The following is a 133,008-nucleotide window of genomic DNA, read 5'->3' as shown; positions in this document are numbered from 1 at the left end:
TCTGTTTTCAGACCAACTTTGCTTTATGAAAGTGAAGCTGGGTGGAGTCAGGATATCTTATTCATAAGTTAGAAGTAACTTACAGGCATGAAAGTAGCGAGAATGATTGCTGGTACACAGAGGTGGGAACAATGGCAGGAGGGTAATCGGAATGATGAGATAAAGGCGAAGTTCGGAATGAACTCTATAGATGAAGCTGTACGCATAAACCTGCTTCGGTGGTTTGGTCATGTGAGGCGAATAGAGGAGGATAGGTTACCTAGGAAAATGATGGGCTCTATTATGTAGAGTAGAGACTCAGTTTCTAACGATTTAATGATAAGAGGTATAGAACTAAATGAGGCCACAGCAGCAGTTGCAAATAGAGGATTGATTCGACGTTTAATAAAGTCACAGAGGCTTGCAGACTGAATGCTGAAAGGCATAACGGTTTACAATGATAATGTTTGTATGTTATTTTGTTGGTGCGCTTAGATGATTACAGATATCGATACCTATACTGCTGATTTTTCCTATTCTTGAAAACACTACAGGATGTATGTCAAGCGAAATAGTGGATTTGCCTGGGACCTAATTCTAACACTTAGGGATATTTAAAATGGAAATCTTTTAGTGATAAGTATTCCGAATCTATTTCAAAAACTTCTGTTGATGAAGGTGTACTTTAGTCAATTTTTTGACTATGTTAAATGACCGTCAAGAAGTCGCATTCCTTTTCAAAATGAACGTCTTGTAATTTGGCCTGTTGACTGACTATGGAAAAGTAATGGACTTCATTCTTCAATAGAGTTACGGCAAATACTGTATTTGGTTACGGTTATTTTCCTATGTAAGACCAACGTATTTCCATTTTCAGTCTATATTGATTATTATTTTCGTAGGATTAAAAGTAATAATAATAATAATTTTGTTATGTTATATTAATTTGTTGTACTGTTTTGGAGATTATAATATTCTTCCAATTTAGCCAATTCACACGCATATTGTGCATCGAGATTGCTCTTTATTTCTTGTCGAAAAAGGGACATTTCGTACGTTTCCAAAATTGATTCGGAAAATGACGTATTCTAATTTGTTCAAGAAATGAGTATTAACTTTGACTTATCCGTTATCCTGAGATTATGATAAATGGGAACACATGTGAAGGCGTATAGTTCCAGACATGGCCAAGTCCATTGAGCTGCTTTTTTTCAGGAGCAGCAAAAAACTCGTTCAGGATACTAATTCATATATATTCAGACACCTTCTTTATGTTGCTTAGCAGAGGCTTCCAATTCATTACCATACACTTTTTACAGTCTACATGAATTGCAAAATGTATTTAAAATTTGGACTTGTCTATGTTTGAAACTAACTACCGTATGGGACTTGGCAAATTTTAAAACTTACCTAAGAAGATTTGGCCATTTTCGAAACTTAGATTAGAAAATTAGGCCTAATATGATGAGAAATGTTGTTTTCAATGTAACAATCAGCAAAAACAATTCGACTTTATTTTTCGTGTTTCCAGTACGGTAGTTGAAAGTTTTATGTTCAAAATTAACGGAATTATCATGAATATAGGTCTTATGGCAACACAATAGTCCTAAAATGTAATAAAATGTGAAACAAAACATACAACAAAGAAACTTGGTACCATGCACATTTGGAATAAAATGTTTACAGCACTGCAAATAATGTAATTTCATACAAAAGAACAATTATTCTTAATGTGAATCCCCTGTAAATGCTCATATGAATGGATTATCTTCTAAACCACCACCACATGACACGTGTCCTTCCAAATCCTCATGTCCAGTGTTGTTCCACTGTAACTTATTCAAATTTTTCCACTCATTGCCAAAATGTTTTGACAATAATATGTTCACATCATCATATACTTGTTCATGTTTTACTTTAACACCAATAGACAATTGTTTTGGATTGACATCCTCAAATGTCTTGTGCTTCTTTGTGATAGCCTGTTGTATTCCGATAGAACATCTCTCCTCCCACAATAATGTTTCTGGTTTTGTCACTACGATGCAGGTAGAATCTTATTTACATTGAGATGTCTTGAAATGCAATGATGAAATAGCTTTCACAACACTACTGGCTTCTTCCTTCCAGTAAAAAATCTCCCATTCGTTACCCAGTACTTTCACTGAACCATGTTTTTGAAATAAACTGTGGTACTCGTTTGGGTCAATAATGATTTATTTTCTCCTCAGTTCCTGTTCAGTATGCCCAAACACTCTGTGAGGTGGCAGATATGAATGGCCTACAACCAGAAATATAGTTTCTATAAATTTTACTTTTGCAGGTGCATTGAACAGCCATTTTGAACACACAGTGAGCAAAGTGACATTCTTATTTTGCCCTGCACAACTGTCCACATAAGCCTTATTGTGTCAATGCCTTGCATGTTAGTATTTTGAAGCTCCCCGAACAATGCAGAAGAAATTTCATTGGCAGATTTAGGTCTTGTTTTCACACCAGGTGTACACTGAAACTCTGTCACTTGACAGTTTAGAACCTGAATACCCCTTCACTATCGTAAAGTTATAGCAATAAAGCTGTCTACTATAACAAGCTGCATCGTCAGGCACTTTTGGTTGAACAAGATTTTTTTGACAATCAAAAGATATTCTTATCATTCCTTCCCGATCTTCTTTCGAAAGATCATGAAATTGTCTGTAGCCTATTATAACTTGTGTACTCTATTCTCTGTCATGAATTCATTTTTCTTTTTTTTTAATTCCTCTCTGCTTTTAGTTTCTCTGATGATTCCAAACACTTCGAACATACATCTGTAGAGGGAGCTAATGTTGATGTTCCTGTTGAAAACATTTCTGAAAAAAGACTGTTTCACTTTAAGATCACTCTCTACTTCTTGGTTATACATTCTCTACATTTTTTAATTTCCTAATAAAGGTCTTTATTGCAGTAAACGTTTCTTCAAAAGCCTTAGATCGTCTATCTCCACCTCTGGTTTCAAAAGGAACTCGAAGACCATCGTTTTTGAACCTATTCAAAGCTCCTTCAACCCTGTGCTTTGTAATCCCTAAAGTTGAGAGAAAAGTCTGTCAACACACGGGCAGGAATTCCTAACTGATTTGAAATCCTATATTCAGTAGTAATATTTTTGTGAGACCTTACATTATTTCTGCTTCACCATCTTTTATGTATGCTTATGCGACAGTACCTTAGAATAAAATCATCTTGTTGAGCTTTAAGGGGGTGAAAGTCTTTGATATCTTTCATTTTCAGTAGCCTACACATTTTTGTTCCTCTGTGATTACAGGTTGGGTACTGTGGTAAAGACGTCGCGGAATACCTAAGGAAAAAAGTAAATCTAGATTAGGCCTATTTTCCAACTGTGTTCATCTTGACTTTATTTAGAACAAATATGATTAAATAAAAATGATATAAGATTTCGTGAAAAATCTTCAAAGATTATTGTTTTAAACATAATGTTTGTGTAAAATTACCCAACATTGTAACCTATGTAGAGATTAATTAACATTTAAATAGTGTATATTTAGCAAATATGTGGATTCATATAGTTACTTCAATATATATTCTTTATATTATACCTATTCAATACCATTGCGCCTTCGAAATACATCACTGAGCCGTGATTGAATCACCACTAACAACATGTTGATTGTACTCACCTGAGCTGTTTTTCCCTCGTGCACTTCCAGGTGGAAGGATCACGTTGCCGCTTTCTGGAATGGCGTTTATTTATTTCCTCCATTTTATTGCACAGCAAATATGAATACTGTTAAAAACAACCAGTTAATTATATATATTTATTATTTGTAAAATGTTTATAAAAATACATGCAAACGAAACCACCACATGTGACTCGAACAAACTTCATGCAGCCATATTACCGGAAGACACCACGTGACGGGATAGCGCAGGGTTATTGGTTCATGCGGGTTAATACGGACTTGGCCGTCTTTGACATGAAACCTCATTCTTTGCTGCAATTTTAAATGTGATCTGACCGGATTTGAAATCCACTTTCGTTCTCGTTGTATTCATCTTGTAAAGAGGAATCCGTGGAAGTCAAAACATCAGAATGTGGTCGTGTTTGAAACTATACGCCTCATATCTATTTGCAATGAAATAGAGATGATCTGTAAAGCACAAAATGGTTTGGATAAAATAGCACAGGGCTAGATGGTTTTACTTTTCACATATTCCTTAACTGAATAAAAGTGTTGTCAATGAGGAAGCTGAATGAGTGTTCTTGAATTGGTAATACTTTTGTGTCAATTTATAACATTCTTTGGTAAGGTTCTTAAAAATCTTGTACCCAGTTTGCAAAGTTTCTTTTCAAAAAGTGGCTCATGAGTGCAAGCAACTTCCTTTTTTTATTAATGTTCTGTTGCACTCGAAATGCTAATTTAACACTATACAAAATTGTTCTGAAGAAGTAAGTGTCCGTATGGCTTGGCTTAGTCGATGCACAGTTGATGAGGCGTCAAATAACATTTACGAGCTGGTCATCTCTCTAGCCAGGAGTAGTAGAGGGCTTGAGGAAAGAGTGCTAATGGTGTGAAAGATGAGAAAACAGGGGTGGAAAAAGTGGCAGATGACTTCTGGGCTTATTTTCTTTTTAAATTCATTAGTGCCTTCTTAAAAAAACCATTTCATATTCCAGTACATCCATCATGGACCAGAAGCTGAAGTACAGAACGTTTGCATATGATTTTCAAAGTGCTTGTATGTGAACGATATGCCACACTGTGGCTTTTATTCCAGTTGATAAGTTTTATAAACAGAACACACCTTTTGGAATTCTATAACCATTAAACCATTTGATTGTATTTGGATAGTGATCACACAACCTTTCAATTGTATAAGTTTCATATTTTTATCACCCCCCCACACCAGAGTTATTAGGGCCCAACTTTTCACAAAATCAGACAGTCCCATGCAGAAAAAAAAAGGTGCATCTTTAATAGACAGTTTTTTGTTTACATACTGCAAGCAATGAAGTGTACTAGTGATAAAAGTGTAAATGCCTAGTTTACTGCACTTGTCATAGTAAAATAAACACAGTTTAAAAATAAGGTTTTGAAAAAATGTGGCTAGTGTTTAGATACTTGCTCATTACTGTCGCGAGGAAAATCTGTTTGTTTATGCTACAGTTGAGCTTTAGTTCGAAGTCTCTAGTGACTGTAATAATGAATCTGTTTGAGGGGAGAGTGAAGTTTGTGACAGAAGTTAATACAGTGGTGTTGGATGGTAGTCGACCTAAAAATAATTGTGGTGATCTTTACGAACTGAATTATAACCATTCTGGAAAGGATATTACGGTAAACAAGCAGGAACTGTGATGTGGAGATCGTTAGATATTTCTAATGCACCCAGAAATATGCCACTAACATTAGAACCACGGCAATTGAATACTCCTAGAACTGTGGTCGGGTCACTTATAACCCATATCTCCTTTTTGTGGTTATTAATGGATGTGGCAACTAACATATGCGCTAGATATTTTATTTGAAATTTAATATCCATAGTGTATTAAGGAACGTGTAGACAATTGTGTAACTTTACTGGTGAATGTCAAGTGATGTAGATATGCTGCGAAAAATTTCTTTGCAGGAATGGCACTTAACATATCACATGTTGAGCACGCTCTTTTCCTGTCTCTCAGGAATCTCATCTGGAATAATGGTGTGGGCATTTGCAGTTGTAGTTATTTAGTTCTTGTTCCAAGTTGAACCGTGGCTTTGTTTTCTGTACATTCTGTACAGTTTGCCGATGTTGCAGTATTCTTTGTCAGGGCGACTGAAATATCCCTACTCGATCCGAGGTAATCAATCTCCCAGGCAGCAATTCCACTATGAGGGTAATTCCTGATGTTGGCCTGATCTAGCTTAGACTGATTACCTCGGATTGAGTAGGGGTATTTCAGTTGCCTTGATACAGAATACTGCAATGTCGGCAAACTGTGTGGGATGTACAGAAAACAACAACAGAGTTCAACCCGGAAGAAGAACTAAATAATTCTACACACCGTGGAAGCTTCACTTCTAAAATATACAATCCTACTTGTTGCATATTTCTCAGCCAGCTGCAGAAAGAAGGCCCTGTGTTTCTATTTCTTCACATTCAGTGCGTTGTACACTACCCAGGCATTCATTCCTGCCGAATGCAGCAAGTTATAGAACGTATGAACTGGCCAGCACCTGGATGGTGCCTTGGTTGAGTAATTGCTAGTCATTTGATCGACCACATATACTCCATATTACCGGGCGAGTTGGCCGTGCGCGTAGAGGCGCGCGGCTGTGAGCTTGCATCCGGGAGATAGTAGGTTCGAATCCCACTATCGGCAGCCCTGAAGATGGTTTTCCGTGGTTTCCCATTTTCACACCAGGCAAATGCTGGGGTTGTACCTTAATTAAGGCCACGGCTGCTTCCTTCCAACTCCTAGGCCTTTCCTATCCCATCGTCGCCATAAGACCTATCTGTGTCGGTGCGACGTAAAGCCCCTAGCAAAAAAAAATGTATATATACTCCATATTTGATGTCACCATAAAATATGACTGTGTCTGGCTTCTTTCTTTTGTTACCAGGCTCAACTTTCACACAAGGATGCATAATGCTGAGAATGAGAACATTTTTTGCTCTTACCCTGATAGATTGTCAATGATGTATCATGTTTTCTCAGCAGCACTGTTCAGTTCGAATTGTATTTTGTCTTCTTCACACTACTGATACTTCGCTGTGAGCCTTTTTCAAGGTGCCAGCAAGACTTGCTACATTTGTTTTCAGTATTTTGGAGAGAGATAAGCAGGTGAAGAAATGGTCACATGCGAGTCGTCCAGTTGTAAAACCCGTTATGTCCATTTTTTCCTCAAAATTAGTTATCACCACCATTGTATGCAGCTCATCAAAATACACAATCCAGTAATGTAATATGTGAGCAAAATCCATTCAATCCATAAGTTAAAAGGTGACAAATAATTGGAAATGCTGCAGAAGTCATTATGTCCAGCGTGTGTTATGCTGCAAAACTCGTTATGTCCCAGAACCCTGTAAGAGGCTGATATTTACACAAACAAAGTAAGGCAACTGTGTGATAAGAGGTGAAGTAAACTACAACAGCGATTGTGGTGGAAGCGAAAAGCATATTGAAGCATGGGAAACCCTTTTCTGCTATTGTGCCAGTGTCAGTGGAGGAAGGAGTTCCTCTTAAGAAAGAAATACTCAACGACCTGTACACATTGCTGACCAAACATCACGGGAAAGAGTGGATAAGGAATGGTGACCTCACGTTTCACAAGACACTGTTTGATGAGCAACAAACTTTCAACTTTTAAATGCCAGACTATGACACTGATGTGAGATTTTCTTGAAGACAATAAAGGATTGTTAACATAACTGTATGAAATGTTAAAGAACTTATAAAACATTTTGAAGGAGTGATGATTTCTTGATGTAATCATAAAATCAAAGAGTGGAGATTAGATATCAAAACATTACATCCTAACCTAAAAATTAAAATTATTTCTATTCATGCTATTTTCATAGTGTAATACTTTCAAACTTAGCTAATAAACCATGTTCACTGCTGCACATACCTTTTATCTCCACAAAACTGCTGCAAAACGCATTTTGTCCAAACATTTTTTTCAAATGTGGGTTTTTAAAGTTATATTTGGTGAAGATTTTGCGGTATGAAGAAGCTGAACGCTTACTATTTAATTACACAATTTCAACCTCCTATCTTTGTTGCATAACAAATGGCAGTTTTTTGCCCTTCCTGAAAAGTTTGTTTGTCTGCACATAACGGGTTTTGCAACTGGACGACTCATGTGACATTTCTTCCCTTCTTCATATATGGTTCCATCAACTTCATTACTATAAAATTGCCAAGGTGCTCATTATTTGGCCTAGTATCATCTTTCCCTAGATACAGGAATGTGTTCGTGACATACTGTATATGGAGTCTTTGTCTACCACAATCCGATACTTCTGCCCATTTGTCTGGTTTTGAGGCCCTGGACTGCATACATTTAGAGCTGCTCATAAGTAGTTATATGTGCTCTAGTATAGAGCAATGAAGGCATACCAGATTTCTGATACCAACACAAATTTGTCTTCTTATAATTTTGCTGACCTTGTAAATCTAACGTCAAATCTCAAGAAACTCATTATTTCTGAATCTATCATGGGCCTTTGTTGTTTTTACAAGAGGATTTCCCTTTTTTACTGATCACAATGAGTCCAGGTCTAAGCCCTTAGCTGCTATAATATACAATTTAGCCAGAAAGGCTTCCATCTCCTCAATTTGCAGTACGGTATATGATGTGCCTCTGTCTCAGTACATATGTTTCAAAATCTTGTCGGTGATCATAAATTGCCAAGTCTCATTACGTCCAGTATGATCTCTGGACACATTTTGAGCCCCACCTCTAACAGCTGCTTGCCATCTGCAGATACAATTTCTATACTTGTTGGAAGCTGAATCAGAACCTGTCCTGTCATTGTCAAATTGCTCAATTTCTTGACCATTAGTGATGCCCTCCTCATCTGATGAACAAAGTGAGCAGTGCTCCTCGCTGCGTTCTCTTTGACGACTGCAAGAAGTCTCTGGCATTGCAAGACCTGTTCAGACACAAAGATAAAATTTGTTTTAATTTTTCCACCCCAAAATAATCTTTGTAACATGCTATATAACCATAATAGACTAACCAGTGATAAAGAAATTTTATAGTTTTTGGCTTGAAATTTGAAAAAAAAAAAATGGGTGGGGGGGCACAAAAATCTCTATATATAGTCCACAAATTATGAAATTTTATGAAATTAAAGTTTAGAAATGCATAGCCTACCTACAATTGCAAATGGCATTGCATCATCATCTTCTGAAGGTACGAGTTGTTGATCCTTCATCAGATGAAATATCCAAGGGTTCCCCTTCAGATTGCTTGTTGGAAATGTCATTCATGATTTCAATAATACCGGTATTTCTTCTGTAGTAAGTTGTTTATGTGCAACCGTTGTGCACCGATACTGCAAAACTGACAACAAAGTGTGAGTAGCCTCCTACCTAGCGATTGTGACTAAGCGGTTTGGTACCTCTCCCTTCCTCTGCAGCCAATGCGATGATGTCAGCTTGGATGCAGTATACATGCTTGGAGAATCCCGGTGAAATAAGGATCGAAAGAATAAGAAGCTAAATGGAAGAATAGATGCTAACACGTTATTATCAATAATGGGTCTAATCTCATGCAGCCACAGGTCTAGGTAAATCAAAAGTTTTGAAGTGCAGCAATGCCTCCAAAATCTAAAATTATGTGTGGTTGTTAATGACCCATATTTATCAATAGTCATGAAAATCTAGCACTCCAGGTAAAGACACAAGGAAGAAAGAACTAACAGCTGCAATACTAGGGTTAATCTTACACATTTTGAATCAGAGCTACTGAACATTCAGGCATTTACTTATGGAAAATTTGCAGTTGTAAATATGGCATATGTTACTTTATTGCAAATATGTTAAGTTGCTTCATTTTCAAAGCTTTGTGGGTCTACATGTTTAGGTTCCAATGTCTTAATACAGTAGCACAGGTTGATAATCATGGATTTAAATTTTGATACAATTGTTTATGTAAATAATGCTGATACATGGTTGTCTCTATTGGCTACTGGTCTCAAAAGCCTGTGTTTGATTCACGTTACTGCCACAGATGGAAGATTGGCAGGAGGGCTGCTATGTAGCCAAGAGGGTACATGCAGCTTTTCTCCGTTGGGTGTACATACATACATACATACATACATACATACATACATACATACATACATACATACATACATACATATCCCATGTTGTTCCATCTTAAGCGATGGATCAGCACACAAGGCTTCTCCAGCAGTTCCGGTCTCTGAACTTCTCTCCTTCTTCAATGCTTTCCACTGTATGTCCTCGCTGTTCAGTGTCAGTCTTCCTGAGTCTTGGTTGCCATCTTCGTCTTTTGTCTTCAACTTTTAGATCATATATTTGTTTCAGTAATCTGTTATCTTCCATGCATCGCACATGTCCATACCATCTCATTCGCTGCAATGTTATTTTGTCTTGCAGTCTTACAACTCGAGTCTGCTTGCGGATTTCCTCTGTCCCTCCGTGTCTTACCGATCATGCTACGGACAAATCTCATTTCAGCTTCCTGGATTCTACTGACATCTTTACTTCTCATTGTCCATGTTTTGCAACCATAAGTCAGGATTAGTATATAATAGGTTTCATATGTGACTCTGTTACATTTCTTTTATATTTTCTTGTCCCATATTGTTGTCTTGAACTATTTTGTAGAAGTTGGTACCTGTCTGAATTCTGTGGGAAATTTCCTTATCTATAGAACCAGTATCAGATAATACACTTCCAAGATGTTTGAATTGATAGTTCACCTGTAGCTGTTTCCCCTCCATTTCAGTGTGTCCCACTGTTTGCCCGTATCTTTTCATGAGAAAAGTGAGGTTATGGTCATCCTCCATTGGGTGTATGCCTGGAAATAACTGCAATACCTTTGGATGAGGGCACAAATTTTCTTTATTGAGAAAAATGATAGAGATTTAATGATGTACACAATTTTTGTTGATTATTTTCACTAGACTTCAGATTTGTAGGCCCATAAAAAATTCAATTTTTAAGTATGTGAAATTTATGAAAATGATAGTCACTGCAAATATAGTTTTTAGGCACCTAGCATACAAATTAAATATAGTATTTTATGCACCTAAAATCTGTTTTTACCTACTTGTACCAAGTGTCCACAATTGAACTGACGGTGTTCAGTGTGGCATGATCATAGGAGTCTGAAATGTCATAAATATGCTAACTGCACTCACAAATTATGCCACAAAAATGATCAAAATCAATCATTCACCACTGATCTGCAGTCATCCAGGTCTCAGATGTTGTTTACCTGGTCTGTTGTTGAATAATTGCAAAGAATTTGAAAATTTATTGAATATCTCCCTTGATAAATTCTTCCAATCCCCTGACTCCTATTCCTATAAACAAATATTTGCCCCATTTTTGTCCTCTTGAATTCCAATTTTATCTTCATATTGTGATCTTTCTACTGTTAGAAACACCACACAAACTTTTTTGTCTACTAATGTCCACTGACAGCTTGGAGCATACCACTTGGTTCAGCAGCTTGTCTCCTTTCTCCAAAGTCTTCCAAGTCCTAACATTCCTACATTTTTGTAACGCTACTCTTTTATTGGAAAAGATCTAGAACAAATCAAGCTGGTTTTCTTTGGATTTTTCCAGTTTTTAATTCAAGTATTCTTGCTGAGAGTCCAATAGACAGGAACCATACTCTAGTTGGTGTTTTACCAGAGACTTACATGCCCTCTCCTTACTTCAACCCCTAAGCACGCACATGCAGATATTTGTACCTTTTATTTTCAGTCTCATTTAAGTGATTACCCCAATGAAGATATTTCTTTATAGTAACACCTTGGTATTTACAGTGACCCCCATGAGGAACTTTCACCCCACAGTGCAGTAAATAAACTTCAGAGGACTTTTCCTATTAGTGAAGCCTACAACTTGGCTTTTAACCACGTTTATCATCATGCCATTGCCTGCTATCCGCCTCTCAACGTTGCCAAGGTCTTTTTTTGCCATTGCTCAAAATCTTGTAATTTGTGTACAATGTAACATCATCTGCAAAAAGCTTGATTCCAGTTCTTCACTCATAGGTCCAATAATACTGCCTTGAGGAATTCCTTCCTTATTAGTTCCAAATCCTACCACCAGGCAAACCTCGCAATATTCCATAACTCTGACGTCAGAATGTTCTGGTGGAATTGTGTTGTGTCACTTTCTTGGCTGGTTACGCATGATTCCTTTTGTGAAGTGAATGTTCATTGAAACTTAAGAAAATTGAGGAATTCTCTGTGAAATATTATGGTTATTGGGAAGAAAGATGTAGCAAAGTTTGTGCCGGTGGGCACACGATTTTAGCTTTCTCTACTACGTTTTAGGCCTGGGCAAAATGCCGTTGGAAAGTGTATCACCTGGGAATTTTATCCCTATTCTGTTTAGTTTTATTTCCTGTGCGACTTACGTCGCTATGTTTTTTGTATCTTCTCAGCCCGCGGGGTAGTGCTCCATCGTACATTTACGTTGTATTCTGCTCTTATCTTTGTTATTTCATGGTCGGGTCTTGGACCGGGTCTGAAGCGAGTCTATCGCTCGTGGCTCGTCCGCTGTCCGGCCGAGTTCGGCTTGGCCTAGATTATTGGTGGGTGGCGAGTTGATTGTCGTCCATCATGGAGCTTGGACGTGTTTTGCGTTGGCTCATGGCTAGAGCATTGAAATACCACAAAATGCCTGGGTAATTCATAAGATATGAGGGGATTATGCCCTCAAGGTTGTTTTGATTCTTCTGGGAGTTGACGTCCGCAACATACGTAATGTTTTCATTCTTTTGGAAAGTTGTGAGTATAAGATCCCGGACTGACGCCATGCGTTATCTAATGTGCAACGACCAAAAGTAAGTTATGTTTTTCAAGATTATTCCAATGTTCTTTCTCCTGTTCCTGGATTGCCTCGCCTTAAAACTTGGTTAAATTTGGTGGATATTACTCCGCCCTACGAATTACATTCTGTTTTATCTCCTTCGGAGAGAACTTGGAAATTTGGTATTGTGGAAAGTTCTCGGCTTACTGACTGCACCATTTCAAACTCCGTACCGCAGGAAGATCTCTATCGAACCTTGTATATCTCTCTGCATCTTTCTGGGACAAATAACTTCATTGTAAATCTTAATTTTTTGGATCATGCAATAGATAAGGGCAAGAAATCCTGTAATTTTATGTAATTAATGTTCTGGAAAAACTGTTTACCTTAGATGCTTTCTGCCAGAAGATAATTTTTCAAATTAATTATTTAATTCTTTAATGTCAATTAATGCTTTCCTCTCAGAGGAAAATATTTTGACTTAATCTTTAATTATATTTAATTAATTTCTACCTTTTAATTTTATCTTGTCATAAACGGTGCACTGTAGGTTTTAAAGAAGAAGAAAAAGGTATGCTTTTTAAAAAAGGGTAAAGTTTTTGCAAAGGAATTATTGATTAAATGATTTAATTGTTTTGAAAGAAATTAAGCAGTGTTTTTCTTTCCTTCATACTTCAAACATTGCCACCGCAAAAACCGCTAGGTTACGGTCCGAATTGCCTCTGTTTTATGGTCCTGTTCCTAATTTGGTTGAGTATCCACGCTTCCTGTTTAATTTTGTCCTTGTTTGAGTTTTTTTACCTTTGTTTACTTGTACCAGTAATTGCCGGTACGAGCTGGTACAGTTAGTGGTAGCCTCGCGGGGTTTTTGCAATTTTGGTACCGGTAGTGTATTTTTAATATCCTTTCCGTAGCACGGTGGTAAGTGAATGAAGTATTGAAGGAAGGACCTGTAGGTCAAAAGAGAATGATGTAGGGTATTATTGTAAAAGAAATGCATTCGTCTTGTTTATTCTGAATATTCTTGTTTCATGTAATCTCTTCACGGTGTTCTGTGTCTTTCCTGTTCGTGCGAGTCGTAGTGACTGTTTGGTGTCATGAGTGTACAGTTGGTTATCCTGCGACCAGCTGTTTAGTTCCGCTGTAACCTGCTTCCTTGGTTCCTGCCTCTCAGGTGTAGTGTATCTTTGCTTTCTTCTTTCAACATAAATTGGTGAGTATTGAGAATTTTTGATATTTGGCATTGTGGTACGAAATGGTACCTTTTGAAATGGCGGTGGGTGTCCGCTTGGGATACAAATCGATTAGCCTTGGGCCATAAGCATACTACTGTTAATCATGTGCTCTCTGTGTTTCATATGGCGTTGCTGTTTTAACTTTCGTTCTACGTACGTGTGTGTACCTTTTCTAGATCGGTGTGCATTAAATTTTAATTACTACTCGGTGAGCTCGTGTGATTTTGTTCACCGCGTGAAGTGCAGTTGTTTTCCTGTGTTTAATGTGTGTTTACATGTAATAGTTCGTGATCTGGGAACGCTTTATTGAATTATTAGTCCTGGTCTTGTGTTTTGAATCCCAGATTTAATATGGTGATTATTATTATTGTTTCCTGGCCTGTGTATTTGTCAAGGTGTGTACCAACATTTAATATGAGAAACTACTGTTTCTAAGTGTGTTCTGATGTGCTAGTACTGGCGTGTGAACCGAGATTTTACTCAACCTAAATTTAGGCCTAAGCATCGTGTGTTATTCATTTGTGCTACTGGTATTGTACCATCATGTATTGGAAATTATCTTCTCCTAGCATCGTTATTACCTGTGGTCACGTATTTTAATTGTTTCCGGTGTAGCGTGATTTCCCTGTGCCCGAGTTATCCATGTCGTTAGTGAATATTTATGAGAAATACTGGCCTTAGGCTGGTTTGTTTCGGCTTTCATGCTAGGTGTGTTTTTTTTTTTTTTCCTAAATTAAGTGAAACCTAACTGTGGTGAACTATTCAAGCTGGTTTTGAAATTTAATATGCTCTATAGTATACCAGTTATCTTGACCTTGTAAACTCTTCTCCTATTATTATTTAAGATTTTTCCCTGCGGTGACTCGTTGGCCGGTCACGTTATTTACTGGTGGGATTGCTGAGCAAGCCTATAATGATTATATTAACCTTTGTAGCATTTATCTTAACCATCTATGGCTTCTGGATGTGATGACTCTGACTTTGTTCTGTGTTTGCTGATCTGTGCTGGCTGTGGGGTAGGTGTTTGCAAATTTGCATGAATGAAGTATTTCATTTTTACCCTGTCTCGCAGTTGGTTTTGGTTGGTGATTTGCTGGGCAGAGGTTTGAGTAATTCACATCATCCCTAATATTGTGGAGTTATGGGGAAGGCATCAGTTATGGTGGTATGAGGTTAACTTGTGAGCATTTTGCCTGTATTTGATGTGAATATGTGCAGGTGGTACCTACGTTAGGCCTAACTAATATCGTTCTTATGCTCGCCTTGCTTCTTTTGAAAATTTATTGAAATTTACTGTTGAAAATTTTTTAACTAACCTTCTATTTGATATGAGCTGCCATGTATTAGTAACTTTTGAGTTATAATTATTTCTGAATTGTTTAAAATTGTTTACCTTTCTGGGCTACTTGAGGTTCGGTCATATTTTCTTCTGGTGATATCTTGACTGAGTATTGAAATTATATCTCCTGTATTATTTTTTGCTGGAGTTCTGGGGACTGTCATTGGTGGTGTGTTCCTGTTCCTGCTTTGCTACAGCTGGCCTGTGCTGATCGTGGGGGCTGTGAGTTGTCTATGGCATGAGTAATATTCTACCTTTCCCTGTTTCACGGTTGGTGTGGGTTGGTGCGTGGCTGAGCGGTCGCTCGAGTCATTTCACCAAGGTTTCTGTTTGTGTGGGGTTATTGTGTAGGCATTCGTTGTTGTTGAATTCTGTCAGGCAGTAACTGTGTGGATGCCTTGTTGACCCTGTGTCTGGACCTATTCAGGTCTTTACTAGTTCATCTGTGCTGGTTATTGGCCGCTGGTAGTCTTCTATTTCTAACGGATACCGTGCTCTCCTATTAATTTAACCTTTTCCCTTGTTGTAGTGTGGTCGCTTAGTGTGTGGCTTTCCTCAAGTTTCTGGCTCATACATTTTGGTCTTGCTTTAGTTAACTTCTGAAAAAGGTTGTCCTGTTAACCTCCTTGCGGTTAGGTCTGGTTCATGTGTGGATATTCTTAGGTGACTAGTGGTATCTTGTATAGTTTGTGGGGTACTCTGCCATGGTCATTGTGTTCATGGAATTCCTATGTTGTGAAAATTTCTAAACCTATTTTTATTTAACTGCATTCCATTTGAGTTGTGGATTCCATCGGCCTCCCTACCATTTCTACTGTGTTGGATTGCTGTTGAGCTAATGTGGTCTGTAGCCTGAGGATGGAAAAGCCTCTTAACCTAATAGGATTGGGTGCAGATTGGTGTTGGGTGATGATATTGGTACCAAGTATTTGTTGTTTGGGGTTTATATTTCGGGGTGGGCATGATAGTTTCGCAGCATGTCGTTGAGGGTTGTAAGTGTCCCTTTTTCCCTATTGGGGCTGGCGCATGCATGTTGGAGCTAGTCATGGTTATTTTATCGTTTCTGTGTTGTGTTGTTGGCTCCTTATGACATGTCAGGTATGGACTGGTTGTTGGTCTTATTATTGTACCTTGTGTCTTCGTAGATTTGGAAATACCCTTCGGTGTGGGTCTATTGCTCTGATGGAATAACTTTAACTTGTGTCATGTAACTTGTTGGTTTTGTGTGTTCTGGTTTCTTCGCTTTTGGTCTCACTGCATTACCTATTGATCTGACGTTATCTTGTGTTCTGTTGGTACCTCTTGCAATGCTCAGTTAATGTTTACCTGTCTGTCTTTGACATTTTTTTTTCTCTTCAGGGGATCTAATTTGTTGTTTGGTCATCTTACCGTTCTGTGGAGTCATTAACTTGGTATGGGACTCGTTAATGGTCTTTAGGCGGTACCGAAGTCGCCCAACTGTTAGATTATGGGGTCTGTATGTTGTGTTCCTTTATTCTTCATTATCGATGAGCATTTTTCTAATGTCCTGCCTTCTTTTCTGCCATGTATATTTTATTTTACCTTGTTTCCTGGTTGTATGGAAGGGTACCTGCTTAGCGGTGATGCGGCAGTATGAATCTGCGGATGTCATATATTATTAGCCTGGCTAGCTCCGAGGTCTTGTAAAAGACAACCGGTAGATTAGGTTGCGTAGGTCATTGCTCTAATTTCCTGATGGTCACTTGGTTTGAGGTGGATTTCATCGCCTTTTCTTACTTAATCAGGTGTCCTGTATGAAAGCATGTTGTTGTGAATTCAATGAAGTTGGAGGTTTTGTGACTTCGGATTAGTTTTCCCTCCTGAATATCTTTCATCCATTTTCTATTCTGTTATCCCTATGGTGTTAACGAAGGAACGGTTATGTGTTTATTATTATTCATCCCAATATTAATCTTGGCTGGGTATTGTTGTTGCTTGTTCGGTTGTTGATGACAAACATTTTACGCACCTCACCATCTTATTGAATCAGAAGTCTCCTTCCGTACTGCCAACGTTATCTTGTCTCGAAGACTTTTCCTCTAACCCTAGGATATTTTAATTGTCTTAAACTTACAGTAGGTGTCTGATATTGTTGAATTGAAGTACTGTTTCCTCTCAGTTCTCTTGTTCAATCTGGTAATGTGTTGTGATTGGGAATGTTGAACCAGTAATGGTTGCAAATTTTACTTGATGTCTGTGATAAAGTCTTGAGGAAATTTAAAATGCATTAATTGCTCACCGAGCGGTAGTATTGAGGTGGTTTTGGTTCTAATAATTTGAAATTAAGTGTGCTTCGGAAGGTCAGCATGTGAGATGGATCTGGTTAGCAAATTGTATCTCTTGATATACGGCGGGTTATATTATCTACACTGTTACGTGGTTGGTCTTGAGGTGGTTTGGTAAGTACATGTGATGTATGCCTTAACTTAGTGTGTCACGAAGTTTAGTGTTCTAGTGGGTACTGTTGTTTAACTTGGGGTTGTGTTGTTGATATTGTGATGATGTTAACGGGTAACGGACTCTCACCGTGTGGTGAATCTGTAATGGATTATTGCACTGCTGTTTGAAACTGGTGTCGAAAATTCTAATGTCTAAAACTTGGACGTGTGCAATTATTTAAGTGTCGTTCACTCTGTTTTGGTGGAATTTGAAGAGTTACTTATGTTTGTGCGGTTTACTCTTGTACTGCTCAGTAGCCAACCTATGCTCTTATGTGGTATGCTTTGGCCCAGGTTCAGTCGATGTAAGGTTAAAAATTTAAAATTTGATCTGTTAATTGAATCTTACTTATCCGTTGAATGTGTTCACCAATTTATCTTATTCTTCTTGTTTTCTTTCTTGTGCCTTGCGTCTTTATCTCGCGGTGTTGCCAATTTGATTTGTAGTGAAACAAGAGGCTGCATTTCTTACTGCTTAAAAACCTGATGAAAAATATATCTGTGGTGAAAATTTAATTTCAAAGTATGGTCAAAGGTATTTAAAAATTATGAAAAGCATTTCAGGAAACTGCTATTGAAAATGTGTTACCAATAGTTTTGATGGACATTACAAATTAAGGAATTGTGCAAAGAAAGGCAATGATTATATGTTGTACAGCAATTGAATTAAGAGGTTAATTTTGGATTTTCGTATATTCCACGTGGTTCCATGTGCTGAGCAGGAAAGTGTGTTTCTAAGTGTGAAAGAACTTCAGGTAATTTATGAATGACAAAGGTTCTGGATAAACATTAATTTGGTTCAATTTATCTTTCAATTGGTGGAAAAGAAAAGGGATTATCATCAGTGCATGCAAACATGGGTTCGGATGTAACAGTTGTGTTAGATCGTTTATCTACTGTTGTGATTGTGAGGTTCTCCGAACATTGAACTGTTCTGGTCTGTAATCACTGGTATTAATATTTAAAAATGAATCTAAAGTGGGTATTCTAGATATGTATTAAGATAGTTTTGGTGCAGTGATCATTTTCTTATATAGACTCATTATTTTGAAATTTAGTTTGTGTCTGGATCACTGGGCGTGAATGGAGATTATCTTGGGTTTTCCAGGGGGAGGCTGTGCCGGTGGGCACACGATTTTAGCTTTCTCTACTACGTTTTAGGCCTGGGCAAAATGCCGTTGAAAAGTGTATCACCTGGGAATTTCATCCCTATTCTGTTTAGTTTTATTTCCTGTGTGACTTACGTCGCTATGTTTTTTGTATCTTCTCAGCCCGCGGGGTAGTGCTCCATCGTACATTTACGTTGTATTCTGCTCTTATCTTTGTTATTTCATGGTCGGGTCTTGGACCGGGTCTGAAGCGAGTCTATCGCTCGTGGCTCGTCCGCTGTCCGGCCGAGTTCGGCTTGGCCTAGATTATTGGTAGGTGGCGAGTTGATTGTCGTCCATCATGGAGCTTGGACGTGTTTTGCGTTGGCTCATGGCTAGAGCATTGAAATACCACAAAATGCCTGGGTAATTCATAAGATATGAGGGGATTATGCCCTCAAGGTTGTTTTGATTCTTCTGGGAGTTGACGTCCACAACATACGTAATGTTTTCATTCTTTTGGAAAGTTGTGAGTATAAGATCCCGGACTGACGCCATGCGTTATCTAATGTGCAACGACCAAAAGTAAGTTATGTTTTTCAAGATTATTCTAATGTTCTTTCTCCTGTTCCTGGATTGCCTCGCCTTAAAACTTGGTTAAATTTGGTGGGTGTTACTCCGCCCTACGAATTACATTCTGTTTTATCTCCTTCGGAGAGAACTTGGAAATTTGGTATTGTGGAAAGTTCTCGGCTTACTGACTGCACCATTTCAAACTCCGTACCGCAGGAAGATCTCTATCGAACCTTGTATATCTCTCTGCATCTTTCTGGGACAAATAACTTCATTGTAAATCTTAATTTTTTGGATCATGCAATAGATAAGGGCAAGAAATCCTGTAATTTTATGTAATTAATGTTCTGGAAAAACTGTTTACCTTAGATGCTTTCTGCCAGAAGATAATTTTTCAAATTAATTATTTAATTCTTTAATGTCAATTAATGCTTTCCTCTCAGAGGAAAATATTTTGACTTAATCTTTAATTATATTTAATTAATTTCTACCTTTTAATTTTATCTTGTCATAAACGGTGCACCGTAGGTTTTAAAGAAGAAGAAAAAGGTATGCTTTTTAAAAAAGGGTAAAGTTTTTGCAAAGGAATTATTAATTAAATGATTTAATTGTTTTGAAAGAAATTAAGCAGTGTTTTTCTTTCCTTCATACTTCAAACATTGACACCGCAAAAACCGCTAGGTTACGGTCCGAATTGCCTCTGTTTTATGGTCCTGTTCCTGATTTGGGTGAGTATCCACGCTTCCTGTTTAATTTTGTCCTTGTTTGAGTTTTTTTACTTTTGTTTACTTGTACCAGTAATTGCCGGTACGAGCTGGTACAAGTTGTTTTACCAGAATGGCAGCAATAGCAAAGGTGTATTTTGGGAATGTTGTTAACAGAAACAGCTGAGAAGAAGTCCACCGGCTGTGAACTCTCATCCGAGAGATAGTGGGTTCGAATCCCAGTGTTGGCAGCCCTGAAGATGGTTTTCTGTGGTTTCCCATTTTCACACCAGGCCAATGCTGGGGCTGTACCTTAATTAAGGCCATGGCCACTTCCGTCCAACTCCTAGCCCTTTCCTATCCCATCATCGCCATAAGACCTATCTGTGTCGATGTGACGTAAAGCCACTAGCGAGAAGAGGTCCCATATCAATCAATGGGCTAAAGAACATGGTTAATAAATTGGAGGAAACAGATGAATTAGGTGTCGCACAAGAGAGAGGACAGTGGCATATTCCCATGGATGTTGTTGATGAAGTTGCTGTAGCTACCCGTGCAGCATATGACTCGAATTCTGCAACCATTGCTTGAGCTTTGTCATGTGGCACTCCTCCTGTCAACAGTTCACAGGATTTTGCAGTGCATTTTACTCTGGTGTTCCTACACACTTCATACTTTTCACAAATTTCAATCCCAAGATGTTGCACAGTGCTGTGATTTTTGCCCTTTGGTTTTTGACATCCGTTGAAGTGGGCAGCATGTTGCTGGGGAATATCGCGTTGACTGATGAGGTGCATTTTTCTCTGAAGGGTGTTGTGAACGCACAGCACAGTCGCAGTGAGGTTTGACTCCTGCACACTCCGGGCAGGAACAACCATTTCATTCAACTTTCATGACTGTTTGGTATTGTTTTACAAGGTCCTTTTTCTTTGAGATGACCACTTGCAGGCCTGTTGGGTGTGCAGTGATATCATTGATGAAATTAAAATATTCATGGAATGGAGATAAGAAACATGTAATAAATTGGATGGTTCCAAAGAGATGTTCAGTTTGATATCCTCTAGGAAGGGAAACATCCCTTTCATGTGTTTTTGATGTTTATTACAAAATGCAGGACTGCTTAGTAAATGTGTTGTTTGATTAAGTAGTGAGGGGGAGGGGAGGAATCGTGTTCTATTAAGTAATCTGATCGCTGAAAATTACTTTTTGTGTTTTAAATAATATGTTAAATAGTTCTTCGAAAAAGATAATGGTGTATTCGGAATTTAATTTAGGTTAATACTATGATTATCTATTTTATCTAGAACACTGTGAATGTTTTCATGAAAGGAGTACCTTTTTTCCTTTTTTGAAGGGTTGTTAAATCCCAGCTATCCGACCTATTTTGTACTGTAGTGCAGTACAATAGAGCGTTAGCAAGTGGGTTCCTGCTAGAACCCTATGTGGTCTTTCAGAATGCTTTATGCATATCTTGTGCTTCTGGCACGTGGAGTCACACTTATAATGTACAGTACAGCATTGTTATAACGTATGTATTAAATAAATTATTGGAAGAAACTCTTGATAAATAAAACATAAAAGCCTTCTTTCTGCACTCACAATCAACAATGAACATATGTAGAAAGCAGTTCTTTTGGCAACTTTTTCTTTTTTGTATCATCTGTTGTTTATCAGATGTCCAAAGTGCATACGGTGATAAATTGTTGTTTTGTGCACTCTGTTGTGTTTTGATTAAAGACTGCAAAATGGGTGATAATCCAAAGGAATATTACAGTTACTATGGCTGAGAAACTATGTGCTATAAGGCTATTCTGGGGTAAAAGCCAAAACTATTGCTTTCGATTTAGAGTTGGAAAAAGTACAGTTGAAGACTAGAAGAAAAATTGAGCAGAAATTAAAAAGTGGTATGCTGTCCACGGTAGTGGAAGTGGAATGGAAAGAAGAAAAACTATGATGAAAGATAAGCATAAAACGTTAAGGAAGCATTTTTTACAAGTGGTTTTACGTCGCACCGACAATGGGAGAGGAAAGGCCTAGGAGTGGGAAGGAAGCGACCGAGGCCGTAATTAAGGTACAGCCCCAGCATTTGCCTGGTGTAAAAATGGGAAACCATGGAAAACCATCTTCAAGGCTGCCGACAGTGGGGTTCGAATCCGCTATCTCCCGGATGCAAGCTCACAGCTGCACTCCCCTAACCGCACAGCCAACTTACCCTGTGGAGCATTATTTTTGTGGCATAACACTTAAGGGGAAAAGGCTTGCCATTACTGGGCCAATATGGCAGGAACAAGCATTGCAGTTTGAGCGACAAATAGAGGGAGAAGATTCAGAATTTACTGCCAGTGATGGAAGGTTGGACCGGTGAAAAAACATTTCGGTATTTGCCAGATTACCATTAGTGGAGAGGCTCTATCCACTGACAGTGAGACTGTACCATTGTTTAAGGATTATCTTTCGAAGTTAATTGACGAGGAGGGAATTTCTGGAGAACAGTTGTACAACTCTGGCCTCTCCAGCCTTTTTGTTATTCGGTTTGACCTTTCGCCACTTAAGCCACATAGCTGATTTGTATCTATACTGCCTGACAGAAGAACTGGTTAGAAGTGGAAGACCATGTGCCTTTATTGAACTGATTACAGTACGGGATGAAAGAGACAAGAACGTTGGCAGTAGGGTGTCGCGCACCCCGCCCCGTGGACGCAATGCATACCCTTATGCAGTTCGGAATGGTGTCAGACAGGCTTTGGATCCTCTCGTGAGGCAAGTTAATCCAGAGTTGTTGTAGCTGTCCCTCCAGATCTTGCAGGTTGGTACTGGGACGGAGTCCCCTTACAATGTCATCCCACACATGTTCAATAATGGTGAGGCTGGGGGATCTTGCTGGCAACAGGAGGACCTCAAAATGCTCTAGGCAATTTATTTGCACGTGTTCTGTATGTCTTGTTGGAACACTGTGCTATACGTGTGTGGCGTATCACTTTGCCGTCAAAGTCTGCTGTAGCACTATTAGAGGTGACCGTGATGCTAGGGATCATCCACAATATGAGCAGGATCTGCCCTCGACGCCGCCAAACCCGCATACGATGGAGAAGCGGGACTCATCACTGAAAACGACAGTCGTCTTCTGTACATGTCCCCTGGGCAAGGCACCACTCCAAACGTAGGTTTTGGTGTGTCAATGGCAACAGACACATGGCGCGGTAGGATCCCAATCCGGCGGATACAAGTTGTCAAGACACTATGCAGGAACTCACAGCTCATTGTAGAGTCTCTAGTACATGTTCCTGGATGGCGGGTGACAAAGTTATGGGATCCCGCAATGCTTGGCACGCCACATGATGGTCCTCCCTCAAGGTAGTGTCTCTTGGCCGACCCAAACCTGCACTACGTGATTGGGTGCCCTCATGTACCCATTGAGTCCAACATCGGGCCACTATTTCTGATTCCCTATGGGAATCAACATCTATATCATCTGATGGCCAAGCAGGCATCAATTTTAGTGATGAGACAAAGTCTCTTAGTGCATTGGCACTGCCGGTGGCTCCAGTCAGCCTACGCAGTGGCCTCCACGGTATGCACTAGCCAGCGTATTGGTAGGTGTGCTAGGTACCAACTGATGAGCCCACCCTAGCACACGAGGGCGAAACGCTGGCAACCAAGAATGAGTTAGCTGGAAAGTTTATAATGTCCAATAACGGACCATTTATATTGGTATTAGAATGTGCCAGTATCGGTTTGCATCCTGCATCATTCAGATACGTTAAAGACAGGCACACGTTTGCCACATGACGCTGTTATTCATCTTGTGCTCTGCGCATAGCCCGCTGGTTGTACTGTAATCTCTGCTGTCATTCAGCATGTTTTCCAGAGAGGAATACTCTGACATGCTCCTCATTTATCGGGAACCAAGACAATATGCGTGCGAGGCACTTCGTCTGTACCAGGAGCGGTACCATGACAGGCGGAACCCACCTTCTACAACATTCTGCCGTCTTGAAGGACGCCTAGGGACAACGGGCTAGACCCGTTATATCAGGTGAAACAGGAGAGGCCATTTTGAAGGTAGCTCGTAATAATCCCCACATCAGTATAAGGATGATTGCACTACAGGTAAACACCAGCCAGATGTCTGTCTGGCAAATGCTGCATGAGCATAAATTTCACCCATACCACCTTGAGCTACACCAAGATCTCCATGGGTGGAATTTCGAAGCTTGAATAGAGTACTGTCAGTGGCTGTTAGGCAGGTTGGACAATGATGCAGCATTCGTATAGCATGTCTTTTTCTTGGACGAATCATGCTTCCACAATAATGGGAACGTCTATCGCTACAACATGCACTATTGGAGTCCGGACAATCCTTACTGGGTGCGACAGGCGGCCCATCAAGTATGATGGGGAGTGAATGCTTCGTGTGGAATCTTGGGGGATCGCCTGATTGGACCTTATTTCTTTGAGGGCCATTGCACGGGCCCACATACCTGTACTTCCAGCGTCAGGAACTCCCACTGCTGCTGAAGGATGTGCCCTTGCACGATAGTTTGACGATGTGGTTGCAACAGGTAGGAGCTCCACCACATTTCTGACTTTACCTGTTCGTAACCATTTGAACGAGGAACTGCCAGGGAAATGGATAGGATGAGGAGGCCCTCTTTCTTGGCCCGCCATATCACTGGATTTAACACCACTAGACTTTTTCTTGTGGGGACACTTGTAGAACGTCATTTACACTGAAATGCCAGAAAACCCCGATCAGTTCCGGCAACCCATCACGGACGCCTGCCGAGCAATTATGCCAGCACGCAAGACGATCGGGCCCGAATGTGCATAAACCAAAACGGTCATCACATCGAGCATTTGCTGCGATAAAACATTGTCAGGGCAGTTATGTTCCTCTTATTTCCGGTCTGTATGTGTCTGGTTTGCTAACTTAGGGCCACAAACACATTCATTCACACAAAATTTACATGAAAGTGGGTATTGAACTTACAGTGTGTGCGGTATGTATTAAACAAATATTTTTAAAATTTGTAATCTTCGCTCCGGACTCGAACCTCCCACCTGACATGCAAGCCAGCTCCGCCATGCCTTTACCAACTACACTATGGTTCTGTACAGCTTGCTTACAGCAAGTATTAAGTTTACTACGCTCACAATATCAATGTAGTGTTCCGCCAGCGTGTGAGGTTCATATGATCTAGAAGGCATACAAATGTCTTCCAGTGTTTAATATGGCGTCATGTCATGTTGAGGCAGTAAATACCAAGATATCTGGTTGTGTTGTCTGAGCATACCAGCAGGGCAGGTGTTTTCAGGATGGAATGAATGTTGTGGGTTGCATAAAACTACATTGGAAGGGGTGGCTGAATTACACTGTGTAACATTCCGTTTAAAGGAATAATGATTTTATTCTTCAAGATCCCCCGACCTAAATCTGTGTGACTTCAGGTTGTGGGGATCGTGCATATCAGGGCATATCCATTCTCTGCCCAGCATACAACACCATGTCACTCTGATTTCACCTCTTATCTTGCGGACAACTGTTGACCACGTTTCTGAGTTGGGAGGCCACAATCAGAACCACCATTATCATGTGTTTAATCTTTCTTGCCTTTTTTTTTTTTTCTGTGACCCTGCCACTGCTTACAATGCCATATTTTTTATCTGCTGGCAAGATTTAGAACTAATATTTTCTGTGGCATAATTCTTGAGTGCATTACTTAGTTAGCATATCTATGAATTTTCAGACTCCTACGATTAATACAACCTGCGCTGTGCCGAATACCGTCAGTTTAATTGTGGAAACCTGGTATCACAGTGTTATTCTTCCTTGCCTTTTCGTATCGTATGGAGTTGGGTCTTTCATCTTGACACACTGTTTATTTCTTAGTAGTTTGTCTTCTTCCATGAGACCTAACTTTTGTATGTCGTCAGCCAGGTCTGCGTCATTCTCTTTTCCCAGTACTGTGTCTCCGTACCATCTCAGATGTTGTCCGGCTCCATGGCTAAGTGGTTAGCGTGCTGGCCTTTGGTCATAGGAGTCCTGGGTTCGATTCCCGGCAGGGTCGGGAATTTTAACCATAATTGGTTAATTTCGCTGGCACGGGGCTGGGTGTATGTGTTGTCTTCATCATCATTTCATCCTCATCATGACGTGCAGGTCATCAAAAAACCTGCAGCTGGCGAGCCGAACTTGTCTTCGGACACTCCCAGCACTAAAAACCGTACGCCATTTCATTTTTATCTCAGATGTTATTGTACACATGACCCTGCTTGCCCATCGCAGCATACACTGTTCCAGTGTGAGGTTTATATTCATTGATCTTCCTTACTGGCCAGACCTTGCTACTATGCAACATGGCAGGCCTCATGGCACATTTTGTAAATGTTGTCTTCTGCTCTAACAGGCATTCTTGTGTTAGTGAGCGCCATTTGTTTCAGGCTGTGTCAGTATCTACCTTTTCATCCTAATGTATTGTTATTATTTTTATGTTACAATGAGTTATCAGTCAATCAATCACTACTGATCTGCATTTAGGGCAGTCGCCCAGGTGGCAGATTTCCTACTGTTGTTTTCCTAGCCTTTTCTTAAATGATTGCAAAGAAATTGGAAATTCATTGAACATCTCCCTTGGTAAGTTATTCCAATCCCTAACTCCCCTTCCTATAAACGACTATGTGCCCCAATTTGTCCTCTTGAATTCCAACTTTATCTTCATATTGTGATCTTTCCTACTTTTGTTTTTTTTTGCTAGTTGTTTTACGTCGCACCGACACAGATAGGTCTTACGGCGACGATGGGACAGGAAAGGGCTAGGAGTGGGAAGGAAGCGGCTGTGGACTTAATTAAGGTACAGCCGCAGCATTTGCCTGGTGTGAAAATGGGAAACCACGGAAAACCATTTTCAGGGCTGCCGACAGTGGGGTTCGAACCTACTATCTCCCGAATACTGGATACTGGCCGCACTTAAGCGACTGCAGCTATCGAGCTCGGTCTTTCCTACTTTTAACGACACCATCCAAATTTATTCGTCTACTGATGTCCTCCCACGCTATCTCTCCACTGACAGCTCGGAACATACCACTTGTGATTCCTTTAGTTTTGCCAATTGCCACCTTTTCAATACAATAAAAATATATTACAAACTTACATATTTATTATGATGTTTATATGGTACATCTTTCGCTCCCTTTCGTGAGCATCATCAGCCAAACTATCATTAATCTAAGATTGTATAAGATCATAAAACAATTTTTTTGGTTCAAGATTACTCCTATAAAAACTAATTGATAATCTTATAACATTTTTAAAAGTCACACAACAATAAAACTATGTCTTAAGCAAACACTTTTTGTCTAAAATCTTCTTCAGTCTAACATTTTATTGACGAAACTCATGTGGTGAGTTACTCACTTTTTTGTCAAGTCCAATTGCACTCATTTTTTCCAGTAGTCTCCCATGATCTACCCTATCAAATGCCTTAGAGAGGTCAATCGTGATACAGTCCAATTGACCTCCTGAATCCAAGATATCTGCTATATCTTGCTGGAATCCTACAAGATGGGCTTCAGTGGAATAACCTTTCCTAAAGTCAAACTGCCTCCTATCAAACCAGTTATTAATTTTGCAATACGGACAAGGAAAATTAAGTTTATAACCTGCAACATACCACTTAATCGAGCAGCTCGTCTCCTTTCTCCCAAGTCTTCCCAGCCCAAGCTTTGCAACATTTTTGTAACGCTACTCTTTTGTCGGAAATCGCCCAGAACAAATCGAGCTGCTCTTCTTTGGATTTTTTCCAGTTCATGAATCAAGTAATCCTGGTGAGGGTCCCATACACTGGAACCATACTCTAGTTGGGGTCTTACCAGAGACAAATAAGCTCTCTCCTTTACATCCTTACTACAGCCCCTAAATACTCTCATAACCATGTGCAGAGATCTGTGCCCTTTATTTACAATCATATTTATGTGATTACCCCAATGAAGATCTTTCCTTATATTAATACCTAGGTATTTACAATGATCCCCAAAGGGAACTTTCACCCCATCAATGCAGTAATTAAAACTGAGAGGACTTTTCCTATTTGTGAAACTCACAACCTGACTTTTATCCCCGTTTATCATCATACCATTGCCTACTGTCCATCTCACAACATTATCGAGGTCATTTTGCAGTTGCTCACAGTCTTGTAACTTATTTATTACTCTGTACAGAATAACATCATCTGCAAAAAGCCTTATCTCTAATTCCACTTCTTTACACATATCATTGATATATATAAGAAAACATAAAGGTCCAATAATACTGCTTTTAGGAATTCCTCTCTTAATTTTTACAGGGCCAGATAAAGCTTTACCTACTCTAATTCTCTGAGTTCTTTTTTCCAGAAAAAGAGCCACCAATTCAGTCACTCTTTTGTCTAGTCCAATTGCACTCATTTTTTCCAGTAGTCTCCCATGATCTACCCTATCAAATGCCTTAGACAGGTCAATCGCGATACAGTCCAATTGACCTCCTGAATCCAAGATATCTGCTATATCTTGCTGGAATCCTACAAGATGGGCTTCAGTGGAATAACCTTTCCTAAAGTCAAACTGCCTCCTATCAAACCAGTTATTAATTTTGCAAACATGTCTTATATAATCAGAAAGAATGCTTTCCCAAAGCTTACATACAATGCATGTCAAACTGACTGGCCTGTAATTTTCAGCTTTATGTCTATCACCCTTTCCTTTATATACAGGGGCTACTATAGCAACTCTCCATTCATTTGGTAAAGTTGCTTCATGCAAACAATAATCAAACAAGTACTTCAGATATGGTACTATATCCCAACCCATTGTCTTTAGTATATCCCCCAAAACCTTATCAATTCCAGCTGCTTTTCTAGTTTTCAACTTTTGTATCTTACTGTAAATGTCATTGTTATCATAGGTAAATTTTAATACTTCTTTAGTATTAGTCACCTCCTCTATCTGGACATTATCCTTGTAACCAACAATCTTTACATACTGCTGACTGAATACTTCTGCCTTTTGAAGATCCTCGCATACAAACTCTCCTTGTTCATTAATGATTCCTGGAACGTCCTTCTTGGAACCTGTTTCTGCCTTAAAGAACCTATACATACTCTTCCATTTTTCACTAAAATTAGTATGGTCTAACAAGGTCAGGAATAAGGGTTGATAGGATTCATCATGTGGACCACGTGACACCTTTTGGGTGAGCAGCGGATGCTTAGTAGGCCATGGCCGTTCAGGACTGTTGTTGGATGTAATGACAAAAGCATTAAATGCTCATTGTGGTTAGAAACTGGCTTTATTATACTTTATTATAGTGAATTCATCAGCGTCATTACTATGTGGTTGTGTTAGTAGAGCTTGCCTTTGGGTACCATTCTGCATGTTGGTTGATGTGAGCTCTTATAACTCCTGAACACCAAAAAATTACTTGAATATTAAACTCTAATGTTCTTCATCATGCTCAGAAGCATCTCTGACATTGTACACCATGTCTCAGGTTTCGGTTTGATCAGTTTTGTTACTTTCATTACTCTGCGTCAGTGTCCTTGTCTTTGACGATATGAAATTGGGAGATGCAAATAGTAATGCCATTCATTATGCAGCCAATCACTGCCATGAATGGTGTGAAAATGTTGCTCATAGCATTGGTTAGTGGGCACCTTTTGGCTCAAAGGGGAACCACCTCACTCTTCATTTCTTTAGTACACCCTTTCTGTACACCCTGCGTTTGGGCTCAGTTTCAATGTATCATATAGGTATGTCTTTGCAAGAGTAATAGCAGAATATTGTAGTTTAATCCCAGAACATTGTTTTCTTTCCTTTTTTTTTCATGGGTAATGGGCCTACGTAATTTGTTGCCAGATAAAAATCTATAATGAGCGAGTCAGCCATGCGGTTATGGTTGCATAGCTGTGAGATTGCATTCGTCGGATGGTGGGTTTGAATTGCACCATTGACAGCCCTGAAGATATTATCTCAAGGTTTCCCATTTTCATACCAGGCAAATGCTGGTACTGTACTTTTATCAAGGCCATGGCTGCTTCCTTCCCTTCTTTCCCATCCTTGTGTTATCAAAAGCTGTCAGCATGTTAGTGCAATTTCAAACCAGTAGGTGAAGAAAAATGTAAGTTTTCAACTCCTTCGATGTTTTCTCTCGCCCTCACTGTGCATATTTTGGAAACTGTAAGGTCTTGCAAGCATTCTGCTCTTCTGTTTCTGTTGAAGTGTTCAATGAAACTAGTAACATGCTGGGAATTTTTTCATTCTTCAATCAAACGTTTTGAAACTAACCCACCCACTAACTTTCAAAATTTCCATTTTAATGCTGCATGAAGGAAAAGAAACATACAAAAAGCCCCTATTGAAGATACTTGACCAGTTTTAGTGGATATTTCCCAACACAAACTCTATGAGCCTTGGCCTGCTGATTACAATTTGACGTGCAGTCTAAGATAGCTCCTCAGTTATTCCCGTGCTGAGTGAATCTTTAACTAGCCCTCAGATCCAGGTAAAAATCATGAACTAGCCAAGGAGGAGCCCAGCATCTGCTCTGAACACTTCTCATGCATGATGAAATTTCAGTTCATAGCTCTTCTCTACTGTGGCCAATGAACAAGACAACCCCTTACCTCTGATACTACTGACTTTTTATATTGTAAAATGGTTTTGGATTTCTCAAAAGTAGAGTATTAAATTCTGTATTTGGTTAAGAGATTTTCTTTTGTCGTTAACAGGTTAGTGTAACATCATGGAGGAACCAGTTTTCATCAAACTTGAACCAGAAATGCTGCCAGACATGGAGGAGTCATCATGCATTGTAAGTTTTGTTTTACACCGACATATGGTGACGAGATTGAAAGTTGACTTCCTATTAGTCTTTTAAAATCTGAGTTAATCAGGTTGGATCATTTCAGTTGATTTTGATGCCGACAATGATCTGCGGACTAAGGAGCTGTGTGACATTTATTCTCCAAATTTGAAATTATTTTAGGCTTTACTTTTTGGTTGTGGAAAAAATGCGGGAGTTCTTCGTTCTTCAATCAAACTTTTTGACACTAATCCACCCACTGACTTTCAAAATTTCCATTTTAATGTTTCATGAAGGAAAAGAAACATACGAAAAGCCTCTATCGAAGATACTTGATCAGTTTTAGTGGATATTTCACAAAACAAACTCTATGAGCCTTGGCTTGCATTTTTAATTTCCAAACTAAATTACAGATATGGGTAAAACTGTGTTTTAGTGTTCCTCAACATAAATGAGATTATTTCTGAAGATAAATCATGTGTTACCTTGTATTACTTGTAAGAAAGTGATGTGGCTAGGGACCCTACCCAAGCACAGAAGTAAGGAAACATCACAAATTGTGCAACATTTTTCCTTACCACTCTCATCAGCAGTCACTGTAAATATGGTGGCACTCCCAGAATGGAACACAGATATGATTATCAACTGTGATAGAACAAACAGTCTTAAGCAAAGAATATTACCAAATGATTTTCAAAATGTACCTGAATGCATAGGATGGTAGCTATCACTATTCAGAGAGGAGGGAGTGTTCACACCTAATGATTTACGAGCCAGGTCTGTCCAGAGAAATTGACAAGTTGTTATCGTGCCTTTTATGATCACATGGTCTTCTTGAATATCCTCCAGCTGCAGAAGCCTGTATTACACTGTGTCTCTTTTGCCTGCCTTCACATACTGGGCCGGTAATTAACTTGAATGATTGGTCCTGGGATTAATAGTCAGGTCAGGACTGATCCTGCTATCGTATGCGACAGTAGACTGTACTACCTGCGACTGTCTGGCCGTGGGTTGGGCGGCTGATACCAAACCCGACAAACTAGGGGAAGACCAACAGCTACGGGTGGAGGAGTTTTCCCCTAGAAGGTTTGATGAGACCCTTGTGTAGGAAATGACTCATAAATTCATTAGCTGCTGCCTTGCAGTGAGGTAGGGGACTGCCAAAGGCTAAGGGAGAATACCCCTGACAGAAAATCCCCAGCAGTGTTAGGCTTAGCAAGTCAACTGAAGGGTTATATCGATTGCTTTCAACTACAAAACGAGCCTCGGAACGCAAAACAAATACCGGATAGACACATCTTCTCAAACATCTGCAACGTATGGTGACTGTAAGGCTGATGTTCAAGTACGATGTTCTGAGAAGAAGCCCAAAAGAAAGAGTCCAAGACACAGAATTGGAACATTAAATATCCTGACCCTGACTGGCAGAAGTGAGGAGCTGATAGATATGATGGAAAGGAGGAACCTCTGTATTCTTGGCCTGAGTGGGGCAAAGTGGAAGGGAAGAGGAACAAGAAAGCTAAGAATAGGATACAAACTACATTGGAGACCAAATGGAGACCGATTAGTATTTGCTCCATTATTCGGCGCATATTAAGTAAGATCCTTGATAAAATTGTAAGGGAATACATCCCTTTAAACCAGTTCCAAAGAGGTTTTGTCATGACCCCTGGCTCTTTCATTAACGTGAATATTGTTGATGGCATTTTACGAACAGCTGTAATGAAAAAGATTTCAGGCTGTGTAGTATTTCTTGACATCAGCAAAGCGTTCGATAGTATTAGACACAATCACTTAAAGGCGACAATAGAGAACTCTATACTACCCAGATCCATTAAGAAGTTACTAGTCAACCTTCTCACCGAAAACACAACACAAGTTAAACTGCTCATGGTCATACAGATAAGATAAACATCAAAAGTGATGCAAGGAGATCCCATTTCACCTTTCTTATTTAACTGGGGTATAAACCACATCCTTGATGAACTCACAGACATCAAAGTATCAGAAATGTATGGTTTTCAATTGAGTCCTAACACTGTACCTTTAACATCCCTATGCTTTGCCGACGATCTGGTGATCATAGCTAAAGACCAAGCAGCAGCTTCAATCCTAGTCACTTCGGTCATAAATCTGCTTCAAGAAATAGGTTTGCATATAAATGCAGACAAATCAAATGCCATTATTATAGAAAATGGTAAACTTCATTCTGATGATATCGTGATGGTCTCTGGAAACATCACAAGTATAAATGATAGTGAAGAAATAAAATATTTAGGGGCAACTTTCAGACAGACTTTAGTCTTCAATGAACATCAGGTACTTGAAAAATTGAAAGCTAACTTACATCAGATTACCAGGACTCACTTACTCAAACCACATCAAAAACTGACTGTAATAAATCAGTTTATTAGCCCTACACTGATATACCCCTTCCAGACTGTTTCGGTTGAGAAAATTCCCAAATCAAGTCTGTTAAAAGCCGACAACATGATCAGAAGCGCACTTAAAGAAATTCTACAACTTCCGAGTGACAAACCGACAAGTATGATCTATTCGAGCCACAAATATAAAGGGTTAGCACTAATGCGCGCTACTTGGGAAGCGTACCTTCAACAGCTGAACATCAGTCTTAAGCTAGAAGCTGTGAATGATTCGCACGTAAATGCTGTTCGAAATTTCACAGCAATAAAAACTCGCTGCCCATCTGAACTCCAACTCAGTGAAGAGACATCAACGAAATCTGGTAGACAACTGCGCGATTTACTTAGAACACGCGAATTTGAAGCATGGTGTGCATATCCACAAAAAGGACGAGGTGTTGAGTTATTTGCTCAAGTTCCTGCTGCTAATTCTTGGGTTACCAGAAGAGATGGTTTAACTTGTTTGGAATGGAGGGAGATGTTGAAGATGACCACGATGGTTGCACCAGTACGTACTCTGCCGGGCATTCTACCAGCACAGGCCACTGCAGACACTGCAGTGAGTATGAAACCTTACCACATGTGCTGGGGAGTTGCCCTCAAGGAGAACTGCTTAGGATCAAACGCCATAACATCATCAGAAAGCTGATTGCTAATGCTCTTCGTCTCAAAAATCTAGAAGTGTACGAAGAAGTCCACTGCCTCGCCGAAGGAGGCAGCACTCGCAGGATTGATATTATAGCGATTGACAGACGGAGGAACGAAGCAGAAATTATTGATCCTATGGTATGCTTTGAATCTTAAGCCTCTCAGCTGACTGAGGTAGACAATGAGAAAAAGGATATCTATAATCCAACCATCCCTTTCTTTCTTGAGTCGTATAACCTTAAAAAAATTACGGTGACTGAACTTTTCTTTGGCGCGAGGGGAACAATTCCCAAATCTTTCATCACATGGTGACAAAAATATAAACTAGCGAGAAGCCTACAAGATGAGATAGTCGTCTCACTCATCAAAAACTCCGCTTCGATTCTTCGTCACCATTTATATGGAGTTCATGCCATTTAACATGGTTAATTGTAACCTATCATTTTTTTTAACTATAATCTTTTTCATCTTTCCTCAAAATTGTTATTGTGTATTATTCTGTGTCTTATGGCAAATCTAATAGGGTGTCCTGGATCAGACTGAATAAATAAATAAGACCCAAACACCATGGACGGAAGAGAGAAGAAGGTTGCAGAGTGAAAGAATGAAAGATTACTGTGTGCAGATCAAAGCCCAGAAGCAGCTGAAATCGAATTAATGTGGTCCACAGTTGGCCAAAAAGAAAAAAAAAAAAAGAAAAAAAAAGAAAGAAGTAAGCTTATACATTATGTGCACAAATTATGGAATTTTCAGTCATTTGAACATGCTTTTATGTTGCATATAACTGCATATTTTCGTGATTTTGATAAATACATCATGTTTTAATATTTTATCGCCTATATGGCATATTTTAATCAGTTTAATGGTTTTTACAGTATTTTTAATCAGCTTTTTTCATCTGGTTGATGTTGGCAGTAATGTTGTGCATAATAATAGAACTTGTCATGTGGTGAAGAGTTATGATGTCACACAGTGAATCCCCTGTTTTTTTATCATCTACCCTCACGTTTTTTCCATTGAGTCGTGTAACGGTGTTGTGAACTGGTTGTGACCAAACTATGTTTTGCGTATAAAGTGTCCATTAAAAAGTTCTTTAAATGCCGAAAATAAGAGCAACTTTGAGTTGTAGATTAACTAATTTACAGAAGGAGTTTTCAGGTGACTTAGTATCTACAGATAATACGGTACTGTTCTGTAGGGAGCAAGAAAATATTTCAAATATTTCAATACAGCAAAATAAGGAGAATTTAACTAGCAAACTCACAAATAAAGAGCCTGTTCAAAAGCAACTATTAGAGTGTTTAGGAAGTAGGATTAGTGAATTTTCTTACGACTTGTGCCAAGCATTTTTAGCTGCTGATATTCCCTTGTATAAAATTAATAACCCCACGTTTTCTTGCAAAATACACTGAACAACATGTGCCTGAAGCATAAGACAGACGTAGGACATTGCTACAATAATGTATTGACAAATTTACAAATTAAATTAGTGGATCAGTTTATGTGGTTGTCTATTGATGAAACCACTGATTCTGAGGGCCGATTTATTGCTAATGTAATTGTGGGTACCTTAAATAAGGAACAAAAGATGATGCCATATCTTCTCAATGTGTCTGAATTACCGGCCGCTAACAATGTAACTGTAATGCAGTGTGTGTTGGGCTCATTGAAATTATTATATCCATCTGGAATCAGATACAACTACATTTAATTGTTACCGATGCAAGGACAAACACTGAAAGGCATTTTTCCTAACTTAATTCATATAACTTGTTTGGTACGTGCTCGCTGAGACCATACACAATTCTTTACCATTGGTAGATCAATATGTGGCCTGTTCAAAGAACTCTCCTTCAAGAGTCAAGTTGTTTAGATCAACAGCATCGAATATCACACTTCCTCCTGCGCCAGTGTTAACACGTTGGGGAACAGGGCTGGATGCAGCTTTGTATTATGCTCAGCACATAGAAATATTCAAAGAGGTTGTTAATTCATTGAACTCGAATGAAGCTACATCAATACAAACAGTGCAAATCTGTCAGGCACTGAATTAGAAGAGAATCTTGTTTGTATAAATGCCCATTCTTCTTTTTTACCAACTGCCGTAACATCACTGGAAGCTGTAGGATCTCCCTTGAAGGAGATATCCAGTCTAAATTCTGTTCCTGGTAGTATAGGACAAAAAGTGAAAGAAAAAATAAATTATGTAACTTCAAAAAACCTGGTTAAAAACGGTTGTGTGATATTCAAGGCATTCTCAGAGGAAAACTGTCTGTCACGCCAAGAGACGTGCCTCTTTCTGTGGAGCAGTTATCATTTAAATATGCCGCAATAATGTCTTGTGATGTGGAAAGAAGTTTTTCACGTTACAAAAGTGTTTATTACATGTAATAAATATCATTTGAACATCACTTCAAATTTTGAGATGGTCCATAGTGATCCTATTTGAAACTGTTCTTCAACTTCTATTCACCAACTTCATATCCTCAACGTGTTCTACAACTTCACCATATGCCTCTGACTTTCGTCTTTTATCTTCAAGATCATGATTAACTTCGGATCTCTCGACTAACTTTGACTTTTATTCTCTCTTCTTTACTTTGATTATATACGATTTTTCGCCATCGTCTAATTATAACCGCCAGACTATCAACTTTACTTTTATGCAATCTTACTACTTGTTGTATAACAATCTGTTGTTTTATCCATTGTACTTATTTTAGCAGCCTTCTAATGTTAATTTTGTTAATACTTCCACTATTATATCTCATCACATTGTATTTTCAAACCATCATTGTTATTTTTAATGTTATTTTATTTCAAATCTCTTCAAGATTTTAAAATTCATTTCATTACTACATGTTATTTAGACGCTTATTTTTAATTTAAGGTTAAGACTATGGCTGATGATGCCTTCAGGGAAGGCGAAACATGTACCACTATTAGTTAACAAATTTATGTAAATCATCCAAGACGATTTTGTATTGATTAGGTGGTCTAATAAATAACTTAATGTTATTATTTCTTTCAAACAAAAGTGTTTTGCGAGACAACAGACGACTTGTGCAAAGTGATGGTTGTGAACTGCTTCAACCCCCAATACTAACCTGACTTCTCTACTGCCATTTTAATAGTGCATATTTATTGGCATATTTCTTAGTTTTTTAGGGCATGAACTTAAGAGCCTTAATTATTCCTATTGGCATTGATTATTGGGATGGAATAGTTTATGTTAGATATGGAGTTGAAGATGTTATTCAGTTCCTTTTTAGCTTTAAATCTCATTTCTTCTTGTTTATCTACTGGCATTTTACTGTTGGCTAACTTGTGTTCTGCTGTAGTGGTGATGACATCCTTGAGAAGGTTGGAGGAGGGCCAGTTGTGTTTTGGACCCTTGCTCAATGTGGATGTCTCAATATTATTTAATGTCACTTTAGAGAGATTAATAACAGGGGTGTGAAACTGAGCAAGTCTGTCAGAGGGAGTGTGTGTTCTTTCGGCTGGAATGGTAGTTGATTTAGTCATTTAAGAATATTCTAACTTTTCTCCAGAATCTTATGTTTTTTATAACATCGATTGTAGTCTATAATCAACGTAAGATTGAAAAATATTCCAATGAGCAAAAGATAGAAGGTTAGTTATTTCGAGATGAGTCTCATATACTCTGTTATTAAGAAAATATTTGTTCTTATATAAGAATCTAATTTCATCTTGTAACCAGAGTTTATTAGTTCTGGTTTGAGTTTTCATAGTTTGAAAAGAGGATGTGTGTTTCTTAGTATTAATTTTGAGAAATTTAAATGTCAAATCATAAGTTATACATTGTTGCAGGAAATCAATATCTTTGCTTAATTTGGCTATTTTAACTTTTAGGCATAAAAATAAAAAGGCTTTCTTCTTTGCCTGGTTGGCAGCATAATTACAAGCCATAAATTTCATGTTTGTTCCATATTGAAGTGCAATTATAAGAATAAATTGCCTTTTCAATGCAATATATCAGGTAAATGATATTACGTAAGTCTTGGGTTTTAGTTGTTTTTTTAAATGCTATTTGTTTGGGATGTCGACCTACAAACATATTTTGCCCCTACCTGCACCATATGTGAGAAACCTGTGTGTCTGGAACAACTGGGGATCCCGCACGAGTCCATACATAGTTTGGGCAAGCCACAAAGTCACTAACAAGTAGGAAGAACACAGGAACCAGCAGACCTATGTGGACGCAGGAAAGAAAGCTGGCTCACATCCAGAAAATGAAGGAGTACTGACATATATTATAATTGTTGATGGTTATGCCTTTCAGTGTTCAGTCTGCAAGTCACCACAGTCCTCTATTTGTATCTAATGCTGTGGCCTCGTTTAGTTCTATATCTCTTATCTTTAAATCATTAGAATCGTCTAGATCACCTTTTACTGCTCTTACCTGCCATAACAGAGTCCATTATTCTCCTAGGTAACCTATCCTCCTCCATTCACCTCACATGACCCCACCACCAAAGACGGTTTATGCGCACAGCTTCATCCATCGAGTTCATTCCAAAATTAGCCTTTATATCCTCATTCAGGGCACCCTCCTGCCATTGTTCCCACCTGTTTGTACCAACAATCATTCTTGCTACTTTCACATCTGTTACTTCTAATTTATGAATAAGATATCCTGAGCCCACCGAGCTTTTGCTCCCATAAAGCAAAGTTGGTCTAAAACAGACCGATGTAAAAGTTTCGTCTGGGGGCTGACTTCCTTCTTATAGAATACTGCTGATCGCAACTGCGAGCTCATTCCATTAGCTTTACTACATCGTGATTCATAGTCACTTACTATATTACCATCCTGGGAGAACACACAACCTAAATACTTAAAATTACCTACCTGTTGCAGCTTTGTATCACCAATCTGACATTCAAATCTGTTGAATTTCTTACCTACTGACATCAATTTAGTCTTCGAAAGGCTAATTTTCATGCCATACTCATTGCACCTATTTTCAAGTTCCAAGATATAAGCCTGAAGTCTTTCGGCACAATCTGTCACTAAGACCACATCGTCAGCATAGGCCAGACTGCTTACTACATTTCCACCTAACTGAATCCCTCCCTGCAACTTTATACCTTTCAGCAGATGATCCATGTAAACTACAGACAGCAAAGGTAAAAGATTACAGCCTTGTCTAACCCCTGTACGTACCCTGAACCAAGAACTCATTCTACCATCAATTCTCACTGAAGCCGAATTGTCAACATAAATGCCCTTGATTGATTGATTGATTGATTGATTGATTGATTGATTGATTGATTGATTGATTGATTGATTGATTGATTGATTGATTTTTATAATCCACCTGTAAATCTGTAGTCCCCCAGTATGGTGAACATCTTTTCCCTCGGTACCCTGTCATATGCTTTCTCTAGATCTATGAAACATAAATTCTACTGTATATTCCTCTCATAACATTTTCCAATTACGTGACGCATACTGCATATCTGATCCTGACAGCCCCTCTGTGGTCTGAAGGAGGAGAAAACAGAAGGCCCAAATAACAAAGCCTATACATCTTTCCCATATTCCCAGCTCTTTTCCATGATCTCTCTCAGAATGAAAATGGGTTTTACTGTTGATCTTCACTTCTGAATCCAAATTGTTCCTCTTGTATCTGGCATTCCACCTTTTCTTTAATTCTTCTTTCTAATATCCTTTCCATTATCTTGGTAACATGAGAGAGGATTGTGATTTCCTGGTAGTTGCTGCACATCTTCTTTTCTGCTCTCTTGAATATTGGTATTATAACCTCTTTCCCTAATCCTTGGGCACCTTTTTTTCTCTTTCCGTACACACTTGAGTATTTAAGGGTGTCAAATATAATTCATGGAACTGAGATTAATTCACAGAAGTTGCAGAAAGTAAAGTTCAGTTTGGTATTTGTTCCCATTGTGTTAGTTTTGAGCGCATAAATACAGAATGCAGCAAAATAAACGAGACTAATATTATTGCTCATGCTGCTGTCCTCATTTCTGTAGTAATAAATATTGTATATGACAGCTTGTCTTACATTTCATCAAGATAGGTGCAGTTATACCTCATTTACACACCAGACTGCATCGTGCAGTGACTGCCCTTCTCTGCAGTCCACTTTAAGATAATACTGTACATACCATTTCTATACATGTAATACTTTTAGAGCTTATGCAGGTAAAGTATCACGTTGATTTTTTGCTGCAGACCCCACAACACAATTTCAGTTATGTTCCATGTCATGATATTTTTCACAAGAAAAAGTTAAAATTGTTTCTTTTTACGTAGTTGTCACTAATTATATTGAGAATTTTGGAAAACTAGAAGAGAGTGTGGAATGTTGGGCAGCTGCAAGGAAAAGAAATCAAGTAACCAACTTTTTAATAGTTGAGAAATTGTGAGTGTTTGTGCAAGTTTAGTGAAATGGTCTTGGCACCTTTAGTGAGCTGATGTCTTTAGATGTTAGGCCCCTTTAAACAGCAAACATCACCACCATCGTCATCAAGCACTTTTAGTATAGAATCATACTGTTCTTTCTGGCACCCAAATGGTTCATATAGAAATTGCAGGGCTGAACTTTGTAGCAAGTGGTCAATAGAAATCATGAACAAACAGGGAGCATTCCAAGATAGATATTGGTTAGTGGACCTCGTTATTAGGATGACCGGATGACTGCTCAAGTGTAACATTGAAAAGTTATCCCTCCTGGATATAGAGTGTAACGTGTTATAGATGTAGTAATCATCATTATGCAGTGGACACAGAGGTCTGTGATTTAGATAAATTAACAAAAAATGCTACTTTACTAATTTTGTTTCTCTATATTTGATCCAGTAGTTGGTGCTCGACACAAAGGTATTTTATGTTTTTCGTAGGTGCTGAAATCCTAGTTATTTTGTTGTAATTTACAGAGAAAGGAAGTAAAACCCATAAGAAAAATCTCTGAACTATTTGTTCTTCTTGATGTGATGTTTATTTTATTGACCTCTTGGAAAGTTTTAAAATGCATGCTTATTCCCATCCTAAAAGCAGGTATGGAATAGACTTTTGCTATTCCTTTCTGGGAATTACAGCTGCTGACTTCCCCAGGGATAGTTATGGTTATCTTGGGGCATCCTCAGAAAATGGCCAGCTTCACTGTGGTCTACTGTGAACAAAGTCTCCCTTTCCAAATGTAGAAAAATGTGCCATGTTTTTGGACTGATCACTATTTTTGTATTGAGAACAGTGGAAGAGTAATGTGTCTGATATGCAAGGAAAATCTTTCAGATTTTAAAGAATACAACATGATTCTAAACACAGATCTGTAGATAATAGGTATGATGGTATATTATGGGAAGGAACAGATTTCAAATTTAATGAAAGTTCCCACCACTCAAGGACAAATGTTCATGAAACAGATCAAGGACAATAAAGCTGAAATCCGCGCTACTTATACTGTAGAGTTGAACATTTATTTGCCATGACAGGGAGACCATTTTCTGATGGGGGTTTGCATAACAGAAGAATCATGTCCTGAAACAAAACAACTGTCAAATTAAGTCAGCTTATTGGGGAGCACAGTGACGAGAAGAACTCGGGGCTAATTTGGGCTATCAACTCCGCAAAACATCAAAATCATTTCAGTGCTCTTTGTTGGCTTTGGATTAAAGTAATGATGTCTGTAATACAGCACAATTTTTTATTTTTATTTGTGGCATTGGCAAAGCATGTGAATTAATTGAGGAGCTGGCATCCATGGAATTACATCAGGCAAGGATTTGTTTCTCCAACTGAGTGAAGCATTGAAGAATCTTGATTTAGACTGGAATGGATCAGCTGTTATAACAACAGACAGAGCAAGGAATATGGGTGGTACAAAAACAGGATTAATTAGAAGATGAGAAACAGAAATACGGACATGCCTCTTGAATTACACTGCATTATTCACCAACTAGTGGAACAACATGTGATGAACACGGTGACATCTGTAGTTCTAGTCATTTCTGACTGAAATTGATTTTGCTTATGGTGTATCATAGCAAGGTATGCTAGCTTAGTTGAAACAGGCAGAAGCTGCAGGATTTGGGAATGAAAACTGGATGTGGGATTTAGTAATACTTACAGATTTAATGCAATGTTGAAATATTTTAAATAAGGGATTACAAGGGAAATTTGTGCTTTTGAATGTAGTGTATGGTCCAAAATTAATTGAAATTATTTCAACAGCACTTAGAGAAGGGCATGTTTCTACACTTTCCATGTTTTACTGAATGTCAGGGAAACTCAAAAAAACAGTTCAGCATGATATTATTGGTTTAGTAAGTTGATTGACTTACTGAAGAATGATAGACATGTTTCGACCTGGCATATTGTCATCCTCAGTAAAATATGCATTGAACATCTGACACAGAATATGAAGTGCTTGTCGGAAAGTTTTTCCTTGAAGAACATGATGAAAGTTAAAAATATGAGGTGGTGGTTGTTAAATTTTTTTTGAGATAGTGGCCTTTTTGTTGCAGTATTTTCATTGTGTCCTGATGCAGTTTGGCTGATATCTGTACACTGTTGTGTTCAGTCATCGGATGACATAGTGGTATCTAAGTTGTTATTGAATTTGAACTGTCTGTTTTCTAGCCCTTTTCCCCACTTCACCTCCTCCCAACAGCACGCTGGTCGAAGCTGGACTCCGTAGTCAGAGAATACAGGTAATACAAGTGGAGCCACGTAACACTAGAAAACAGACAGTTCAACTTCAATAACAGCCCATGACTGAACACAACAGATATCAGTTGAACTGCATCAGGGGACAACAAAGAGGCCTCCAGCTCAAAAACGGCTTTAACGACCACCAACTCATACTGTATTTTTCAACTTTCATCATGTTTTTTCAAGGTAAAATGTTTTAACAACCAGTTCATGTTGTGTGTCTAATATTTTACTGAGGATGACTCTATATTGGGTCAAAACATGTCTGTCTAAAATGTCATCTTAATTGGATGTAATATTCAGTATTTTCTAGTAGGGTAATCAACACAATTTTGTACGATTTGTAAGAAGTTCAACCATCATAAGGATCTAACATTGGATTTATAGTCTGTATTGAAGAATGAGTTTGAAAACAGACCTTTCCGTGTGTGCAGAGAAAATTCATTTCTTTGACAACCCATTTGCAGTTGTCCATGATGCATCTCTATAACTACAGATCAAATTAATTGAACTTCAGTGTTGTTCCCCCTTAAGGGACAAATTTGCAGAGGCAAATCTTGTTAACTTTTACAGGGCGCCTAGTAATGGACATTTTTCAGCTTTCATAAAATTTGCTAGAAAATACTTGTGCACATTTGTGAGTACTTACATCTGTAAACAAATATTTTCAAAAAATGAAGTTGTTAGAATGAAATTTACATTCCTGGATCATTGATGAACACCTACATTTTATTTGAGGAGACATTTCAACACTGTCACCTCAAGTTGTTCTCAGTTTGTTTGTATTATCAAACAACCATGTGTGGATGTATCCGCCCGCATGTTAGGGAGGGTTCGTTTAGGAACCTGCCATTCGGCCCACCCGCAAACTGTTGTTTGTCACCCTGACATATGTATTATTCACAGAATTTGAACAAATAATACACCAAAACATTTCTATGGACTATATTTTTGTGAAGTGGTTTGCATTTACCCCAGTTTAATTATTTTTTAAAAATTCCTCCCCTTTTACTGCATAGTACTTTTCTTTTTTTCTTTTTAAAGATATTGTATTTACATATCAAAGAAAAATAAATAATCAGGTCAGTTTTTCAAAAACTGTTGAAACTGTTTTATAGAGAACCAGATGAATTGGCTCTGTGGTTAGGGTCATGCAGCTGTGAGCTTGTATCCGGGGATAGTTGGTTCGAACCCTACTGTTGGCAGGCCTGAAGATAGTTTTCTGTCGTTTCCCGATTTCACACCAGGCAAATCCTGGGGCAGTACCTTAATTAAGGCGATGGCCGCTTCCTTCCCATTCCTATCCCATCGTAGCCGTTAGACCTACCTGGGTCAGAGCACCGTAAAGCAAGTAGTTTTGCTGAAATGCATGCAAATACATTACTAATTATCTACTATAAGGTAGTGCAGTTCTAGTCTGGGCCTAGTTCATATGTCCATCACTCTAACAAAAAACAAAATATCACCTAAACTTACAGATGCATTTCAGTCCATTATAATATCTTCATCAATTAACTGCAAAGTGTGGCCATGGTATGAGAATAACCAACCAGTAAACAAGGAAAGCAAGTCACGACAAGAACAGCACATGGTTCAAAGCTAATATGAAATACGACTTTCATTTGTTCCAATATATATCGCATGTAAATGGATGGATATAGTATCAAAACATCCCATATACTCTGTGGCTAGGGTTAGCTTGCATTGGGAAGATGTTAGGTTTAAATTTCATCGCCGGCTGCCCTGCAGATAGTTTTCCATGCCTTCCCATGTTCACACTAGGCAAATGCTGGGGCTGTATCAAATGCTAGTTAAGTACTGGAAACTACTTTTTATAATAGTGATATTTACAGAAAGATAGAAAAGTTGCAAGCTAAAAAACAGCCAGAATTGATAAGATACCTGGGGATACGCTAAGGACAATGGGCTGGTGGTACCTCTTCTGAAGTTCTTATGTGATTACTGCTTGCATGAATGAGCTATAGTAGTCCCACGGACAAAGGATAGGGTCTTAAATATAAAAAGGATAATTACAGGTCAATCAGCTTGACATACGTTGCATGTAAACTCTGGAAAGGCATTCTTTCTAACTATATTAGACACACTTGCAGAATTACTAACCAGTTTGATAGAAGGAAATTCTGATTCAGAAAAGTTTATTGCAGTGAGCCTCAACTCACTAAATATAGGCTGTCAAAGTTAAGTGGACTGTATTGCTGCTGACCTATCCAAAGCACGGTTGATAATGGATGACTACTGACGGAGATGAGGGCTATTGAACCAGCAAAGGATGGCTGAATTTCTGTAAGGCATTATCTGATCCTGTAATGAATAAGTCTACATGCACCTCAACATTTGATGTATATATTAACATATTTTAACATTGTATATTAATAGACCCAACATATCTCCACTCCACTTATCTCCAGTTAGCAAACTTATCTCCACTTATAAATGAAGACAAATTTTGGCATTATTAACTAAGTATAGAACTAACGCCAAGATATCGTTCATTTCTGAAACAGCAGAAATGTTAGGAACAACACTCACTCACATCTTCCAATCACTGGGGCATCCATTCCACTAGGTTTCTGGTGACCTCTGATGAAATGTTGCCCCATTCTGTTTGTATGGTATGCTTCAAATCATCCTTCCTCTTAATGGAATATTTCCTAATCCTTCTATGGAGTTCTTGGTGTTCAATTTTATTAATATCAGGGGACGGGGGAGGTGAATGCAATTGCAGCCATACTTTGACTTTTACAGCCGTATGTCGTTTTCTTGTTAAAAAAAAGTCATTTCCTAGTCCCAGTTTTTCAGCAAACTGTTTCATATTTTTCTTTAGTATATCCATTTACACATTTTAAATTGCCTGTCCCAGCACTCGACATACAACCCCGAATGAGATCGTTTTCACCTCCCTATTTCATTAATGGAACAAGTTTCTTCCTCGGAGGCTTTCATTAAGTTTTCTCCAAACTTTACGTATTTGTCACACTAAAATAAGTTGAACTTACTCTCATCTGTCAAGGAAACATTATTCCAATATTTGGAGTCCTTATCTTTGTGAAATTTTGCGAATTCTAGTCGTTTCTTCTCATTAATGGTACTAATGTGATTATCTCCTTCAAAAATCCTCACTTTTGAATGTTGTTCTTATTGCAATGGGATGGACAGTCTTTCCACTGCCAATTCATTGGCTGTAGTTTTAAGTGATGTGTCGTTTATCTCTATTGCAGCATTTTGGAGTCTACCACTTCTGGGTTCTAACTTCCTCTTGTGCATTTGGTACTTCAGTTGTTTTGGAACACATTTGTGAATAAAATGTCCAACTCGATAACATAGTTGAAGAATTAACCTTAATACCTAAGACGGATGGTGTAGCCTCCATGGCTCAGGCGGCAGCACGCCGGATTCTCACCGCTGGATATCGTGGTTCAAATCCAGGTCACTCCATGCATGATTTGTACTGGACAAAGCGGAGGCGGGACAGGTTTTTCTCTGGGTACTCTGGTTTTCCCTGTCATATTTCATTCAAGCAACACTCTCATTAACATTTTATCTATCAGTCATTTATCATTGCCCCAGAGGAATGTGACAGGCTTTGGCAGCCAGCACATTTCTATCCTCACCTCCTGATGGGGCTTCATTCATTCTGTCCCTAACCAGTCGAATGATTGGAAATAGGCTGTGGACTTTCATTTTCACCTACATTGGATGGTACCTGCGACTGACTTCTGAGCCTTGCTCAGTATGACTCATAAGGTTGTGGCGCATGCCCATAGTTTAAGGACAGAAGTATTCATTACTTGGGAGGACGAGGCAAGCGCAGGTATTAAAATAATCTTTGTCCGAGAAATTATGGAATAATATTCAGACTGAATATTTCCTCATAAATATAATATTGAATACTAATTCTGGGGACTGATAGTAGTTCCTTTATAAACTAGAAGGTGGTTCATTTTTATATTGAATTATATCCTCTCATTTTGCAGGAACCGGATATGGATATGCCTACTGGTAAATTTGAGGAGATAAAAGTTGAACCAAGTCTGGTATTTGATGGTGATTCAAGTGGGGAAGAGGAAACTTCAGAAATAATCAAAAAGGAACATCAAGTAAAGGTAATTTTATAATTTATGTGTATAATTAATAGATTAGTACCTTCACGCCATGTCGGTAATGTGGCTTCATTGGTGCTGAATTATCATTTTAAGCTCTTGGAAGGAGGACACTAGGAATCTGTATATAAATAATTAGCATTGTTTACAGTGTCACTATAAAGAATAAGTTGTGTTTTGGTGTGTAGATTGGGTTAGACACTATGTGTTTTATATTAATTTGTATCTTATTTGCTGCATCCTACTACCTGGCAGTAAAATGACACCATAGCAATGGCCATTACAAGGCAATGAGACGCATACAGAACAGATGGTTTGACAACGGAGTTGTGGTGTCTGAGTTTGACGTTCTTGGAGAGGCACATAAACGAATAGATATTACGACAGGGTTGATAAGCCCTTTCAAACTTGGTACATCTGGCATCTAAGGCTAAGTTCTCACTCTGATTTGCAGAGATCCATTCTCCCAGGTACTTTTTGTATGGCAGTGTCTGTGAGAGGAATTGTAGAAGGGGCTTCCTTGTTATTGGTATTGATATTGATTCTGTCTTCTGGATGCTGATCAGATCATCTAAGATGGAAAACTTAAACTGAACAATAAAGACTGCACGAGAACTTTTGCAGATTATTTTCAGAAGCTATTAAACCCAGAAGAATGTAAAGAAAATCTCATTTTCTATGAGCTTTCACATAGGAACCCTGATTCTCCACCACCTACAAGAGAAGAAATAATGGACAAGGCTTCAGGTGAGGATGGCATAGTTGCCGAGATGTGAAGACATGCAGATGACCAGTCCTTGCAGAGCATCTATCAAATCATGAAGGACATATGGACAACAGATAATTTAGATATCATCAAATTTATTTTTCATACTTTGTGCATTTATATGTAGGCCTTTCAGTTCACATGATCTACTTTCTAAAACACTACTTTTTATATAATGATTTAGGGTTTCACATTTAAATTCATCTACTTTAAGAAATTTGTTTTTGGGATCCATGTTTGGTTATATAAGGACAAAATTTGAAATTAAGAGAAGAAAGCTTGGAACTGAAGTGGGTACAACACAAGGAAAGATTACCTCATTGTTTCTAGATCAGCTGAAGTGAGCAAGTTCATCCAGGGTTTGCCACTAACCTCCAAGGACCATCCTGGAACTTAAGCATATGGACTTTGCGGTCCCTGACCCATGTGCCAAATATTCTCACTCCTAGGTGTTAAGTGTTCCATGTTATATCCGATTGTCTGTTTTTGTCCTCTGCTACTGAGGATTTCTTCTTTCTTCCATAGATTAACAAACTTTACAATAATTGGTTGTGGTCTATGTTTCATGGTTGAAAGTCTGTGTGCATCTTCAATATCTTCAGGCTTTATATCGACTCCCAGCAGCCAACTTCAGTTACTTTCTGGAACACTTTTTCATCCTTTTCAGCAGGAATTCCATACACTAGTAAATTCAAGTCTTTCAACTCATTCAGGGGTGCCATTGTTGTGATTAAACGCATTTTTCTTATCTTTCCTCAAAGTGTCTGGTTCATTCTTAACGTCATCGTATTTTCTGGAAAGGAAGGTTGCTAATTCCCGTAATTCTTTGTTTTCTTCCATTAGTACTTTGAGGGACTCTTCAAGTTGTTTAGAGAAGTTCACCATAACCTCATTTACGTTAGATATGCAATGCAGTCTTCACATTTACATGACCATTGGAATTGTTCTTCCTTGTGGAAATTTTGAAGAGTTTCTTTGTTCATTTTTACACATGTTACGTGGAACCAACGTTTGCATTTACCATCACAGCCTACAGCCTGTTGATTGTTTTTTATTGTCTTGCCACACGGGGAGCACACAAACACCATGATGTTATTTATCTTATTTATTTAGTTGTAATTGTTTGAGTGCTGATTAGACTTGATTGTCATGGTTCCTGTGTTAATGACCTCCGTTATATTCCAGAAGAATTGTGGATATTACTCTCATAATTTTTTTAATTCACTTCACTTAATATATCACACACCCACTGCTGCCATTTTCCTCAAGACCTTGATGTAAGTAAAACTGCACACCATCTTTTTGCTGCAAGATTTAAAAAATATGTTTGATTATTCTTTGTAGTAGTAGTAGTAGTAGTAGTAGTAGTTATGCACTCATTATGTTGTGTACATATTCACAGGTCTCTGTTTCTTATATGGATAACTCTTCTAATAACATTAATACTTGAAAAAAATTAATCCTGCAACTAACTCATACATATATTAAAGTAGTAGTAGTATTATTGCAAAGTTAATACTTCAAATAAATTATACTTGTAACTATCTCTTTCACACATTAAATATATTTGTCGTTGAGGCCTACTGAGGACCATGGGGCTCATATCTACTCTTTGGTAAAGTTGTTGTTTTCTTCTGCTTCCAATATTCCTTCATTTGCTGATATGAGCCAGCTTTCTCTCCTCTGTCCACATGGTTCCTATAGTCTTCTTACTTTTAAGGGAAAACTCCCTGTTGGATGGCTTGATGGAACAATAGTCGGTCATGAGTTTTTGCCAGTGGGATATTTACAGTAGTTGTTCAACATCCGACTTAACTGACATGATCCATTTGTTCTTAGGAGTCTTGCCTCTTCCTGTCACTTCGAATACCCTGATCATGAGTCTTTCGGAATCCAGTCAGGCCAAATGTCCATAAAAGGTCAGGTGCCTTTTCCTTATAAATGTGAGGATGTCCTCCTGTTGTTCATAGAGTTCATCATTATGGCAGATTCTGTAAATGCCTCCTTCCTCTCTGACTGGTCCTAATATCCTCCTCACTATCTTCCTCTTTTTTAACTCCAGCTTTCTGAATGGGCCATTCCTGGCCATTACAAGTCACTCAGAAGCATACAGAACAGATGGTTTGACGACCAAGTTGTGCTGTCTAAGTTTAAAGTTCTTGGAGAGGCACTTAGATGAATAGATACTATGACAGAGGTGATAAGCCCTTTCAAACTTGGTTACATCTGGCATCTAAGGCTAAGTTCTCACTCTGATTTGCAGAGATCCATTCTCCCAGGTACGTTTCGTATGGTAGCGTCTGTGAGAGGAATTGTAGAAGGGGTTTCCTTGATATTGGTCATAAATTCTTCTGGATGGTGATCTTCAGACCAGTGTTAATCGCTACACTATAAGGAATCTGTAAGTTGTTGGTAGCCTCCTCTATATTGTTTGCCAGTAGAATGACGTCATCTGCAGAGGCTAGGCATGGGACAATGAGGTTGTCTCTCTTGAACACAAGCTTCCGTCAGCTCCCAGTGGTAGCATCATTCTCCATTCCCTAATGATCTTTCCCAGGACACAGTTGAAGAGAATGGAGGAGAGACCATCACCCTGTCTTAACTCCTATTCTGATTGGAAAACTTTTGGATAGTTCACCTCTGAACCTGACCTTGGAAGTTGTGTTCCTCAGAGTGGCTTGAACTGATCGTAGGGTCTTCCCATCCAGACCAAGTTCCCATAGTATGGAGAAAAGGGTCTCTCTGTCCACTGAGTCATAAGCTTCCTGAAAATCTACTAGGACCACCACCCAGGGATGTCCACCTTGGCTTTTGTAATTAAGAATGGTCTTAAGATTGTGTGCCTGTTCTGGACAAGATCTAATCTTCTGGAAACCAGCGTGGTATCCACCTAATTGTGAGTCTGGCTGTGTGGTGACTCTATTGAGCAGGGCTACAGAGAGGATCTTGTAAGTAATATGTAACAAGGAAATACCTCTCTAATTGTTGAGGCCTGTCTTACTTCCCTTCTTGTGGAGGGATGAATCACGGCAGACGTCCATCGTTCAGGTAGGGACTCTGTTGTCCATATGTTCTTTATGATTTGATGGATGCTCTGCAAGGACTGGTCATCTGCATGTTTTTACATCTCGGAAACTATGCCATCTTCACCTGAAGTGTTGTTCTTGAGACCACTGATGATGCCCATTATTTCTTCTCTTGTAGGTGGTTGAGAATCAGGTTTCCTGTGTGAAAGCTCATGGAAAATGAGATTTTCTTTAGGTTCTTCTGGGTTTAGTAGGTTCTGGAAATAATCGGCAAATTCTGGTGAACTCTTAATTGTTCAGTTGAAGTTTTCCATCTGGCCCACGCAAGATGAGAGTAGGAGTTGTGTATTGTGTACATTTGCTGCATAAGTCCTCCTGAGTTGTTTCTCTGAAACTTATTTTCAGCCTGTTGCATTAGGCTCTTGAGGTAATTTCTCTTAGCTCTGCGGATGGTGTTAGCTGTAGCTTTTCTTTGCATGAGGAAGGCTTCATAATTGGCTTCAATTTTATGTTGGTTCCACCTGGACCATGCTTCACGCCTTTCTTCTGTAACCTCATCACACTTTGTACTCCACCATGGGTTTTTGTCTTTGGTTGATGAGGCAGGGATAGTTTCCTGAGCAGCATCCAGCAAGTCCATTTGTAAGGTAGGCCATCCTCCTTTCCCTGTATTCTTCCTGAAGGTATCCTGAACATCACAGTCCTCATCGTGCAGTTGCAGAGTGTTGAACCTGGGTATCTTAAGACTACTTTGGGTTGCATATTAATCTTGACAAGTGAAAGGTCTATGTTGGCTCCTCATAGTACCTTAACGTTCTGTATGTCCATATGATGTTGCTGTGCTGTAGCAACAGGGTATAACTGGAATTCACCAAGCACCGGATTTGAACTCTTCCAGATTTTGGCTTTTCTAGGTAGATGTTTGAAGGCTGTTGATTTTAGGACCAAGTTGTACTTGTCACAGAGTTTAATGAGACATTCTCCATTTCTATTTGTTCTGTAATAAGCTGGATAATGGCCTACTGTCTTTCGGTACTTCCACTCCTTACCGACTTGTGCGTTTAAATCTCTAAATATATTATTATTATTGTTCTATACAAGGAACTTGGTATACAAGGCACAACACAAAAGCTTATTGCTTCAACACATTTATACAATATGTACATGAAATAGAACAAAACTTTTCTTGAAGCTTGTGGAGTTGCACATGTTTAATGTTAATATAAGATAGTAGGCTGAGGGCCTGAAGAATATTTACATTTGTACAAATTGAGAGTCCTATATACATTCAATCTTGTCTTGATAAGACAGTCTGTTCAAATGAGAGAATATTCTTGACAGTCGAAAACTATCGGTCATGTATAATAACAAGTGGAACTTGTACAGAGAGTTCGTATTAGCAGAATGCTAACAGGAAGCGTATAACTTGCAAGGAACTTGCATCTAATGTCATATATAGCAGAATACTATGATTGGAGTCAGAGCACTGTAGGGGACTTGAATGAGTAGCAGAATCCTTGTAAGGGTGCTCGACGTGGCTACGGGATGCAGGACGAATGAGGCAATGTCCAGAGGTGAAACCTCATGGCCAGGAATCAGTCCACCTGTTCAGAACACATTTTTAACAGGGTACCTCCATGTCTGACTTGCGGTGTAGTCTGGTCGTTGGACACTGTGGGAGTCCTGGAGAGGCAAGAAACATTGCTCCTTTTATAGCGCTGGCTGACGTCACCTGACAATCACGTCAGCGCACTGCTGTCTGCCTCGTGGTCTCTGGAAACGTCCATGTTCGGCGGGCTGTGGAGCTTGTAGGCGCAGAGGACACACACAACACCCTCCCTCCTAATTACGCCGATACGGCACAAAGCGGCGGCAGTGATGCTGGGCTGGAGAGTCGGCCGTGTCTGTTGTGTTGTCCGGAGCCTGGTCTGGGCGAAGGAGCGTAGAATCATCGTGAAAAGAACCCATGTTGATTAAATGATCCAGAGATCGGTCTGCAATGGATTTTTGAGGTGTTACAAGGGAATCAACAGAAGGAGATGGACGATAGCGGAATCCAGGGCCCCCTCTGTTCTAAAGTATGTAAACCGCAGGTGAATTGATTAACTTATTTTTAATAACTTAAAATCTTAAAATTGAAATTTGCTGGTCGAAATTAAGTTTAATGTGGGGGTCTTCTTTCGTTGTCTTATAACATTTCTCCCATTGTTTGTGTTCCTTGCTTTTGTCTTTATTACGTCATGTCATCCCTTCTTATCTAATCTGATGATACGTTATTTTTTTGGGTGGCTTTGATGATTATTATGGAATCTTGGCTTCGCGTCGGTAACGGGTAGCTCCTGTTGTGTGCTTCAGTGTTCTATTATTATTATTATTATGTGCGCACCGTTAATTGTAAATTTCTTTTAATATACTTCATTTTGTTGGGGTTGCTGTGCGCTATTATTTTATTGTGTTTTCATCTAGCTCGTTTCTTTGGTGTAATGTTAATTCGCGGTTGGAGCCACTAATTTTTTTTTCCTTTTTCGTGTGTCCTTGTGTGCGTCTTGTAATTTAGCATTTTAGTAGTGTAGCAAATTTCAATTTTAAAGAGATTTTATATCGCGGGCCCGCATATCGGTTGCAACCAATTTTTAAATAAATTTTAATCTTTCTGTATGTAAGGTAATGAGTTAGTAATGAATTTTCAAACCTTAATTCTGGCGGAAGCCTATGTTAATGTGAGCTTCTTTTCATCTTAATTTCAACTTTATTTTAAAATACTGTTTCTCTCATTTAGTTTAATTGCATTTTTAAATTTTGGAAAAAGATATATATATTTATTGTTCTTATTTTATACCATTTTCAAATTACATTTACTTAGTAAATTTTCTTCATTTTAAATTTATCTCGTGTGTCATTTAGTAGCTAGCAATATTTACCTGGCAACCTGTCAAAGTTATGTAAGACCCTGGCCTTTTTATTCTCGCCTTTGCCCTCCTCGCTTCATATTTTATGCTACTGCCCTTCGGTAAGTATTGTGCTTGTTTTCTTCTTGATGTTTGTGCATTTCATTTGGATGTTTTGTTTACTAATTGGTAAGGTTGCAGATATAAAGCCAAAAGTGTTGAAGATAGAATATGTAAATGAGAGAATAATTATGCTATGATTGAAAGGCGATCAGAAAGATTTAGTAATAATTCAAGTTTATATGCCAACCAGTCAACACCCAGAAGAGGAGGTAGAGGAATGTTATGACCAAATAGAAGAGATTAGTGGAAGAGAAATTAAGAATGCATGTGTGGTGATAATGGGAGATTGGAATGCCGTTGTTGGAGAAGGACGTGAAGACAAAATAGTTGGGAAATATGTGCTTGGAGTTAGAAATGACAGAGGCCAGATGTTAGTTGACTTCTGTAAAAGAAACAACATTGTTATTGGCAATACATTGTATAGGTATACATGGACATCCAGTATTAATAATGAAAGGTACCAAATAGACTATATTATGATACAACAAAGATATAGGAATGGCTTTAAAAATGCAAAATGTTATGCAGGAGCAGACATATGTTCTGATCACAACCTAGTTGTTGCAGAATTGTGCATTAAATTAAAAAGAGTTAGGATAAGTAAAATCAATGAAGTTATATGCCTTGAAAATTTGAAAGAAAACAAAAATGTTGTAGTTAGAAGAGAGGCTCGTTGAAAGATTACAAACTGAGAATGAGGTCAACTGTGTTAATGAAAAATGGGAGCGATTTAGAACAATCTTAAAGAGACAGCAAAAGAAGTTCTGGGAACAAAACGGAGGAGGAAAATAAGAAAGGAATGGGTAACTGAAGAAATGTTGGACAAAATGGAAGAAAGGAGAAGATGGAAAAATGTAAACACTCAAGAAGGAAGAAAGATGTACAGAAAATTAAATAATGAATTAAGAAGGGAGACTGAACAAGCTAAAGAAAAGTGGATCAGAGAAACCTGCAGCAAAATAGAACGGTTGGAAATCGAAGGTAAATATGACATGATGGAATTAACATTCAAGGATAAAAGGAATGGAAGTGGAATGACTGAGATTAAAACATTGGATGGACAGTTAGTAAGTGAGCCTGAAAAAGTCAAGGAGCGATGGAAAGAGTACATAGAATGGTTATATGATTGGAACAGCAGACCAGACGAGGGTAGTAAAAATTTGGAGAAGGAAAATTAAATAAATGAAGATCATATTGGGTTCAGTATATTAGAAGAGGAAATTGAGGCAACTATTAGGGAAATGAAGAATGGTAAAGCAGTTGGTGTAGATGAAATACCAGTTGAACTACTCAGTGTACTACAGGGGAAAGGAAAAGGTATATTTGTAAAACTTTGTCAAGAAATATACTTAAAAGGGAAATGGCCAAAAGATTTTCTGGAAAATATAATAATACCAATAGAAAAAAGGAAAAATAGTAAGAAATGTGAAGAAAGGACACTAAGTTTAATTTCTCATGCAGCTAAAATACTGTTAAGAGCAATAAACAGAAGGATTTACAGACAAATGGAGAATTATATTAGTGAAGAACAATATGGGTTTACGCATGGAGTAGGTACAAGGAATGCCATTGGTCTACTGAAAATCATAGGTGAAAGGTACATAGAGAAGAATAGAAAAGTATACACAGTCTTCGTAGACTTAGAGAAGGCATTTGACAAAGTGAGGTGGGATAAACTCTTGGAGATACTTAAAAAACATGGGGTGGAATGGAGAGGGAGAAGATTGATCAAGGAATTATATTACAACCAAACAGCAAGAGTGAGAATACGAGGAGAATTAACAGAAGAAATCAGACTGGGAAAAGGTGTTAGACAGGGTTGCTGCTTATCACCAACTTATTGAACAGGTGAATAAGTTTAAGTATCTTGGAAGTATAGTGACTGAAGACCTTCACTCTATAACAGACATAAAAGCGCGAATTGCCTTAGCCAAGGAAAGCTTCAACAAGAAGAAAGAACTGCTTTGTGGCCCGCTAGAGAAAGATCTGAGGAAGAGACTTGCAGTGTGTTACGTATGGAGTATAGTTCTATATGGCGCTGAAACATGGACATTAAGGAAGGAAGAACAGAGAAGAATAGAGACATTTGAGATGTGGATTTGGCGAAGAATTGAAGGAGTAAAGTGGGAAGATAAAATATTAAATGAGGAAGTTCTGAAAAGAGTGAGAGAAGTGAGGAGCATGATATCCGTAATCCAAAATAGGAAGAAAAATTGGATAGGGCATAATACTTTACTATGAATAGCAATTGAAGGGATGATAAAAGGAAAACGAGGAAGGGGAAGGAGAGGATATCAGTTAATAGACAGGAAGATTATGCAGAAGTGAAGAAAAAGGCATAAGATTGAGAGATATGGAGGTCGCAGCCATGACTGGACCTGCCGGATGGCAGAACAACCTATGATGACGATGATGTTCCCTTAATGGCTTATTCTCAACATTTTATTAATTAAAACAAAAGTTGGCAAGAGTTTAAAACACGACTCATGACCTTAATGTATGGCTCCTTGAAACAACAGTCATTTTCATCAGTCATGAAGGTCTTGTCTTGTATTTGTCGTTCTTAAGAAAATGCCTGTTCATGCCCATCATTAACAGCAGCAGCAACACATGTTTAGAGAAAGGGCGTGTCTGTTGCCACAAAATGGTTCCACGCCACCCTATTGACAGCTTACCTTTCTGCTCCTATTTCTTGTACTATCTGATTTATGCATGAATTTCTAAGTCTTCTTTTCCCAGTAATACAGTGTTGGTCATGTCCAGACCACGAAAGATAGTGTTTGCTTATGAATTTCAGGTGGGAGTTTTTGCCCATCTTTGTACAAAACACCACATTTGTTTTCTTATTTATTGACACAATTTTGGAGAAATTTCACATTTCAAACTTCCTGCCATTTATTTGCCTCCCAGGGTTCTGTGACATACAGACAAATGTATGCAGCACTCTTATACAAAACTGGAGCTTTATCTTCATAAAAGCAGCCTTGTGATATCCTCAGAACTTGTTAAGTACATTTGCCCTCTCCTTGAAATAAATCCTACAGCATCCTCTGTCTACCACATTCACTACAGAGGCAAAGTAAACTGCATACTCTGATACTAGACTAGCATGTGCATGGATACAAATTGAAATGCTGTTTGCAGGGCAGTGAATCAAGGAAATGGTCTGCAAAATGACCCCATCCAAGATATGCAGTATCAGTATTCTTAACTGTTAAAAAACATTTTTCATGCTCTGTATTTTAGGTACAAAGCTCCACAATAGAAACCATGTTAGGTACAGTAACTGCTTCAAGTGCAAGATGATGATTACAACTAATATAAAGCTGCTGTTAGGAACATAAAGCATGCAATTATATTATATTTCAGGTACGGTTCATTAGCATCCTCGAAGAAGCCAACGCTACAAGCATAGAGGCAATGATAGTCAGGCATCAGCTACGCTGGGCTGGTCATATCGTCCGCATGCCAGATATACGCCTCCCAAAGAAAATGTTGTACTCCCAACTAAAGAATGGCCAGCGTAACCATGGAGGGCAGCTTAAATGGTATAAGGATGTTCTGAAGTATAATCTTAAAAGATGTCATATTGATACCATCAACTGGGAAACTACAGCCGAGGATAGGCCCAAATGGCGTAGCATTGTATACAATGGAGTTGAACATCTAGAAAAAGATAGGAGAAGATTAGAAGCTGAGAGGAGGAACCGCAGGAAAGAACGAGCGAATGCGAGGGGTGGCATTCTTGCACAACCATCTGCTACAACTCCTAGTGTGTGCTGTCACTGCAATAAAATCTGTGCATCCAGAATCGGTCTGTTCAGCCATCTGAGACGACACAATTAATGTGTCCAAATGACATTGTATTTATATACTGCATATTCGTTGATGAATAAATGCCTATGATGAGCGATAATTTCAGAACAACCTGTATAATAGCACTTTAGAAATGTGCTTAAATTAAAGTTGTCTTTTTTTCCCCACAGGTTTGGAAAGATGAACTCAACAGTGAGAACCCTGCAGTCATTGGAAACCTTTCAGACAAGTAAGTGAAGGTCTTTATTCACATGTCAGTCGATTTGCTCCAGTTCAGTTTAGGTTTCAAGGATTACAGCGCTTACTTCAGTTTTCTGTCTTAGTAATCCTTTTTGAAACACTTATCCGTGTCATCACTGCTAACAACTCCTGGTAGCACCGCTCTATTTTACTTTCAATTTTGAAAATAGATTTTTACCAGACTAGGCTTGGCCAAACAGCTCTCCTGCCTAGTCCAAAGGTAAGGAGGAAGGAGAGTTTTTCTGTCTGTCCATGCGCGAGCAGCACAGCTTGAGGTCTGCCAGCTCGACGACATATTTCTGTAATCCTGAAATGTGCGCAAATTTTATAAAATATTTTCTCAACAACAATATCCTCGACCTGACAGGCAAGCGGCTAAAGTTCTTTCATTTCTTTGCCCCATCTATATACGCAAGCATTTGTCTTACTCTTATGAAACTAATGAAGCCCTGGCAATGTGCGGGTTTATAATGTTACCAACTGGTACATGATCTGTAGTGGAGGGCTTTGGAAGTGTGCCAAATGGTATCAAAGTGCACAAATCTGTACTTAGTAGAAGATCTTGAAATCACTGAAAGAAAATACGTAAATAATGTAGGACAATCAGTAATCCTTTAAAAACTACAATTTTTCTGAGAACCTTCAAACTTTACACTTTAAAATAATGGGCCGTTTGTTAAAATCTCTTGAGTCTTATTCTTTTGATATTCATTACCAGAAACTTGGTTACTGAATTATGTTCAGGGTATTTTAAAATTATAGGTATAACCTGCAAGCGTAAAACAAGATAGGTAGTCCTAATAAAGATACATGTGAAAACAAGCTTTTCAGGGATATGACATAATCATGTTTACAACTTCAGAGTCCACATTGCATACAAACATCATCTTGCAGTGTCATGGCATGTCCATTCTTGAAATTGATGTTGGGCATGTCTTCTTTCAAAAACAAGTAAGGTGCCATCACAGCTACTACAAATGCAAGATGCTGTTAACATCCAGTGTGGAAGCAAGTACCTGGAACATAAATCATAAATAACATTGTGGTAGTATGTTGTAATTGGTTACCACATCGGTGTTCCTTGAAGTTCTTTTTCTTGTTTAATTGCAGTCTAAGTATTAAAGCTGTTAGACTATTGTCATCACATGGTGGGTACCATTGAATTGAAGTATCTAGATAGTATGGGTTTGAAATTTTTCCTCCTTGGGGGCTGTGATTGTACAGAACTCGCTTCAAACTTGAAACACTTGTGTTAAGCCTCAATTTGCTAGAAATTTTATGTAAAATGATAATTTTGTATCTTATGGAATTCTGTTTACCAGGTTTAATATCCGGACAGGCTACTAAGTGAGGAGCTCCCACAAGAAAATTTGCGATGCACACACACTAAATGAATGAAGCAAAAATAAGTTTACAAATTCCCCAAATAATTATTAATAATCTTGACCATGATGGTCGGGATTGGATCCGTATTGACTTAGTAACAGTAAATATGTTGGAAGATAGTCCGCCTGTTGGAAGATAGTCCGCCTAGTCAATACAATGAATTGTATTGTATTGACTAGGCGGACTATCTTCCAACATATTTACTGTTCCCAAATAAGTCGGGCGTAAGAGAGAAAAAGAATACCCTGAGAATCAAAAGTTATAGAGCGATATTAACACAATTGAACTCAAATAAACTTCAGGCAAAAATATAAGCAAGAACAGCAATGAACATTACAAACACTGCCAACCAAAATTAATGAACATCACTATGGTAACACCAACCACACACGCTCACAGTAGAACGGGTTGAGCCAATCTCAAGCAAGGACTCAACAATGCAAATTAAGGAACAAAAGAAAAACAGACCCCAGCTAAATGTAAGGAAAGGACCAAGGAAACATGCAAACTAAATGAGGGAAAGAAACAGCAAACAGAAAAATCTTGTGAACACTGCCTCGCTTAGTATCCTTTGACTATGCGAACACAGCCCCTCCAAGAAGGCCACTAGGTTTTATCAATTTTAAAATATAATAATAATAATAATAATAATAATAATATTTTTTGCAGTAATGATTCAATTTTGGTTTTAAAGTACCAAATTTGAAATGTCCATACCCGTACAACAATATGTATCCATAGGAACCAATTCACAACATTTACCCACCATAAAAGTAATCATTCATGAACTGAAATTCTCAAAACAATTTTTTTTACAGATTTAAGGTTTAGGAAATATTTTCAACACGACACATATTACACTCTTTATAACTCTTTGCCAAAACGCAAATAGATCCAAGGCACTCGCCATACTTACGGCGATGAGGCTAGTGAAGGTGCTCCTGAAGTAAAACCAAAACAGAGATGACCAGGGGGAATTAATCCCTGCGTATCCTTGAAATCGGGTCGGCTGGGTTCACAGTGAGGCGTGAGATAGGAATCCATTCAGGCGCCATACTTGTAGTAGACTCCCTGCTCACTCGCTTCAACAACAAGCCGGCTAGTCTCCCCAGGAAGGTGCAATAGGTTACGGCAAGGCAAGGAAATTCGAGCTTGCTTCGGTAGAGTGCAGCAGCAGACAGAGGCTCACAGTCAAAGCATCTTCTATAGCTGGCGCATATGTAAAATTGTTTCTATTTTGCTGTCATTACAGGTTCTCTGTCCGGCTACATGGCTAAATAGTTAGCATGCTGGCCTTTGGTCACAAGGGTCCCCAGTTTGATTTACAGCAGGGTCAGGAATATTAACCATAATTGGTTAATTTTGCTGGCACGGATGCTGGGTGTATGTGTCGTCTCATCTTTATTTCATCCTCATCACGACGCTCAGGTCGCCCATGGGCATCAAATCAAAAGACCTGAATCTAGCGAGCTAAACTTGTCTACGGACACTCCTGGCACTAGAAGCCATACGCCATTTCATTTGCAGGTTCTCTATCTGCCTCTTACAGTGAACATCCGATGTCTTTTCTTAATGCCAGATGCCCCTTGTACTGATGATTACTTTCAACCATTAGCATTAAATATTTTTTGAAAAGCATTCCATTTGTAATCATTAATGAAAAATAAATGAAAAAGAGCAAAAGGGTTCAAGAGGGAAATGCATTCTGTCAGAGGGTTAAAAATCTGGTGTGGAGGAAGGAAGAGATGATGTATAAGATGTACTACTGCAGCAGAAACACTGACAAAATGACAGGAGAAGGAAATCCACAACAGTGAAATTAAATTAACAAGACAAGAAAGGACAGAGGCAAGAAAAGCTTTAGTCAGAATGGAGAGGGATAAACTTAGGATGGAAGTGGGATTGATGCCAAAATGGATGATGGCGGCCCAGGTAGAAGGGCAGAGGGGAAGAGGTAGACTCAGACTAAGGTGGGTGGAAATGATGAAGAACAGTACAATTAGTAGAAATGTGGATTGGAACACAGTTAAGGAGGAATAATGATGGTGGGATAAGGGGAGGTGCCATAAATAACCTAACTCAGCAGGAGTTGGATGACGGAATGTGTGATGATGATGGTGGTGAACCAGAAATAACTCGTAAGTGTATTCCTGTTCTTGTGAAGCTCTTTCACTTCACATATGAGTGGCTAGATGTTTTGTTTTAGACTTAACCATAGTTGTGTGACATCCAAGTTTTTGCATTAACAACACATGATGTAGATGTTGATTCCAATAACGGACCATTATATTGGTTTTAACAACAAATATCGAAACAGGTTTTGAAAAACAATTCAAGAGTGGTTGCTGTGTTCATAGACCTTACCCTCACTCACTATATGGTTTGGAGGCAGGGGTTGTGTGCAAGTTATTCAAACATGTGGACTGCGAGGTCATTTCACAACTCATGAAAAACATGTTATCAGGTGATTATGAACAGTAAGCATAGCAAAATAAAAAACTCAAGGATCTGTGCTCTTTCCATTTCTGTTTAATTTGTATTTTGCAAATGTATCTTCCACTATATTGCTTATGCTGATCTTACAATAGTAGTATTTATTAATGAACAAAACAGGCGTTCAGCCCCGAATACACGTTCACAATAATAATAAATAAATAAATAAATAACTAATAATAAACGCAGTCCAACCCAAGCCACCACCCTTCACCACATACAAAATAAAATGAAATGAACACCTCATCAGCCTGTTCTATGTTTACAATCTGCTGCTGGTGTTGCAACTTGCTGCTTGTTATCACTCACACGTACCCACTCATCACGCGACCTTCTTGCTTCAGCAATTCCATCACCTCTATTGTTCCCTGACCTACTCCAAGATAAGCTACACCAGCAACATTACACTATTGCATACCAAACCAGCCATGACACTAACATTGCATTCAATCTTTCAGATTCCACCTCCTATAGTACAAGTCTAAATAATAACAACAATATTCCGTCATAACATTCCAATCCATCATACCACAGCTTTTACCAATCAGCGTTAACATTGCTTCATATCATTTCAATCCGCCCTAACACTCCATAATAAAATTACCTCTCCATCTCCCAAAAATTTCGACCATGCATAACAAATACCAATCACGCCTATACCAACACCTCTCCAACATCATACTCCTTCCTCCTCTCCATACAAACAAACCACAATTTACAAAATTGTAATAAAATCACCTCCCTCCAGCTCCAAAAATTCAATACTCATACCAGACACCAATACAATAATACTCTCTCCCAACTTCCACGAATTCGGCCGTAAATAAACCATCTCAATACCATACCATACATCACCCAATCATACATACTAAGCCTCCAATGCTTCCGACACCATATCTCAGCAATACAACACATACCAACACCTCTCCAACATCATATTTCTTCCTCCTCTCCATACAAACAAACCAAAATTTACAAAATGACAATAAACTCACCTCTATCCAGCTCCAGAAATTAAATACTTATACCAGACATCAATACAATAATACCACCTCCCAACTCCCACGAAGTCAACCATAAATAAACCATCTCAGTACCAAACCATACATCACCTAAATACTAAACCTTCAATACTTCCCACACCACATTTCAGCAATACAGCACCAACTCCACATTATATACCACCTCTACTTATATCACCACTTCTCCCACACTACATTCCAACGATATAACACTTTTCCAACACCACATTTACCACCACTCCTCCAACTCCAAATATCACAATAAATATATCACTTCACCATTACCACATCTCAGCCTTCACCAATTATTTACCATCATAACCTAATGAAATTACAATGAATAACCAATACCAGTCACGCATATACCAACACCTTTCCAACATATTTCTTCCTCCTATACCACTTCTCCATTACCATATTTATACCACCACTCCTCCAACTCCACATATCAACAATAAATATACCACTTCACCATTGCCACATTTCAGCCTTCACAAATAATTACCATCATAACCTAATCAAATTACAATGAATAACAATTATTAACATATCATAAAACAAACAGACCATGCAATCCTGCCCTCTTACCCAACTCCACCTAACTAAGTACTCAGTCCCTATCTTCCCTAATCCATTAGAATTTTAACATACTATCCCCTTCCCTTATACAGATAACTATTCCACCCCCCTATTCCCCTGCCCACCCTCTAACTCACTCTCCTTCATTTTACTCTCGCAGGCCTTTTTTGTCGCACAAAAATACCTGTTCAATTCACCCCCTTTTTCCCATTGTTTAATAATCCATCTCAGTATTGCGTTCTCATCTCCTCTCCCCAGTATTTCCCGATGCTCGGCACTCAATAATCCATGTCTTAACCCCCTCGTTACCTCACAGTCTCTTAGCAAGTGAAACTCATCATTTACATCTCCACAAAGTACACACCTTGTCTTATCCCTGCCTTGTAACCAGCCTTTATTCCTTGGCAGACCTAAAAGCCACCACATCATCCCATATCGTTTTGACCTATCGACGTATCTAATATTCAACCCTGCTATCTCCTCTATTTTCGTCAAAACAGTCAGCGAATTTCTTAGTCTGCTTTCCCCCAATAATTTCTGCCTATGGATATCTCTAATTCTCCTTTCCAGTATATTCATCCCTCTCACTTCTGTCTTTGACCAAACCTCCCCCCACAGGTGTCCTAATCCTATCCTCTCCAAATATCCCTTTATTTTTTCTAACCATCCACCCTTATACATGCTCTTAAATTGCTGTACATATGCTGCCTGTAAAACTCTCCCACCTTCCTGTCTTTTTAAATTCATCCAATATCTAACTATTCTTTTCACACCCTCTGATTCCAAATCCTCCCCACACATTAATTCCGCCCCTACATTTGCTGTACACCTCGGTAAGCCCATCACTAACTTGGCAAAACTACTAACAATCCTTCTTAGTTCCTCTCTTTTCTCATCCAGCCCCCAAACTTCTGCTCCGTATAATACCCTCCCCACGATTACCGACCTGAACACGAGTCTCAGTGTTTTGTAACTGATCCCCGGGTACTTGAGTAGCAAATTTCTGACTGAGGCTAAGGCTGCCAATCCTCTATATTTCATTCTTTTGATCTGGTCACTCCAAGTTCCTTTATCATTAAAAATAACTCCTAGATATTCCAGCTTCCTTACCTGTTCCAATCTTTCTCCCTGAATTACCCAATTCCCTTCTATCTTTCTTCTTTTGTTCACCTGTACTACCAATATTTTAGATTTATTTCCATTAATTTTCAATCCCCATTTCCTCGCAAATAGCGTCACTGACTCTAAGGCCCTATTCATCGCCCCTGAAGTTAACGTCATCAATAACACATCATCCGCAAATATCAGTCCTGGCACTTCCAAACCATTAATTACTGGTACAGCCCACTTTTCTGCCCCAAACCCCTCTAAAATATCGTTGATAAATAAAATAAACAGTATGGGCGATAACTTGCATCCTTGTTTTAAACCCACCTTGGACTCTAATGGTCCACTCATTCTCCCTTCTCCCAATTTTACACAAAACCTGATGTCCCTATATATTCCTTCCACTGCCCTCAACATCTTCTCCGAAATCCCTAACCTACCTAATTTCTCTAGTAGGGCCTCTCTATTTACCTTATCAAAAGCTTTCTCAAAATCTATTGCTGCTACATAAACCGTACTTCTATCCATATTCTTATACTTTTCTAAAATAGTCTTTACTATCATTATATTATCCACTGTTCTTTTCTTTTTCCTAAATCCCCCTTGGTAATCTGTCAAAATTTCATTTTCTTCCGCCCACCCGCTTATTCTGTTCGCTAGCACCCCAGTATATATTTTACTCAAAGAATCCAACAGAGATATACCTCTATAACTGTTCACATTGTTCCTACTACCCTTTCCCTTGTATATAGGGCATATAATTCCTGTTTCCCATTCCCTAGGGTAATTTCCTCCCTCGAATATCCTATTGAATAGTTTAACCATGCCCTCTATCATTATCTCATTTTTACTAATTTCCTTCCAAAACTTATTATTTATACCATTACACCCCCCGGCCGATTTCGCTCTGGCTCTGCTTATCACTCCCCGGATTTCCTCTCTTGTGATTTCTTTATCCAAGTCATAAATTGCCACTCCCCTATTCCTCCAAATTACTTCTTCTCCCGAACCTCTCCATCTATCACCCCCCTTTTTTCCTAGTAATTCATCGAAGTGCCTGACCCATTGCACTTCCTCAATACTCGTTCTCTCCATATTCCTTCCACCCTTCATAATTCTATTAATCTTATCCCAGACTCTCTCAAAATTGTTAGTCTTGCAGTCATTATTTATGGCTTCCATTTGTTCCTCTAACCACGTCTTTTTTGTCTCAGAGATTTTCTTTTTATACTCCTTCCTCAATCTACAGAAAAACTCCCTTTCTTGGCTCCCACCTTTCCTTCTATATTCTCCTAACGCGTCCATCACCTTTCTCCGCAATCCTTCACACTCCCTATTAAACCATTCTTCTCCCTCTTTCTTATTTCCTTTTCTAGCTTTCACCTTCTGCGCTATCATCTTTATTGGATGTAGCAACAATTCCAAAGCTTTATCAGTATCATTCTCTTCTAACGCCCCTTCCCACCCATATTTCAGAAGATGTAGCTCCTCCTTTACTACCCTATTCCAATCCCGGCCCACCTTCTCTGTCCATTTGTACTTATTATAACCCCTCCCTCGTTTATCCTTTGTCTCATTTTCCTTCATTGTACACTTCTCTTCCTCTCTTTTCAGCATAACCCTCACCGGGAAATGGTGTGACTCAATCCAATCTCCTATTTCCATACTTACAACTTCCTCAATCATCCCTTCCGAGCTCAAAACCATATCTATCACACTACCCCCTTTCTCCGTAACATATGTCAATTTCCCCGTCCTGTCGCCCTCTATCCACCCATTCAGAATATACAAGTTTCCCACAGCACACATCTCTAGGAGCTTCTCTCCATAACTATTTGTAATTTTGTCCTCACTCCTTCTGCTTTCTAACAAACACATTCCATCCTCCCTACTATAAACTGGGCTCTGTTCTCCTATTCTCGCGTTCCAATCCCCAAATAACAACATATCCTCCTCCCCTGGATACATTCCCCTTATCCTACCAATATCCACCAATAACTCTTCAAAAAAATATTAATAATAATAATAATAATCGTATGGCCTCAGCTACCGTGTGCAGACATTTCAATTTGACGCCATCTGGCTGTCTGCTCGTCAATTTCGACGTTCCGTTTTACTCTAGGCCCCCACTAGATGGCAGACCGAGTAAACCGAAACTCTCTTGGGCGTCTATGGCTGAGATTTAATTAATTTTGTCGGGTAAACACCAAATGTGTCACCAGAGATCTTTTACATGCCGACATCGTACGACATGGAGTGTCGAATGGACTTTTTTCCGCCCTTCAAAAATCCGACTACCTCTGCCGGGTTTGAACCCGCTATCTTGGGATCCGGAGGCCGACACTCTACCGCTGATCCACAGAGGCAGCTTCAAAAAAATATTTATTTGCATATTCTGAATTACTAGGGTGGCAGTAAACAAAAGCTAGATTTATTTTCTTCCTCCATCCCTCTCTCCCTCCCAAATTCAATCTCAGCCATATGGTTTCCATCATATCGGTCTCTATATCCTCTACTCTTTCCCTAATTTCTTCCCTAATTAGAACTATCATCCCTCCTGGTGCTCGTCCCTTATTCCTCTCTTTTCTTCTATATTTATATTTTATCTCAAACCCCTTCCATGCAATCTCCCTCCCTGTTTCCAACCACGTCTCCAAGAGTGCCACAACATCGAAACTTTCAATTACTTCCCTAACTTTCTTGTTTCCTAATTTGCTCCTTACTCCTTCAATATTCACACATCCTATCTTCCAATATTGTTATAACTTTCCCTCCCTCCCTTCTAGGTCTCCCCCTCTATTCTTACTTCTAGTATTTATCGACCTCTCTCCCTCTGTATCCTCCATCCCTTTACGTACTTTTCCCCATATGTCTTCTAAGCTCTTACTCCTGACTTTACTCATAATTTTTTTACCTTCTTGTCGATCTGTCTCCTCTTGACCTTTCTTGTTCACTACACCACTGCACCCTGCACTCACCCTTTCTTGCTGCTCACCCCCACTCTCCCCCTCACTATTTTGGACTTCTGAATCCACCTCCCTTTGTCCTTTCTTGCTCACTGCACCTCTACACTCTCCTCTCCCAGTTTCTTGCGGCCCACTCTCACCGTCCACTTCACTATCTTGGTCTTCTGTCTCCCGGCTGCACTGCCCATTCTCTTCCGAGATGCCCTGCTCTCCTGCCATGTCCCTCCTCCTCTTCTTTTCTTCTTTCTTCTTCCCATCTTGCCTTGTCCTCTCACCACTCTCAACCCTCTCGTTTTCGTCCATTTCCTTTAGCTTAGTCACTGAATGAACTCTGACCCATCGCCCGTTTGTCACCTCCAACCTCAGACCTCTTATTCGGGCCTTTAGCCCCTGGTTCCTCGCTCTCCATAGGTGCCTATTCAAGATCTTCGCGTTTTCACTTCCTTCTCTTCCCATGTCTCCTTTCACCCCTATTTTCCGCCCTTGTAAATTCTTGCTGTTCCTTAACACAGAATCTGCCATTAAGGTTGAGAACAATTTAACCCTAATTGGCCTCCGACCTTTGATTTTACCAACTCTCTCTACATCATCAATGTCTACCTCACTAAAGTTTATCTTCATAACATCACGTATAGCTTCCACCACCTTAAATATCAGCTCAAAACTTGCTCTCTCTCGCCCCTTCCTCAATTCCATATATAAATATGGCTTTTTTCAATCTCTCCTGCCTGTACCCCTCCGCTTCTTTCTTCAACTTCATCACCTCATCTTTCAGATGTTTCACTTCCCCTCTCAATAACTCGATTTCTTTCTCGTTATTGACCACTCTCCTGCTCGATTCCTCTGTCTTCGTTTCAAGCCATTTCTTCATGTTCCCTATCTCCCTTCTCTGCTCCTCCATCATGTCCTTTATTTCCTGCACCTTATCCCATTGACACTTCTCCTGCATAACTTCACTTACAACCACCCTGAGTGCGGCCAAATCCTCCGTACTATATTTTCCACTGGTATTTGGGCCTGGGTTTACTTCCACCCCCCCAATAACCAGTAACACTGCTATCACTGTCACCACCAGCACCGCTTCACTCATTTTCAATCCGTCCGTCACCAATCCACTCCTGGCCTCCTTCTTCTGCCTTCTCACCGCTCACCAGCCTCTAGGTCCCCGTTACCACCTAGGGGTGATGAGGTGAAAAAACCTTATCCACCAGGGAGAGAGAAAAAGAGAGAGAGAAAAAAAAGGACGGGGAGAGAGAGAGAGAGAGAGAGAGAGAGAGAGAGGGAGAGAGAGACAGAGACCCTGGTGAGAAGGTTGTTAGCGTGTCCGCCCCAAAATGGGAGTAATAGCGAACACGAGGAAGAAGAAGGGCACAAGAAGAAAAACAACAAGTACAGTCACAGAATTAAAAACAAGAAACCATAGAAATAACTTACCGGAAGCAGCAAGGAAGACAACTAAAGGCCGTGGAAATTAAAGCACAAGAAAAACGGTGGCAGTGCTCCACCGAACGTGGCGAATGAAAACCCGCATTTACATGAAGTAAAAAAAAAAAAAAAAATTTAATGGAAGGGCAAAAGGTAGGTAACAAACCAAGTTATTAAGATGATAAAGCCTAAGTTTATTTTTAAAACGTAATGGCAAAATGTAAATAAAATCAACATAAGGTTGAAAAATGGAAAAGGAAATTAACAATAAGTAAAATAAATTAGAATATACCCAGGTGGGGTTTTAAAGAAAATTAATTCATTACTAAATAACAATTAATGAAAAATAAATACTCTTTAACAGATAATAAATGGGGAGCTTTATGAAAACAACAAAGAAGGAAAGGGGTGACCTCCGTACCAAATAAAATGTAATCAGAAAACAACGGGAAACAAAAGACTTTCTTACATAAATGTTACCTTTAAATTAAATGTGATCGATCACGGATAGTTAAATAAATTTAAAAATATTAAGTTAACAATTATTCAAAAAAATGGATCTTCAACGCGGTCTTTTCTCATAATTACCAAATTTGAAATCGTTCAGTTACCACCAAGGACAGTTTCCAAGACAAACAGCATTTTACGTTTAAAAAAACCTCCTCACGCGGGGCAAGGAAAAGGTAACACAACATTAAAAGGAGGAGAAAATAAACAAATTAGGTTAAACAGAAACCGATACACTCGGCCCCGAAGAATAAAATCCAAGATCCACACAGGCACAACACGCCAGACAACAATTCACCCGACAACAATGCACACACGAACCGACGCCAAGGTAACCACAAGAAACAAGCAAGGCCTCCTAAAACACGGAGGAAAAACAGGCCAGAGAAAATAATTAAATTCACCCAAACCCCAGAAGGGGGGGGGGGAGAAGAAAACATACCGAACGAATTAGAAAACAAAACACAGGAAAGCAAACAGAAAGCCGAAAGAGGTAAGGTTCGGTACCTTGGAGACTGTACCTTGGTTTACAAGGAAAGTTACAATTTAAAATGCCAAAGTAGATCAGTAAAATTTTAAATTAATAATTCCAATTTAGTTCATGGTGAACCTTCCACATTACTGTGATTAGTTGCCGAAACAGTTTTCCAGATCTTCGATACCACACACGCAAATAGGAATAAATTTAACGGCGAAGTCCAAATATTTATTATTATTATTATTATTATTATTATTATTATTTTTCCAGAAATCTTCGAAAATATCAAAATCCTCTTCAGGACGACGTTTAGAATGATTTCAAACACTGGTACATACCTTTGGTGATGAAGAAATGAGAGGAGTTTTAACCTGACATTGTTGACGAAGAAAATACAGTCACCGCTGGCATCCAGACCTCGTTGTGAAGTATCCAGACGAAACAATAAAACCAAAACAAAATCAGAAGGAATGGCAGGAGGTCTCCAATTAGTTCATCTGGGGCAAATCCCCGTTATCGGGGAGATTACGGTGGTTTCCAGCTACTCCACGACTCCATGACGCCGGACACAAAACCACACGAGCACGCTATCATGGCTGACTCCAGCGAACTGCCTCTCGCGTCGGCAAGCAAGCGAGGAGGAGGCCAGTTTTGCCTGGTAGTTAGGCCTGCGCATGCGCGGCCAAACAGAGCTAGGAGATACTGCGCGCGGCCTACATTAGTTTAAAACGGTATGTCGAGCAGTCCATTGACACAGATATTCTAGGGCTCACAGGCCAGTTCAAAATGTTTACAAGGGGGAGGCTCACATTATTTAATATTGTCTCAGCCCTCCCGCCCCGAATCGACGACAAAACCTCATGCACATGCCATCAATGATGAGGTGGTCACACATACACTAAATTTGGGCGGAGTAGTCCAACAGAAAACGACCACCAAGATTAACTAATATTAGTTAGTAGTTCACATGACCAGGTTAATAGTCCAAGACACAGTTCCATATCACATAGTTTTTAGAAATAATTGGCGGGTGCGATCAACATCAGTGTCCAGAAATGTTAACCGAGCACTCGGAAAATCACCAGAGTAATGTTTGTCATCAAATAGAGAGCACAATGACCAGAGTTCACCAAAGTTTCAGGTTCACCTAATACACATGTTTTCTATGCATCACACAATGATACAGTTTATGACACATGACGCAGTTCACCTTGAGGTTTGGCAACTCTCACACTAATCACAGATATACTGACCAAAATTAATCCAAAACCACATGTTTATAAGTCCACGCATTCAGGTTATTTTCTCAAGCACGGTGGTAAATTAATTTTTAATGCATGAATACCTTTACAAGTCTCCTTTGAAATTAAGGAAACGCATGATCTTGTGTTGCAAAAAGGTTACAACCGGGGAAATGAAACGCACCGGAAAACCCGAATGGGGGCAAAACCACAAGAAGAGGGAGGAACAAAAAAACAAATCAGGAAATTAAAGTAGGTGAGTTTTCAGTTACAGGATCCACAGATCCGCCAATTAACTTTACATAGGCTAGTTACCAACAAACTAGCTGAAGCCCAGAGCTCTCCACTTGGTCCAATATAGTACCAAAGGAAACGAAGGGTCCATACAACGACAATTAAGAAATCAAAGGGAAACTACATAAAATACACCATGTTACACTGCCACGAAGGACACTTAGCCATGACACGTAGAGAAACAATGAACAAGAACACATAGAAATATAGGGTACAATCCAACACATAGTACCAACTAGGACTAAGACAGATATCCCTAAGGATCATGAACATAACGGAAGGGCAAGCAGTAATATTATTCAAGCACAAATCACCCACAAGAAAAATATATAAGTAAAGGTACAGGTCCACTCCAAAGAATAGACGTCCTTGGAACATATGGTTTAGAATACCAGACGTTAAACTAAGAGGACACATGAAAGACCTATCAAATTACACTTTTAGATATCGGAGTGACACACACACAACCACAGAGTGGCGAACTCGTCAATCAGTCCAAGGGTCAAGAACGAGGGGTTGAGCCAGAATACAAACCACACTGGGATCGGCAACTTATCCTAGATCACCAACAAAACACAGGTAAGGACTCAAGCAGAAAAAACTAATTTTTGAACAGACCAACGGAAAACCATCAGAGAGAAGGGACGCAGAAACCACTCGAGTTACCGAGAGGTAAGACAGGCAAGAGTAGCATCGATGGGCAATCGGGAGACTCCTATAGGTTACCAGATGGAAAAATCGCGATCAGTCAGTCAACCACAACGGCCACATCAAGATACAACTACCCAAAATAAATGCACCGGGCAACGTGGTACAGAATAGTAACCACGAACCTAATTCTGCGTGAGGAAGAACAAGTCGAAAATCCCAGAGCCAAGAGATAACTAAGAATGGCCCACCCTAAGGTGTGCTTCTTCGGAGTAGTGGATACCAAACCAACAACCAAATCTACCGTGACACAGAGGTAAATTAAAGGACAAATCGCATCCCAACCAAGGTGTCTTGACAGCTAAACAACGTAATCCAAAACACGATTACCTAAATAATGACAAGCTAGCAGCACGGGTTATTAATAGAGAGGTAAAGGATAACTATCCTCAACGCGTGCTCACAGACTACAACCTAACAGCACAATACAACGCAGAAATTACAACAGCAAACCAGGTACAGATTAAGGACTAGGTCCATCCCACAGAAGCACAAAAGGAGAAATATCCTCAGGAAGGAAGTCCGACAGTACCACTGAAAACTCCACACGCCAACCGGTAGATAAGGAAAATTACACAACGTTACTAACGGTCCACACTTCAAAAGGATCCAAACAACTCACAACAACATTACCAAGTTACAACACAGGAGATACAACCATAATGCTGGCAGGAGTGCACCAACCGAACGCCCACAGGAAAAATCGGAGACAGATTTTCTACATAACCCCAAAACCAAAAGGTTAGGAAGATAAATTCAGCCCAAAAACCCATTACAGGAAAAATAATATAGAGGGTTCACGCATAGAAAACCACCTTTAGAACAGCCGCGAAGAGTGCCCAAGAGTAGGAGTGTCAGATCCCTCAATCATGGATGAATACAAACATCAGTATCCGGAAAAGGAACACCTTTAAGACACGCGGTCCATGCAGAAGGCAAGCAGGGAACCTTTCCGACACCAATAGATCGAAACACACCACAATCAGAAATCGTACAATACTAAAATGGCACAAATAGTAACCCAATCATGACTAAGCACCACACATCTTCAGACACACGCACACAATGAAAGGATGACAAAATGGTAAACACTCAGGCACCAGACACACTCCCTTACATTCCATCCCAGGCACACCATAGCTCAGCAATGATCAAGTCACAAGATGATCGAAGGGTTCAGCGGAAGGAATCCGATGCGGAGCCACAGAAGAATCAAAACTTTGAAATTACATAAGCCTAGAGAAAACAGAGGGACAACAAAGCACAATTTAAGTTAGATGTCATCAGATTTCCCCAAAGGAACTTCGTTAGCGCACCACATAAGCATAAGGTTAGATAACGAGTATATCAATTCCAAGGTATTAATACCACCATCACAAGACAATTACGGAAAGACAATTTCTAACTACAAGGATCCACACCTAGAAACAGTAATATACGAGAAGTACTAAATTAGAGTCACCAACACGAGGCACAGAAAGGACCAGATTGACTCGCTCGCCATCCCACAGTATGTGTGCTAAATTCACTAACGATACAGGTCAGTTACCAAAGGTGCATCCATCCAGCGGAAGATGCGGTACAATTTGCCAGATCAACCGGGTTTAATTTGAGAAACATGAACGCGCCTAATACGCTTGGCTACAGGGTCACTTACCAAAATTGAAACGGGAGACAAGAACTCCAACACAGTGCACGGGCCTTGGTACCTAGGGGCAAGTTTTGCCGAAAACTTATTCACAGCCTTACTCATTGGGTAGCACTTAACATACACGAGATCACCAACATTGAATTTTGACGGTTTCCTACCTTTATCGTACTGCCTTTTGACCTTTTCGTATGACACAGCTAGATTCCTTTTTGCTTCGTTCCAGATCTTTTGAACATCATTAGGTCTAGATAGGTCTGGGAGAAGATCCTCAATACATAGCAGGTTAGACATAGGGGAGTACGGAGTATAGCCAAACATTAAAGACATAGGCGTCTTACCATGGGACTCATGAGTAGCGGAATTGAAAGCATGGGCCAACCAATGCAGACAGGAATCCCATTTAGACTGGTTGTCATGATGATACGCTATCAACGCAGATTTTAAGTTCCGATTCAACCTCTCTGCATAAGAAGGATTTGGATAGTATGGAATAGTGGTGACATGTGAAATGCCCAACTCAAACAGATACCTTTTGAAGGAGTTACTGGTGAAAGAACTAGCGTTGTCAGATACTAAGAACTTAGGTGGGCCAAATGATGCAAAGATGGAATTTAGACAGGAGATAGAGGTACGTGAATTAGTGGACCTGGTGGGAAAGATCCAACAGAACCGTGAGAAGGCATCAATACAGACAAAAATGTGGGTGTTTCCCAAGGAAGATCGGGGGAGGGGTCCTACGAAATCTATGAACAGTCGTTCCATGGGGCGCGAAGCTTGTGATGAAGACATTAATCCCACCCGGTTATTCAAATTAGGTTTGCTGATGGCGCAAGATTTACAAGATTTGACCATGTTCCTGATATCACTATCCATTTTCTTCCAAACAAAGAATTGCCTGATTTTCAAACGAGTTTTGAAATTTCCTAGATGACCGCCAAGGGGTGAACAGTGGTAATACTTGAAAATGACCGGTACCAGAACCTTAGGAACGACAATTTTGGAATTATGGTCCTTGCGACCCTTACAACAGAGAACACCCTTAGATAAGGAGTAAGGTTTTACTTCGATCCCGCTACTGATTGTATCAATGATCCTTTTCAGATCCGGATCAGTTTTTTGATGATCTCCAATTTCTTGATATAGCAATGGGGAATCGGTGAGGATGGCACTAACTCCCACCGTATTGACAGCAAGCTCATCGACACATGGGTTGGCTTCCGCACAAGGGTGACCTTCAAACATCCTGCTCAAGCCATCGGCGATGACGTTCTCAGACCCACGAATGTGGCGAACATTGAAATTAAAGGATGAGATCCGTAATGCCCATCTAGTTATCCTACCGGTCCTTTTGGGTCGGTTCAACACCCAAGAAAGAGCCTGATTGTCGGTTTCCAGATCAAAGTTGACGTGTTCAATGAACGATCGAAATTTTTCCAGAGCAAACAGCACGGCTAGACACTCTAGTTCATAAATGGAGTACTTAGACTCCAGATCATTGAGGACCCTGGATACGTAGGCCACGGGCCTACGCCCATCTTCATGTTCTTGTAACAGAACGCCAGCAATAGCACGCCCGGAGGCATCAGTTTGGACAATGAAACGTTTCTCGAAATCAGGAATAGCTAACAAAGGTGCATTAATCAGGGCGACCTTCAATGAATTAAAAGCTTCCTCCTGGGCTTTACCCCAAGTAAATTTTACATTCTTTTTCCTAAGGTCGTTCAACGGGGCAGCCACTTCAGCAAAGTTAGGGATGAATTTTCTAAAGAAATTGACCATACCAATGAATCGAGCAACGCCCTTGACATCTTTGGGAGGTGGAAAATCCCTAATGGCTTGAGTTCTGGAATGATCTATGGAAACGCCTTCAGAAGAAACTACATGTCCCAAGAAAGACATGCTGGGTCTGGCGAAAGCTACCTTTGATAACTTCACTGTAAGGCCGGCTTTCCTTAACCGTAGCAATACTTCCCTAACGTGCACCATATGTTCCTCGAAGGTATTCGAATAAATTAATAAATCGTCCAGGTAATTAAAGACATAGCTGAACTTAATGTCAGAGAGAATGGAATTTAACAACCTCGACAACACAGCTGCTCCACAGCTTAGCCCGAACGGGAGTCTGAGGAACTCATACAAGTTCCAGTCAGTGATGAAGGCAGTGAGGGGAATAGATCTCTTCGATAAAGGCACTTGGTAATAAGCCTGGTTCAAATCCAGGACAGTGAAAAATTTCGCACCTGAGAACCATCCAAAACAAGTATGAAGGTCGGGTAGGGGAATAGATTGGAGTACAATCTTACTATTTAGAGACCTATAGTCAATCACAGCACGATAACCACCAGAAGGTTTGGGTACCAAGAACACAGGGGACGCATACGGGGAAGTCGAAGGTCTGATCACTCCGTCTCTTTCCATTTGCTCAATGATTTTCTTTAATTCCAACATACGGGGTGGGGAAAGGCGATAAGGAGGGGATCGAACAGGCTGCAGGTCCGACAACTCAATGTCATACTCGAGTACGTTGGTCAAGCCTAACTTGCTAGTGAACACATCGGGAAATTCCCTGCAAAGATCACGAACTTGCTGTGCTTCGGCATCTCCTAAATGATTCAGGTCAAGCCGATCGATGTCACTAGACTCATCTGACTCAGGGTAACCCACACACAAAACTTTAGGCAATTTCAAGGGAACGTTAATCAATTCAAATTTCAGGTCAGGAGAAAATTTAAAAAAGAAATTTCGACACTGAGGATCCAAAACGACACCAGCCCAAGATAGAAAATTGGTACCCAGAATAATGTTACATGATAAATTGGATGTCACCAAACACTTGATCTTCCAAGTGAAATTCCCAATCCTCAACTTGACCTTCACAGTCCCCAAAATATTTAAGAACTGACAATTAGCCGAAACGCATCTTAAGTTAGTGGGTTTTATTTCCGGAAGTTTACACGAGGATTTCTTTTGACAATACCAGGCATAATTCATCAAGCATACTGCGCTTCCAGTATCAAGAAGGGCATCTGCGGGTTCATTGTTGACTTCGACAAATGTGCACGTGCCAGAGGAGGGGGCATGAGCAGAAATACTATTGCACCTAGGGGGACACACCGGTTTCTTACGAGATTCAGGGTTTACAAACTTAGAATTGGCAGACTTTGCCCTTTCCCTTTCTAGTCATTGAGTACCATTTCTGTCTACCAAGGGGCAATTTCTTTTAACATGCTGTCTAGAGCCACAGGAATAGCAAGCGCCTGGACCACGTCTAACGTCAGGGCAGGAATTTCTTAGATGATTTCGGGACCCACAGTTGTAACATTTACGGGCATTCACTACCTTAGGTGTTGACGGAAGGACGGGACAATTGGTAGTAGTAGGGGGAGGGAAATTCACAGGTCTGGAGGCATCCCCATGTTTGACATCTTCAGCAAAGGAACAGGCCTCTTCCAATTCTTGAAAGGTAGTAGGGCAACGGGTTAAGGAAAGATAGGAGCGGTACGCAGGAGATATTCCTTTTAAAATTCTAGAGACCATTTCACATTCTGGCACAGAAATTCTAAAAACCTTGCAAAAGAATCGCAGATCCAGCACATAAGTTAGCAAGTTCTCATGCAGGAACTGGGTCCGAAAACAGTGTTGGGGCACAAGACTTTGGAGAGCAAGAGAGGGAATAAATTTGGAAAGGACAAGTTCATGAAAGGTACTAATCGATAAATTTTTAGAGATAGCTTCAGAAATTTCTCTCTTTAGAATCCCTTCACAATGAGGGAAGAGGGCGCGGAAACTCCCCAAATCGTCAACTGAGTACACATTACCAGTCTCGGTTAACTCCACCAGAAACCGAAGGAATCGAATACACTCATCGATAGAATTTACAGAAAAGGACTTCACTCCCCGAAAGACTTCCTTTAAACAGTTAGGCGATGACGCCGAATTTAGCTTAGAGACTAAGGTTTCCAGTAAAGGAGCAGTCACACAACACGGACCTTGGGCATGGGTCGAGGACGCAATTTGGTGGGAAGAGACACTCGGGGTGGGTACAGTGGGGTTAAGTCCAGTAGAAATAGAACAATTCTCCATATCTCTGTTAATCAACAGCAAATCTAGATCAGAGGTGATGCCAGAAACCACCGTTAACAATCTAGCACATTCTGACACAAAAACAGAATCAGGCTTAATAGATAATAAATCCAGAATTCGACCCGAGTAGTGGTCAGCTCTGGCCCTCAGCCGGTTTACTTGGGCTTTGGACGGAGGCAATTCAATAAACTCTTCGCGAATAATATTAATTTCGTTAAGATTGTCACAGATCAGGTTAAGGTACTCACCCACTCGACTCCTGTCAATAGAAAATACATTAATGGGGACCTGGGAGTTGGCTGATAGCAAGGCAGCGCACTCAGCAACAGTACGGGCAGGTTCAAGGCCACGAATGGATAACTCGTACTCCAATTCGGCACGACGCAGGAAGGAGGGGTTCGTAACGGCACGCGCCATGGTAGCAAACATGGAACAAAATAATCAAAAAATTACACAAGATCCTTGCACTCCCTTTTACAATAGTTATTGACAATAACACTTTTAGCTTCTTAATTTTTGGTTTCCATCCGCCAACATTCGCCACAGCACTGCACCAAGCAAGGGTAGGAGGGGAGGAAAGTTAGGCTGCACAAGGCAGAAACAACAGAGATTAGGCAGCAGAGCAACAACAGTGGAACAACAAACAACCACCGCTCTGATACCACTCTCACCACTCACCAGCCTCTAGGTCCCCGTTACCACCTAGGGGTGATGAGGTGAAAAAACCTTATCCACCAGGGAGAGAGAAAAAGAGAGAGAGAAAAAAAAGGACGGGGAGAGAGAGAGAGAGAGAGAGAGAGAGAGAGAGAGGGAGAGAGAGACAGAGACCCTGGTGAGAAGGTTGTTAGCGTGTCCGCCCCAAAATGGGAGTAATAGCGAACACGAGGAAGAAGAAGGGCACAAGAAGAAAAACAACAAGTACAGTCACAGAATTAAAAACAAGAAACCATAGAAATAACTTACCGGAAGCAGCAAGGAAGACAACTAAAGGCCGTGGAAATTAAAGCACAAGAAAAACGGTGGCAGTGCTCCACCGAACGTGGCGAATGAAAACCCGCATTTACATGAAGTAAAAAAAAAAAAAAAAATTTAATGGAAGGGCAAAAGGTAGGTAACAAACCAAGTTATTAAGATGATAAAGCCTAAGTTTATTTTTAAAACGTAATGGCAAAATGTAAATAAAATCAACATAAGGTTGAAAAATGGAAAAGGAAATTAACAATAAGTAAAATAAATTAGAATATACCCAGGTGGGGTTTTAAAGAAAATTAATTCATTACTAAATAACAATTAATGAAAAATAAATACTCTTTAACAGATAATAAATGGGGAGCTTTATGAAAACAACAAAGAAGGAAAGGGGTGACCTCCGTACCAAATAAAATGTAATCAGAAAACAACGGGAAACAAAAGACTTTCTTACATAAATGTTACCTTTAAATTAAATGTGATCGATCACGGATAGTTAAATAAATTTAAAAATATTAAGTTAACAATTATTCAAAAAAATGGATCTTCAACGCGGTCTTTTCTCATAATTACCAAATTTGAAATCGTTCAGTTACCACCAAGGACAGTTTCCAAGACAAACAGCATTTTACGTTTAAAAAAACCTCCTCACGCGGGGCAAGGAAAAGGTAACACAACATTAAAAGGAGGAGAAAATAAACAAATTAGGTTAAACAGAAACCGATACACTCGGCCCCGAAGAATAAAATCCAAGATCCACACAGGCACAACACGCCAGACAACAATTCACCCGACAACAATGCACACACGAACCGACGCCAAGGTAACCACAAGAAACAAGCAAGGCCTCCTAAAACACGGAGGAAAAACAGGCCAGAGAAAATAATTAAATTCACCCAAACCCCAGAAGGGGGGGGGGGAGAAGAAAACATACCGAACGAATTAGAAAACAAAACACAGGAAAGCAAACAGAAAGCCGAAAGAGGTAAGGTTCGGTACCTTGGAGACTGTACCTTGGTTTACAAGGAAAGTTACAATTTAAAATGCCAAAGTAGATCAGTAAAATTTTAAATTAATAATTCCAATTTAGTTCATGGTGAACCTTCCACATTACTGTGATTAGTTGCCGAAACAGTTTTCCAGATCTTCGATACCACACACGCAAATAGGAATAAATTTAACGGCGAAGTCCAAATATTTATTATTATTATTATTATTATTATTATTATTATTTTTCCAGAAATCTTCGAAAATATCAAAATCCTCTTCAGGACGACGTTTAGAATGATTTCAAACACTGGTACATACCTTTGGTGATGAAGAAATGAGAGGAGTTTTAACCTGACATTGTTGACGAAGAAAATACAGTCACCGCTGGCATCCAGACCTCGTTGTGAAGTATCCAGACGAAACAATAAAACCAAAACAAAATCAGAAGGAATGGCAGGAGGTCTCCAATTAGTTCATCTGGGGCAAATCCCCGTTATCGGGGAGATTACGGTGGTTTCCAGCTACTCCACGACTCCATGACGCCGGACACAAAACCACACGAGCACGCTATCATGGCTGACTCCAGCGAACTGCCTCTCGCGTCGGCAAGCAAGCGAGGAGGAGGCCAGTTTTGCCTGGTAGTTAGGCCTGCGCATGCGCGGCCAAACAGAGCTAGGAGATACTGCGCGCGGCCTACATTAGTTTAAAACGGTATGTCGAGCAGTCCATTGACACAGATATTCTAGGGCTCACAGGCCAGTTCAAAATGTTTACAAGGGGGAGGCTCACATTATTTAATATTGTCTCAGCCTTGCCTGCCATTTCCCAATAGCGGCCCGGTACTGTTCAATGCCGACCATGTTTACAGCACGCACTTCGCAACGCAACCTCTCTCCTCGACCGCTCGAGCTAGACTGGATCTTACAATAGTTATTCAACAATCCACTGTAGATGAGATGGAGACAATTCTTGGCATTTCATGTGAGTACTTTGGTAAGTGGTGTCTAATTCCAAGGACCTGTAAAACACAGACCTGTTTCTTCCACCTTAATAACAGGCTAGCAGTTATTAACTTGAAGGTATCGCTCAATAAATCTCCTCTACCACACGAATACCTTGGAGTAACTCTGTCATTCAAGAAATGAATAGCACTGCTGAACTCGGGGCAAGGATCAGTATCATTCTAAACCTTCATTCATCTCCATGGGGAGCCTCTTTGATCATTAGCATTCAGTATTGTTCTTCTGTATGGCTGAATACCCCATATGTTAAGAAGATTGACATAATCTTGAAGCAGACAATGCACATTGTCAGTGTTGCAGTCAAATCTACTCCACTTTTTGGTTGCCAGTGTTGAGGTCCATACCACCTCCAAGAATACAGACTGAATAATCTGGTCCATGACTTTGAGGAAATCCCATCCATGAAGACTTTGCTGTTAGGTTTGGATGTCTGAAATCAAGATCTTCTGTTCAAATTGCAAGGGAATTCATCAACAGATCCCATAAGAGCTTTTCTTGAGTGGCAACTGCAGTTGAACAACACAGCTGTAATTGAGTGGCAGACCTTGTTTAGAGTTCAGCACCCACCAGCTGGCTGTAATTTACCAAGAAGTACCTGCATGGTCCTCGGTGAGGTTTACACCTATCATGGACGGTGTGGCTGATTGCTATGTAAATGGGGTATGATCTTCCTCTGAGTGTCACTGCAGGCCATATCCATTGAATATCCAAGGAGATCATTCTTGGGGCCATTGGAAGGTTTTTGTATGGGGCATAAATGAGACTTGCTTTGAGCATGGTTGATTGTATAGTGTTTTTTCCATTGTATAACACTATGTACTAGCCATAAGCTAAATAAATCACTTTATTAAACTTGGATGGAAGCTTATCCACAGTCCTGCCATGGTCCATGATATCATGAACATCATTGTCATTGTCTTCTCTGCATCTGACTTGTCATTGCATATGAACCTCATTTATATTTCCTTATCCTTAAGGGATTATTTTGATACCATTTATGTATGGCTGTCCTTAGATATAACCTCTCCAGACAACAAATAAGTCACCCCTGGAGAAATTATTTAATACCATGTATCTCCACCTCTGGACTGGAGTGAGTCCACAAGGTTGTGCCACTTGTTGAGGATTTCTTCACGCAATTCCACCAAATTGTGGGGTTGCTTATGTCTGTGTTTTACCCGTTCTTCCAACATGTCAAGTGCAGGCCAATCAAGATGTAATAGGGTGGAGGAGTGTCACACATGCATCCAGCCCAATGAACATTGCTGTTGTCATCTTGAAAAATTGGGGTGTCAGTAGCGTAGTCATCTTGCAGATGTAGTCTGATCATCGGGAATGTTTAAATAAACATTGTTAGTGGTCAGCTCAGTGAGCGGGTCCAATCCATCACAGACCAACCTCTGGCTTGCACACATCCGGGATGAAAGGCTCCGTTTGTGTATTGATGTCGTGTACGTGTGACACACTGGTGACATCGTCTTCAGGCTTGCAGTTTGTTGGGTCTCTGACATCACGTTGTACTCTGTTCTTGACAGAGGTAAAATTGTGATGGCATGACACCTTGGTACTGGTATCTCCTAAATGGCATGGATTGTTGGCTATTCTGTTTTGTGCATGTATCAAAAGTGGCGCAATAGTGCTTTATCCAACTGAATTAGACTGCAGTACTTCTCTGCCTGAGGTCAGCAGAAGCTGTCATGTATTGTTCAGAGTGACCACAGGACCACAGTTGAAGAAATCATCCAGAAGTAACGCATATGGTTCAGCAAACATTGCTGCACATGCAACTATGGTGTAAAATGTCCAGTCGCACTCAGATGGTAGCAACAAGTTACCCACAATGGCAGGCTTGTGGTCACTGGCTATTTGAGCCTGACGTCACACAGATAGCTACTCTCTGATTGTGGGAGCGCTTTCCAAAGTGAGTGCAATATGTTTTAACCAGACAATTATTAGCTTGTGTGTCCCCTATACCTGTTCAAACTTACTTTGTAAATAGTAGATAACGAACACAATAATGTACAATACAAGAGCTAATCATGTCACAAGACTTTAGTGGCCACACTACGCTACTGAAATCCAATAAAGTACTCTGAGTTAAACAAAACTTAGCATTAAATATGACAAATGAACGAGGAAGCGAACAAAAGAACGAATAAACCATGCTATTATGATAAAATTCATCTTACCTTAACTGGTAAGTTTTGTCATTTTCTGTATCTTCTTGACTTTCACCTCCATAACGTTGACACATTCGCTTCCACTTTTTCCTTTTTCCTTGCCTTTGTTAAAACATTTCCTCATTTTCACAAATGTGGCTGCCAGATCACTACTTAAATTACGATCACTTGCACATATTAAAGAAACTAGGTTCTGTATTACTCCCAACCCTTTTCGAACTGTAAGTCCGTGATAAGAACAGAAATGTTTCTCCATATCTCGTACAACTTTTGACCTCTCGGCTGAAGGCTCTGTAGGACCACCGTATGTGAGGCTTCGAGACCAGGACCCCGAACAATATGCACTGTCATATGTTCCTCCTATGTCTGTTTGGGAACCTAAGTGTGGGTGAGTGCTTTCATGTTTTTTAGCCATCCAACCTGCAATGTAATTCAAACCTTCGACTTCCATTTCAGTATCAGTTTCACCGGCAAATGTTGGAACAGTACCATATTTGTCTTCTTCAAAATAGCTTTCAGCGGGAGAATATTCTAACTCATGACATGTTATTCCGTACTTCATCAGGATTTGTGATAAGAGAGAGGTTTCTGTTCACGTTTTCTTGTGTTTCTGTATTAAAGAAGGAGATACTGTAGTCACAAGGACAGCTTTCTGGAACACTTGCTTAACTTTTTTTCCCTTGCAGGTCATATGTTAATAAGGCCATGCATTTTATCTAAAATTTTGTCTTGTTGTTTTAACTGACGACCATATGCATTTTTGCTAGGGATTTTAGAAATTGCCAGACTGTAGGAATTCGTGAAATCGTACCAATTATTCAGAGTTTCAGTGAATTCACCCGTGCTTACAGCAACAGTTGCATCACCTCCTAATTTGAAGTGACATGACGCCGTAGCTACACTGTGTGACATTAATTCTGCAGCTTTTCTTACTTTCATCCTTTCTGTGTACCTACAGTTTAGATGACTGGCATTGATTTTGTGGCATGCTTTAATTTCTTGGCTGTCATTCTTAAGGAGAGCTTCCACTGGTTCCTTCGAGACAACTTTACGATCAGAAAATTCAAAGCCAGTGACAAGAAATGCTTTCCACAAGCCTTCATTTGCTGCGCCCACGTCAGAGACACATTCTTTTACTTTGTACCCTATTTCCAAAAGACGAGACACCAAATTGTCTAGTATGTCGTGTGTCATCCTTTTATCAAAATTAGCAAAAATTACTTCATTCCAATTCTTGATCAGTCCTCTCACCATCACATTTTGCAATTGTGAACTGCGGCCTATAATTTCATTCTTCAGTGGGTCATATTCGAAAGCACTTTTAACGCATATTTTGTCAAACTGGAGGACTGTCATTTTCGCATGGTCTTCATACGAGACAGCAGCAGTCTTCATCATATGCAGAATATCTTCCAGGATTCCTATTTTTGAAGCCCATTTTTCCAGTGATGAAAGTCCAGGCAGAGAGTAATGCAGTTTTAGTGTCACATAAATGTCAGTTTTCTTCCCTAGATACCTTAAAGTGAAAGCTGCCAATATCTAGATCAGTCCAATTAACATGTTTTTGCTGGTTTGTGAGTCTTTATTTGATTTTCAGTAAAAATTCCCTTCAAAATGTTCGCCAGTTTTGTATGGATGCTCTGAACATATTCTTTAACCTTCTACATTTAATTAACTCCTTATGCTAATTACGTATAGATACACGGCTTTGACATAATTTGCTTTCCGCTGTCTCTAATTTCATTTTAAGGGCATCGTTAGTTTTTCTTTCGTCATCTAACTTTTTTTTCAATCTTTCAGTTTCTTCAATCAAGGCCATAGTATTGTCACAGACCTGGGCAGGTTAAGTGGGTGGAGGAGGTAGTGAACTTGCAAGAGTCGTGTTATGTTCTGAATCTTCTAACAGTTCGTCAACCATTTTCCATTCTTAATCTATCATGTGATGCTTGCTCTATACTACGCAAAACACCCAAATTTGAACTGGGAACAGTGCCTTTGTTAAGCACACTTTTGGGAGGAAGCCCTAAGAATTCGCGCTTTAGATCCCTTTCAAAATCGCTATCAGAAAAAATGTTCGCAACTCACCCGGCACGGATCTGCATTTCACTTTCCATCACGCCTACTTCTTTGGATCCACTTCTTCCTTAGTTCCTCATATTTTCTGGGAAACTGAAGTATTTGATATGAATTTTGGAGGGATCATTCCTGGTTTTTACCCAGCTGTTATTGCACACAGCAACAGTACACCTCATAGCAGGCAGGTTTATGTGCAACAAATCAATTCAAGACAAGCACAAAGTAACACTGGCATAAGAAAGCAGCTATTCACCACAAGAACTAGTCGTAGAAGGCACCATGAAACTATAAAATCGAAGCTGAAACTCGCTTGCACATATTAAAGAAACTTACACACTACTCACATACAGTATTATTGCACAGAATTTTAGTGAGACTGGTCTTCAGGGTTACTAACCTTGGCGGTGGGTAAAAGCAGACATCATAACCGAGCACAGCCAAAACCCTCTGAATGCAGAAACCCCTGTAATGGGCGATCTGTTATATACTAACCTTGTGATGGTAGATGACTGCACCCCCCAAAGAGCAGTGCTTAAGGTGGGCACAATATGATTGAGACTGGATGATGGGTGATTGGAAAAGAGTTTGGTTAGGTGAATCCAGATTCCTGTTTCATCACATTGATGAACAAGCATGTGTATGTCTATTACCATTGGAGACTATAGTACCTGATTGCTCTGTTGGTTGGAGACAGGCTCATGTGATGGTCTGGTTGGTGCTACACCAATCAGTGACAGGTATCTGGTTACTGGTAAGCAAGTAAAATTGTTCTCTGTTGGTGAAGGCCACTTCAGTCAGTACACAGCTAGAAGACCTGCAGCTGCATTTGTGGTGTAAGAGGTCCCAGCTTGTGTGGTCTGAAGGTCATTCACACCGTATGAGACACATGGTCATAATAAAGCTTATGTATAAGTTGCTTACAGTGGATAATTGTTAAGAAAAAAGACCTTGAAATTCAAACTTCATTTTCATCTTAATGTAAGAAATTGAACCTGCTTGATAATTTATTTTTTAATATTCTGTTTGCATGAAGTAAATAGTGCGTGCTTGAAGGAAGATTATTTTCATTCATATCTCATTATTGTTCATTGCAGCCTTCAGCCCTGCTGCTTCACTTCCGACGAACAGATCGTAAAACATTTTGAAAGCAGCAGTAGACAAAAGACAAAAGGAAGAACATCATGTAGTGAGGTTTTGGAAAGGCCAAACTGTTCTTTGTCTGGGAAAGTTTCAGAAAGCGAAATTTTTCCCAGTGACAACTCGACAAAAAATCTGAGATATCTACCTCCGACTTCTACCATCAGTGAAGCAGAGGCCAGTACATATCTTGGATTTAAGAAGGGTGAATTATTTTCCTGTAAAATATGTGATAAGACATTTGAAAGGATAAAGTATCTGAAGCGCCATCTTATAATTCATGCTGAGCAAAAGCCTCATGTCTGTAGTATTTGTGGCAGGTCATTTGTGAGGAAGGAGCAATTGGACTGTCATCTGTCGACACATAGAGGAGTAAAACTATTTACCTGTAAGGTTTGTGGTAAGCAGTTCACTCAGCGTTCCAGTCTTGAAAGACATGGTGTTTTACATACTGGAAGTAAACCTTACTCCTGTAAATTATGCCTACGTACATTTGGGGATTTATCAAATTTCCGGCGTCATTCGTTTCTACATTCAGGACAGAAGCCTTACTTATGTGACACATGCGGTAAATCATTTCCCGCACCATCAGCTGTCGCGAGGCACGCAGTAACACATGCTGCAATAAAATGCCATAGATGTGATGTATGTGGTAGGTCATTCTCTACGAAAGGAAATTTGAACAGACACAAAGTTATTCACGCTGAAGACAAACCATTTTCTTGCTCAACCTGCGGCCGTGCATATCGAGCATTATTCATGTTAAGGAGACACATGGTGAAGCATAGACCCCGTGCTACGGACACTTCCATATCCGACAAGAGAACTGATGATCAGAGCGTAATCACAGTAAGTCTGACAGTTCACAAAGGAAGGTGAAGGTATTGCCTAGAATTACAGAAAAAATGTCAGTAGTCTGCCAAATATAGACCGAAGCATTCTGTGGCCCTGTGGTGTCCCTATACATGAAACTGTGAATGTTCAGGAAAACAGCTCTACTTCACTTGTTGTATCATTAGGGATCCTTTCCTTTATGTAACTCGTAACACTCGTAATCTTATGGTGGATGTCACCGTAGAAGTCATTGGTATGTAAGTTTGCAGGCTCTCAAAGTTATGTCCTTGTATACTGCTCCAAACAATGACATGTTTCTTAGTGGGAACTATATCAGGGGAAGTACACACACTAAAAGTACTTACCTAGGCAACAAGCCTGCAGCTATTTCATAATGGAAGCAGTATTTTTTGCATTTGCACTTTTGGCACAGGCTGGAGCTACCGGTGGTTTTCAGTCGAGTCTAAAAGAATATGGAAGTGGATTGCTGAGGAAAGCACAGCTCGTTCCTACATGTGTAAGTCACTCTTCCTAGAACTTCATGACCGTTGTTGCTTCTGTTCAGGGATCCAACCAACTGTCACTTGACAGTCATATAAGCTAAATAAATATTTTCTAGTTATCATCTAATAAACACATGCAGGAAACCTTTGTTGACTGCAGTTACAACAAAACACATTTCTTGGACACCATCTACTATATCCGAGTACATTGTGTATTATTGTGCTGCTTGTTTACATTTCCATTGACATGGCACATGACCAGCTCAGTGAGGATACAACAAGAAACTAGGTGAATCCTCCCTTTCCTAGTACACTTCTTTAGTGATGCCTAGACTCCGCCTTTGGAATGAGGACTCAACACATATATACTGTTTTAGCGGGATATCCTCTTTGCTCTTGATTTCCTCCTTTTGTTTTCCTTATCAACTTTTCATTCCTTTTTCCTGAATATTCTCCCCAGATTTAGCAAGCCTGCCTCTTATGGTTTCAATCCCCAGTCTTGTTAGGGATTTTTACCTACAACTTAGGCCTGGTTTGACTTCCATGTACGCAGTGCGAGAACAATTGACATGGTATCTGAGGACGGCAATGAGATAGCTGCTGCATTCTAGAATTCCAAAAATAATAACCCACAGTATTTGTCGTGCTGAACAGTGTGCAGGTGACTGGTAGATCCAGTTTTATTTATGGTAGCGTTGTGGATGACATTGCTATTTCCAAACAGGGGATTATCAAAGTGCATACTTACTACGCACATTGGCTTGCAGACTGAACACTGAAGAGTATAGGCATTGGGAGCCTGAAATAGCATTCTAAGTGCTGTTTGAGAAGGTGTCTGGTACAGAGGAACTGACTGGATACTTTATTTTTATAGCACATATTCTGCATCATAAGTAATAGTTCTGTCTCCAACACAGTACTGTTAGATTTTTGTTTTAATTGTATCAGTTGTGTTTTTGGATGGGAGAGGAAAGGGCTAGTATTGGGAAGGAAGCAGCCATGACCTTTCTTACGGTACAGCCCCAGCATTTGCCTGGTATGAAAATAAGTATCCATGGAAAACCATCATCAGGGCTGCTGATGGTGGAGTTTAAACCCACTATCCCCCAAATGTGAGTTTACAGCCATGTGACATGAAACCCTACAGCCAACATGCTCTGTGACCAAGTTTGAATGTGAATTGTACTTACAATTGAATGATATTTGGCCAAAGATACATATGTAAGCGTGGTTTTGGTTATATATGTTTCAGCCATTCCCCGAGTATTATTCATGTATTTTGCGCTCATAATGCCAAATGTTTTCATTAGTGTTCGGTTATTTTGTTAGAAATGTTTTTTAAATTAAGTTTGAAGGTAATGGCCTTTGCTGGTTATAAGTTGTCAAAATGGAAACAAAGAAAATAACCATAGACATGTGATCAGTTTTCTGCTGGCATATTCTCTGTGTAAAAGAGATGTGGTAAATAGTGCTGTTAGACTAATTTACCTGAATAATAAACAAGTTGGAATTTTTCACATTATATTTATTTGCACAATATTAATTGAAGTTGTTATTGAACTCTGGTGAAGGAGTAAGAGGCCAGTGTTTCACGCTCTAGGTTCTGTTATTTCCATAGCAGTCTCATTTGTGCTATATGTATACCTTTGGTCTTGCTTTTGTCACCAGCTTGCAGAGAGTTTCTCCTTCCTGCAGTAGAACTTCCACTTCATATTTTAGGTTTGTGCACAACATCACACCATTGGCAAACTGCATCATTCACTCCTGTCTCTTTCACCACATACATATTGAACAGGTGAATGCCTGGTGCACTGAAGAAGCCTCCGTGGAATGTTTAATATTAGTTGTACTGTTCCTGCACATGCCTCGGATTACTTTAATATACTGCTCAGGTGTGTGTTTCTTTCTTACGCACCTCCATCATTTGTTTCTCAGGATCCTTTATTATTTTTATTATTATTGTCATTAATCACAAACGACTGTGTGTAATAATAATAATAATACTATCATCAGCACTGCTTACTAAGATGGCTTCAAAATTTTATAATAATTGTAATTATCAGGATCCTATCAAATGCTTTCTCCCAGTTATTGAATACCATGCAAAGCTCTTTGTTTCCATTTGTAACCAAATAGCACTCACTAGTACAGGATACCAGTAATACATCAGTAGTGGCAAGCCGGCCATATATTTTCCAAAGAATTTGTCAAAGAAGAATAGATTTTGCACTTTTAGAATCCGTAATTAAATAATTATTTGTTCTTTAGTGTTGTTGAGAATAAACATTTTCAAATTCCTCGATAAACTAAACGGTAGCTTGCAGGTGACCACGTCATGATGACTGAAGTGGTTCAATCTAAAAACCAGTGTAGTTAACCCATTCTTCTTAGCATACTTTCAATTCAGACTTGTGAGCAAATCCTGCTTTGGCATCAGGACTGTTTGTGCATCCTGTGAACGTCATTTAAAAATTAAAGAAATGTTTTCATTATACTCAGAATCTGACTTGGTATCCTGTACTAAGTGAGTGCTATTTGTTCACCTGTTCAAAGAGACAGGAGTGACTTGTGGTTCGAGGCGGAGCATTACTGCTAACATCACACATATATCATCTTAGGAGTACGGTCACTTGTAAATAGGTAAATGAAGAAGCGCGTACCCAGGAAGGTGCACCTAGGATTCCAAGAGTACTCATTAAATCCTCTATTAAAAAACAAAGGTTCCGAGCTCAAACAATATTTTCTTATGGGGTTCAAATCTATATGAAAACCCAAGTTAATTTCTTTTAGAAAATCGTGTTGTACTGTATTAATTGGTTGAAGTTATAGACATTCTGCTTGGTGTGGTAGTTCTCTTGAAAATCAGTCTTGTCATTAATTTTTTTAAATGTAATTGATTTCCATTTGATCTGTATATATTTATCTTGGACCACCCACCCTACGTATTGTTTTCCTTAAATAGCATTAAAATTTGGTCCTTAAGTGTGATGGTGAGTGTTATTGTAGTGAATTGCTCTATCCTTTATTCCTTCCACCCTCTGTCATGGTCATTGACCTATTGGCTTTGCTCAGATTCCATCGCTTCCCTATTCTGTGTTGGTGTTTTATCTAGGCCTTCCCTAAGTAGTTGGAATGATTTCGCGCTGGGAGATGCCTATCATCTCTTTGGTGGTTGTGCCAGGAATTGAAGACCAGGGTTGTGGTGTTGGGCCGCGTGTCGTTTGATTACCCTCTTCTTCGGTTGTTGGTGTGCCACAATGGGACGTACTGAATCATACGTCAGGGACTCTTGGTATTTCGTCAACAAGCTGTCAACCATAACCCTTCAGCCTAATGCCCTTTTTATGAGTTTCGATGTGGAGTCCTTGTTCACTAAAGTGCCAATTGACTCGCTCATGTCTCTCATTGGACACCTGTTCCCTGAGGACATTACTGAGCTATTTTGCCACTGCATGATGTCCAGCTATTTCTTGTGAGGTGGGAATTTTTACGAACAGACGGACGGAGTGGGTATGGGAAGTCCACTTTCGCTTAGCGGCTAATTTCTTTATGGAGCATTTTGAGGAGGAATCTGTTGCTTCGGCGCCCGTCAAACCTGTCATGTGGTGGAGGATTGTTGATGATGTATTTGTGGTCTGGGCAGAAGATCCTGAGAAACTTCATCTATTTCTAAATCAGCAACATCCTTCAATAAAATTCACTATGGAGATGGAGTCGGACGGATGCCTTCCTTTCTTGGATGTTCTAGTACGAAAGAAACCGGGCGACTCCTTAGGACATACAGTCTATCGTTAGCCAGCTCACACAAATTGCTATCTTCATGCAAATTCTCACAACCATCCAGCACGAAAACAAGGCATTCTCACAACACTCACCAAGAGGACGAGATGAATTTGTGGGTCATCACGTATCCAGTTGGAGGTGGACACACTCAAAGTCGTGTTCAAGGGTAATGGTTACAGCGATTTGCAGATTCATAGGGTCCTGCATCCCAGAGAAATGACCAAGCGAAGCTCACAGAAGGAAGAAGTGAAGGGAACTGCCTAATTTCCTTACGTTAACACCACCACAGATCGAATTGCCAAGGTCCCCCGCAAACACAATATAAAAACCGTGTTCGGTACCACCGCTAAAATTGCTCACAGTCTGAGTAAAACCAAGGACAAGTTGTCCCCAATTTTACATCCTGGGGTATGCGAAATTCCCTGTACTTGCGGTAAGGTATACTTCGGCCAAACATGCCGGTCCTTTGGTACCCGTATCAAGGGACATGAACATAATATTCGTCTCAACCAACCAGACAAATCGGCAATGGCTGAGCACAGTCTATCATCGGGTCATGATGTCATGTTCCAAGAAGCTCGAGCTCTTACCCACACTAGACACTACAGGTCCAGGATTATATGGGAAGCTGTAGAAATTCGTAGGCATCCTAACAATTTCAACAGGGACACCGACTATCAATTAAGTAATACCTGGTTGCCAGCCATTAAGAATATACGTAGGTAGTTCCCTTCCCTGTCCCTTCACTACTGTTATTTTGTCTCGGTGTTTTCCAAATTCGTACGTTCCTCTATCTACTACAATCAAAGATTAATTAAAAGATTTAAAGTTATATTTCTTTTCTCCTTTTTTCTATGCAAAATGTTAACAAAGCAAGTCGCTCAGCGACGGAACAAGATTTCAAGTACAGTAGTTTACGTACAAGCAGGAGAAATCCGAAAATCAAGAAAATTGGTGAATTAATCATCTGAGCTTGAAGCTCCCAATCTTACACATGCTATTTGAGCACTATTGCTCCATACACCCAAATGTCAAGGAGACAGGTCTCCCCATTTCATTTATAGAGTATATCTACTAAAATAGAAAGAGCATCTATGCTCTAAGAATTGTCTAAGAGACTGAGCTGCGAACGTATACCGCTACTGCCTTATCAAGGCCAATAAATAAACTTGATATTTCCACCTATTCAATACAATTTTAATGCTGTTATTCAATTACAACATATTAAATTTCGCAGGACTAGTTTCGACGCGGACTTGCGTCATCTTCAGCTTTTTCGGAAAATAGGCAAAATAGGCGTCGAAACTAGTCCTGTGAAATTTAATATGTTGTAACTGAATAACAGCATTAAAATTGTATTGAATAGGTGGAAATATCAAGTTTATTTATTGTAATTCTTGGTTCAATACGGAAAAATGAAATTTCTTACGTTAACTGAAGCAGCTCACCAAGCAAAAACCTTAGCCTACCAATATATGGGCTTAAGAGTCAAAGTAGGAAAAATAGGCAAAGATATAAAATTTATAAAACATTGTATTTCACATAATTTGACCCCCAAATTTCTGAGAAGTGTTTTCAGAAAACATAAGCTTCTAAAACATCAAAGTAATGTTCATTTAAAAACTAAAAAGTTATGGCTAAAGAATGAATTAAAGTTTCTTCATAAGAAAAAATCCTATTTAAACCAGAAACTGAATGAGGCTGACCTCAAGGCCACGAGTTTACTTACGGAAGCTCAATGGAACCTCTTCCAAGCTCAGATTCAAGACAAACTTACCAATTTTCTTAATATCAAACAGACAACATTAGAGAAAAAAACTTAACATGTTACATAACAAAGTAGTAGCCAGCAAAACTTCCTCTAAAAATCCTAGGCATAATCCCAATGACGGATCAATAGATCAATTCCATACTCCAATAGTCAACTTGTCTACAATTGATTTAAGCGAGGAGGAAAAGAGTATTCTTTCTAAAGGGCCCAAACACAATTGGCCTAATGTTAATTTGGCCAATATTGCCTCTAAATTAGTAACGGAATCTGAAGTCGCAATTCGTAAAATGCCACAAGATTTGCAGGATGATGTTAGGACAGATGTAAAAAGACAATTACAAAAAATCTTTATTGCAAACAATAATAGAACTGGCGTTACGGCAGAAGTTTCTTTTACTGAAAGAAAACACATCATAGACCTTAAGAAGAAGATTCAAGACGAAGAACTTATCGTAACCAAAGCGGATAAAGGTAATACGACAGTAATTATGCACAAGGCCGATTACATTCAAAAAGCCAAAGTATTTTTCGATGATAAGACCTTCACAGTGTCTAAGAAAGATCCAACACAGATACTTCAAAAACAATTAAAACAAACATTAAAGAAAGCGGTTTTTCTCTTTACGGGACAAGAAAAGACCAAATTGATTAACATGAACCCGGGGCTTCCAACAGCCAAAACACTTCCAAAAATCCACAAAGCCCCCATTAGACCAATAATAAACTATAGACCAAAACCTTTTTACAAAGTAGCACAGTTTATTCAGAAATTCCTCAAACAACATTATAAATTTAGGGCTAATAAATCAGTTAAGAATACTATTGAATTGGTTAACAAGTTGAACGACTTCGAACTACGACCCTACCACACAATACATTCGTTCGATGTGGTTAACATGTTTCCAAGTGTTAATACCAATAAGATAATACCGATCATTCACAACAGTTTAAAAACTTACAGTCACCTAAGCGTACTAGAGATAGAGAACTTCATGAATTTATTAAGGTTGTTAATAGACAATAATTACTTTATTTTTGATAGTATAATTTATAAACAAAATGGGCTATAAATGGGGTCTCCGGCCTCGAGGATTTTAGCAGAAATTTATTTGGAGTTTTTAGAGGATTCCGCGATAGATAACGGAAACACGTTCAGTAACATACACCATGGGTCTAGGTACGTTGATGATGTATTCGTAGTTCTAGATGAGCGGATAATAGATGCAAAGACCACCTTAAGTAAACTCAATGACATAGATCTGCACATCAGGTTTACCTTGGAATCTGAAAAGAAGGGATCAATTAACTTTTTAGATTTAACTATTAAGAGGCAGCCTCCTACTTTTTCCTTCAACATCTACAGGAAACCAACACAAACTAGCGTCACTATAAGACAAGATTCAAAACACCCACAAGCTCACAAAAGAGCTACGTATTTCAGCCTCGTAGACCGGGCTTTTAGAATCCCTATGACTAAAGCTAATTTAAACAAGGAGCTGAATACTATCCTATGCCAACGGCTACAAGGCCTCTTTCATCGAAAGTATAATCAGTAAGATCAAACATCGTCCGCAAACCACGCTTACCAAAGATAAACAAAGTCATAATTCCTATTCAACTTTCACATTTAATAACAACATTCACAGAGTCACTAATATATTCAAAAAGAATAATGTAAAGATATCTTTTCGCACAGATAATAAAAGTACTGGAGTTTTACACAATGCGGCTACTGTAAATAAATCTAACCCTTATCGTAGGTCAGGTGTTTATAGGTTCCACAGCGCCAACCTAGGGCGAACTGGGCGCAACTTTAAGACAAGGTATGCCGAACACGTTAATGCAGTAAAATATAATAGATTCTCCGCTGTGGGACAACATATCCATGAGCTAAGACATAAATTTACAAACTTGGAACAAGACATTAAAATATTAGAGATTTTGAGCAAGGGGCCATTGCTGGACGCTACTGAATTATGTTACATTCATATAGACCAGTATTTTAACGCTAACCTCAATCTCAATGATATATCTGAAACTCCAAAAGTTCTCTTCGATTTCTTGATAACTTTTTTAAAATGTTCAAATCCCAAACAAGAATTTAATTTTACGTATAATTCACAATAAGTTTTCCCGATATTCGTTCCGTAGTCCACGCCCACCAGACTTCCTCCACACGCGCGGCCCACATACATCGTCTCTACCCACCCCTACTTCCTCTCTTTAGCTACGTCCGATCATGCAAACCTGTTCAGAGCCATCATTGTTCATTGATCGCGGCTAGTAATAGCATTGTCTCACGGCATTTTGAGGTGAGTCCTACATACAATCACTTTATCATTTTGCTGATTAGAACCACAACACATTCAACACTGATGGTTAACCGCGTTTTAATATATTTACAGGTTCCGCATTGAACCAGGAAACATTGGTTTCACAAACAACACAAGAAACTACTTTAATGTTTCCACCTCATAGGCCTAAGACATAGAAGATTTTATGTAGAAAATATGACCAACCTTCACGTTTTTCGAGATGGTTCAGCAGCATATAAGTTGTAGTGAAATGGAACACAATATTTTATCTATCGTTCAACAAATTTAAGGACTCCACAACTGCTTGATCATAAGAATATTATTTAACCAATGAACTTTTATTATACGACTGACTTGCAAGTCTTTTACTTGTCATAATAGTTTTTAATGAGTCAAGGTTTTAATTATAGATTTAACTGGATTTCATGCCAAACATTTTAAGATATGTCATAAATTTTAAGGTTGCCTATTTTCCGAAAAAGCTGAAGATGACGCAAGTCCGCGTCGAAACTAGTCCTGTGAAATTTAATATGTTGTAATTGAATAACTGAATTAAAATTGTATTGAATAGGTGGAAATATCAGGTTTATTTATTGTAATTCTTGGTTCAATACGGAAAAATGAAATTTCTTACGTTAACTTATCAAGGCCACCTTCAGCAACCAGAGCATCTATGCTCTACGTATTGTCTAAGTGACTGAGCTGCGAACCTACTGCTACTGCCTTATCAAGGCCACCTTCAGCAACCAGAGCATCTATGCTCTACGTATTGTCTAAGTGACTGAGCTGCGAACCTACTGCTACTGCCTTATCAAGGCCACCTTCAGCAACCAGAGCTTCTATGCTCTATGTATTGTCTAACAGACTGAGCTGCGAACCTACTGCTACTGCCTTATCAAGGCTACCTTCAGCAACCAGAGCTTCTATGCTCTATGTATTGTCTAACAGACTGAGCTGCGAACCTACTGCCTTAAGAGGCCACCTTTAGCAACCAGAGCTTCTATGCTCTATGTATTGTGTAAGAGACTGAGCTGCGAACCTACTGCTACTGCCTTATCAAGGCCACCTTCAGCAACCAGACTTTCTATGCCCTACGTATTGTCTAAGTGACTGAGCTGCGAACCTACTGCTACTGCCTTATCAAGGCCACCTTCAGCAACCAGACTTTCTATGCCCTACGTATTGTCTAAGTGACTGAGCTGCGAACCTACTGCTACTGCCTTATCAAGGCCACCTTCAGCAACCAGAGCTTCTATGCTCTATGTATTGTCTAAGTGACTGAGCTGCGAACCTACTGCCTTAAGAGGCCACCTTCAGCAACCAGAGCTTCTATGCTCTATGTATTGTGTAAGAGACTGAGCTGCTATACTGCTACTGCCTTATGAAGGCCACCTTCAGCAACCAGAGCTTCTATGCTCTATGTATTGTCTAACAGACTGAGCTGCGAACCTACTGCTACTGCCTTATGAAGGCCACCTTCAGCAACCAGAGCATCTATGCTCTACGTATTGTCTAAGTGACTGAGCTGCGAACCTACTGCTACTGCCTTATGAAGGCCACCTTCAGCAACCAGAGCTTCTATGCTCTATGTATTGTCTAAGTGACTGAGCTGCGAACCTACTGCCGTATGAAGGCCACCTTCAGCAACCAGAGCTTCTATGCTCTATGTATTGTGTAAGTGACTGAGCTGCGAACCTACTGCTACTGCCTTATCAAGGCCACCTTCAGCAACCAGAGCTTCTATGCTCTATGTATTGTGTAAGAGACTGAGCTGCGAACCTACTGCTACTGCCTTATCAAGGCCACCTTCAGCAACCAGAGCTTCTATGCTCTATGTATTGTGTAAGAGACTGAGCTGCGAACCTACTGCTACTGCCTTATCAAGGCCACCTTCAGCAACCAGAGCTTCTATGCTCTATGTATTGTGTAAGAGACTGAGCTGCGAACCTACTGCTACTGCCTTATCAAGGCCACCTTCAGCAACCAGAGCTTCTATGCTCTATGTATTGTGTAAGAGACTGAGCTGCGAACCTACTGCTACTGCCTTATCAAGGCCACCTTCAGCAACCAGAGCTTCTATGCTCTATGTATTGTCTAACAGACTGAGCTGCGAACCTACTGCCTTAAGAGGCCACCTTTAGCAACCAGAGCATCTATGCTCTATGTATTGTGTAAGTGACTGAGCTGCGAACCTACTGCTACTGCCTTATCAAGGCCACCTTCAGCAACCAGAGCTTCTATGCTCTATGTATTGTCTAACAGACTGAGCTGCGAACCTACTTCTACTGCCTTATGAAGGCCACCTTCAGCAACCAGAGCTTCTATGCTCTATGTATTGTCTAACAGACTGAGCTGCGAACCTACTGCTACTGCCTTATCAAGGCCACCTTCAGCAACCAGAGCTTCTATGCTCTATGTATTGTCTAACAGACTGAGCTGCGAACCTACTGCTACTGCCTTATCAAGGCCACCTTCAGCAACCAGAGCATCTATGCTCTATGTATTGTGTAAGAGACTGAGCTGCGAACCTACTGCCTTAAGAGGCCACCTTTAGCAACCAGAGCATCTATGCTCTATGTATTGTGTAAGAGACTGAGCTGCTATAGTGCTACTGCCTTATCAAGGCCACCTTTAGCAACCAGAGCTTCTATGCTCTATGTATTGTCTAACAGACTGAGCTGCGAACCTACTGCTACTGCCTTATCAAGGCCACCTTCAGCAACCAGAGCATCTATGCTCTATGTATTGTGTAAGAGACTGAGCTGCGAACCTACTGCCTTATCAAGGCCACCTTTAGCAACCAGAGCCTCTATGCTCTATGTATTGTGTAAGAGACTGAGCTGCGAACCTACTGCCTTATCAAGGCCACCTTTAGCAACCAGAGCTTCTATGCTCTATGTATTGTCTAACAGACTGAGCTGCGAACCTACTGCTACTGCCTTATCAAGGCCACCTTCAGCAACCAGAGCTTCTATGCTCTATGTATTGTGTAAGAGACTGAGCTGCGAACCTACTGCTACTGCCTTATCAAGGCCACCTTCAGCAACCAGAGCTTCTATGCTCTATGTATTGTCTAACAGACTGAGCTGCGAACCTACTGCCGTATGAAGGCCACCTTCAGCAACCAGAGCTTCTATGCTCTATGTATTGTGTAAGAGACTGAGCTGCGAACCTACTGCTACTGCCTTATCAAGGACACCTTCAGCAACCAGAGCTTCTATGCTCTATGTATTGTCTAACAGACTGAGCTGCGAACCTGCTGCCTTATGAAGGCCACCTTCAGCAACCAGAGCTTCTATGCTCTATGTATTGTCTAAGTGACTGAGCTGCGAACCTACTGCTACTGCCGTATGAAGGCCACCTTCAGCAACCAGAGCTTCTATGCTCTATGTATTGTCTAACAGACTGAGCTGCGAACCTACTGCCGTATGAAGGCCACCTTCAGCAACCAGAGCTTCTATGCTCTATGTATTGTCTAACAGACTGAGCTGCGAACCTACTGCCGTATGAAGGCCACCTTCAGCAACCAGAGCTTCTATGCTCTATGTATTGTGTAAGAGACTGAGCTGCGAACCTACTGCCTTATCAAGGCCACCTTCAGCAACCAGAGCTTCTATGCTCTATGTATTGTGTAAGAGACTGAGCTGCGAACCTACTGCCGTATGAAGGCCACCTTCAGCAACCAGAGCTTCTATGCTCTATGTATTGTCTAACAGACTGAGCTGCGAGCCTACTGCCTTATCAAGGCCACCTTTAGCAACCAGAGCTTCTATGCTCTATGTATTGTCTAACAGACTGAGCTGCGAACCTATACCGCTACTGCCTTATCAAGGCCACCTTTAGCAACCAGAGCTTCTATGCTCTATGTATTGTCTAACAGACTGAGCTGCGAACCTACTGCCTTATCAAGGCCACCTTTAGCAACCAGAGCTTCTATGCTCTATGTATTGTCTAACAGACTGAGCTGCGAACCTACTGCTACTGCCTTATCAAGGCCACCTTCAGCAACCAGAGCTTCTATGCTCTATGTATTGTCTAACAGACTGAGCTGCGAACCTACTGCCTTAAGAGGCCACCTTTAGCAACCAGAGCATCTATGCTCTATGTATTGTGTAAGTGACTGAGCTGCGAACCTACTGCTACTGCCTTATCAAGGCCACCTTCAGCAACCAGAGCTTCTATGCTCTATGTATTGTGTAAGAGACTGAGCTGCGAACCTACTGCTACTGCCTTATGAAGGCCACCTTCAGCAACCAGAGCTTCTATGCTCTATGTATTGTCTAACAGACTGAGCTGCGAACCTACTGCTACTGCCTTATCAAGGCCACCTTCAGCAACCAGAGCTTCTATGCTCTATGTATTGTGTAAGAGACTGAGCTGCGAACCTACTGCCTTATGAAGGCCACCTTCAGCAACCAGAGCTTCTATGCTCTATGTATTTTGTAAGAGACTGAGCTGCGAACCTACTGCCTTATGAAGGCCATCTTCAGCAACCAGAGCTTCTATGCTCTATGTATTGTGTAAGAGACTGAGCTGCGAACCTACTGCTACTGCCTTATCAAGGCCACCTTCAGCAACCAGAGCTTCTATGCTCTATGTATTGTCTAAGAGACTGAGCTGCTATACCGCTACTGCCTTATCAAGGCCACCTTCTGCAACCAGAGCATCTATGCTCTATGTATTATCTAAGAGACTGAGCTGCGAACCTACTGCCTTATCAAGGCCACCTTCAGCAACCAGAGCTTCTATGCTCTATGTATTGTCTAAGTGACTGAGCTGCGAACCTACTGCCTTATCAAGGCCACCTTCAGCAACCAGAGCTTCTATGCTCTATGTGTTGTCTAAGAGACTGAGCTGCGAACCTGTGGCCTTATCAAGGCCACCTTCAGCAACCAGAGCTTCTATGCTCTATGTATTGTCTAAGTGACTGAGCTGCGAACCTACTGCTACTGCCTTATCAAGGCCACCTTCAGCAACCAGACCTTCTATGCTCAGTGAAATTTTCATTTTCCAGGCCTCTCGAGGCGCAAGTTCAACCAGAATTCACTGCCTTAAACTCTCATGGTCTAACAGCTTAACAGAAACAACTAAGTCTTACAGGATTATCAACCACTCATTGTACCGGGCCTTTGTGGGAAGGAACAACAGAATCAAAAGGATGCGGAGGTAGACACTTGCACTGACCCTTGTTGGCTCCCTACCCGACGTTACAGAGGCTAATCCTGTACTACTGAGGTGACTAGATAGAGAAGATTTAAGATACAAAGCTGCCGATGGAAAACGGTTACTAAACATAGTTACCTCAAATTCAAATTCGAGAGGGTGTCACACTCTCTATTCCCGAATTTAAGGTAAGTGATTTTAGGCTTGTTTGAAATTTACAGTACAAGGTTTCATTTTAGAAGATTGGAAATGTAAGGTTGCATTACTGAAGATAGAAAACCTTCCTCTCGAGCTAGCTTTCAGAGGCTATCACCTTGTTATTAAATGGCTACCATAACCTTACTGCGCTGGACTGCTCGATGAAGGGCGAGATACCCACGCTTCCAATATTAGGACACACTCAGTGAAATGGACGATCGAGAAGACAAGGTAGCTTGAAAAATTGCCAGCTTTATACCCGAGAGGAAGATTCGAGAGAGACCTGGACTGATGTCCGACACGCCCCCACACTTTTTATTGGATAATTAAATATGTAGAAAGAAACGCTGATTGGTGGGAAAATGCACCCTTGCCAGAGCAACTATCACGGGTGATATTGAACGACATAGTCTTAATCCCAAGGGAATTGAACATGATACCAATACTAACAGACAATGTTCCACTGAGAGAAAGTAGTTCAGAACACTCTGGGTATCCATACAAACATCTAGTAAGTCTGCACGCGACGTACAAGGTGTGAGATACGTGCCTAAATCCTATCTAACTGATATTTCGATGCCTCAAGTTCAATAAAATGATTACAAATTTCACTAGTTTCTAACAAGGAGTTCTTAATGAAGGTCGTATGCTCACGTATATCTTTAGGTCTATGGTCAGGAATAGCGATAGGTGCATCTTCGACACCAGACAGAAATACAGCATCAGGACGCCTACAGAATATCGGTGAATTATTTCAAGTAATTGGGAGTGAGAGAGATCAAACACTAAAGCATGGTCTTGGAAACAGACTAGATATCTTAAAAACAAATGCCATCATTAGTGGAGTTAATGGAGAACTTTATTATACATTTGAGCAACTTGCTAAGGGGTGGGCAAGTTGCTGAAGCCGGACGATTTAATAGGTGAAGGCATATGTGTATGAGAAGGTTCAAACACAGTATTAGTCATAGAGAACGGTGAAAGTTGTCTTGCCCATAAGGTAAGGAATTTTTTGCCTTGTGGTGAAATAGCCATTTTTGTGTCTTCATTGTTGTATGTGTACTTGGGCGTTATACAAATAACAAGCTATCTGGCCTGTCGCCTGGCGCTGAAAACTACACTGACTGACAGAGCAAATGCAACACCAAGAAGGAGTGGTCAGAACTTTATGCCAATTGCAGGGTAGACTGACGTCACTGAGGTATGCTCATGATGTGAAATGCGCCGCTGTGCTGCGCACGTAGCGAACGATAAATGGGACACGGCGTTGGCGAATGGCCCACTTCGTACCGTGATTTCTCAGTCGACAGTCATTGTAGAACGTGTTGTCGTGTGCCACAGGACACGTGTATAGCTAAGAATGCCAGGCCGCCGTCAACGGAGGCATTTCCAGCAGACAGACGACTTTACGAGGGGTATGGTGATCGGGCTGAGAAGGGCAGGTTGGTCGCTTCGTCAAATCGCAGCCAATACCCATAGGGATGTGTCCACGGTGCAGCGCCTGTGGCGAAGATGGTTGGCGCAGGGACATGTGGCACGTGCGTGGGGTCCAGGCGCAGCCCGAGTGACGTCAGCACGCGAGGATCGGCGCATCCGCCGCCAACCGGTGGCAGCCCCGCACGCCACGTCAACCGCCATTCTTCAGCATGTGCAAGACACCCTGGCTGTTCCAATATCGACCAGAACAATTTCGCGTCGATTGGTTGAAGGAGGCCTGCACTCACGGCGCCCGCTCAGAAGACTACCATTGACTCCACAGCATAGACGTGCACGCCTGGCATGGTGCCGGGCTAGAGCGACTTGGATGAGGGAAAGGCGGAACGTCGTGTTCTCCGATGAGTCACGCTTCTGTTCTGTCAGTGATAGTCACCGCAGACGAGTGTGGCGTCGGCGTGGAGAAAGGTCAAATCCGGCAGTAACTGTGGAGCGCCCTACCGCTAGACAACGCGGCATCATGGTTTGGGGCGCTATTGCGTATGATTCCACGTCACCTCTAGTGCGTATTCAAGGCACGTTAAATGCCCACCGCTACGTGCAGCATATGCTGCGGCCGGTGGCACTCCCGTACCTTCAGGGGCTGCCCAATGCTCTGTTTCAGCAGGATAATGCCCGCCCACACACTGCTCGCATCTCCCAACAGGCTCTACGAGGTGTACAGATGCTTCCGTGGCCAGCGTACTCTCCGGATCTCTCACCAATCGAACACGTGTGGGATCTCATTGGACGCCGTTTGCAAACTCTGCCCCAGCCTCGTACGGACGACCAACTGTGGCAAATGGTTGACAGAGAATGGAGAACCATCCCTCAGGACACCATCCGCACTCTTATTGACTCTGTACCTCGACGTGTTTCTGCGTGCATCGCCGCTCGCGGTGGTCCTACATCCTACTGAGTCGATGCCGTGCGCATTGTGTAACCTGCATATCGGTTTGAAATAAACATCAATTATTCATCCGTGCCGTCTCTGTATTTTCCCCAACTTTCATCCCTTTCGAACCACTCCTCCTTGGTGCTGCATTGTCACTGTCAGTCAGTGTATTACAACTAACAAGCCAGCTGCCCTGTCGCGTGGCGCTGAACATTACTACAAATAACCTAGCTGGCCTGTCGCATAGCGCTAAACACTACTACAACTAACAAGCTACCTGGCCTGCTGTGTGGCACTGAACAATACTACAACTAACAAGTTAGCTGGCCTGTCGCCTGGCGCTGTACACTACTACAACTAACAAGCTAGCTGGCCTGTCGCCTGGCGCTATACACTACTACAACTAACAAACTACCTGGCCTGGTGTGTGGCACTGAACAATACTACAACTAACAAGTTAGCTGGCCTGTCGCCTGGCGCTATACACTACTACAACTAACAAGCTACCTGGCCTGCTGTGTGGCACTGAACAATACTACAACTAACAAGTTAGCGGGCCTGTCGCCTGCGCTATACACTACTACAACCAACAAGCTAGCTTGCCTGTCGCGTGGTGCTGAACACTACTCCAACTAAAAAGCTAGCTTGCCTGTCGCGTGGTGCTGAACACTACTCCAACTAACAAGCTAGCCGGCCTGTCGCGTGGTGCTGAACCCTACTCCAACTAACAAGCTAGCTAGCCTGTCGCGTGCAGCTAAACACTACTACAACTAACAAGCTAGCTGGCCTGTCGCGTGGTGCTGAACCCTACTCCAACAAACAAGCTAGCTAGCCTGTCGCGTGCAGCTAAACACTACTACAACTAACAAGCTAGCTGGCCTGTCGCGTGGTGCTGAACACTACTACAACTAACAAGCTAGCTGGCCTGTCGCGTGGTGCTGAATACTTCTATAACAAACAAGCTAGCTGGCCTGTCGCGTGGTGCTGAATATTTCTATAACAAACAAGCTAGCTGGCCTGTCGCTTGGTGCTGAATACTTCTATAACAAACAAGCTAGCTGGCCTGTCACTTGGTGCTGAATACTACTCCAACTAACAAACTAGCTGGCCTGTCGCTTGGTGCTGAATACTGCTACAACAAACGAGCTAGCTGGCCTGTCGCGTGGTGCTGAATACTTCTATAACAAAAAAGCTAGCTGGCCTGTCGCTTGGTGCTGAATACTACTCCAACTAACAAACTAGCTGGCCTGTCGCTTGGTGCTGAATACTGCTACAACTAACGAGCTAGCTGGCCTGTCGCTTGGTGCTGAATACTGCTACAACTAACAAGCTAGCTAGCCTGTCGCGTGGTGCTGAATACTGCTACAACTAACAAGCTAGCTGGCCTGTCGCTTGGTGCTGAATACTGCTACAACTAACAAGCTAGCTGGCCTGTCGCTTGGTGCTGAATACTGCTACAACTAACAAGCTAGCTGGCCTGTCGCGTGGTGCTGAATACTTCTATAACAAACAAGCTAGCTGGCCTGTCGCTTGGTGCTGAATACTACTACAACTAACAAGCTAGCTGGCCTGTCGCTTGGTGCTGAATACTGCTACAACTAACGAGCTAGCTGGCCTGTCGCTTGGTGCTGAATACTGCTACAACTAACAAGCTAGCTAGCCTGTCGCGTGGTGCTGAATACTTCTATAACAAACAAGCTAGCTGGCCTGTCGCTTGGTGCTGAACACTACTCCAACTAACAAGCTAGCTGGCCTGTCGCTTGGTGCTGAATACTACTCCAACTAACAAGCTAGCTGGCCTGTCGCTTGGTGCTGAATACTGCTACAACTAACGAGCTAGCTGGCCTGTCGCTTGGTGCTGAATACTGCTACAACTAACGAGCTAGCTGGCCTATCGCGTGGTGCTGAATACTACTACACCAACATGATAGCTGGCCTGTCGCGTGGTGCTGAATACCTCTATAACAAACAAGCTAGCTGGCCTGTCGCTTGGTGCTGAACACTACTCCAACTAACAAGCTAGCTGGCCTGTCGCTTGGTGCTGAATACTACTCCAACTAACAAGCTAGCTGGCCTGTCGCTTGGTGCTGAATACTGCTACAACTAACGAGCTAGCTGGCCTGTCGCTTGGTGCTGAATACTGCTACAAATAACGAGCTAGCTGGCCTGTCGCATGGTGCTGAATACTACTACACCAACATGATAGCTGGACTGTCGCGTGGTGCTGAATACTTCTATAACAAACAAGCTAGCTGGACTGTCGCGTGGTGCTGAATACTTCTATAACAAACAAGCTAGCTGGCCTGTCGCATGGTGCTGAAAACTACTCCAACTAACAAGCTAGCCGGCCTGTCGCATGGTGCTGAAAACTACTCCAACTAACAAGCTAGCTGGCCTGTCGCGTGGTGCTGAATACTTCTATAACAAACAAGCTAGCTGGACTGTCGCTTGGTGCTGAATACCGCTACAACTAACGAGCTAGCTGGCCTGTCGCATGGTGCTGAAAACTACTCCAACTAACGAGCTAGCTGGCCTGTCGCGTGGTGCTGAATACTACTCCAACTAACAAGCTAGCTGGCCTGTCGCGTGGTGCTGAACACTACTCCAACTAACAAGCTAGCTGGCCTGTCGCGTGGTGCTTAACACTACTACAACTAACAAGCTAGCTGGCCTGTCGCGTGGTGCTGAACACTACTACAACTAACAAGCTAGCTGGCCTGTCGCGTGGTGCTGAATACTACTCCAACTAACAAACTAGCTTGCATGTCGCGTGGTGCAAAACACTACTACAACTAACAAGCAAGCCGGCCTGTCGCGTGGTGCTGAACACTACTACAACTAACAAGCTAGCTGGCCTGTCGCCTGGTGCTGAATACTTCTATAACAAACTAGCTAGCTGGCCTGTCGCGTGGTGCTGAACTCTACTCCAACTAACAAGCTAGCTGGCATGTCGCTTGGTGCTGAATATTTCTAAAACAAACAAGCTAGCTGGCCCGTCGCGTGGTGCTGTACTGCCACAACTAACAAGCTAACTGGCCTGTCGCTTGGCGCTGTACTGCCACAACTAACAAGCTAGCTGGCCTGTCGCGTGGCGCTGTACTGCTACAACTAACAAGCTAGCTGGCCTGTCGCTTGGTGCTGAATACTTCTATTACAAACAAGCTACCTGGCCTGTCGCGTGGTGCTGAACACTACTTCAACTAACAAGCTAGCTGGCCTGTCGCCTGGTGCTGAATACTTCTATAACAAACTAGCTAGCTGGCCTGTCGCGTGGTGCTGAACACTACTCCAACTAACAAGCTAGCTGGCCTGTCGCTTGGTGCTGAATATTTCTATAACAAACAAGCTAGCTGGCCTGTGGCGTGGTGCTGAACACTACTACAACTAACAAGCTAGCTGCCCTGTCCCGTGGTGCTGAACACTACTACAACTAACAAGCTAGCTGGCCTGTCCCGTGGTGCTGAATACTTCTATAACAAACAAGCTAGCTGGCCTGTCGCATGGTGCTAAACACTACTTCAACTAACAAGCTAGCTGGCCTGTCGCGTGGTGCTGAACACTACTACAACTAACAAGCTAGCTGCCCTGTCGCGTGGTGCTGAACACTACTACAACTAACAAGCTAGCTGGCCTGTCGCGTGGCGCTGTACTGCTTCAACTAACAAGCTAGCTGGCCTATCGCGTGTCGCTGTACTGCTACAACTAACAAGCTAGCTGGCTTGTCGCTGTACTGCTACAACTAACAAGATAGCTGGCCTGTCGCTGTACTGCTACAACTAACAAGCTAGCTGGCTTGTCGCTGTACTGCTACATCTAACAAGCTAGCTGGCCTGTCGCGTGGTGCTGAACACTACTGCAACTAACAAGCTAGCTGGCCTATCGCGTGTCGCTGTACTTCTACAACTAACAAGCTAGCTGGCTTGTCGCTGTACTGCTACAACTAACAAGCTAGCTGGCTTGTCGCTGTACTGCTACAACTAACAAGCTAGCTGGCCTGTCGCTTGGCGCTGTACTGCCACAAATAACAACCTAGCTGGCTTGTCGCTGTACTGCTACAACTAACCAGCTAGCTGGCCTGTCGCGTGGCCCTGTACTGCTGCAATTAACAAGCTAGCTGGCTTGTCGCTGTACTGCTACAACTAAGAAGCTAGCTGGCCTGTCGCGTGGTGCTGTACTGCTACATGTAACAAGCTAGCTGGCTTGTCGCTGTACTGCTACAACTAACAAGCTAGATGATATGTCGCGTGGCGCTGTACTGCTACAACTAACAAGCTAGCTGGCCTGTCGCTGAACTGCTACAACTAACAAGCTAGCTGGCATGTCGCGTGGCACTGTACTGCTACAACTAACAAGCTAGCTGGCCAGTCGTGTGGCGCTGTACTGCTACAACTAACCAGCTAGCTGGCCAGTCGTGTGGCGCTGTACTGCTACAACTAACAAGCTAGCTGATATGTCGCGTGGCGCTGTACTGCTACAACTAACAAGGTAGCTGGCCTGTCGCTGAACTGCTACAACTAACAAGCTAGCTGGCATGTCGCGTGGCACTGTACTGCTACAACTAACAAGCTAGCTGGCTTGTCGCATGTCGCTGTACTGATACAACTAACAAGCTAGCTGGCCTGTCGCGTGTCGCTGTACTGCTACTACTAACAAACTAGCTGGCCTGTCGCGTGTCGCTGTACTGCTACAACTAACAAGCTAGCTGGCCTGTCTCGTGGTCGTGAACACTTCTACAACTAACAAGCTAGCTGGCCTGTCGCTGCACTGCTACAACTAACAAGCAAGCTGGCCTGTCGCGTGTCGCTGTACTGCTACAAGTATCAGGCTAGCTGGCCTGTCGCGTGTCGTTGTACTGGTGCAACTAACAAGCTAGCTGGTCTGTCGCGTGTCGCTGTACTGCTACGACTAACAAGCTACCTGGCCTGTCGCAGTACTGCTACAACTAACAAGCTAGCTGGCCTGTCGCGTGTCGCTGTACTGCTACAACTAAAAAGGTAGCCGGTCTGTCGCCTGGTGGTGAACACTGGTACAACTAACAAGCTAGCTGGCGTGTCGCGTGTCGCTGTACTGCTACAACTAACAAGCTAGCTGGCCTGTCGCGTGTCGCCGTACTGCTACACCTAACAAGCTAGCTGGCCTGCCGCGTGTCGCTGAACTGCTACAACTAACAAGCTAGCTGGCCTGCCGCGTGTCGCTGTACTGCTACAACTAACAAGCTAGCTGGCCTGTCGCGTGTCGCCGTACTGCTACAGCTAACAAGCTAGCTGGCCTGCCGCGTGTCGCTGTACTGCTACAACTAACAAGCTAGCTGGCGTGTCGCGTGTCGCTGTACTGCTACAAGTGACAAGCTAGCTGGCCTGTCGCGTGTCGCCGTACTGCTACAAGTGACAAGCTAGCTGGCCTATCGCGTGGCGCTGTACTGCTACAACTAACAAACTACCTGGTCTGTCGCGTGACGCTATACTGCTACAACTAACAAACTACCTGGTCTGTCGCGTGTCGCTGTACTGCTACAACTAACAAGCTAGCTGGCTTGTCGCTGTACTGCTACAACTAACAAGCTAGCTGGCCTGTCGCGTGGCGCTGTACTGCTACAACTAACAAGCTAGCTGTCCTATGGCGTGTCGCTGTACTGCTACAACTAACAAGCTAGCTGTCCTATGGCGTGTCGCTGTACTGCTACAACTAACAAGCTAGCTGTCCTATGGCGTGTCGCTGAACTGCTACAACTAACAAGCTAGCTGGCTTGTCGCTGTACTGCTACAACTAACAAGCTAGCTGTCCTATGGCGTGTCGCTGTACTGCTACAACTAACAAGCTAGTTGGCCTGTCGCATGGCGCTGTACTGCTACAACTAACAAGCTAGCTTGCTTGTCGCTGTACTGCTACAACCAACAAGCTAGCTGGCCTGCCGCGTGTCGCTGTACTGCTACAAATAACAAGCTAACTGGCCTGTCGCGTGGCGCTGTACTGCTACAACTAACAAGCTAGCTGGCTTTTCGCTGTACTGCTACAACTAACAAGCTAGCTGGCCTGTCGCGTGTCGCTATACTGCTACAACTAACAAGCTAGCTGGTCTGTCGCGTGGCGCTGTACTGCTACAACTAACAAGCTAGCTGGATTTTCGCTGTACTGCTACAACTAACAAGGTAGCCTGCCTGTCGCGTGGTGCTGAACACAGCTACAACTAACTAGCAAGATGGCTTGTCGCGCGGTGCTGAGCACTGCTACAACTAACAAGCAAGATGGCCTGTCGCTGTACTGCTACAACTAACAAGCTAGATGGCCTGTCGCATGTCGCTGTACTTTACAACTAAATGGCTAGCTGGCCTGTCTCGTGGAGCTGTACTGCTACAACTAACAAGCTAGCTGGCCTGTCGCGTGTCGCTGTACTGCTACAACTAACAAGCTAGCTGGCTTGTCGCGTGGCGCTGTACTGCTACAACTAACAAGCTATCTGGCCTGTCGCGTGGCGCTGTACTGCTACAACTAACAAGCTAGCTGGCTTTTCGCTGTACTGCTACAACTAAGAAGGTAGCCTGCCTGTCGCGTTGTGCTGAACACTGCTACCAGTTAACAAGCAAGATGGCCTGTCGCGCGGTGCTGAACACTGCTACAACTAACAAGCAAGATGGCCTGTCGCTGTACTGCTACAACTAACAAGCTAGCTGGCCTGTCGCATGTCGCTGTACTTTACAACTAACAAGCTAGCTGGCCTGTCCCGTGTCGCTGTACTGCTACAACTAACAAGCTAGCTGGCTTGTCGCGTGGCACTGAACTGCTACAACTAACAAGCTAGCTGGGCAGTCGCGTGTCGCAGTACTGCGACAACTATCAAGCCAGCTGGACTGTCGCGTGTCGCTGTACTGCTACAACTAACATGCTAGCTGGCCTGTGGCGTGGTGTTGAACACTACTTCAACTAAGAAGCTAGCCGACCTGTCGCGTGGTGCTGAACACTACTACAACTAACAAACTAGCTGGCCTGTCGCGTGGTGCTGAACACTACTACAACTAACAAGCTAGCTGGCCTGTCGCGTGGTGCTGAACACTACTTCAACTAACAAGCTAGCTGGCCTGCCGCTTGGTGCTGAACACTACTTCAACTAACAAGATAGCTGGCATGTCGCGTGGCGCAGTACTGCTACAACTAACAAGCTAGCTGGCCTGTAGAGTGGCGCTGTACTGCTACATTAACAAGCTAGCTGGCCTGTCGCGTGGCGCTGTACTGCTACAACTAACAATCTAGCTGGCTTGTCGCTGTACTGCTACAACTAACAAGCTAGCTGATTGTCGCTGTACTGCTACAACTAACAAGCTAGCTGGCCTATCGCGTGTCGCTGTACTGCTACAACTAACAAGCTAGCTGGCCTGTCGCTTGGCGCTGTACTGCCACAACTAACAAGCTAGCTGGCTTGTCGCTGTACTGCTACAACTAACAAGCTAGCTGGCAGTGCGTGGCCCTGTACTGCTACAACTAACAAGCTAGCTGGCTTGTCGCTGTACTGCTACAACTAACAAGCTAGCTGATTGTCGCTGTACTGCTACAACTAACAAGCTAGCTGGCCTGTCGCATGTCGCTGTACTGCTACAATTAACAAGCTAGTTGGCCTGTCGCGTGGTGCTGTACTGCTACAACTAACAAGCTAGCTGGCCTGTTGCGAAGCCCTTTACTGCTACAACTAACAAGCTAGCTGGCTTGTAGCTGTACTGCTACAACTAACAAGCTAGATGGCCTGTCTCTTGGCACTGTACTGCTACAACTAACAAGCTAGCTGTCCTATCGCGTGGCGCTATACTGCTACAACTAACAAGCTAGCTGGCTTGTCCCTGTACTGCTACAAATAACAAGCCAGCTTGCCTGTCGCTGTACTGCTACAACTAACAAGCTAGCTGGCCTGTCGCGTGGCGCTGTACTGCTACAACTAACAAGTTAGCTGGCCTATCGCGTGTCGCTGTACTGCTACAACTAACAAGCTAGCTGGCCTGTCGCTGTACTGCTACAACTAACAAGCTAGCTGGCCTGTCGCTGTACTGCTGCAACTAACAAGCTAGCTGGCCTATCGCGTGTCGCTGTACTGCTCCATCTAACAAGCTAGCTTGCCTGTCGCTGTACTGCTACAACTAACAAGCTAGCTGGCCTATCGCGTGTCGCTGTACTGCTACAACTAACAAGCTAGCTGGCCTGTCACTGTACTGCTACAAATAACAAGCTAGCTGGCCTGTCGCGTGGCCCTGTACTGCTACAACTAACAAGCTAGCTGGCTTGTCGCTGTACTGCTACAACTAACAAGCTAGCTGGCCTTTCGCGTGGCGCTGTACTGCTACAACTAACAAGCTAGATGGCCTGTCACGTAGCACTGTACTGCTACAACTAACAAGCTAGCTGGCCTATCGCGTGTAGCTGTACTGCTGCAACTAACAAGCTAGCTGTCCTGTCGCTGTACTGCTACAACTTACAAGCTAGCTGGCTTGTCGCTGTACTGCTACAACTAACAAGCTAGGTGGCCTATCGCGTGTCGCTGTACTGCTACAACTAACAAGCTAGCTGGCTTTTCCCTGTACTGCTACAAATAACAAGCCTGTGGCCTGTCGCTGTACTGCTACAACTAACAAGCTAGCTGGCATGTCGCGTGGCGCTGTACTGCTACAAGTATCAGGCTAGCTGGCCTGTCGCGTGTCGTTGTACTGGTGCAACTAACAAGCTAGCTGGTCTGTCGCGTGTCGCTGTACTGCTACGACTAACAAGCTACCTGGCCTGTCGCAGTACTGCTACAACTAACAAGCTAGCTGGCCTGTCGCGTGTCGCTGTACTGCTACAACTAAAAAGGTAGCCGGTCTGTCGCCTGGTGGTGAACACTGGTACAACTAACAAGCTAGCTGGCGTGTCGCGTGTCGCTGTACTGCTACAACTAACAAGCTAGCTGGCCTGTCGCGTGTCGCCGTACTGCTACACCTAACAAGCTAGCTGGCCTGCCGCGTGTCGCTGTACTGCTACAACTAACAAGCTAGCTGGCCTGCCGCGTGTCGCTGTACTGCTACAACTAACAAGCTAGCTGGCCTGTCGCGTGTCGCCGTACTGCTACAGCTAACAAGCTAGCTGGCCTGCCGCGTGTCGCTGTACTGCTACAACTAACAAGCTAGCTGGCGTGTCGCGTGTCGCTGTACTGCTACAAGTGACAAGCTAGCTGGCCTGTCGCGTGTCGCCGTACTGCTACAAGTGACAAGCTAGCTGGCCTATCGCGTGGCGCTGTACTGCTACAACTAACAAACTACCTGGTCTGTCGCGTGTCGCTATACTGCTACAACTAACAAACTACCTGGTCTGTCGCGTGTCGCTGTACTGCTACAACTAACAAGCTAGCTGGCTTGTCGCTGTACTGCTACAACTAACAAGCTAGCTGGCCTGTCGCGTGGCGCTGTACTGCTACAACTAACAAGCTAGCTGTCCTATGGCGTGTCGCTGTACTGCTACAACTAACAAGCTAGCTGTCCTATGGCGTGTCGCTGTACTGCTACAACTAACAAGCTAGCTGTCCTATGGCGTGTCGCTGAACTGCTACAACTAACAAGCTAGCTGGCTTGTCGCTGTACTGCTACAACTAACAAGCTAGCTGTCCTATGGCGTGTCGCTGTACTGCTACAACTAACAAGCTAGTTGGCCTGTCGCATGGCGCTGTACTGCTACAACTAACAAGCTAGCTTGCTTGTCGCTGTACTGCTACAACCAACAAGCTAGCTGGCCTGCCGCGTGTCGCTGTACTGCTACAAATAACAAGCTAACTGGCCTGTCGCGTGGCGCTGTACTGCTACAACTAACAAGCTAGCTGGCTTTTCGCTGTACTGCTACAACTAACAAGCTAGCTGGCCTGTCGCGTGTCGCTATACTGCTACAACTAACAAGCTAGCTGGTCTGTCGCGTGGCGCTGTACTGCTACAACTAACAAGCTAGCTGGATTTTCGCTGTACTGCTACAACTAACAAGGTAGCCTGCCTGTCGCGTGGTGCTGAACACAGCTACAACTAACTAGCAAGATGGCTTGTCGCGCGGTGCTGAGCACTGCTACAACTAACAAGCAAGATGGCCTGTCGCTGTACTGCTACAACTAACAAGCTAGCTGGCCTGTCGCATGTCGCTGTACTTTACAACTAAATGGCTAGCTGGCCTGTCTCGTGGCGCTGTACTGCTACAACTAACAAGCTAGCTGGCCTGTCGCGTGTCGCTGTACTGCTACAACTAACAAGCTAGCTGGCTTGTCGCGTGGCGCTGTACTGCTACAACTAACAAGCTATCTGGCCTGTCGCGTGGCGCTGTACTGCTACAAGTAACAAGCTAGCTGGCTTTTCGCTGTACTGCTACAACTAAGAAGGTAGCCTGCCTGTCGCGTTGTGCTGAACACTGCTACCAGTTAACAAGCAAGATGGCCTGTCGCGCGGTGCTGAACACTGCTACAACTAACAAGCAAGATGGCCTGTCGCTGTACTGCTACAACTAACAAGCTAGCTGGCCTGTCGCATGTCGCTGTACTTTACAACTAACAAGCTAGCTGGCCTGTCCCGTGTCGCTGTACTGCTACAACTAACAAGCTAGCTGGCTTGTCGCGTGGCACTGAACTGCTACAACTAACAAGCTAGCTGGGCAGTCGCGTGTCGCAGTACTGCGACAACTATCAAGCCAGCTGGACTGTCGCGTGTCGCTGTACTGCTACAACTAACATGCTAGCTGGCCTGTGGCGTGGTGTTGAACACTACTTCAACTAAGAAGCTAGCCGACCTGTCGCGTGGTGCTGAACACTACTACAACTAACAAACTAGCTGGCCTGTCGCGTGGTGCTGAACACTACTACAACTAACAAGCTAGCTGGCCTGTCGCGTGGTGCTGAACACTACTTCAACTAACAAGCTAGCTGGCCTGCCGCTTGGTGCTGAACACTACTTCAACTAACAAGATAGCTGGCATGTCGCGTGGCGCAGTACTGCTACAACTAACAAGCTAGCTGGCCTGTAGAGTGGCGCTGTACTGCTACATTAACAAGCTAGCTGGCCTGTCGCGTGGCGCTGTACTGCTACAACTAACAATCTAGCTGGCTTGTCGCTGTACTGCTACAACTAACAAGCTAGCTGATTGTCGCTGTACTGCTACAACTAACAAGCTAGCTGGCCTATCGCGTGTCGCTGTACTGCTACAACTAACAAGCTAGCTGGCCTGTCGCTTGGCGCTGTACTGCCACAACTAACAAGCTAGCTGGCTTGTCGCTGTACTGCTACAACTAACAAGCTAGCTGGCAGTGCGTGGCCCTGTACTGCTACAACTAACAAGCTAGCTGGCTTGTCGCTGTACTGCTACAACTAACAAGCTAGCTGATTGTCGCTGTACTGCTACAACTAACAAGCTAGCTGGCCTGTCGCATGTCGCTGTACTGCTACAATTAACAAGCTAGTTGGCCTGTCGCGTGGTGCTGTACTGCTACAACTAACAAGCTAGCTGGCCTGTTGCGAAGCCCTTTACTGCTACAACTAACAAGCTAGCTGGCCTGTCGCGTGGTGCTGAACACTACTACAACTAACAAGCTAGCTGGCATGTCGCGTGGTGCTGAATACTACTCCAAGTAACAAGCTAGCTTGCCTGTCGCGTGGTGCTGAACACTACTACAACTAACAAGCTAGCTTGCCTGTCGCGCGGTGCTGAATACTTCTATAACAAACAAGCTAGCTGGCCTGCCGCGTGGTGATGTACTGCTACAACTAACAAGCTAGCTGGCCTGTCGCGTGGTGCTGAATACTTCTATAACAAACAAGCTATCTGGCCTGTCGCGTGGTGCTGAACACTACTCCAACTAACAAGCTAGCTGGCCTGTCGCGTGGTGCTGAGCACTACTACAACTAACAAGCTAGCTGGCCTGTCGCATGGTGCTGAACAATACTACAACTAACACGCTAGCTGGCCTGTCGCCTGGTGCTGAATACTTCTATAACAAACTAGCTAGCTGGCCTGTCGCGTGGCGCTGAACACTACTACAACTAACAAGCTAGCTGGCCTGTCGCGTGGCGCTGAGCACTACTACAACTAACAAGCTAGCTGGCCTGTCGCGTGGTGCTGAACACTACTACAACTAACACGCTAGCTGGCCTGTCGCCTGGTGCTGAATTCTTCTATAACAAACTAGCTATCTGGCCTGTCGCGTGGTGCTGAACACTACTACAACTAACAAGCTAGCTGGCCTGTCGCGTGGTGCTGTACTGCTACAACTAACAAGCTAGCTGGCCTGTCCCGTGGTGCTGAATATATCTATAACAAACAAGCAAGCTGGCCTGTCGCTTGGTGCTAAACACTACTTCAACTAACAAGCTAGCTGGCCTGTCGCGTGGTGCAGAACACTACTACAACTAACAAGCTAGCTGGCCTGTCGCGTGGCGCTGAACACTACTACAACTAACAAGCTAGCTGCCCTGTCGCGTGGTGCTGAACACTACTACAACTAACAAGCTAGCTAGCCTGTCGCGTGGTGCTGAACACTACTCCAACTAACAAGCTATCTGGCCTGTCGCGTGGTGCTGAACACTACTACAACTAACAAGCTAGCTCGCATGTCGCGTGGTGCTGAATACTACTCCAAGTAACAAGCTAGCTTGCCTGTCGCGTGGTGCTGAACACTACTACAACTAACAAGCTAGCTTGAATGTCGCCTGGTGCTGAATACTTCTATAACAAACAAGCTAGCTGGCCTGTCGCGTGGTGCTGTACTGCTACAACTAACAAGCTAGCTGGCCTGTCCCTTGGCGCTGTACTGCCACAACTAACAAGCTAGCTGGCCTGTCGCGTGGCGCTGTACTGCTACAACTAACAAGCTAGCTGGCCTGTCGCTTGGTGCTGAATACTTCTATTACAAACAAGCTAGCTGGCCTGTCGCGTGGTGCTGAACACTACTTCAACTAACACGCTAGCTGGCCTGTCGCCTGGTGCTGAATACTTCTAAAACAAACTAGCTAGCTGGCCTGTCGCGTGGTGCTGAACACTACTCCAACTAACAAGCTAGCTGGCCTGTCGCTTGGTGCTGAATATTTCTATAACAAACAAGCTAGCTGGCCTGTCGCGTGGTGCTGAACACTACTACAACTAACAAGCTAGCTGCCCTGTCCCGTGGTGCTGAACACTACTACAACTAACAAGCTAGCTGGCCTGTCCCGTGGTGCTGAATACTGCTACAACTAACAAGCTAGCTGGCCTGTCGCGTGGCGCTGTACTGCTTCAACTAACAAGCTAGCTGGCCTATCGCGTGTCGCTGTACTGCTACAACTAACAAGCTAGCTGGCTTGTCGCTGTACTGCTACAACTAACAAGCTAGCTGGCCTGTCGCGTGGTGCTGAACACTACTTCAACTAACAAGCTAGCTGGCCTGTCGCGTGGTGCTGAACACTACTACAACTAACAAGCTAGCTGCCCTGTCGCGTGGTGCTGAACACTACTACAACTAACAAGCTAGCTGGCCTGTCGCGTGGCGCTGTACTGCTTCAACTAACAAGCTAGCTGGCCTATCGCGTGTCGCTGTACTGCTACAACTAACAAGCTAGCTGGCTTGTCGCTGTACTGCTACAACTAACAAGCTAGCTGGCCTGTCGCTGTACTGCTACAACTAACAAGCTAGCTGGCTTGTCGCTGTACTGCTACATCTAACAAGCTAGCTGGCCTGTCGCGTGGTGCTGAACACTACTACAACTAACAAGCTAGCTGGCCTATCGCGTGTCGCTGTACTGCTACAACTAACAAGCTAGCTGACTTGTCGCTGTACTGCTACAACTAACAAGCTAGATGGCTTGTCGCTGTGCTGCTACAACTAACAAGCTAGCTGGCCTGTCGCTTGGCGCTGTACTGCCACAACTAACAAGCTAGCTATCTTGTCGCTGTACTGCTACAACTAACAAGCTAGCTGGCCTGTCGCGTGGTGCTGTACTGCTACATGTAACAAGCTAGCTGGCTTGTCGCTGTACAGCTACAACTAACAAGCTAGCTGATATGTCGCGTGGAGCTGTACTGCTACAACTAACAAGCTAGCTGGCCTGTCGCGTGGTGCTGTACTGCTACATGTAACAAGCTAGCTGGCTTGTCGCTGTACAGCTACAACTAACAAGCTAGCTGATATGTCGCGTGGAGCTGTACAGCTACAACTAACAAGCTAGCTGATATGTCGCGTGGAGCTGTACTGCTACAACTAACAAGCTAGCTGGCCTGTCGCTGAACTGCTACAACTAACAAGCTAGCTGGCATGTCGCGTGGCACTGTACTGCTACAACTAACAAGCTAGCTGGCCAGTCGTGTTGCGCTGTACTGCTACAACTAACCAGCTAGCTGGCCTGCCGCGTGGCGCTGTACTGATACAACTAACAAGCTAGCTGGCCAGTCGTGTGGCGCTGTACTGCTACAACTAACAAGCTAGATGATATGTCGCGTGGCGCTGTACTGCTACAACTGACAAGCTAGCTGGCCTGTCGCTGAACTGCTACAACTAACAAGCTAGCTGGTAAGTCGCGTGGCACTGTACTGCTACAACTAACAAGCTAGCTGGCCAGTCGTGTGGCGCAGTACTGCTACAACTAACAAGCTAGCTGGCCTGTCGCTGTACTGCTACAACTAACAAGCTAGCTAGCCTGTCGCTGAACTGCTACAACTAACAAGCTAGCTGGCTTGTCGCTGTACTGCTACAACTAACAAGCTAGCTGGCCTGTCGCGTGTCGCTGTACTGCTACAACTAACAAGCTAGCTGGCCTGTCGCTGTACTGCTACAACTGACAAGCTAGCTGGCCTATCGCGTGTCGCTGTACTGCTACAACTAACAAGCTACCTGGCCTGTCACGTGGCTCTGTACTGCTACAACTAACAAGCAAGCTGGCCTGTTGCGTGGCGCTGTACTGCTACAACTAATAAGCTACCTGGCCTGTCCCGTGGCGCAGTACTGCTACAACTAACAAGCTAGCAGGCTTGTCGCTGTACTGCTACAACTAACAAGCTAGCTGGCCTGTCGCGTGGCGCTGTACTCCTACAACTAACAAGCTAGCTGGCCTGTCGCTGTACTGCTACGACTAATAAGCTAGCTGGCCTGTCGCTGTACTGCTACAACTAACAAGCTAGCTGGCCTGTCGCTGTACTGCTACAACTAACAAGCTAGCTGGCCTGTAGAGTGGCGCTGTACTGCTACAACTAACAAGCTAGCTGGCTTGTCGCATGTCGCTGTACTGATACAAGTAACAAGCTAGCTGGCCTGTCGCGTGTCGCTGTACTGCTACTACTAACAAACTAGCTGGCCTGTCGCGTGTCGCTGTACTGCTACAACTAACAAGCTAGCTGGCCTGTCTCGTGGTGGTGAACACTTCTACAACTAACAAGCTAGCTGGCCTGTCGCTGCACTGCTACAACTAACAAGCAAGCTGGCCTGTCGCGTGTCGCTGTACTGCTACAAGTATCAAGCTAGCTGGCCTGTCGCGTGTCGTTGTACTGGTGCAACAAACAAGCTAGCTGGTCTGTCGCGTGTCGCTGTACTGCTACGACTAACAAGCTAGCTGGCCTATCGCTGTACTGCTACAACTAACAAGCTAGCTGGCCTGTCGCGTGTCGCTGTACTGCTACAACTAAAAAGGTAGCTGGTCTGTCGCCTGGTGGTGAACACTGGTACAACTAACAAGCTAGCTGGCCTGTCGCGTGTCGCTGTACTGCTACAACTAACAAGCTAGCTGGCCTGCCGCGTGTCGCTGTACTGCTACAAGTATCAAGCTAGCTGGCCTGTCGCGTGTCGTTGTACTGCTACAACTAACAAGCTAGCTGGCCTGTCGCTGTACTGCTACAACTAACAAGCTAGCTGGCCTGTCGCTGTACTGCTACAACTAACAAGCTAGCTGGCCTGTCGCTGTACTGCTACAACTAACAAGCTAGCTGGCCTGTCGCTTGTCGCCGTACTGCTACAACTAACAAGCTAGCTGGCCTATCGCTGTACTGCTACAACTAACAAGCTAGCTGGCCTGTCGCGTGTCGCTGTACTGCTACAACTAACAAGCTAGCTGGCCTGTCGCGTGTCGCCGTACTGCTACAAGTGACAAGCTAGCTGGCCTATCGCTTGGCGCTGTACTGCTACAACTAACAAGCTAGCTGGCCTGTCGCGTGGCGCTGTACTGCTACAACTAACAAGCTAGCTGTCCTATGGCGTGTCGCTGTACTGCTACAACTAACAAGCTAGCTGTCCTATGGCGTGTCGCTGTACTGCTACAACTAACAAGCTAGCTGTCCCATGGCGTGTCGCTGAACTGCTACAACTAACAAGCTAGGTGGCTTGTCGCTGTACTGCTACAACTAACAAGCTAGCTGGCCTGTCGCGTGGCGCTGTACTGCTACAACTAACAAGCTAGCTGTCCTATGGCGTGTCGCTGTACTGCTACAACTAACAAGCTAGTTGGCCTGTCTCATGGCGCTGTACTGCTACAACTAACAAGCTAGCTTGCTTGTCGCTGTACTGCTACAACCAACAAGCTAGCTGGCCTGCCGCGTGTCGCTGTGCTGCTACAAATAACAAGCTAACTGGCCTGTCGAGTGGCGCTGTACTGCTACAACTAACAAGCAAGCTGGCCTGTCGCGTGGCGCTGTACTGCTACAACTAACAAGCTAGCTGCACTGTCGCGTGTCGCTGTACTGCTACAACTAACAAGCTAGCTGGCCTGTCGCGTTGCGCTGTACTTCTACAACTAACAAGCTAGCTGGCCTGTCGCGTGCCGCTGTACTGCTACAACTAACGAGCTAGCTGGCTTCTCGCTGTAATGGTACAACTAACAAGCTAGCTGGCTTTTCGCTGTACTGCTACAACTAACAAGGTAGCCTGCCTGTCGCGTGGTGCTGAACACTGCTACAACTAACAAGCAAGATGGCTTGTCGCGCGGTGCTGAACACTGCTACAACTAACAAGCAAGATGGCCTGTCGCTGTACTGCTACAACTAACAAGCTAGCTGGCCTGTCGCATGTCGCTGTACTTTACAACTAACGAGTTAGCTGGCCTGTCTCGTGGCGCTGTACTGCTACAACTAACAAGCTAGCTGGCCTGTCGCATGTCGCTGTACTGCTACAACTAACAAGCTAGCTGGCTTTTCGCTGTACTGCTACAACTAAGAAGGTAGCCTGCCTGTCGCGTTGTGCTGAACACTGCTACAACTAACAAGCAAGATGGCCTGTCGCGCGGTGCTGAACACTGCTACAACTAACAAGCAAGATGGCCTGTCGCTCTACTGCTACAACTAACAAGCTAGCTGGCCTGTCGCATGTCGCTGTACTTTACAACTAACAAGCTAGCTGGCCTGTCCCGTGTCGCTGTACTGCTACAACTAACAAGCTAGATGGCTTGTCGCGTGGCACTGTACTGCTACAACTAACAAGCTAGCTGGACTGTCGCGTGTGGCTGTACTGCGACAACTAACAAGCTAACTGGACTGTCGCGTGTCGCTGTATTGCTACAAGTAACAAGCTAGCTGGCCTGTGGCGTGGTGTTGAACACTACTTCAACTAACAAGCTAGCCGACCTGTCGCGTGGTGCTGAACACTACTACAACTAACAAACTAGCTGGCCTGTCGCGTGGTGCTGAACACTACTACAACTAACAAGCTAGCTGGCCTGTCGCGTGGTGCTGAACACTACTTCAACTAACAAGCTAGCTGGCCTGTCGCGTGGTGCTGAACACTACTACATCTAACAAGCTAGCTAGCCTGCCGCTTGGTGCTGAACACTACTTCAACTAACAAGATAGCTGGCATGTCGCGTGGCGCTGTACTGCTACAACTAACAAGCTAGCTGGCCTGTAGAGTGGCGCTGTACTGCTACAACTAACAAGCTAGCTGGCCTGTCGCGTGGCGCTGTACTGCTACAACTAACAATCTAGCTGGCTTGTCGCTGTACTGCTACAACTAACAAGCTAGCTGATTGTCGCTGTACTGCTACAACTAACAAGCTAGCTGGCCTATCGCGTGTCGCTGTACTGCTACAACTAACAAGCTAGCTGGCCTGTCGCTTGGCGCTGTACTGCCACAAATAACAAGCTAGCTGGCTTGTCGCTGTACTGCTACAACTAACAAGCTAGCTGGCCTGTCGCGTGGCCCTGTACTGCTACAACTTACAAGCTAGCTGGCTTGTCGCTGTACTGCTACAACTAACAAGCTAGCTGATTGTCGCTGTACTGCTACAACTAACAAGCTAGCTGGCCTGTCGCATGTCGCTGTACTGCTACAACTAACAAGCTAGTTGGCCTGTCGCGTGGTGCTGTACTGCTACAACTAACAAGCTAGCTGGCCTGTTGCGTGGCCCTTAACTGCTACAACTAACAAGCTAGCGGGCTTGTAGCTGTACTGCTACAACTAACAAGCTAGATGGCCTGTCTCTTGGCACTGTACTGCTACAACTAACAAGCTAGCTGGCCTATCGCGTGGCGCTGTACTGCTACAACTAACAAGCTAGCTGGCTTGTCCCTGTACTGCTACAAATAACAAGCCAGCTGGCCTGTCGCTGTACTGCTACAACTAACAAGCTAGCTGGCCTGTCGCGTGGCGCTGTACTGCTACAACTAACAAGTTAGCTGGCCTATCGCGTGTCGCTGTAATGCTACAACTAACAAGCTAGCTGGCCTGTCGCTGTACTGCTACAACTAACAAGCTAGCTTGCCTGTCTCTGTACTGCTGCAACTAACAAGCTAGCTGGCCTATCGCGTGTCGCTGTACTGCTACATCTAACAAGCTAGCTGGCCTGTCGCTGTACTGCTACAACTAACAAGCTAGCTGGCCTATCGCGTGTCGCTGTACTGCTACAACTAACAAGCTAGCTGGCCTGTCGCTGTACTGTTACAACTAACAAACTAGCTGGCCTGTCGCGTGGCCCTGTACTGCTACAACTAACAAGCTAGGTGGCTTGTCGCTGTACTGCTACAACTAACAAGCTAGCTGGCCTTTCGCGTGGCGCTGTACTGCTACAACTAAAAAGCTAGATGGCCTGTCACGTAGCACTGTACTGCTACAACTAACAAGCTAGCTGGCCTATCGCGTGTAGCTGTACTGCTGCAACTAACAAGCTAGCTGTCCTGTCGCTGTACTGCTACAACTAACAAGCTAGCTGGCTTGTCGCTGTACTGCTACAACTAACAAGCTAGGTGGCCTAACGCGTGTCGCTGTACTGCTACAACTAACAAGCTAGCTGGCTTTTCCCTGTACTGCTACAAATAACAAGCCAGCTGGCCTGTCGCTGTACTGCTACAACTAACAAGCTAGCTGGCCTGTCGCGTGGCGCTGTACTGCTACAACTAACAAGCTAGCTGGCCTGTCGCGTTTCGCTGTACTGCTACAACTAACCAGCTAGCTGGCCTGTCTCGTCGCGCTGTACTGCTACAACTAACAAGCTAGCTGGCTTGTCGCTGAACTGCTACAACTAACAAGCTAGCTGGCCTGTAGCGTGGCCCTCTACTGCTACAACTAACAAGCTAGCTGACCTGTCGCTGTACTGCTACAAGTAACAAGCTAGCTGGCTTGTCGCTGTACTGCTACAACTAACAAGCTAGCAGGCCTGTCGCTGTACTGCTACAACTAACAAGCTAGCTGGCATGCCGCGTGGCACTGTACTGCTAGAACTAACAAGCTAGCTGGCCAGTCGTGTGGCGCTGTACTGCTACAACTAACCAGCTAGCATGCCTGCCTTGTGGCGCTGTACTGCTACAATTAACAAGCTAGCTGGCTTGTCGCTGAACTGCTACAACTAACAAGCTAGCTGGCTTGTCGCTGTACTGCGACAACTAACAAGATAGCTGGCCTGTCGCTGTACTGCTACAACTGACAAGCTAGCTGGCCTATCGCGTGTCGCTGTACTGCTACAACTAACAAGCTAGCTGGCCTGTCGCTGTACTGCTACAACTGAAAAGCTAGCTGGCCTATCGCGTGTCGCTGTACTGCTACAACTAACAAGCTAGGTGGCCTGTCGCGTGGCGCTGTACTGCCACAACTAACAAGCTAGCTGGCCTGTCGCTGTACTGCTACAACTAACAAGCTAGCTGGCCTGTCGCTGTACTGCTACAACTAACAAGCTAGCTGGCCTGTCGCGTGTCGCTGCACTGTTACAATTAACAATCTAGCTGGCCTGTCGCGTGGCGCTGTACTGCTACAACTAACAAGCTAGCTGGCCTGTCGCTGTACTGCTACAACTAACAAGCTAGCTGGCCTGTCGCTGTACTGCTACAACTAACAAGCTAGCTGGCCTGTCGCGTGTCGCTGTACTGTTACAATTAACAATCTAGCTGGCCTGTCGCGTGGCGCTGTACTGCTACAACTAACCAGCTAGCTGGCCTGCCGCGTGGCACTGTACTGCTACAACTAACAAGTTAGCTGGCCAGTCGTGTGGCGCTGTACTGCTACAACTAACAAGCTAGCTGATATGTCGCGTGGCGCTGTACTGCTACAACTAACAAGCTAGCTGGCCTGTCGCTGAACTGCTACAACTAACAAGCTAGCTGGCATGTCGCGTGGCACTGTACTGCTACAACTAACAAGCTAGCTGGCCAGTCGTGTGGCGCTGTACTGCTACAACTAACGAGCTAGCTGGCCTGTCGCTGTACTGCTACAACTAACAAGCTAGCTAGCCTGTCGCTGAACTGCTACAACTAACAAGCTAGCTGGCTTGTCGCTGTACTGCTACAACTAACAAGCTAGCTGGCCTGTCGCGTGTCGCTGTACTGCTACAACTAACAAGCTAGCTGGCCTTTCGCTGTACTGCTACAACTGACAAGCTAGCTGGCCTATCGCGTGTCGCTGTACTGCTACAACTAACAAGCTAGCTGGCCTGTCACGTGGGTCTGTACTGCTACAACTAACAAGCTAGCTGGCCTGTCGCGTGGCGCTGTACTGCTACAACGAATAAGCTAGCTGGCCTGTCCCGCGGCGCTGTACTGCTACAACTAACAAGCTAGCAGGCTTGTCGCTCTACTGCTACAACTAACAAGCTAGCTGGCCTGTCGCGTGGCGCTGTACTCCTACAACTAACAAGCTAGATGGCCTGTCGCTGTACTGCTACGACTAATAAGCTAGCTGGCCTGTCGCTGTACTGCTACAACTAACAAGCTAGCTGGACTGTCGCTGTACTGCTACAACTAACAAGCTAGCTGGCCTGTCGCGTGGTGCTGTACTGCTACATGTAACAAGCTAGCTGGCTTGTCGCTGTACTGCTACAACTAACAAGCTAGCTGATATGTCGCGTGGCGCTGTACTGCTACAACTAACAAGCAAGCTGGCCTGTCGCTGAACTGCTACAACTAACAAGCTAGCTGGCATGTCGCGTGTCGCTGTACTGCTACTACCAACAAACTAGCTGGCCTGTCGCGTGTCGCTGTACTGCTACAACTAACAAGCTAGCTGGCCTGTCTCGTGGTCGTGAACACATCTACAACTAACAAGCTAGCTGGCCTGTCGCTGCACTGCTACAACTAACAAGCAAGCTGGCCTGTCGCGTGTCGCTGTACTGCCACAAGTATCAGGCTAGCTGGCCTGTCGCGTGTCGTTGTACTGGTGCAACTAACAAGCTAGCTGGTCTGTCGCGTGTCGCTGTACTGCTACGACTAACAAGCTAGCTGGCCTGTCGCTGTACTGCTACAACTAACAAGCTAGCTGGCCTGTCGCGTGTCGCTGTACTGCTACAACTAAAAAGGTAGCTGGTCTGTCGCCTGGTGGTGAACACTGGTACAACTAACAAGCTAGCTGGCCTGTCGCGTGTCGCTGTACTGCTACAACTAACAAGCTAGCTGGCCTGTCGCGTGTCGCCGTACTGCTACACCTAACAAGCTAGCTGGCCTGCCGCGTGTCGCTGTACTGCTACAACTGACAAGCTAGCTGGCCTGTCGCGTGTCGCTGTACTGCTACAACTAACAAGCTAGCTGGCCTGTCGCGTGTCGCCGTACTGCTACAAGTGACAAGCTAGCTGGCCTGTCGCGTGTCGCCGTACTGCTACAAGTGACAAGCTAGCTGGCCTATCGCTGTACTGCTACAACTAACAAGCTAGCTGGCCTATCGCGTGGCGCTGTACTGCTACAACTAACAAACTACCTGGTCTGTCGCGTGTCGCTATACTGCTACAACTAACAAACTACCTGGTCTGTCGCGTGTCGCTGTACTGCTACAACTAACAAGCTAGCTGGCTTGTCGCTGTACTGCTACAACTAACAAGCTAGCTGGCCTGTCGCGTGGCGCCGTACTGCTACAAGTGACAAGCTACCTGGCCTGTCACGTGTCGCTGTACTGCTACAACTAACAAACTACCTGGTCTGTCGCGTGTCGCTATACTGCTACAACTAACAAATTACCTGGTCTGTCGCGTGTCGCTGTACTGCTACAACTAACAAATTACCTGGTCTGTCGCGTGTCGCTGTACTGCTACAACTAACAAATTACCTGGTCTGTCGCGTGTCGCTGTACTGCTACAACTAACAAGCTAGCTGGCTTGTCGCTGTACTGCTACAACTAAGAAGCTAGCTGGCCTGTCGCGTGGCGCTGTACTGCTACAACTAACAAGCTAGCTGTCCTATGGCGTGTCGCTGTACTGCTACAACTAACAAGCTAGCTGTCCTATGGCGTGTCGCTGTACTGCTACAATTAACAAGCTAGCTGTCCTATGGCGTGTCGCTGAACTGCTACAACTAACAAGCTAGCTGGCTTGTCGCTGTACTGCTACAACTAACAAGCTAGCTGGCCTGTCGCGTGGCGCTGTACTGCTACAACTAACAAGCTAGCTGTCCTATGGCGTGTCGCTGTACTGCTACAACTAACAAGCTAGTTGGCCTGTCGCATGTCGCTGTACTGCTACAACTAACAAGCTAGCTGGCCTGTCGCGTGTCGCTGTACTGCTACAACTAACAAGCTAGTTGGCCTGTCGCATGGCGCTGTACTGCTACAACTAACAAGCTAGCTTGCTTGTCGCTGTACTGCTACAACCAACAAGCTAGCTGGCCTGCCGCGTGTCGCTGTACTGCTACAAATAACAAGCTAACTGGAGTGTCGCGTGGCGCTGTACTGCTACAACTAACAAGCTAGCTGGCTTTTCGCTGTACGGCTACAACTAACAAGCTAGCTGGCCTGTCGCGTGTCGCTATACTGCTACAACTAACAAGCTAGCTGGTCTGTCGCGTGGCGCTGTACTGCTACAACTAACAAGCTAGCTGGATTTTCGCTGTACTGCTACAACTAACAAGGTAGCCTGCCTGTCGCGTGGTGCTGAACACTGCTACAACTAACAAGCAAGATGGCTTGTCGCGCGGTGCTGAACACTGCTACAACTAACAAGCAAGATGGCTTGTCGCGCGGTGCTGAACACTGCTACAACTAACAAGCAAGATGGCCTGTCGCTGTACTGCTACAACTAACAAGCTAGCTGGCCTGTCGCGTGTCGCTGTACTGCTACAACTAACAAGCTAGCTGGCTTGTCGCGTGGCGCTGTACTGCTACAACTAACAAGCTATCTGGCCTGTCGCCTGGCGCTGTACTGCTACAACTAACAATCTAGCTGGCTTTTCGCTGTACTGCTACAACTAAGAAGGTAGCCTTCCTGTCGCGTTGTGCTGAACACTGCTACAACTAACAAGCAAGATGGCCTGTCGCGCGGTGCTGAACACTGCTACAACTAACAAGCAAGATGGCCTGTCGCTGTACTGCTACAACTAACAAGCTAGCTGGCCTGTCGCTTGTCGCTGTACTTTACAACTAACAAGCTAGCTGGCCTGTCCCGTGTCGCTGTACTGCTACAACTAACAAGCTAGCTGGCTTGTCGCGTGGCACTGAACTGCTACAACTAACAAGCTAGCTGGGCAGTCGCGTGTCGCTGTACTGCGACAACTAACAAGCTAGCTGGACTGTCGCGCGTCGCTGTACTGCTACAACTAACAAGCTAGCTGGCCTGTGGCGTGGTGTTGAACACTACTTCAACTAAGAAGCTAGCCGACCTGTCGCGTGGTGCTGAACACTACTACAACTAACAAACTAGCTGGCCTGTCGCGTGGTGCTGAACACTACTACAACTAACAAGCTAGCTGGCCTGTCGCGTGGTGCTGAACACTAATTCAACTAACAAGCTAGCTGGCCTGCCGCTTGGTGCTGAACACTACTTCAACTAACAAGATAGCTGGCATGTCGCGTGGCGCAGTACTGCTACAACTAACAAGCTAGCTGGCCTGTAGAGTGGCGCTGTACTGCTACACTAACAAGCTAGCTGGCCTGTCGCGTGGCGCTGTACTGCTACAACTAACAATCTAGCTGGCTTGTCGCTGTACTGCTACAACTTACAAGCTAGCTGATTGTCGCTGTACTGCTACAACTAACAAGCTAGCTGGCCTATCGCGTGTCGCTGTACTGCTACAACTAACAAGCTAGCTGCCCTGTCGCTTGGCGCTGTACTGCCACAACTAACAAGCTAGCTGGCTTGTCGCTGTACTGCTACAACTAACAAGCTAGCTGGCCTGTCGCGTGGCCCTGTACTGCTACAACTAACAAGCTAGCTGGCTTGTCGCTGTACTGGTACAACTAACAAGCTAGCTGATTGTCGCTGTACTGCTACAACTAACAATCTAGCTGGCCTGTCGCATGTCGCTGTACGGCTACAACTAACAAGCTAGTTGGCCTGTCGCGTGGTGCTGTACTGCTACAACTAACAAGCTAGCTGGCCTGTTGCGAAGCCCTTTACTGCTACAACTAACAAGCTAGCTGGCTTGTAGCTGTACTGCTACAACTAACAAGCTAGATGGCCTGTCTCTTGGCACTGTACTGCTACAACTAACAAGCTAGCTGTCCTATCGCGTGGCGCTATACTGCTACAACTAACAAGCTAGCTGGCTTGTCCCTGTACTGCTACAAATAACAAGCCAGCTGGCCTGTCGCTGTACTGCTACAACTAACAAGCTAGCTGGCCTGTCGCGTGGCGCTGTACTGCTACAACTAACAAGTTAGCTGACCTATCGCGTGTCGCTGTACTGCTAGAACTAACAAGCTAGCTGGCCTGTCGCTGTACTGCTACAACTAACAAGCTAGCTGGCCTGTCGCTGTACTGCTGCAACTAACAAGCTAGCTGGCCTATCGCGTGTCGCTGTACTGCTACATCTAACAGGCTAGCTGGCCTGTCGCTGTACTGCTACAACTAACAAGCTAGCTGGCCTATCGCGTGTCGCTGTACTGCTACAACTAACAAGCTAGCTGGCCTGTCACTGTACTGCTACAACTAACAAGCTAGCTGGCCTGTCGCGTGGCCCTGTACTCCTACAACTAACAAGCTAGCTGGCCTGTCGCTGTACTGCTACGACTAATAAGCTAGCTGGCCTGTCGCTGTACTGCTACAACTAACAAGCTAGCTGGCCTGTCGCTGTACTGCTACAACTAACAAGCTAGCTGGCCTGTCGCTGTACTGCTACGACTAATAAGCTAGCTGGCCTGTCGCTGTACTGCTACAACTAAGAAGCTAGCTGGCCTGTCGCGTGTCGCTGTACTGCTACAATTAACAAGCTAGCTGGCATGTCGCGTGGCGCTGTACTGCTACAACTAACAAGCTAGCTGATATGTCGCGTGGCGCTGTACTGCTACAAGTGACAAGCTAGCTGGCCTGTCGCGTGTCGCTGTACTGCTACAATTAACAAGCTAGCTGGCATGTCGCGTGGCGCTGTACTGCTACAACTAAGAAGCTAGCTGGCCTGTCGCGTGTCGCTGTACTGCTACATGTAACAAGCTTGCTGGCTTGTCGCTGTACTGCTACAACTAACAAGCTAGCTGATATGTCGCGTGGCGCTGTACTGCTACAACTAACAAGCAAGCTGGCCTGTCGCTGAACTGCTACAACTAACAAGCTAGCTGGCATGTCGCGTGGCGCTGTACTGCTACAACTAACAAGGTAGCTGGCCTGTCGCTGAACTGCTACAACTAACAAGCTAGCTGGCATGTCGCGTGGCACTGTACTGCTACAACTAACAAGCTAGCTGGCTTGTCGCATGTCGCTGTACTGATACAACTAACAAGCTAGCTGGCCTGTCGCGTGTCGCTGTACTGCTACTACTAACAAACTAGCTGGCCTGACGCGTGTCGCTGTACTGCTACAACTAACAAGCTAGCTGGCCTGTCTCGTGGTCGTGAACACATCTACAACTAACAAGCTAGCTGGCCTGTCGCTGCACTGCTACAACTAACAAGCAAGTTGGCCTGTCGCGTGTCGCTGTACTGCTACAAGTATCAGGCTAGCTGGCCTGTCGCGTGTCGTTGTACTGGTGAAACTAACAAGCTAGCTGGTCTGTCGCGTGTCGCTGTACTGCTACGACTAACAAGCTAGCTGGCCTGTCGCTGTACTGCTACAACTAACAAGCTAGCTGGCCTGTCGCTGTACTGCTACAACTAACAAGCTAGCTGGCCTGTCGCGTGTCGCTGTACTGCTACAACTAAAAAGGTAGCTGGTCTGTCGCCTGGTGGTGAGCACTGGTACAACTAACAAGCTAGCTGGCCTGTCGCGTGTCGCTGTACTGCTACAACTAACAAGCTAGCTGGCCTGTCGCGTGTCGCCGTACTGCTACAACTAACAAGCTAGCTGGCCTGCCGCGTGTCGCTGTACTGCTACAACTGACAAGCTAGCTGGCCTGTCGCGTGTCGCTGTACTGCTACAACTAGCAAGCTAGCTGGCCTGTCGCGTGTCGCCGTACTGCTACAACTGACAAGCTAGCTGGCCTGTCGCGTGTCGCCGTACTGCTACAAGTGACAAGCTAGCTGGCCTATCGCGTGGCGCTGTACTGCTACAACTAACAAACTACCTGGTCTGTCGCGTGTCGCTATACTGCTACAACTAACAAACTACCTGGTCTGTCGCGTGTCGCTGTACTGCTACAACTAACAAGCTAGCTGGCTTGTCGCTGTACTGCTACAACTAACAAGCTAGCTGGCCTGTCGCGTGGCGCTGTACTGCTACAACTAACAAGCTAGCTGTCCTATGGCGTGTCGCTGTACTGCTACAACTAACAAGCTAGCTGTCCTATGGCGTGTCGCTGTACTGCTACAATTAACAAGCTAGCTGTCCTATGGCGTGTCGCTGAACTGCTACAACTAACAAGCTAGCTGGCTTGTCGCTGTACTGCTACAACTAACAAGCTAGCTGGCCTGTCGCGTGGCGCTGTACTGCTACAACTAACAAGCTAGCTGTCCTATGGCGTGTCGCTGTACTGCTACAACTAACAAGCTAGTTGGCCTGTCGCATGTCGCTGTACTGCTACAACTAACAAGCTAGCTGGCCTGTCGCGTGTCGCTGTACTGCTACAACTAACAAGCTAGTTGGCCTGTCGCATGGCGCTGTACTGCTACAACTAACAAGCTAGCTTGCTTGTCGCTGTACTGCTACAACCAACAAGCTAGCTGGCCTGCCGCGTGTCGCTGTACTGCTACAAATAACAAGCTAACTGGAGTGTCGCGTGGCGCTGTACTGCTACAACTAACAAGCTAGCTGGCTTTTCGCTGTACTGCTACAACTAACAAGCTAGCTGGCCTGTCGCGTGTCGCTATACTGCTACAACTAACAAGCTAGCTGGTCTGTCGCGTGGCGCTGTACTGCTACAACTAACAAGCTAGCTGGATTTTCGCTGTACTGCTACAACTAACAAGCTAGCTGGCCTGTCGCGTGGTGCTGAACACTGCTACAACTAACAAGCAAGATGGCTTGTCGCGCGGTGCTGAACACTGCTACAACTAACAAGCAAGATGGCCTGTCGCTGTACTGCTACAACTAACAAGCTAGCTGGCCTGTCGCGTGTCGCTGTACTGCTACAACTAACAAGCTAGCTGGCTTGTCGCGTGGCGCTGTACTGCTACAACTAACAAGCTATCTGGCCTGTCGCCTGGCGCTGTACTGCTACAACTAACAATCTAGCTGGCTTTTCGCTGTACTGCTACAACTAAGAAGGTAGCCTTCCTGTCGCGTTGTGCTGAACACTGCTACAACTAACAAGCAAGATGGCCCGTCGCGCGGTGCTGAACACTGCTACAACTAACAAGCAAGATGGCCTGTCGCTGTACTGCTACAACTAACAAGCTAGCTGGCCTGTCGCATGTCGCTGTACTTTACAACTAACAAGCTAGCTGGCCTGTCCCGTGTCGCTGTACTGCTACAACTAACAAGCTAGCTGGCTTGTCGCGTGGCACTGAACTGCTACAACTAACAAGCTAGCTGGGCAGTCGCGTGTCGCTGTACTGCGACAACTAACAAGCTAGCTGGACTGTCGCGCGTCGCTGTACTGCTACAACTAACAAGCTAGCTGGCCTGTGGCGTGGTGTTGAACACTACTTCAACTAAGAAGCTAGCCGACCTGTCGCGTGGTGCTGAACACTACTACAACTAACAAACTAGCTGGCCTGTCGCGTGGTGCTGAACACTACTACAACTAACAAGCTAGCTGGCCTGTCGCGTGGTGCTGAACACTACTTCAACTAACAAGCTAGCTGGCCTGCCGCTTGGTGCTGAACACTACTTCAACTAACAAGATAGCTGGCATGTCGCGTGGCGCAGTACTGCTACAACTAACAAGCTAGCTGGCCTGTAGAGTGGCGCTGTACTGCTACACTAACAAGCTAGCTGGCCTGTCGCGTGGCGCTGTACTGCTACAACTAACAATCTAGCTGGCTTGTCGCTGTACTGCTACAACTAACAAGCTAGCTGATTGTCGCTGTAATGCTACAACTAACAAGCTAGCTGGCCTATCGCGTGTCGCTGTACTGCTACAACTAACAAGCTAGCTGCCCTGTCGCTTGGCGCTGTACTGCCACAACTAACAAGCTAGCTGGCTTGTCGCTGTACTGCTACAACTAACAAGCTAGCTGGCCTGTCGCGTGGCCCTGTACTGCTACAACTAACAAGCTAGCTGGCTTGTCGCTGTACTGCTACAACTAACAAGCTAGCTGATTGTCGCTGTACTGCTACAACTAACAAGCTAGCTGGCCTGTCGCATGTCGCTGTACTGCTACAACTAACAAGCTAGTTGGCCTGTCGCGTTGTGCTGTACTGCTACAACTAACAAGCTAGCTGGCCTGTTGCGAACCCCTTTACTGCTACAACTAACAAGCTAGCTGGCTTGTAGCTGTACTGCTACAACTAACAAGCTAGATGGCCTGTCTCTTGGCACTGTACTGCTACAACTAACAAGCTAGCTGTCCTATCGCGTGTCGCTATACTGCTACAACTAACAAGCTAGCTGGCCTGTCGCTGTACTGCTACAACTAACAAGCTAGCTGGCCTGTCGCTGTACTGCTGCAACTAACAAGCTAGCTGGCCTATCGCGTGTCGCTGTACTGCTACATCTAACAAGCTAGCTGGCCTGTCGCTGTACTGCTACAACTAACAAGCTAGCTGGCCTATGGCGTGTCGCTGTACTGCTACAACTAACAAGCTAGCTGGCCTGTCACTGTACTGCTACAACTAACAAGCTAGCTGGCCTGTCGCGTGGCCCTGTACTGCTACAACTAACAAGCTAGTTGGCTTGTCGCTGTACTGCTACAACTAACAAGCTAGCTGGACTTTCGCGTGGCGCTGTACTGCTACAACTAACAAGCTAGATGGCCTGTCACGTAGCACTGTACTGCTACAACTAACAAGCTAGCTGGCCTATCGCGTGTAGCTGTACTGCTGCAAGTAACAAGCTAGCTGTCCTGTCGCTGTACTGCTACAACTTACAAGCTAGGTGGCTTGTCGCTGTACTGCTACAACTAACAAGCTAGGTGGCCTATCGCGTGTCGCTGTACTGCTACAACTAACAAGCTAGCTGGCTTTTCCCTGTACTGCTACAAATAACAAGCCAGTGGCCTGTCGCTGTACTGCTACAACTAACAAGCTAGCTGGCTTGTCGCGTGGCGCTGTACTGCTACAACTAACAAGCTAGCTGGCCTGCCGCGTTTCGCTGTACTGCTACAACTAACCAGCTAGCTGGCCTGTCTCGTGGCGCTGTACTGCTACAACTAACAAGCTAGCTGGCTTGTCGCTGAACTGCTACAACTAACAAGCTAGCTGGCCTGTAGCGTGGCCCTGTACTGCTACAACTAACAAGCTAGCTGACCTGTCGCTGTACTGCTACAAGTAACAAGCTAGCTGGCTTGTCGCTGTACTGCTACAACTAACAAGCTAGCAGGCCTGTCGCTGTACTGCTACAACAAACAAGCTAGCTGGCATGTCGCGTGGCACTGTACTGCTAGAACTAACAAGCTAGCTGGCCAGTCGTGTGGCGCTGTACTGCTACAACTAACCAGCT

At 42.6% G+C, this 133,008-nt stretch overlaps 1 protein-coding gene across 1 annotated transcript; it reads left to right on the top strand.

The window, feature by feature from the left end:
• Positions 1-13,521: 13,521 nt before the first annotated feature.
• LOC136885285 (zinc finger protein OZF) lies at positions 13,522-90,050 on the top strand. Its single transcript, XM_068230220.1, has 5 exons — positions 13,522-13,657; positions 30,640-30,722; positions 46,478-46,606; positions 57,393-57,451; positions 85,734-90,050. The coding sequence occupies exons 2-5, from the start codon at positions 30,654-30,656 to the stop codon at positions 86,653-86,655; spliced, it is 1,179 nt and encodes a 392-aa protein (XP_068086321.1). The 5' UTR covers positions 13,522-13,657; positions 30,640-30,653; the 3' UTR covers positions 86,656-90,050.
• The last annotated feature ends 42,958 nt before the right edge of the window (positions 90,051-133,008 follow it).

The sequence above is a fragment of the Anabrus simplex genome, chromosome 14, assembly GCF_040414725.1.
Source record: "Anabrus simplex isolate iqAnaSimp1 chromosome 14, ASM4041472v1, whole genome shotgun sequence".
NCBI lineage: Eukaryota > Metazoa > Arthropoda > Insecta > Orthoptera > Tettigoniidae > Anabrus > Anabrus simplex.
This window is presented reverse-complemented; position numbering and strand designations above follow the sequence as displayed.

Excerpts from the sequence above, each read along its gene's own strand:
- LOC136885285 (XM_068230220.1), top strand. The coding sequence starts at position 30,654 with ATGGAGGAACCAGTTTTCATCAAACTTGAACCAGAAATGCTGCCAGAC. Across the intron at positions 30,723-46,477 it reads TGGAGGAGTCATCATGCATT|GAACCGGATATGGATATGCC; the intron begins GTAAGTTTTGTT and ends CTCATTTTGCAG. Across the intron at positions 46,607-57,392 it reads AAAAGGAACATCAAGTAAAG|GTTTGGAAAGATGAACTCAA; the intron begins GTAATTTTATAA and ends TTTTCCCCACAG.